Genomic DNA, 144,179 nt, shown 5'->3' with positions numbered 1-144,179 from the left:
ATAAGCAGCTCATGCAGCTCAATAACAAAAAAACAAATAACCCAATCCAAAAATGGGCAGAAGACCTAAATAGACATTTCTCCAAAGAAGATATACAGACTGCCAACAAACACATGAAAGAATGCTCAACATCATTAATCATTAGAGAAATGCAAATCAAAACTACAATGAGATACCATCTCACACCAGTCAGAATGGCCATCATCAAAAAATCTAGAAACAATAAATGCTGGAGAGGGTGTGGAGAAAAGTGAACCCTCTTGCACTGTTGGTGGGAATGTAAATTGATACAGCCACTGTGGAGAACAGTATGGAGGTTCCTTAAAAAAACTACAAATAGAACTACCATATGACCCAGCAATCCCACTACTGGGCATATACCCTGAGAAAACCATAATTCAAAAAGAGTCATGTACCAAAATGTTCATTGCAGCTCTATTTACAATAACCCGGAGATGGAAACAACCTAAGTGTCCATCATTAGATGAATGGATAACGAAGATGTGGCACATATATACAATGGAATATTACTCAGCCATAAAAAGAAACGAAATTGAATTATCTGTAGTGAGGTGGATAGACCTAGAGTCTGTCATACAGAGTGAAGTAAGTCAGAAAGAGAAAGACAAATACCGTATGGTAACACATATATATGGAATTTAAGGGAAAAAAATGTCATGAAGAACCTAGGGGTAAGACAGGAATAAAGACACAGACCTTCTAGAGAATGGACTTGAGGATATGGGGAGGGGGAAGGGTAAGCTGTGACAAAGCACGAGAGAGGCATGGACATATATACACTGCCAAACGTAAGGTAGATAGCTAGTGGGAAGCAGCCGCATAGCACAAGGAAATCAGCTCGGTGCTTTGTGACCGCCTGGAGGGGTGGGATAGGGAGGGTGGGAGGGAGGGAGACACAAGAGGGAAGAGATATGGGAACATATGTATATGTATAACTGATTCACTTTGTTATAAAGCAGAAACTAACACAGCATTGTAAAGCAATTATACTCCAATAAAGATTAAAAAAAATTAGAAAAAATAAAGTACTGCAAATAGGAATAAAAGGGTTAAAAACTAATACATTTAAAGTAGAATATAATAAACGGATAGTTCTTAAAAATAATACAATATTTTTCAAATAGTGAAACCAAATTTATAGTGCTTAAAGACATGGAAAACAAGCTTATGGTTACTAAAGGAGAAAGTTGGAGGGGGCTTGGGGCTAGTGATAAATTAGGATTTTGGGACTGGCCGATGCAAGCTAATGAGTATAAAATAGATAAACAGGGCTTCCCTGGTGACGCAGTGGTTGAGAGTCCGCCTGCCGATGCAGGGGACACGGGTTCGTGTCCCGGTCCGGGAAGATCCCACTTGCCGTGGAGCGGCTGGGCCCGTGAGCCATGGCCGCTGAGCCTGCGCATCCGGAGCCTGTGCTCCGCAACGGGAGAGGCCACAGCAGTGAGAGGCCCGCGTACCGAAAAAAAAAAAAAAAAAAGATAAACAACAAGGTCCTACTGCATAGCACAGGGTCCTATAGTCAATATCTTGTAATAAACTATAATGGAAAAGAATATGAAAAAGAATATATACATGTACAACTGAATCAGTTTGCTGCACACCTGAAATTAACACAACATTGTAAATCAACTATACTTCAATTAAAAATTTTTCATTAAAAATTTAAAGTACTTATACATGTAAAAGAAAGGTTAATAGATTTAAAAATAAGTAGTGTCAAATAAGAAAATAAATGGCAGACACGTTTAGCTGCCAGGACCAGCATCCCTTCTCCTTTTACCACTTAGACACAGAGCCCTAATTTTCACTGGGCACATTGTCCATCCAGAAGGTAAGACTATACTCACCAGCCCACCTGGCAGCCAGGTGCTACCAAGCAGTCATGTTCTGATCAAGATGTGTAAGCACCAGAGCTGGATAGGACTTCTGGAGGGCTGCTTAAAATAGTTAAGCTGCTGGGAGAGCCCCTTTTCAATCTTCTCATCTTATTCCTTTTCCAGGCTGGAGCTGCAGCTGCCATCCTGGACCATGAGTTGACCAGGAACGTGGAAAACACACATTAAGACCTGCATCGGAAAGTCTGGACCCTGGTCATTGATAGCAATGGTTACCCTGCCAGCCTTCAAGTGCTGTCTGTGGAATCTTTTATGCAGAGGGAGAAGTTAGGTCAGCTTCTATCTTCTTTCAGCCACAGTTATGTGAGATTTCCTGTTTTCTGTCCTTGAACATAAAATCCTAACTAAAACAGATAGAAAGCTCAGAGAAACTGTATGTAATCAGTAAAAATTAAAACTGAAAATGAGCAAAAGTCTAAAACTATTAAAACAATAGTATGTGCTAACATGATAAAGGTTAAAAGCCAGTAAGATGCAGAAAATAATACAGAGCAAACTATAATGTACGAAAATGGTTGAATGTGAAGTAAAATGCTAAACAAACATGACAAAATTTAACAAAAGACAATAGTTTAAGACAAATGTGTTGAGTAAACAGGATTGAAGCCAACCTAGATATCCAACAAGTATCACATTTCTCCTGCCAAGATTCCTTTAAAAGGGTCTCTGTTAATTGAAGTTCCCATAATCTCAAAGCAAGGCTTATTACTTGTAACTGGTGACTAGGCATAGTTTTATTTTCCCTTCAGAGCGAAGTCACCCCACCATCTAAGAGGGTGTGATCATAAGTACAATTGCTCCAACCAAGAATATATGAGTATAAAAATCTCACATCTCTCTAACTACCACCCACAGTGCAAGGATTAGGGAAGACATCCAGGCACATACTGGAAATCAATTTCACATTTTCTTTCATGGATGATGACGTTAGTAGCTGTAATGTTTTAACATAATAAATAATACCTGTTAAGAAACTCAAAATCCAATTTATCCTTTATTTGGAAGCAAAATAATACATTTCGTAAAGAATAGCATAGTCTTTTTCTAGACTTAGTTTGTTGTGCAACTTGGGGTTTAAGAAAATTCAGCCTTTGGTGTGACTTTTCTTTCAACTTTGAAGTCTACAGACTCCAAGGTTTAGACAAAATTGCCTTTTCATGGGGATAAGAAATTGATGGATTCTAAACCGACCCTGAGCTGGCAGTGCTCAGAAAGGCCTGGTGAATACATCTGAGGGTAGAGGGCTCACAGCCCAGACTGTCCAGCTCCCTTCCCCCAGCCCCATGGGATGTGATGGGCAACATTTTCCAAAAATTCAGGCTCTATTAAAATATGTAATTTTTCTTCTCTAAGTGCCTCAGAGATGGAATACAAAGAACAGATATATCACTAAATTCAGCTGATTAGCCTATTTCAAATCAAGATGACTATTTGTAGAAAAATACACAATAATTTCTGTATAATGACTCTCTTATTTAAGATTATCATAACGATTTTCCTAACAGTTCATTATTAAATGCACACACCCATACCAACAGTTGAAAAATGTAACAGTGTGTGAACATAAGATTTCTTAACCACCTTCTAACCTCTTAATTCAACCTTTAACTTACACAATGTTAATGATGCTGAAGGCTAATGATTTCTGAAGAGGGAAAATAAAGCCATAAAATAAATATACCAATGTTGGTTTAAGCTGCTTAAAGCCTTAACCTAGTGTCTTTAGCTGGCTTTCTCCTCTGCATCTCTCTGCTGCCACCTCCTCCCACCCTGCCTTATCCAGGCCCCCTGGCTGGTGACGCCCCCGGGCTAGGGCCCATCTTTTCCCGTAGACTCAAACCATAGTGGCATGAGCTAATGGTGCTTTTCATGTTGCAGAGGACGCAGCCAGGTGGCCTTCAGGTAGGACTGGAATAGGAAAGACAGGGTAAAGGGAATCCCACAGCACAAACAGGGGGCAGCAAGAAGTGACAGAGAATGACTAGCAACTATGTGAATCGGAAGTCAAAGTAGTATCGTCCCCAAGATCAATGGGAAGATAAATGGAGCTGATCCAAATGAAATGCTCAATATCTGGCAACTGCATTTCCGCGTTTGAATCTAGATCGATGTGTGCATGTCGGGTGGTGCAGGTGCCCGCGCGCGCCTAGCATGTTTAGGGAGTGATCTGTTCTAAATAACTAACTTTCCCAAATAACTCAACTTTTACCTCTTGTAGCAGCAAAATTTTTGTGTGTGAACCACATACAATTAGGCCTTTTTAAAAATGCATTACACTTTGTTGCCTTTTTGAACAAAGCGCCTTGAATACAACCTCATCTTTTCTGAGGATGTGGGGTAATCGCTATTAATATGCCTGAGCCTGACCCTACCGTATGAATATCACTGTGCAGCCGTCGAGCCTGCAAACGTACCAGATGCCCGGCTGCCCTGCCTCTTCTGTCTGCCTGGTCTCCCATCTCCTCGGCTCTGCTCTTACTTTGGCCTGACAGCTGCTCCCCTACTCCATAATTACGTACCTGAACCTACATCCCTGGTTCTGAAGGTGATTCTTTGTCTGATACAAAAAAACGAACAAGGTGATTTTGACAGATTTTCTCACTGTTGCTCAGCTTTTTGTCTTACCTCTGGGATCACTGCTGTGTTCAAGAGACTCAGAGCTGATGAAACTCCCACTGGCCCGGGTCAGTCTGTCCATAAACTGTGCTAGCTCTACTGTATGAGCCACCAAGCGTTTGGTGTTCATTTAGGAGAATAAAAGTAGCCTTTTGTCTCAAAATATTTTTTCCTGTGGCCTAAAAATTCCATCCTTATGGACCCTCATTTGGGTTAACACGTGATCTTGTATCAGGTTCTTAGTTCCAAGGACTGCCCACCATCTGAACATGACGTTCTATAAAGGAAAGAAGACAGGACGGTTGAATTCCGGTGGAAGGGCGAACTGGAAGAAAGGACAGACTAAGAGGGAGGATCTGATTGCAAGCCTTTAGGATCAAGGGTGAGGCTGGCAAGCACTGAGCCTCTGGGAGGAAGGTCAACAAGAGGGTAACAGGCAAGGAAGAATCCGTGAGGTTACCTCTCCCAGTCTCCACCCACAGGATGGGGTTAGTCCTGGTTGGGCGGGGCACACACAGGGAGGGGCTGTCAGAGGAAGCCAACCACACCTCACACAGAGGCTCTGAAATATACACAGAGAGACTCTGTTGTGAAAAACAGGTAAATGTGTCCAAAATGGGTTAAAAAAAAATGATGGGGCTGCTTAAGCCTATGCCTGTGTTACCCCAGATGCACCAGCGACGGGCACAATAAGAACTTAATCGCTGAAAACATCACTAGTAGTTCTCTTTAGAACAAATGATTGCTTCATTTCAACCACGGTTTCTTATTTTAAAAATCCAATTCACTCACGATATATAAACGCATATTTTTGGCCTTGTAAACAGTTCTCCTGGTACGTGTTGGGGGAGTTATCAGCAGCAAGAACCTACCTTCAATATTTTGATTAGTTCCGCTTGGCTTGTGCAAAATTGCAGACATTAAATAGAGCAACGCCTTGACAGTGACTTAGCAATTATTCTGCCATCATGTTGGCCCCCCAGACCTACAGATTTTACCAAATAACTGTTTTAAAGAGATCATCATTGGATCTTACCAATTTTATTCCCAATAAATATTGTGAAGGCACTGCTATGAATATACCTCTTAAAACATTGCATGACTAGAATTCACAAGCAATGTAATTGTTCTTAGGCTTTCTGAGTAGAAATTTTCCCCCAAAGATCACACTAACTCAGGCAGACATGAAACAAAATCACTCTAGACTGAAAATTGGGGATTTATCAAAAATAAGCACAGATATGGGAATAAGCCTGTTAGAAGCAGAATAAAATCTGACATGCAAGTGGAATGAAGATAACATTAGAGATAGGAGAGAAAGCCTGTCCTCATAAAATTCTACATTGTTTCTTACCATTTCATAGTCTCTTAATGAGGAACATGCAGACTAATTGAGTGTTTCAGTTATCAATTGCTGAGTAACAAACCTCCCCAAAACTCAGCATCTTAAAACGATTAATGGTGACTGATCTAGATTCTGCAGGTGGCCTGTGTTTCTTCTGTTCCGTGTGATGCAGCCTGGCATTGGTCATGGACCGGAAGGTCCAAGAAGTCTGGGGCCTCCTCCACACGGTGTCTGTCCCTCCACGGCCTCTTCAAGTGGCCTCTCTCTCCAGCAGGATAGCCTGAGCTTCCTTACAGCATTCCTGAAGCACAGAAGCAGGAGTTTCTATACCTTCAAAGGGCTGCGTCCAGAACGGCACAGCACCACTTCTGCCGCAATATAGAACATCCACGTTAGAATGCAGACTAATTAACAAATCCCCCCAACATGCCTTACACAACTTCCTTGTAGCATCCTAGAAAGCAGACACTTAGGAAGGAAGGATGTACAATAACGCCCAAAGGCAAAGGCAAGCGATGAGCCTACCTCAGAGTGAGGAGAGGACTGCAGACGGTCAGTGGGGGAGATGAAACATGCCATCGATGGCTGATGCACATTCTACCTCCTGAGTCAAAATAATGAGACAGGGAAATGAGATAACAATTCCCATCTCTGGTACAGGGGCATGAAAGCTGCGTTAACCTAGAAACAGTAAGTACAGAAACAAAAGAGAGAAATCTATTGAAGTGGCATATTAAAATAATAAGAATTAAAGACTTCTCCTTTGTTTTCGACTTTCTCTGCGCCAAAGTTTTATGACGCCCCAAGCACATGATATGTGGAAACAGATTATGGACAGTGGGATGAATACATGTTACTCTGGATGGCACTCAAGGTCAGCAGGCTGGGTGAGGGGAGGCTGCTCGGGCCCATGGAAGACACTCCCCCTGAATGTGCAGGCGCCGCAAAGCATCCCGGGAAGGCCTTCCAACCTGACGTGAGAGGAGCGGGGCTTGAGGCCGATCGTCTCGTTTTGAAGGACACATGAATTGAGGCTGAGGACTTGAGCTGCAGTAGAAGGGAGTAACATTAGAGACCCTAGTAAGGCAGAATCCACAGGACTCAGGGTGCCTGGAGGAGCAGGTGGGTTGCTGTAAGAGTTAATGATTATCACCCTCATCGTAACAACAATGGCAGCTAACACTAAGTATTGTCTCTGTAGCCCCATTTCACAGATGAGGAAATAGAGGCACAGAGAGATTAAATAACAAAATGATGGTTAAAGGAGACTTCCCTGGCCGTCCAGTGGTTAAGACTCTGCCCTTCCAATGCAGGGAGTGCGGGTTGGATCCCTGGTTGGGGAACTAAAATCCCACATGCTGCAGGGCGCAGCCAAAAAAATTAAACAAAAAATTTTAAAACAAATAAAAATTGTTTAATAAAAAAAATGATGGTTACATAGTGTAAAAGGCAGAGCCGGATTTTGAACCCAGGTAGTCCAGAATCCGCTTTCTTAAGTACCTCATGACCTTGTATGTATGGTTTTGACCTGTGGCGTATGCTCCAGCCCCAGGAATTATGACGCCGGCTTCCATTCACATCAGGTGTTGTCATGCCCCTGGTACTTTGGATGTGCTTTTCTTCTTCTAGAATGATCTCACCGCCAGGCCAGCCTCACCCATCCTTCAGGGCAGCTGCATGTTTTCCCCTCTCTTCTGCAACCTTCTGAGCTTTAAACAAAGGCTTCCTCCTCCCTCTACACACCTCTGTGTGGCAGTTACCAAACTGTTTTGCAACTATGTAGGAGAATGGGGTTTTTGTTGTTTAGTGATGAAATATCTTAGCTTTTTGAAAAGTAAACAAGGGCTTCCCTGGTGGCGCAATGGTTAAGAATCTGCCTGCCAATGCAGGGGACACGGGTTCGAGCCCTGGTCCGGGAAGATCCCACATGCCGCGGAGCAACTAAGCCCGTGCACCACGACTACTGAGCCTGCGCTCTAGAGCCCGCAAGCCACAACTACTGAGCCCAAGAGCCACAACTACTGAAGCCCTTGCGCCTAGAGCCCATGCTCGGCAACAAGAGAAGCCCCCTCAATGAGAGTAGCACCGCAACGAAGAGTAGCCCCCGCTCGCCGCAGCTAGAGAAAGCCTGCACATAGCAATGAAGACCCAGCACAGCCAAACAAAAAATAAATTTAAAAATAATAATAAATAAATTTTTTTTAAAGTAAACTAAGTAATAACCCCCCATGAATCTACCACTTACAAATACAATTGCAGCATCCTGAGTACATCTCACGGGTCCCATTTCCTACCTTCCCCCACCAGCCCTTTGAACCAATCACTACCCTGAATTTAACGTCTACCTTTATCACCAGCATCCTTATATTTTAGCTGCAAATGCATGTATAAAATAATCGGGCAATTTTACATGTTAGTAACGTCACATAACTGGTGCACTATAACTACACTTCTGCATCTTGCTCTTTTTTTACTCAACATTCCGTTTCCACGTCAATCCGTCATGATCCATGGAGTTCCGCTTCATTCATTTTGTTTCATAGTCTCCCATTGCGTCATTGTGCACAATAAAATGCCTACCCTGCAATCTGCGTATTTGTCTGAGACATCACACAGATCTTTTTTAAGGTACACAATTCTAAATAAACACGTTAGTCAAAAATATTTGATCAGATTCCCTTTTTAAAATTTTACTATTTTTTGGCATGATCACTGGATTGAAGAGGATTCCACAAAGGATCAAGAGGCCCAGGAAAACTGGCATCTGAAAGCCGGTCGGAGTAAAAGCCCCTGTTTCTCTAACAGAGCCACACTGCGCAAGGGTAAAGGCTACTTAGTGTCCCAGAGAACCTAATTCTCCCAACATGGTCCATCCATCAGCCTAATTCATATTCAGGATGCTGAAAAATGGCAGTGTTCAGTTTCTCAGGAATCTAAGCATCTGCAGAGTGCTTTGTGCAATGAAATAAAACATATTTTTAATATTTGGCCGAGACTTAAATCGTCAAGAGCCAAGATTCAGAGCAAATATTTCCACATTAATTGAAAATTTTATTGTCAAATAATATTTCATGGTTTATTCATGCACAGAAGTGCTACTTATCTTCTACCATTCACTCCAGTGATTTCACAGAGAAGCCAGAGGCTATTCTCAAAATTGGGGTGACATTTAAAATCAGGGTGACATTGTTTTTCTCACATGCAAAAATAATGATTTTTTCCCTTATGCTGAGTATCTTCTCCACTGGGTGATTTTGCTGATAATAATATCTTTCCTGCCTAGCTCAGAGGATAGTTATAAGGATCCAAAAAGAGATAACACATGAGAATCTGCTACATAAACTGTAGAGGGCTTTATAAACATTGTAGATTATTATCATTATCATTATTATTCATTCAAAGTAAGACTCAAGCACCAAGGACTCAAGGGGATGTGGAACCCAATTGAGGAAATTAATTCTGAAATGTACACAGAGAGGAGAAAGAGAGAGACAGCCCTCTGATGAAGGCGTTGTCCTGGGATAAGATTGCCCGCGCTCCATTCTGTCTCCACCCATTAATCTCGTGCAAGTTACTCAACTGATCTAAGAACCAGTATTTTTAATTTGTAGAATAGGGATAATAAGAGTATTTTATCAGATTTCTACATTAGTAAATTAGATAATTTATGTAAAGTGTCTACTCTATAGTAAATTCTCACTTGTTAGCTATTACTATTTCACTAGAACATAAGCAACACAGATGCAGGGCTTTATCCCTTTCGTGCATTCATTCATTCATTGTTTAAACAGATGTTTATTACCAGACTCTGTTCTAGGCACTGTATACCGCAGTGAAGGAGACAAGGTCCTTGCTCACAAACAATAAACAAGTAATTGAGGTCATTTCAGGGAGTGGCAAGTACCACAAAGGAGCTGATACAGACGAATTATAAATACATAGAGCTACAGGAGTGCAAGGCTGGAAGCAGGGGCCATAGACAGGTGCCCAGAAGGTCGTCCAGGAGGATCATGTTTGACTTAACCCCTTGTCAGCATTCAGGTGTTAGGTCACATGTGCCAGCCGTGCAAAGATCTGAGGGAAGAGAACCTCACACTGAGGAAATAACATTTGCAACATGTCTGGAACAAAAACTGGCTTGGCGTGTTCAGAAGACAGACGGTGCCCCAGTCTGTCTTGAGCCTGATGGATGAGAGGAGGAGTTGATGAGGAAAGGTGGAGAAAGAGAGCAAGCCCATCACGTGGAGCTCGAAGGGCCAAGTGAGAAAACTGAATTGTGTCCCAGTTGCATTAGCCTTGATACCCCATAGCCCCTTGCCCCCATTTTTTGAATACTGTAAATAATATATTCACAAAGTATTTTTTAATAATTATACTAAAAGGCATTCTGGATACTTTAGAGACTTAAAGACTGTCAAGAGATGCCTTCTCTCAGGAAAAATCAGAAATTAGTTAGGCGTTCCATTTTTAAAGTGGGATCTATCTAATTTAGCAGTGACTTTTTTAATATATTTATTGGAGTATAACTGCTTTACAATGGTGTGTTAGTTTCTGCTTTACAACAAAGTGAATCAGCTATACATACACATATATCTCCATATCTCCTCCCTCTTGTGTCTCCCTCCCTCCCACCCTCCCTATCCCATCCCTCTAGGTGGTCACAAAGCACCGAGCTGATCTCCCTGTGCTATGCGGCTGCTTCCCACTAGCCAGCTATTTTACATTTGGTAGTTTATATATGTCAAGGCCACTCTCTCACTTCATCCCAGCTTACCCTTCCCCCTCCCCGTGTCCTCAAGTCCATTCTCTACGTCTGCGTCTTTATTCCGGTCTGCCCCTAGGTTCTTTAGAACGATATTTTTTTTTAGATTCCATATATATGTGTTAGCATACGGTATTTGTTTCTCTTTCTGACTTACTTCACTCTGTATGACAGTCTCTAGGTCCATCCACCTCACTACAAATAACTCAATTTCGTTTCTTTTTATGGATGAGTAATATTCCATTGTATATATGTGCCACATCTTCTTTATCTATTCATCTGTCGATGGACACTTAGGTTGCTTCCATGTCCTGGCTATTGTAAATAGACCTGCAGTGAACACTGTGGTACATGACTCTTTTTGAATTAGCAGTGACTCAATGCAATGTCTCTCCTTTGTTTTCTCATTCAATAAAGATGGCTGTTCTGACCATATAATTGGGCAAAGGTGAGACTTTGCTTTTTTTTTTAATAACCATTTCTTAATTGAAGTATAGTTAATTTACAATGTCGTGTTAGCTTCAGGTGTACAGCAAAGTGATTCAGTTATAAATATATATTGTTTTTCAGATTCCTTTCCATTATAGATTATTACAAGGCACTGAATATGGTTCCCTGTGCTATACAGTAGGTCCTTGTTGTTTATCTGTTTTATACGCAGTAGTGTGTATATGTTAATCCCAAACTCCTAATTTATCTCCCCCCACCCCCTCTATCCCCTCTGGTAACCATAAGTTTGTTTTCCGTGAGACTTTGCTTTTAACCTGGAGCGAAGATGGTCATATTTGGGATTATGACACAGACGGTTTACGTCTGCGATGTTGTAAACGTTTCGTGTTTTGCGCTCACCAAAATGCGGTTGTTGAACCCTTAATATGTGGCTTGTGTGACTGAGGAAATAAATCTTTGCCTTTGCTTCATGTTGATGAATTCTAACTTAAAGAGCCCTTGGCGGCAGTAGCCCTTAGGTGGCTACGATATTGAGTAGGGCAGGTTGTACTTTTCTCTGCCTTGGCCATTTGCCTTCTTGAAGTGGCTCATCAGCCCCCCACACCTCGTGCCCACTGGTATGTCCTCCTTTCTCCCTCCTGCACGTGCTGTGGCCCATTGGCTGAGGTGCTCCCAAACCTAGTCGCATAGAGGGTTCCTGTGGGACCGCTGTCCCTCATCACGCTCCCTGGTCCTGACTCTGCCCCAGCCCACAGCCCTCGCTCTGTCGTGGGGACATGACGAGAAAGACCTCGTGTGACCACATGGACGCAGAAAGCATGCCCGTCTCTACTGTTCAACAGGTAACGCGAAATTGACGCTTCAAACAACGTAGTGAATCACCCATGCAGTACTTTTGTCAGGGGTAGAAGGCACATCTGTTTCAGATCAAAACAAGATGAGAGATGTTCCAGAATTAGCCTAAACTTAGTTACTCCAAAAGTCAAGGAATTCTTACATTCTTTTCTATTAGTTAAATCTTCCAAATCTGTTATCTTCTCAATATTGATGATAGTGAAACTACTGGATAATCATTTTTTCAAGAAAGGAAACAGCTGTTTGAACTTAATTGCAAATAAAACATTTCACTTTTGAATACAGCACTCCATTGTATCTTCGGGGAGAGGCAGGAAGAGAACGCAGATTTTTTTTTTTTTTTTTCAGTACGCGGGTCTCTCACTGTTGTGGCCTCTCCCGTTGCGGAGCACAGGCTCCGGACGCGCAGGCTCAGCGGCCACGGCTCACGGGCCCAGCCGCTCCGCGGCATGTGGGATCTTCCCGGACCGGGGCACGAACCCGTGTCCCCTGCATCGGCAGGCGGACCCTCAACCACTGCGCCACCAGGGAAGCCCAAGAATGCAGATTTTTTGATTTTCTACTCAAATTTGCCTCTATCCAGGGAGTGAGTCAGTCACAAAGATGATTACAAGGAACCTCATAGCAGATTATCAGAGCAGTACTTATGGCAATTCAAACTGGCTCGTTCATGTTTTATTTTGTGTTGCCAACATGATTTCCAGACTTAAACATCTTTTACAAATCTTATTTAGGTTCCTTAGACTTCAAAGAACACTTTAAAAAAACACAGATTTTGATGAGTCAGGCGTAAATAAATCAGAAGCATGGAGATTAAATGTCTATGAGGAAAAAAACATCTAGAAGAAATGTGCTTGAGGAAAAATTCATTTGCGATCATCTTGAAACAAAACTATTTTTTTAAATGTCTGCTTTTCCAGAAATATAGATGAATGGAACAGGACAGAAAGCCCAGAGATAAACCCACACACCTATGGACAACTAATCTATGATAAAAGAGGCAAGGATATACAATGGAGAAAAGACAGTCTCTTCAATAAGTGGTGCTGGGAAAACTGGACAGCTACATGTAAAAGAATGAAATGAGAACACTCCCTAACACCATACACAAAAATAAACTCAAAATGGATTAAAGACCTAAATGTAAGACTGGACACTATAAAACTCTTAGAGGAAGACATAGGAAGAACACTCTTTGACATAAATCACAGCAAGATCTTTTTTGACCCACCTCCTAGAGTAATGGAAATAAAAACAAAAATAAACAAATGGGACATAATGAAACTTAAAAGCTTTTGCACAGCAAAGAAAACTATAAACAAGATGAAAAGACAGCCCACAGAATGGGAGAAAATATTTGTAAACGAATCAAAGGACAAAGGATTAATCTGCAAAATATATAAACAGCTCATGCAGCTCTGTATTAAAAAAACAAACAACCCAATCAAAAAATGGGCAGAAGACCTAAACAGACATTTCTCCAAAGAAGACATACAGATGGGCAAGAGGCACATGAAAAAATTCTCAACATCACTAATTATTAGAGAAATGCAAATCAAAACTACAATCACCTCACACCAGTTAGAATGGGCATCATCAGAAAATCTACAAACAACAAATGCTGAAGACGGTGTGGAGAGGGAGCCCTCTTGCACTGTTTGTAGGAATGTAAACTGATACAGCCACTGTGGAGAACAGTATGGAGGTGCCTTAAAAAACTAAAAATAGAATTACCATATGACCCAGCAATCCCACTACTAGGCATACACCTAGAGAAAACCATAATTCAAAAAGACACATGCACCCCAATGTTCACTGCAGCTCTATTTACAATAGCCAGGTCATGGAAGCAACCTAGATGCCCATTGACAGATGAATGGATAAAGAAGATGTGGCACATATATACAATGGAATATTACTCAGCCATAGAAAGAAACGAAATTGAGTTATTTGTAGTGAGGTGGATGGACCTAAAGTCTGTCATACCTAGTGAAGTAAGTCAGAAAGGGAAAAACAAATACCATATGCTAACACATATATATGGAATCTAAAAAAAAAAAATGGTTCTGAAGAACCTAGGGACAGGACAGGAATAAAGACAGACATAGAGAATGGACTTGAGGACACGGGGAGGGGGAAGGGTAAGCTGGGATGAAGTGAGAGAGTGGCATGGACATATATACACTACCAAATGTAAAATAGATAGCTAGTGAGAAGCAGCTGCATAGCACAGGGAGATCAGCTCCCTGCTTTGTGTCCACCTAGAGGGGTGGGATAGGGAGGGTAGGAGGGAGACACAAGAGGGAGGAGATATGGGGATGTATGTATGTGCATAATTGATTCACTTTGTTGTAAAGCAGAAACTAACACACCATTGTGAAGCAATTATACTCCAATAAAGATGTTTAAAAAAAAAAGTTAAAAAAAAAAAAATGCTTCTTTTGGGGAATTCCCTGGTGGTACAGTGGTTAGGACTCCACTTTCACTGCTGGGGCCTGGGTTCAATCCTTGGTTGGGAAACTAAGATCCCACAGGCTGCATGGTGTGGCCAAACGATAAAATAATATAGAATAAAAGCTTCTTTTGGTACTCAAATAACAGATTCCATTGTTCCCCTATATCATACATAGTAACTTCAAGTCACCCTGTCATGGCAAAGTTCTTTTTGACATGTATAGAATCCCTAGTGACTGAGCCAATAACACAGGCTCCCAGGATTTCTGTGGCAGGTGGGATTACTTCATTCAACAACACTTAACAGCCATTCTCATCCAGCTAATCCCAATACTGTAGCAGCATCTCGCAACATCTATGGTATTAACAGTTGAAGCTTCTTTTAATTAATCCTTTCCCTACCAGAGTAAGAGTGGATAGGGTTTCTCTGATGTAAGAGGATTGTGGAATCCTCTTCTCTATTCTAGAGTAAGATTTTTTTCAAATTCAGATATCTGGGGCCTAGGAGTATATGGCTTTGGATCCCCAGAGGGGCAAGGCTATCAGTGTGAAAATATTGATGTTGTCTCAAAAGCAAAGGTGATCACAGACACTGAAAGTACATGGCCATGCTCGATCGTGAAGTGGTCACCTACAAGACCCAGCGCATCCACACATTACTTTTGTGGTTGTATTTTAAGTATCTTCATATTATAAGCACAAAATAAGAAATGTTCTTAGAGGTGCATTGGACCTGAAAAAAAAAAAAAAAAAACAACCCAGCAACTCTAGTTCACGAAATACCACCCTAGAAACTACACCTTCAGTCAGTTACAATTTAGAGAAACTCTGCCTTACTTTAGGTGTATTTCTAGAATGCAGACTCATCACTGCTGTATCCTACTTAGTTATCATGGAGAATGTTAAATAAATAGCATCAAATATGCCCATGCACACGAATACGTTAAGGAGGGAGTTAATTTCTAACTAGAGTCAGGAATTAAACCCATTGTAGGTCTGTCCATTATTTACCAGCTTGCAACGCTACAGTAGTCTACACATCACTTTCTTTTTAGCACTGAAGATGGATGTGCTCACTATGATTTCTAACTTATGGATATGTCCATGATGTCCCTCTGTTAACCAGAGAACAGAAGACAATGTTAGTCTACTAGAAAATGTTTTGACCAAGAGCAGAGTTTGTTGGAAGTTCCAGGTCTGTGTGGTCCAATCTGATTCTCCACAATTTTCATCACTGAGATGAATGGATTGATGCTGAGGTCAACTAGAGAGCTGTTGAGGGAATAAATAGGCTCAGATATTTGTGGAATCTTGCTTTTTAAGCCAGTTCTTCAAGGGAGGTCAATGAATCCATTCAATAAATATTTGCTGAGTATTTATATATTTGTTGAGTATTTATTACATTTATATCCATAAAAGCTTACTAAATAGTCATGAATGGATAGAATTTTTGGCTAATAGATGGATAAAATACCTTCAAAACACATTCTGCATGCATTCTCTTGGTAAATGTGTGATCTTTGGAACAGATAATTATGTAATTATAAAATTAATGGTTTAGATTTTTCCAGAGAAAAAAAATTAATTGTATCAAACACAATCTCCAGAAAGTTGTTCTTCAACAGGCATCATTTTCTTTTTGCTCAGTCCTGTGGTATAAACCTCATATTAAAATAGTTTAAAAGCAGGTAGCACTGCACTTTCTTTGGGGTAATTAATTCAGTAGCTTTATGCTATTGAATAATGTTGTTCCACAGTGACACAGATACTGTAAAACTATTAATATCCTACACTGTAGTGCCGTAGAAGCTACTTTATCTGGAAATATCTATTAACCAAGACTTGTGTACATGTACAGTACAATGGAAATTGATGTTTATAGTCATATCCTGAAGGCACCTGGAGATCTCAAAATGCCTTCTAAAAAATGTCACCTAAAGCATAAAGCAATTAAGGGTTGATCAATCAGCAAACATGTCTCTATTACTTTAGGCAGAGACAATAAAAAATGTGTTACGGTATGGTTTCTGCTCACAAGGACCTTACAGCTGTAGAGAGAGGTAGAACCCACCCAACAAATCTTTAATAAAGACAGTGTAGAATGTTAAAAAGGGGACTTTTGTCCTCATCCCAATGTCCTTATCTAGGCTTCTTGCCCTCAGATGAAGAGAAGTTGTTACTGGCCAAAATATGAGACCTTTCTTGGGCTTTGCTTCCCGGGGGGAGAAGCCAGCACCCAAGATCTGACGCCACCTTTCATTCCTGCTTCCCAGCAGTCAGCAGATTTCCCAGATCCAATTATCCTAGATTCAGAAGAGAAGTTTCAAGCCTGAACCACGTTGTCCTGCACAGATACTACACAAGAGGACAATGTTGGAACAGATGGGGTGATTACCAGCTATTAACACATTAGTATTTTATTAAAAATTGCTATATAGGGACTTCCCTGGTAGAGCAGTGGTTAAGAATCCTCCTGCCAATGCAGGGGACACAGGTTTGACCCCTGGTCGAGAAGATCCCAACATGCCGAGGAGCAACTAAGCCTGGGCACCACAACTACTGAGCCCGCGTGCCTAGAGCCTGTGCTCCGCAACAAGAGAAGCCACTGCAATGAGAAGCCCACGCACCGCACACCTCAGTGAAGAGTAGCCCCGCTCGCCTCAACTAGAGAAAGCCCATGCGTAGCAATGAAGACCCAACGCAGCCAAAAAAATAAATTAAAAAAAAAATTTGCTATATATTAATCTCTTTGCATGAAGCCACGAGGAAAGAGGGATGAGTAATTAGTTTTCCAAAATCCCACTTTGAACTGTCAACATGATATTTGACCAGAAAGTAAAACTAGGTTTATATTTATTTGAGTTGTCATAAAGTTACTGCATGCATTTAACTTTTTCCCCAGCTTTCTTGAGATATAATTGACATGTAAACTTGTGTGTTATATGTCAACACAACGTACAATGTGTTGATTTCATAGACTTACCTACTGCAGTACAATGACCACTGTAGCCTTAGCCAACATCTCCATCACATGACAAAATTACCATTTCTTTTTATGGTTGGAACATTTAAGATCTATTCTCTTAGCAACAGTCAAGTACATAATACAGTATTGTTAACTATGTTCACAACGCTGTCCATTAGATACCCAGAATTTATTCATCTTCTAACAGGAAATTTGTACCCTTCAACCAACATCTCCCCCATGTGCATTGAAAGTTAACTTTAACTATATTTGGAAATATGATTTCCATACACTACTTTTGTAAAAAAAAAATATTTATATTATGCGTATAAGAGGAACTTATGCACCTTAAGAGGAAACGCTAGAAAATGAAAAGAAGATGGCAAGACACAACAAGAATGAATTCATATAGGACTAAGGTTCTCAACTAATACTACCTCCCTCATTCTCTCTTGACTATAAGCACTAGAAGGGCAAACTGTGTCATTTCAGTGCTTAACTCAGTGGCTGACAGTTGGCAGTGCTTAAAAATGTTTGTTGAGGGCTCCCCTGGTGGCGCAGTGGTTGAGAGTCCGCCTGCCGATGCAGGCGACACGGGTTCGTGCCCCGGTCCGGGAAGATCCCACATGCCGCGGAGCAGCTGGGCCCGTGAGCCATGGCCGCTGAGCCTGCGCGTCCGGAGCCTGTGCTGCGCAACGGGAGAGGCCACAACAGTGAGAGCCCCGTGTACCGCAAAAAAAAAAAAAAAAAAAAAATGCTTGTTGAATGAATGAATGAATTTCTAACCAGGGTCTGGAGAAAATTAGGCAAGCTGCGACCCAAAATCCACTGTCTAAGTAATCTAAGAATCTTTCAGGACCTATTGATGACCTAAGAAGTAATCGCTGAGGTGTTTGGTCTGTGAATGCATCTGTGTTGTCTCTTTTCATCAATAATTGGAAGATAACATTGATGGATTCCAGGATGTTTCTGACTTAGAGTAGCTTTACTGGTATAAAGATGACCTTAATGCACATCCCTGACACCACCTCACTTTCCATATTTTTGAAGTGGAAGTGTACAGGCATCTATTTGGAGCATGTCCCTAAATTGGGGAAATAGACACATCACCAAAACACACGAATTGAATTTTAGTCCATGCTTAGTATCGGCCTCTAAGTCCACCTGCTATGCAAACCCAAAGTCCACATCTGCTCTTCTATAAAAGATGGAGAGTGGGTCTGTTTTGACAACTTCTAAATTGGGAGTTTATTCCACAATTATTTTGACAAATTTGCTTCAAGGAAAATTTGGAGCATTGGAAATGGGCCCAAAATGTAGGGTCACATGCTTGAGCACCCGGCCAAGTTTTGCCAACAGCAAAAATTTAATTGGCAGGCAATATTCATATACAAGTATGTGACTATTGATGTTATTGTTGATGACTGAGGAGGAGAAAATTATACTCATCTCTTTTTCATTATACTTTTTCATTTTGACCTAAATTTAAACTTATAGAGGGACTTCCCTGGTGGTCCAGTGGGTCCACTCTGTGCTCCCAATGCAGGGGGCCTGGGTTCGATCCCTGGTCAGGGAACTAGATCCCACAGGCCGCAACTAAGACCCGGTGCAGCCAAATAAATTAAGTAATTAATTAAAATATTTTTTTAAAGATACATATATATTAAAAAAGAATAATAAATAAACTTACAGAAAAGTTGCTGGTGTTTATTCTACACTTTACCACCTTAACTCTCCAATTGTTTACATTTGTTTTATCCATTTGCTTTATCATTCCCTCTCTCTCTCTCTCTCCCTCTCTCCCAGTAGTATTCATGGGTGTTGTATACATATATACGTGTGCATATTTTTTCTGAACCATTTGAATATGTTGTACACATCATGATGCTTTAAACTTAAATCTTCATTGTTTTTTCTAAGAACAAAGATATTTTCTTATATAACCACAACACAGTTATCAAGATCAAGATTATTAGAATTGATGTACCTAAAGGACAGTCCATGCTCAAACTTTAGCAACAGTTCCAATAATGGCCCCTACAGCTCTTTTTCCCTTGTCCATGACCATACATTGCATTTAATTGTCTCATTTCCTTTAATCTGAAATAGTTCCTGAGCCTTGCTCTTTATTGCCCTTGATATATTTGAAGTGTACACGCAGTTGTTCTGTAAGATGTCTCTCAGATTGGGTTTGCTATTTTTGAGATAGTGTTACAGGACCCCAGTTGCCTGCATAGACCTGTCCTGTCAAATACCCGTGTATCTGGGATACCCAACATTGGGACAATTGCTTTAAATTGAGACACTCTTTCCTGAACATTCCTAAGTCATTTATATTATCATAAGTCAATGCTTTAAAACCCGTTAGAACACCTCATGATTATATCAGTTACAAAACAGGCTACCTAGCTATAGCAGAGAGCCAAACATAGCTTAAACGGAACTTCATTTCCCTCTCATGTAATAGGCCAGGGAAGAGTGGTCCAGGACGGGTTGGGTGCCCCTGCCATGGTCAGCACACAGCTTCCATTTCTGGTGCAGAATAGCTGCCTCCAACCAGTGGGAAAGGCCAGAGATGTGTGCACACACCCCTTTTTAGAGAGATGAACTGCATATACGGCAGCATCACTTCTGCTTATACCCCACTGTGCAGAAAGAACCTAGTCCCAAAGAACACACCAACCTGCAGGAGAGGCTGGGATATGGGTCTCTTTATGCCCTTTATGCAGTGAGAGGCCTGCGTACTGCAAAAAAAAAAAAAAAAAAAAAAAAAAGAATCCACCTGCCAATGCAGAGGACATGGATTCAATCCCTGGTCCAGGAAGATCCCACATGCCGAGGAGCAACTAAGCCTGTGCACCACAACTACTGAGCCTGCACTCTGCAGCCCACGAGCCACAACTACTGAGCCCATGAAACCACAAGTACTGAAGCCTGCTCGCCTAGGGACGGTGCTCCGCAACAAGAGAAGCCACTGCAATGAGAAGCCCGTGCACCACAATGAAGGGTAGCCCCACTAGCCACAACTAGAGAAAGCCTGCGCACAGCAATGAAGACCCAACGCAGCCAAAAACTAATTATTAATTAATTTTTAAAAAATTGTGACTTCCTACCAAAATACACTTACAGTAATGTCTGTCCTTAATTCGAGACCCAAATCCTTTTTACCATAGCATTTTTACTGGAAACTTGACCTTCACGTAGAGTTCTAGTAAAATCCAGCAACTCATGTTTACAGTGAATTTTATGTAACCAGCATAATTTTAGGAAATAAATTGAAGAGGCATGTGAAGTGAAAGTCTTGATAAACACATTTGTTTCTGATAAGTAGTGACAAAGTACAGATACTTTCCCTTGATGGCTTTTAAAATATGTTTTTAGAGAACTGAGTTGTATAATAATAGTAAATATCAACATCATAGTCTAGATCATTACCAGACTCACACTGGGCAGAGGGGAAGGTTTTTTTGTTTTTGGTTTTTTTTTAAATCTCTCTCTTCCATTTGACCCCTCCCTGCACTCCCGTCAAGCACTCTGTTGTTTGGCACTTGTTTTTCTGAAACCAGCACCTCCTAGGTGATCCCAGGCAAGCCTGTTCTATTGCCTTGGGTGCTCTCACTAGCCCCAATAAACCAAGGTTTACTGCTGTTAATATCACCTTTGACGAAGGGGTGTTAATACTCCTTTGATAAAATTCAGCCAATCCAGGATCATCATGGTGGTAACAATTAAATGATACAATCAGTGATTCTGGTGAGATGTGCTCTAGGAAGGAAACCAGAAGGGCCTCTCATGGGACTTCCTTTCCAATTAACTCAGGTAATTCTTCAAAGTTTCTGAAGATGAGAGTTTCTGCTTTCCTTCCAAACTCAATGGAGTTGGGCTCTGAATGTGGTCTTTTTCAGGTACAGCTATGGCTAACAAGAGACAGAAATAATGAAATAATAATAATTGGTATTTATTCAATGCCTAGTATGGGCCAGGCATTGGCTACTCACATTACATTTGTTAGTTTCTTTCATTTTCACAGTAATCCTGTGAGCTACTAGAGTCCCCCGTTGTCTGGACGACCCACGTTCACGTAATAAACAGATGGGTAGGAGGTAACTAGTGTGGCAGCGGAACCCCAGACACTAGATTGTTACACTGACCCCCAGCGTTTCCAGGAGGAAGGCATTTGTGATTCCCTTGAAGTCCCAGGGGACTGCAGCCATGACCTCAACTTGTACACAAAGTCACCTGCCTGCTAGATTCCATGCCTAGGGTCCAGGTGCCAATTGTTTTTTCTATAAGAACTGTAGCTTTCACTAAGATTTATATCAATTATTTCATTATTTTACTATGAGAATCTTTTAAAAAATAAATCAAACCTTATCATAATGAATATATTGCAGCTCTGTTCACTACAGCCAAGATGTGGAAAGAACCTAAAGGTTCATCGACGGATGAACAGATAAAGAAAACGTGGTCTCTAAGTACAACGGAATACTCTTCAGCCTTAAAAAAGAAGGAAATCCTGCCATATGTGACAACATGGATGAACACTGAGGACATTACGCTAAGAGAAATAAGCACAGAAGGACAAACGCTGCATGATTACAGGTATGTATGGTATCCAAAGTGGTTAAAGTCATAGAAGCAGAGAGTAGAATGGTGGGGGCCAGTGTCGGGGGGATGGGATGTGGGGAGTTGCTAATGAACGGGCATAAACTTTCAGTTTTTCAAGATGAATAAGTTCTAAACATCTGTTGTGCGATACTGTGCCTACAGGTAACACGGTATTGTGCGCTTAAGAATCTGTTAAGAGGGTAGACATCATGTTAAGTGTTCTTACATAAATAAATAAATGAATAAATGAAAAAACACCTTTTCTATTAAAAGCAGTGAATGGCCTTTAAAATATGTATTATATTAAAACCCATGCCCTGGGCTCCCCTGGTGGCCCAGTGGTTGAGAATCTGCCTGCCATTGCAGGGGACATGGGTTCATGTCCTGGTCCGGGAAGATCCCACATGCTGTGGAGCAACTACGCCCGTGTGCCACAACTACTGAGCCTGTGCTCTAGAGCCCACGAGCCACAACTACTGAGCCCGCGTGCTGCAACTACTGAAGCCCGCGTGCCTAGAGCCCGTGCTCCACAACAAGAGAAGCCACCACAATGAGAAGCCCGCGCACTGCATCAAAGACTAGCCCCTGTTCGCCGCAACTAGAGAAAGCCCGTGCGCAGCAACGAAGACCCAACACAGCCAAAAATTAATTAATTTTTTTAAAAAACCCATGCCCTTAAATTTGAAAAACATTTGTTGTGATTTTCAGTGTAAGTGTGTACACATACACACACACACACATACGCAAATGCACACAATGATTTACCTCTAATAACATATTACACTTACTCATTTTAATATATATCACATATTCTCAAGTGTTCTTGCAGCGTGCAAAAAGGATATAATTTACATAATGAGGTAAACTGATGGAAAACAGGTTGCTTTTCAGCTTAACTGTGTCTCCTTCTGAGCTGACATGAGATTCAACCTCCAAGTCATTTTTGACATTTGACGTTCGATAGCAGACTTTGCTATGAGACACCAGTTTTTAAAGCTCTTATCCACAACAGGTGCTCTTGCTACTCTTTTTAGCATTTTGTAGCTTATTTTGGGGGTGACTGTAAAGGCGCATTTCCCTGTCCTTCCCCTTACTTACCTAAAGAACACTACACTAACATTCCCCTAAAAATATCTCCTTTATTCTCTTCCCTGTGTCTCTTCCTACCCTAATCTCACCACAAGAATTTTTTTACAAAAATCTAATAACCAAAATGGCTGCTTGCCCAAAACTCAAAAAAGAATTGTAATGTAGGTAGCCTGGCTCTTTTCTCTATTAACCGTATGCAGCCAAGGACTAAATCTGACAGGTTTCTCAGGAGCTTCTTTGCTTGTCAGTATCATGGTAATGATTCAAGAACAGTTGGGCTAAACGCCTCAGACTTTTCTAAACACAAAGCTGATACCATGTTCTTTTCCATTTATGAGCTGCTGTTGACACTGAGATTTTGCACATCCTCAGAGCCGTTATCTTTTCTCTGCTGGAAGGATGGGCTGTTTGAGTCAAGTTGCTCTGACAAAAAGTGTGCCTAGAACATCCTCTGGTGGTGATAGCAGGAATCGTCAGTTTCAACACAACTAAAGATTCACTGTCCAGCCCCATTCCACACGATCTACTCACCCCTGGACACGTACTTAATGATAGAGAAATCTGCTGCTTTCAGGATATTTCAACTACCCGGCTACTTATTTTAGTCTCTCTGCTGTCAAAGCTCTTAACACATGGTGGCCTCATCTCATCACTGGACTTGTTTTCCGCTTTTTTCTATCACAGGTATAAATCTGAAAGTGAAAAGCAAAGAGACTTTACAAGCCTGTTTTTAGAAAGGCAAAGTCTCATGTGCAAAGTTCCACAAAGATAAACAAAATATTACTCCACAAAGATGAATATTAAATATTATTCCACACTAAGAAAAAGTCAAACTCACAGAAACAGAGAGTAAAAGGGGGGTTGCCAGGGCCTGAGTGGGGGAAATGGGGAGATGTTAGTCAAAGGGTACAAACTTTCAGTTATAAGATAAGTTCTGGGACGCTAACGTACAGCAGGGTGACTATAGTTAATAATACTGTATTGTCTACTTGAAATTTGCTAAAAGAGTAGATCTTAAGGGTTCTCACCACACAGACACACACACAAATGGTAACTATGATTAACTTCATGGTGGTAATCATTTCACAGTGTATACATATATCAAATCATTGGGTACACTTTAAATACAAACCATTTTGTTTGTCAGTTATACCTCTATGAAGCTGGGAAAAATAAATTAGTATAAATAAAAATGAAAAATTATTCCAGGACTTCCCTGGTGGTGCAATGGTTAAGAATCCGCCTGCCAATGCAGGGGACACGGGTTCAGTCGCTGGCGGGGAAGAAGGCAATTCTTCACTGTTAGCGGCTAAAAAGTATGAAATTTACAAAGTAACAATTCCCTGTGTGATGACATCTCCAACGGCAGGTGACCTATAAAAGGCTGCTACCATCTTGCCATTCACTAGAGAGCTGTACGGCTTGGATTGATGAAAGCAGAAAAAACACAACTCCAGTATCTTTTCAGTCTTCTCCCCCCACCAGCCCCCATCCCCAAACCCAAGGAACAGGAAAAACATTTAGAGTTCATTGAGGGGATATAGGGTAGGAGATCTCATGATTTTCTAGCACATAAGAGATGAGAAATAGAAATCAACACCTACTCACCTGTTAGTACAAGGTTAGAATGAATTAAGCATCTTTAATATGTTTTCTGATCCTTTATCATTATTATTACCTAAATAATCATAAATACATATATAAGAGTCAGTATATATTTAATCCAACTTCCCTTATGCCCAAAGAACATTACCATGCGTGCCTGGAAATGTCCCTTAAGTCTGGAGGGAAACTGTTATATAAATGCAAAGCAAAGTGATGGAAAAGGTTTGCCTTGGAATTAAGCTAGGAGGAAAATGTTAGGAAATAATCAAGAGAACTGATTGTGTTACTTTCTGGTGGGCAGAAACTATGCCTGTTGTTTTCAGTGTCATTTATCATAATTTATCACTGGACCTAATAATAATACAAATGTTCAGCAACTGTAATACTTTACCTCATCTGATTAGCTAATTGTTTTCCCAATTCAGATCATCAAATATTCTTGGGCCCTCAATCAAATAGGTGCTATAAGGATGTAGAGATGACGTCACGAGTCCTGCCCTCAAGGAGGTTACACCCTAGTACTGCAGAGACACTGGGCAACTGCAAGGTGGTGTGTGATACAGTCTATCACCACAAAGGGTTAAAGGAGACAAGCTACCTGGAATACGATATCCTCACAAATGCAAAACATCTTGTCACAGATATTTTATTTGGTAGGAAGATCTTTCTACTTGAGAACTTCATGTATTCATCTTTATTCTCCCACACATGTTATAAATAAAACAGTACCCTTCATGGCAGTGGACCTTGAACTTCAGTTTGCATAAGGATACCTAAAGAGATGGGAAACTTGCAGATGCCTCCCCAGTTCCTAAGCATCTGATTCAGCAGGTTTGCATTTTAATGTGTACTCAAGGTGATCTTGATATGCGTCCTTGGCCCCTACTTTGAGAAATATCATTTAGACGTTGATACTTTGCTCAGTGTCCTTCAGAGATTTTACTCTTTTAACGTTGCTGAAGTGAAATGACAAGGGTTCGGTCAAGTTTTGTAAGACACTTTATAAAGACCCTGCCCTTCCCTCCAGGTGACACCCATGAACACTTTGGCACAACCGCGCTAACTTTGCCTGCTCTGTACTTGAGGTTAACATGTGGCTGCATTTTATCAGGGCTAACGAAGAATTCTCAGATGGGTTAAACGATAGGGGAGCAAAATTCATACACCGTAAGGTCTAGATATCTTTTGCCCACAAACCATTATTTGGAAAAAAGTCGACATCTTTGACATAATAAGATTTAGAAGAGACAGACATAGACATTTTCACTCCTTTGCAGAGCAAATTGTGTGTGCTACCTTATCATTATATCCCAAAAATGTTATCAGGTTTATATGACATTGATTTGTTCTTAAAAAACCCATGCTGCCTGTGTCTCAATTCATTTGATTGTCGAATTCTGAGTAGACTATGAAAACAAATTTCTAGAGTTAATGACCTAAAAAATGGCCATTAATTGAAGTACAAGCACTTATTTCAATTAAAGAACGTCACAATGTTTACTTTACATCTCATAGCTACCACCGTAAATCTAATCAATGGCATAATTTATACTGAAGAGCAATTTGAATAATTTAATACACTGTATTTAATGCTGGTCATTAGATGTAATTGTAAATTTATACTATTATAAATGCAATATGTGCTGTACTAGTCTTTATTCTGTTTATTTCCTGTCATATTGTTTACTATTAAAGAACAAGACAGAGGAAAACATCCCTTTTTTTTAACATCTTTATTGCAGTATAATTGGTTTACAATGGTGTGTTAGTTTCTGCTTTATAACAAAGTGAATCAGTTATACATATATATATATATATCCCCATATCTCCTCCCTCTTGTGTCTCCCTCCCACCCTCCCTATCCCACCCCTCTAGGTGGACACAAAGCACCGAGCTGATCTCCCTGTGCTATGCGGCTGCTTCCCACTAGCTAGCTATTTTACGTTTGGTAGTGTATATATGTCCATGCCACTCTCTCACTTCGTCCCAGCTTACCCTTCCCCCTCCCCATGTCGTCAAGTCCTTTCTCTAGGTCTGCATCTTTATTCCTGTCCTGCCCCAAGGTTCTTCAGAAACTTTTTTTTTTTTTTTAGATTCCATATATATGTGTTAGCATATGGTATTTGTTTTTCTCTTTCTGACTTACTTCACTCTGTATGACAGACTTTAGGTCCATCCACCTCACTACAAATAACTCAATTTCATTTCTTTTTATGAAACCATCCCTTTTAACCAAATAGCCTTAGAGAAAGTTTAACCAGTGCACTTTCACGGGCAAAATCCATCTGTCATAAATAAACTCATAAAAACAACAGACTTTATAAATATTTAACATGCAGTTACTCGGAATTATTCAATAAACTCAATTACCTATATTCTGGTTTCTCTTTTTGTGCCAATTAGTTCTTATTAAGGCAATATTCAATTTCTATAGAAAAAACAGTAAAAAGCAGAGGTCTGAATGCAATTCTATGATTTACCTAGTACTTCCTACTGCAAACATTCCCTTCTCCAGGAAATGAAGGTTGACATCAACAGGGATAAATCAGAAGAGCATGGACACTTGCATGACGTGGTGAGATGACACTTACCCTCTGTGATCTTCTTCCCCCAACCACAATCCCCGTCAAGCCAGGAAAACACATCAGACTGGGCTTCCCTGGTGGCGCAGTGGTTGGGAATCTGCCTGCTAATGCAGGGGACACGGGCTCAAGCCCTGGTCTGGGATGATCCCACATGCCGCGGAGCAACTGGGCCAGTGAGCCACAACTACTGAGTCTGCACGTCTGGAGCCTGTGCTCCGCAACAAGAGAGGCCGCAATGGTGAGAGGCCCGCGCACCGCGATGAAGAGTGGTCCCCGTTTGCCACAACTGGAGAAAGCCCTCGCATAGAAACGAAGACGCAACACAGCAAAAATAAATAAATTAATTTTTTAAAAAAAGTAACCACTTTTCTAACTTCTGACATCATAAATTAATTTTAAAAAACACACACACACATCAGACAAACAAAATTCTGTTTTGTAAAACTGAGGGACATTCTACAAAATACATGGCCAGTACGTCACAAAACTGTCAAGGTCATTAAAAAAAGGAAGTCTGAAAACATGTCACAATCCAGAGGAGGCTAAGGAGACTTGGCAACTAATGTAGCGTGGTATCCTGAATGGAATCGTGGAGCAGAAAAAGGGCCTTGGGGAAAATTAATAAAAAATTAAGTATGGACTTTAGTTAATAATAATGCATCAGTATTGGTTCATCAGTTGTGACAAATGTACTACAGTAACTTGAAGTGTTAACAATAGGGGAAACTGGGTGAGGGGTATACAGGAACACTTTGTACAGTCTTTGTAACTTTTCTGTCAGTAGCACACTAATTGAAAATAAAAAGATTAGTTAAAGTTGAAAAAACAATACCGTTAAAGGACAATGGGAGAAAATACTCCTACCATAGTAATAGACAAACGATTAGTACCCAGAATGTGGTCTGCAAATTGATTAGAAAAAGGACCAAAACATAGAAAAGTAAGGAAAGCACCAGAAGGTATTTCCCTAAAAACAAATAGCAAATACCCAATAAACATGAAATTATGCTAAGTGTAAGTAGTGATCAAGGAAACACAAATTAAAATGATCACTTTTTATCCATTATGTTGGGAAATGTACATTGACTAAATCTAGGTTAAAATCAGAGAAACTTCATGGCTATGTACTGCTGGCAGAGCTGTGAATTATTACAGCCCCTTTGGAAAAAAATTTGACAGTTTATGTTAAAATTATAAATGCTTAGACCCTTAAACCCAGAAATTCCAAGTCATTATTTATCCTAGACACACAGTGACCAGAAAATGAGTACAAGGACATTTGCTGCTGCGATGTTTGTAGTGGTAGAACATTCTAAACTATGCTCATATTCGTAAATAGAGCAGTTGTTAAATAAGTTACATAATATGATAGTATACTACATATATGATACATGATAGAGGCTAAAAAAATGAGGGAGATCAAGATTTTCTTGAGAGGGAAAAAAGCAAGCTACAGCAAAGTAAACTGATCACGACACTTGTAAAAATAAATAGGAAAAATGCTAACAAAACTATATGTTTTATGCGTGAACCCCAAAGTATATAATTACATAGAAAGTAATGTGGACGGTGCATACTAAACTGATGGTAGTGGGTACATCTTGGGAGTAGGGAGATGCAACCTGTGTTGAGGATGCCTGTCCAAGAGAACTCTAGCCAGTGCTGTGCTGCTACAGATCGAGCAGTCACCTCTCCCACTGCAGTGTCTGCTGGTTTCTGAGGAGTAAATACATCCACCATGGATAATTTCATGGCTTAAAAAACTAATATTTTAACAACCATATCTTCCAAGCCTGTACAAGGCAGTTCCAACAAATGACTGACTCTAGCCCTACTCCTTTTTTTGACTTCCATAGTTAGAGATTATTTTTAAATAACAAATTAAAAATACTCTATCTGTATTGTTCGGGGACAATCCAGAATCAGAAAGGTCCTGAATTGCATTAGAAAAAACCACCTTGAAACACCACCACATGCGTTTGACGTCATTTAAAATTTCTATGTCAGCAATAGCAGCTCTACAGTTTGGGGATGGTGTAGATACTCTCTCTGACGATAGTGAAAGTGAACTTGAGATAATTTTAAACAAATGGTTTATCTGCTTTGTCATCAATAGGGTCCATGATCCAGCTGAATGAATGGTGAGATAGTTAAAGACATCGAATTAGTTTTCTATTCCTGCTATGACAAATTAGCACAAATTTAGTGGCTTAATACAAGACAAACGTGTTATCTTACAGGTCTGTAATTCAAAAGTCTGAAATGGGTCTCACTGGGAAAAAATCAGGGTATCAGCAGGGCTGCACTCCTTTCTGGAGGCTCTAGGGGAGAATCCACTATCTTGCCCTTTCTTGCTTCTAGAAGCCACCCACCTTCCTTAGCTTGTAGCCCCCTTCATTCTCTTCAAAGCCAGCAAGAGGTTTTGAGTCCTTCACATATTGCATTCCGCTGATGTCCTCTCCTACCTCTTCTTCCCGCACTGAAAGATCGTGGGATTACATTGGGTCCACCTGGATAATTCAGGATGATCTCCCCATCTCAAGCACAGATGATTAGCAACCGTAATTCCATCTGCCACCTTAATTCCCCTTTGCCATGTAACCTAACATATTCACTCATTCTGGGGTTTAGGACGTGGGCATGTTTGCAGGGGGGCATTACTCTGCCTACCACAGACTTAGGAAAAGAACTATCAGAAGAGAATGCCTCCAATGACCAGCAGGACCTGCTGCCTCCCGTTCCAGCCATCCTGTTAGTCCACAGACTTGCTGCTCCCTGCCAATTTGGGATGAAGGGTTACAGAGAAGATTGTGGGCAGATTGCTGACCATTTGTAATGAGTGTGTTAGATTTTCTGGGAACAATGAAGCTGGTCCGAACTGCATGACACAAGGTTTCGACCAGATGAGTAAGAGTGATATCACCAGCTGCCCAGATTTTTCTTTCTGATGAATGCAATTATAGCAATAGAACAATACTCTCAGACTTCTCTCTGGAGCCATTTGGTGCTGACGCTTTTTGGCTACTTCTCTTGATAATGCAGAAAAGTCAATGGAAGCAATGACGTTGCTCTGGCTCCCACGAATGTTGGATTGAGCTAGCGGGCACTTCTGTTCTCACCTATAGCACACAATTCAGCAGTGTTCCCTCGTTAGCTCCAAGATCAAGCTGGCAAAGAGAAAAGGGTGGTAAACATGCTAGGGAAGTAAATGGATCATGGATGAATTTCTGCACCTATGCTATGGTGACTTAGACCAGGTTGGTCAGTGGAGTTCCTAAGCCAGTGAAGAGTTGAAGCCTGTATATCCCCTGCCTGCTAATCATTAACACAAGAGAGAGAAGGGATATTTTGTCCAGATGTAAGTACCAAAGGCATTATAATGATAGTAACAATGGACTCTACAAAGGCAAAAGTTAAACAACAAAAGTTTTAACAGCACTAAATGTGAAATCAATGTTGTATTTATGAAAGAACTCAGGGGAACAGGATGGAGTTGAAAGTTTCAAGATGCATTCAGTACCAGTATGATGAATACACACTGGCTTGTATAGACGATAGATAGGATGCAGGGAGGTTGATCACGTAAGAAGAGAAAAGACTAATGTTATTCCTTCCAAGGAGAGAAGTAATTCGCTTCTTTAAAAATACTATTTTGTATTTTCAGCTAATTGATACAGACACCATAATATAATCCAGGCCTTTCGATGAGTATTTTTTAATGTCGAATTTAGTACCATAATTGTTTGGTTAAAGCACTCAAAGTGTTTAAGGTTGTTATTTGTTAAATCTGTCATGAGGCTCAGATCACAGAACCCAGGAGTTGGGTCTCATGTGGTGCTGAGGCTTAGATGTCCAACCTGGCATCTTGTCTCCTGACCCAGGGCTGCAGGTCCAGCTCCACCTCAAACATTCAGTGAACCTTAGTTCATTTAGTTAAAGAAGTCTAATGAAATATAATCTTAGTCTTAGGTGGTTTAGATCGCTACCTTGTTCATTTCTTCTCCCCTCCTTTTTGTACCGCTCAGAACTTTGGTCGAGAGATCCTTTTGTTTTGAAATAACAAAAGTATTAAAATGATCTTAAGAGCAAACTTCACAGATGATGAAAAGGTATTTGAATTTTTGAGAAAGATAATGAAAAATGATATAGTTATCCTGCTTCCCCACCCCCATCACAAAAGGCTAAAAAAACACTGAAGTGAGAAATTACCATTCTATTCAACAAATAAGAAACTACAAATCAAAGAAAAGCTAAATTACTTTCTTCCCAGCGTAGACCAAAATGCAGAGGTTTCTTATATGTGAATGAAGGAAAAATCCATTTCTGCATCTTGTCTCACTTTTGTTTCATTTTGTTTTGTTTCAATATGGAGTCTCCACGAGGAGTGGGTAGTACGATGAAGAAAAGAGGTATGGGCAGAAAGGAAGGTAATAGATTCAAATAATGTTAGTTCCCTCACGTATACATAGTCTGCTCTTATATCTAAAGTCTGGGTATGATTTTGTCCCCTGTGGAAAAAGGAAAATATATCTGGTGGTCCAATTATAAATAGACCAATATTTTATTCTTGTGTTACAAAAGAAATAAATTTTAAGTAAACCAATATGTGTACTACCTATTTGAGTAATGTTGTATTTCTAATCCTAGAAGCATTTGGAAAAATAGTGTAATGCAAAGCCTCATTTTCCCCAAAGGAAAAATGTTATAATCAGAGGGATAGCTGTAAGATACTTATGGTTAGAAGTAATAAAGCTGAAGAAAGAGTTAAAATAAAATAAGATAATAGTATGACAAGAAATGAGGGTGAGAAGGGAAAAGGAATTTTTATGACTCGCTGCAATTTGGTTTTATCTTTTTGTTGGAATGAATACTGATTTCAAGGAGACACAATTACTGGCAGCTCCTAGAAAAGAATGAATTCCATGCTTAATAATTAATAAACTTAAATTATATCAAGGTAACTTTTAAAACTAATTTCTTTTATCTATCGCATTCTGTAATATCAGGCAGGTAGCTATTGGATATAGTCTCCAGGGGACCATATCACTGTGATCAAAATCTCATAGATTCTGTAAGAAGCCATCAATATAATCAGGACAAATTACAGTGTAATATTGGCACGGCTGTTCTTGTGCAAAAGTAATGTGACCATTATTTGTATCTCATATTTTAAGGTAGTAGGAACAAAAAGATATCATGTATAGAAATTTATTTTTTTTAAAAACATGATTTTTTTTTGCGGGGGGGGTACACGGGCCTCTCACTGTTGTGGCCTCTCCCGTTGTGGAGCACAGGCTCTGGGCGCACAGGCTCAGCGGCCATGGCTCACGGGCCCAGCCACTCCACGGCATGTGGGATCTTCCCGGACTGGGGCACGAACCTGTGTACCCTGCATCAGCAGGTGGACTCTCAACCACTGCGCTACCAGGGAAGCCCAAAAACATGATTTTTAAATTTAGGCAATATAAATACATTTATTAATCAATTAAAAGTCTAAAAGTCATGTGACTCAGAACGTTATATCTGGAATAATTTTTTTAATGTTCACAGTATACAACAAAAAGTTTAAAAGGGAAACAAGGACATCAATCAAATCAGTTCTAATGAAATAAGCAAAAATCAGGAATACAAATGCCTGGTCCAGAGTTAGCTATTAGATCAAGTTAGATTCCTCAAATTAAAGCATTTAATGACACGAATAGATAGATTAAGGTAGAGATACACATACATTCTTAACAACACAATGGAATCTCATTCATTTGAAGCTCACAAATTTTGTAGATAGATACCACAAAATTTTACAATTTCTAGATACCCTGAAGATATTCAAAAGAAGTTTATATCATCTGGGACCTCAGATTATTCTTAAAATTTCAGGTGTCCAAAAAGGTCAGAGATGACTAAACATCTAGAAAAAATAAGACCCTAGGAATAAGAATCAGCAGAAATAACAGAAAACTGAAATAGACCCGCAGGAACTCTAGAGAGTGGAATTACCAGACAACAGACTACAAAACAACTATATTGTTATAAGCCAAGTTTAAAATTATCAGCAGTAAAATGGAAACTATTACACAGTGACATAGACAATTTGGAGAAAAACCAAGTACAAAGTTCAAAACTAAAAAATACAGTAACTGAATGGAAGAGTTTATCAGATTACCCAGCTGAAGAGTTAATGAAACAGAAGACAGGTTAGAAGAAATTAGCTGAATGAAACCTGAAGTAACAAAAAGATTTAAAACATTTTTTTAAGTGTAGGAGATATAGCAGATATAGTAAGAAGGTCTACCACATTCCTAACTGGAGACCCAGACAGAAGAAACAAAAAGAATGAAGTAGAAGCAATATTTGAAGAGTGACTAAATACTCTCCAGAAATGATGAAGAAATGATAAATTTCCAGAAATGAAACAATCCACATATTTGTGAAACCTGATGAATACCAAAGAGGAAAATGAAAAAGAAAAACACACAGGTACTTGTCATAGTGAAAATGAAAAAAATCCAAAACAAATATACAATTTTAAAAGAAACCAGTGAATAAAGGGTGGGTGTCTTTAAATGACACATACAAAGAAACGAAGAATTACTCTCAGCTTTTGTTGATCTGAAAACGTCTTTATTTTGCCTCCATTTTTGAAAAATATTTTGCTGGGTATAGAATTCTGGCAACGATTCTCAAGGGGAAGATGATCCCATCAGGGACACAACAGTGGTGTCACTAAAACGTCTACCTGCCATTTGGGGCTCCTTACACCATTGAACCCATAGCTTAGAAAGGTCTTAGTCTCCTGACTGGAGTAACTGTTCCCAATCACCAAAGGGAAATTGGATTGCTACTGTACAGAAGAGACAAGGAGGACTGCATACAGAGCCCAGGGCATCCCCAGGGATGCTTCTTGCCACTTCCATGCCCAATAGTAGAAGTAATTTAAAAACTACAACAATAAGTGGAAGGATTGAGGACTCAGATCATTCAGGAAAGAATGTTTGGGTTGTTCCACCCAAAGAACCTAGAGCAGCTGAGATTGTGCCTAGCTCTGGTTTGGCAGGATCCTGCAGCACGTGTGGCCAGGAGCACGTCATGGCTAGCAACTCCCCTTAGGACCCCCTCAGGTGGTTTCGTAGCACTATCTTCAGTGAAACACCTCCCCCAAAACAGCTTTCCCCAGCACGCTAGAGTGTGGAATTTTAGCAAGTACCAGAGGGTATATTTACAGCAAGGTCCAGGCATGACACCATGGTGACTTCTCTGCCATCAGTGTGCCCTCGTCAATGGGCTCTGGATCTCAGCCCTGGAGGGTGTCATCCTTGAGGGCTCTTCCTCAGCCCTAGGGGTACTGACTGTGCATTATAGCTGCCATTACCGTGTTCTTCACAGTTCTCTTTACTACTTACTAGCCAGCCTCTTATTATTCCAACCCCCTGCTACAGTTAATAAACCTTCATATTAAACTTCCCCTGTCCAAATGACTGTGTCGTTTTTCTCTTCTAATTGGAACTTGACACACTGTGGTTTTGTTTTGGTTTTTTTGTTTGTTTGTTTTTGTTTTCAGGGGTTGTGGATTTTCTTAGATCCTAAAATATTCTTTCTGTACCACCCATTCTTTCTCCTCTTATCTGGGACTCTAATTAAATACATTAGACTGCTTGATATTGTAGCATAGGTCACAGAGATTGTGTTCATTTTTTTCAGTCTTTTTCTCTCTCTCACTTTGTTTTAGATCGTTTCTGTTGCTTTGTCAAGTTCACTGATCTTCTGCCGTGTCTAATCCGATGTTAATCTCATTCAGTCTATTTCTGTGTGTATATATATTGTATTTTTCACCCCTCAAATTTTCCTTTGGTTCTTTATCATGTCTATCATTTCTTTCCTGATCTTTTTCATGTTTTCTTTACATCCTTGAGCATACTTAAGATTTATAAATGTTGTCTTAAGATTCTCGTCTCCTAATTTCTTTACCTCTATCATTTTTGGTTTTCATACTGTTGACTTTCCCTTGGGTATTGGTCGTCATTACCTGCTTATTTGCAAGCAGAGTGATTTCTTTATCATTTACTGATGACTGTGAGTTTTATGTCATTGAGTGTTGGATTTTGTTGCTTTCTTTTCATGAGTATTTGGCTTCTCTGGCACTTTTACTTGCATATCATTTTGACCCCTTCAAGGCTTGGTGCTAAGCTTTATCAGGGTAATCCCAGAGCAGACGACTCCAGGGCTAATTTAGCCCCAAGACGATGGTGTGACTCCTTGGAGAATTTTGCCGATACGCCACGTCATACCAGATTTCTTCATGCAGACTGGGGAGAATGTAACCTCTCCTTAGTCCTGTGTGAGCTCTGGAAATCCTTTGGTGTACATACTGCTTTCTGGTGGCTCTTTTCTTGGCTTTGAAGATTCACGCACTGTACGTGCAGATCAGCATTTAGCCAAAGGCTCAGAAGGAAACCTCTGCAGGTCTCCAGAGCTCTCTCTCTCTCCCTGGTGCTCTGCCCATGAAATACAACCGCTTCAGCCTCCCCAGACTAGAATTTCTGTCTCCTCGAGTCAGCAAGCTGCCTGCTCCGTGTGTGTCTTCTGTCCTATGCCACAGTCTGGAAACTGCCTCTAAGCAGTAAACTGGCCAACGGTAGGGCTCAGTCCATTGTTTTCCTTGTCTTGGGATCACAATCCAGGTTTCTAGGTTTTATGGGAGAAGAGCAGGTTCCAAAGTATTTAATTCTTCCCGGGCAGAAGTGGAAGTCCTGCAGTAGCTAATATTTTATACTTTCTTAGTAATGAATAGTGCTAATGCAGCCTACATCTAAACCTAGTTAAACAGTATACACCAACAGGTATTTATTTCCAGGATTATCATAATAATCACAAATTAATTTTCCATCTAGCAAAGCATCTCTAAAAGAGATATTAGAAGTACCCTGTTATTTGTATGAATGTATACTTTGTAATGATGACATCTGAATTTCTTTTGAACTATCCTATAAGGCTTTTCATTCATTCACCCAACCATTGTTTTTCTAAGTAGCACTAATTTTTATGTCTGAAACTTCCGTGAGCACATTTGCTACTTGTTGGAGGTCCAAAGGGAAAAAAGCCAGAAGAAAGGAAACATATTTGACAATGGTGAGATCTGAGGATTTCATATGTGTATAATATACTAGCTCCCTCTACTGACACGGTTAGAGGGACACTTCCCACAGTCACAAAGCTAATGAGAGGCCACTGTGATTCTGACTGCAAGTTCAAACTCCTTCCAAACCATTACACTGTCTACACTGAGTGCCCCTGTTCACTGCAACGTTTGCAATGACACTGAGTGCTTACCCAGAAGTGAAGCATTAATTTTCTGAGACCACTGTTTCATTGTCTGAGCTATGATACCCATAATCATACAACGGGGAAGCACTGAACTCAGCTGCCGTGCATTCAAATACCACCTCGCCACTGGTAAGATCTATGTGGACTTCACCCAAGCCTGTTTCCTCTTCACAAAGCACGTATAAACAGAGTAGTGAAATTTAAATATTCTTCATATGTAAAAACTACAATATCTTGTCTATTTGCATCTGAGAGTTTTTTGTTTTTTTTTTTTTTTTTGCGGTACGCGGGCCTCTCACTGTCATGGCATCTCCCATTGCGGAGCACAGGCTCCGGACGCGCAGGCTCAGCAGCCATGGCTCACGGGCCCAGCCGCTCCACGGCATGTGGGATCCTCCTGGACCGGGGCACGAACCTCCTGGACACGAACCCGTGTCCCCTGCATCAGCAGGCGGACTCCATCTGAGAGTTTTTAATCCGATCAAATTCTAGGACAAAACCTGTTGGCACCTAAGGATTTCTTCCTCCTCCTTACTCTGTCACTTGACACTATTATCCCCTTTTGCTCCTTCAAATATTTGCTTAAAGACCTGGCTCCCATTATAAAATATTCTGTAATGAGAGCTGGCATATAAAGGAATGGATATGCATTGTATTGGGTAGGCTGCTGTTGCCCTCACATAGGGAGTACCAAGAAAATCTTATCTGCGATGATCTGGCTGGTCAAGGGTTCAAGATTAGCAATTTCTGTTTCAAATATGACAACACATTACTCGTCACTTCCTGAATCTGAGTCATTCATATCAGCCTGATAGCTGGCATTATAAAGAATAGGTCTTTCTCTGTGATTTTCTTCCAACAGATTTATTTGTGCTATTTCTGAAGCGAGTGTCACAGGAAAGCAATATGTATGTACATCCTCTGAGCAACTACACTGGGTAAAACATTAATAGGGTGGGAGGCTGGCTTATGAGTACATCTACGAGGAGAGGCAGGGCACATGTGGAAGGGTGGGGGTAATCAAGGGGAAAGATGGAGAAAGGAATTTTGAACACTTGGCAAAACAAAACACTACTACGGATGCTGAAAACTTGAAGAGAATTTTAGCATCACGACTCTACCACCAGAAGAATTCTAAGGTCTTAACACAGTATCATAGTCTTTCCTACAGTACCAAATGTTTAAATGTTATATGTTAGGACAGTTCCCCCACTGATACAAAGATGGGCATTGATGACATCTTTGGATGGTAGCAATGACCACCGAATCGGGAACAAATAAACAAAATAAAGCCATAAAGTAGGATACTCTACATTGAGAGACAGTAAAAACAAAATGTTGGGTGAGAAAAAGCAAGATAAAAAAGATATTTATATAATAATAAATGAATGAATAAAAACATGCAAAAGCAATACTATGTAGTCAATATATATGCATTTAGATGAACTGGGAAGCTACTCACTAATTAATTATACTGATTGCCTCTGACAAATGGGTAGCGGGGTAGGACAAGTGATGGTGCTTAAAGGGGGTTTCTGCTTCGTGTTATGTTTTGCATTTTTGACAAACAGGCTGAGCTAATATGACAAAGTTTCTTTATAGTTAATTCTTGGTGGTGAGAAAATACACTCTTAATTTTATTACCATTATTTTAACTTTCTCTAAATTTTAAACTTACAAATTTATTGTTAAAAATTGAAGAAAAGTAAAAAGATACTCAAAGTCTGAGAATTTAGCAATGATTTCGGTAGGTTGGCTTGGTGACGGAGAGAAGATACTGCGATCATGAGTGGATGAGAGCTGAGGAAGTGTGACTTTATGTGATCTCTTTCTCAAGCTGTGGCCAGAGGGACTTCAGTGTGTTGTGTGCCCTGGAATCTATGGAGGTGAAGCTGGTGTACACCTAGATGTACACACAACAAGACTGGTATACTGAGACATGCACTGTGAACCCCTAAGGAGAACCTTGGTTGACAGGATAAAAAGCCATTAAAAAATGTATTTTGGTAGCATGGGATGAAAAACGCTTGTACAATTTGTATACTTCGGCAAGGCTCTTTGAAAGCAACTCCGAGAGAAAAAGCAACAGGCAACTGTGGGGAGAGGGGGCTAGTTTTAAAGTGTTAACCCACGGTGGGTTTGGACACAGAGATTAGAGAACCTTAGCTGGAGAGAAAAAAGGGCGGGGAAGAAGGGGGATGAAGGATGGAACTGGAAGGAGGTCAAAATACAACAAAACAAACAGGGACAAATATTTTTTAAATATTGATAACTTTTGAGAGATCTCCTTTTGAAGTTAAAAATAATCCAATATGTCATATCTGATATTATTTATGCATTTATAATCCACTGATTGAAAAAACAAATAATTGCAAAAAGTCATTTTGAATTAGGTAACATTTCTAAATAAGGTTTATTTAGTTACTAATTCAAGATTATCTTTACATACTTGGAAAATAGGTAAGTGCAAATGCTAAGTGGCAGAGCCAGGGCTCACATTAATCCATTTGATTCCAAAGCTTGCACTCCTTTCACTGGACACCCCACATTGCTTTTTGCACACTGCAATTTGTTCACAAGGCTAGAATGACTAAAACACAGTGAAAGCCTAGCTCAACACAAGCCCCAATGTGAAAATTTAAACTATAAATGCATTTAAAACAGTTGATGCCTTATACGGGTCAAGCGTTATTTTTCATTATTCTAAGCAAGATCCCTCCTCATTGTATGGAAGCTGAGCAAATACTCCTAGTACTTGTGATAAGGCAGTGGGCTGAGCACCGCCAAATGAGCAAACTTCAGAGCTGTCTTACTGCCTCTGCATCACTGGTGCCTCATTCATGGACCCTGAGACCATCTGCAAATCTGTCTTCCCATTTTGCCAATTTTCATGAAAAGAAAATCAGGGCAGATCTGGATCAGAAGTACATGTAAGTAACTGAAGAAAGGAAAGGAATCAAATAACCTGGGGCTTAACCTCCTCAGGCCCCAATGAGAGCTGAGTGATAGAACGGGAATTCTTAGCCATATTTCCAGCACACAAGTGCTGACCCGAATCCCATTTGGAGTACATTTCTGTGCACAGTCCTGCATCTATATTGAAATGAAGCACCACAGGAGCAGAAGCTGATTCACCTCATCCCTACCGCTTTAGCTCCAGCACCCAGAACAGTGCCTGACACACAGAGGCACTCACAGATATTTGCTGAACGAATGGATACTAGCGGTTGTGGAGGTTTTATTCCTTTCCCGTTAGTCAAAACATAATTTGCTTGGAATAATGATACCTTAGGGCAGAAGACAAAGAATCACTGATTTGTGGAATCTAAAAAAATGATATGAATGAACTTATTTGCAAAATAGAATAGACTCACAGATATAGAAAACAAACTTACGGTTACCAAAGGGGATAGCCGGGGCACGGGGGAGGGATAAACTAGGAGATTGGGATTAATATATACACACTACTATATATAAAATAGATAATCAACAAGCTGTACAGCACAGAGAGCTCTGCTCAATATTCTATAATAATCTATATGGGAAAAGAATCTGAAAAAGAATGGATATATGTATATGTATAGCTGAATCACTTTGCTGGACACCTGAAACTAACACAACATTGTAAATCAACTATATTTCCACCAAAAAATATTTTTTAAAAAAAAGGTTACTGGGTCCTAACCTTCCAAGTCCTTCCCCGTGGTGAGTGCACCCTGCAGGTAATCTGTGTGTTTCCCTTTCACTCACATTATCTCATTCAGACATCACAACAAACCTTTTAGGAAAAAGATTATTCCAGCTTTACCAATGAAGAACTAAAATCAGGACGTGTCAGGACTCGAACTGGTCTAAACAAAATGCAACAAAAAAAGGTAAAAGGAAAAAAATATATTGAAAAATTTTCCTCTACCCTTCCAGGTTCTTTTGGCTGATCTAATAATTATATTGAAATGAAACAGATTAACAGGAGAAAACTAAATGTAATTTCCTATGTATGGGAGGCTCACACAGACACGAAAGGGTCAAAGGCAGTCAGGCTACTGAGGCTTATCTGCCTTCCTGAGCTAAGGAGGAGGGGATGGGGGTCTGGAACTTCAAATGGGAGGGAGACAATTCACAGGACAGTGGAAAGAGCACATGTTTGGTAAACAAATGTCTACCGAGCCAGGCAGAGACAATGGGACGCAGAGGCACACCATGGGACACACATGCCATATACACACCATGGGATGCACATGCCATATACACACCATGGGACGCACATGCCATATACACACCATGGGACGCACATGCCATATACACACCATGGGACACACATGCCATATACACACCATGGGACACACATGCCATATACACACCATGGGACGCAGGCCTGCTGGCCCCTCCCAGCTCACCACACCTCGCCCACACTCTTTGTAGTTATCTCTGGTGATAATTCTCTTAGACCAGTCCCTCTGTCTAAATTCTTTTAGGCAGTTAAGGGGGAGGTAAAAGCCCTTTCTGAGTCTTTTGGGCCTTGATTGTCTTCAGCTCAGAATAATCCACGTGTCAGAGTGGCACACTGTGGGGAGGCTCATTTGGAACCCCTTTAATTCCATGCAACTGAAATGTCCAGAACTGCATCCAGGTGAGTTTAGACGCAGTGGCTCAAAACACATTATCAGAGCTCTCCTGTGCGGACTCTTTACAGCTCCGTAGGCCTCCTCCTCTGTGGGTTAAAATCCATTCACAGATAAGCACTTATCTGGAAACAAAGTTAACACCATCCTTATAACTTGTGATCCTGGAGAGCAGCTCACTCACTCCTCTGTCCAGGAAGCTCCAGGAAAATTCTCAGATTGGCTCAGTTCGGGCCATGGGTCCACCCCAAGTTAATCACGGTGGCCATGAGGGTTGAGTGTTTCAGACTGTCCCATCTGAGTCACTTTACAGAGGAGGTAAGATCTTGGCAACCTTGTCAGGTAGAAAAGTGGTAGTTCCTGAAAGAAAACTGCTGAGCAGACAAGATGCGATAGATTTCTACAAGCTCAGAAAAACTAAGTCCCGTCCACAGAATTCCATAGCCCTACCAGGACAAGCAATGGAGTGCACAGCACGTAAGTATTTACTAAGAAAATGTGAGTCTGTGTTCTGAGCACCAAACCCATGCCCTTTCCACTAAATGGGCAGCCTCTTATTTTTTGAGCAAAATACTGAACTACTCCTAAATTCTCAAAGTGGATAGGATTCGCCATGTGGATTGACCCAGAAAACTGAAACATAAAATGGTAATTCCTAGAACAGTGCTACAAGATGCTGCTCTACTGCTGAATGCTTTTTACTCCTCTTGGTTGTGAGGATTTGCTAATTGATCTTGCTAATACTTTGAAAATGAGGCATGTTCAGTGCCCTCAGCCCTCCAATACCAGAGGTAGTTTAGCTTAAGAAGAATGATAGTATAGGCTCCCTTAAGAGCTGAAAAACAGGACCATTATGCTGCCACTATTTTTATCGGTGTCTTTCATCTATTGTGTTTTATCTCCTCTCTTTTTCTCAGATTCCATCAATAAGAAGGCTTGATTTGAATTAATGGGGAAATGAGTAGCTGGTGTCTGTTAAATGTTTTTAAAAATCTGTTTGATCTTTTAAAAACCAAAATGATTTTTCCTTTCCCTTCAAAGTGAAAAAGAGAGTGAGAAACCTGAGAAGTATCAAACACGGAGGGAGACATTTGCATTTATGCTCCAACACTGAGGTATTTTTCTAGTGTCAACAAACGGAGAGCTTGATTTTAAATGTTGCCAGCTTCTGCCTAAGCTCTATTATTCCATTCTACTCCACGACAAAAAAAAAAAAAAAAAAAAAGCAGTTACAGATACTCTTCCTTTATAATCTAGGATTCCTGAGGAAAGACTGAGGCATCCTTTCTGTCTTTGAGAGAAAATGTGTGACTTTCATTAATATTAACGAGAGGGCTTTGCACTGGAAGAACAGACTCCGTGTTTTAAATGCTTGAGCGATGATTCACACAAAGCTGGAAAAAGCCTTTTTGTCTTAGGCAGCTATGCCTACTGTTGCGGTACCAGGATTACGAATCACAGTAGGCTGTCCTTTTAAGACAGGTTATCTATCCATCCACAGTGATTTCAGAACGCTTGTGCAGAAAAAGATGTCATTGCAAGCAATGCCATGTGCCAGCCATGCTTCATCACTCCAGCACTATGGGAGAAGGCTTCCGGGCAACACACTTGTTACCAGTGGAGAAAGAAAGACTAAATTAATTGAAAAACTACTTAGAGCTGACAGCTCTCCTTTTCTCTGGTAGGTATCAAGTAAAGTAACTGTATTGCTTTTGTAGTTGCAAAGGCTGAAGAAAACCCACTGAAATATGTGGACACAACAAACAAATCCTGGTATATTTTATCCTGTACTTGCTACGTAAACAGAAGGACGCTTTTTTTGTTACGTTCATGTCAGAATAAAGCAACTATATTCCAATAAAAAATAAATATGTAGAGAGAGGAAATAATAAGAAAATAGTATAACTTTATAAACCTTTAAGTAAAATAATTATGGAATAGAAGAGACAGTAATGGTTTTCTAAAGATCCAATAAATCATATAAACTGGTCTTTCCAAGAAATGTTTGTGAGTTGATAGAGATACGCAGAGAAGAAGAAATGACTGAAATTAATTTTGAAGACAAATCCCCATCGAAAGGAGGACGAGTACCAGCTTACACCACATGAAAAAGCACTCGTGTGGCATAAAGCAGACAGAATAAATCAGCTTCTAAAGGGATACCGATATTCAAAAGGAGGGCTGTTTGAAGACAAACAAAAAAGAGGTTAGAAGATGGTGACATTGACAAGGTGAAGAATGGGCCGGGCCAGAGCCCTGGGTGGGTTTACCAGTTCTCCCAGAGCTGCTCTGAGTCTACTGAGCTGGAATCCTGCTCAGCCTGGGGACCTGCCCAATCAACCAGCTGGTACCCCCAACTCTCTATGCACTGGCAGAGGACCATCCGGCTCCTCAACTTTGCCTTGTAGATGCCCAGCTCCAAAGTCCTTGTAGATCTGTCTTATGCCTCATGGACCTGGAGAAAATGGAGACTGGCAGGGGTCCAGGATGCTGAGAAAGAGCTGAAAGCCCTGGGTGTGTCAGAGCTGACCCAGGCATGCTCTTAGAGAACACGTAGAAAACAGAAACAAGGTCAGAAGCTGCTAGGACAACTACGTGTCCATTATTTTTTATCAAGAAGCACCCATCCTGAGTGTCTGACCCCCAACAACTGTGTTGTCAGCAAGTTGGAAAGAAAAACATGCTCTGCCTTTACGAGAATATTAAAAACCAAGAAGTTTCTAGTTGTTTTCCACGTTACAGCTATTTTTACCATGAAATCATGGATTTAGCAATGACAGCTGAGAAAAGATGGTGGAAAATACACACACACACACACACACACACACACACACAGAGGTATATTTTACATCTCCGAAAAGATAAGAAAATTTGTATGTAGTTGTTACTGATGTTTGTTTGTGTCTGGTAATAAGTTCAGAATCTTTTGTCTCACTGGGAAATCTGTCAGGCGACAAGGGTGTAGGGGAGAAAGATAAGCTGTGGGAACCTGTCAAAGTCCTTACCTTCAAGGTGCTTCAATGCTACCTGCAAGGATCAGACATGAGCACAGTAGTTTTTTTAGGGACAATTTACAAGCAAGACATTTAAAGAGAGAGAGAGAGCTAGTTTATACTTCTTGGAGCTGGGCAGTCATGTAAAACACTTGCAAATGACTCTCCCCAAATAGTAAACTGAGGGGCAGCAGCTCACTCACATCTGGACTCGTCTATTCGTTGGATGAAGAGGAGAAGAGCTTGTGATGTGGGAAAGGATGCAGCCTCAGACAGCAGCTCTCACGCCAGCAGGTAGAGCAGGTACCTGTCCTGCCTCATCTGCTTCTCCGTGTTGCTTCTTGGCCCCGATCTCCCCCACACCTGCCTACACCTCTGGGTGACAGGCTTGCCAACCCCCCGTTTTACCTCACGTGGAGCTAATCTCCAGAAGACATCAAGCTCGTGTTCAAAACTCTTCTGGGCCTCGTTGCTGCCTCTAGTTGAGGGATGTGGTTGTGCATCACTGATCCTCCAACCTTCCCGGGATCTAGTCCAGTGCCTGCTACTCAAGTGCTCCATAATTAACTTGCACGATGGACCCGTTATCTCCTATAAATAAAGGTTTGATTTAATCATCTAGCTCTCAAAGTCCTCAGTCTGGTTCCTTCATCCTGCCTTTTATCATAACATCTCTCCACTCTCTTGTATACATTTTAATTCAGCTAAAATGCTTCATGCACCAACTCTGTCTAAGGCCTCCTGCTTCACTCTCCTCACACCTTTTCTCCTGCTAGTCTGCATACGTGGACCCCTTCTTCTCACCTGCTTCTCCAACTTTTAAGTCCTATGACACCTTCTCCATGAATACGCCCTGTTCGCCTCAGCATACTCTTTTTTTCTTTTTTGAACATATAATTTAGGCCCCTCATATGGGCTTTTAGAAGATGCTCTGAATTATAATTAGGTGTGTTCTGGGCAAGGATTGAGTCTTCTTTGCACCAGCACAGTAACTGACACACAGGAAGAAATCAATAAGCACCTGCTGAATAAACACATGACAGACTTGTATCGTGTCCCCCTCGCTGTCGAGGGAGAAATGTCAGACGTTAGCAACCACGTTTAATTTACAGCAATAGAAGAGGAAGAAAAGAAGCAAGTCAGAGGGAGGAGCTTAATTACTGCCCTTGACTTTGCCCAGTTTCCCGCACCATCCACAGCCATCCTCCATGTACCCTTCCTACTGTCCAGCAGCCCCTGCATTTGTGGATGTGGATACCCACTCCCTAAAACAAAAAATCTGCATCAGGACAGGCACTGTATTACAGACAACTACAAACTAGATGACAAGCGTTAAGCAAAATCATCGTAATGGGCTTTTCTGACGCCAACAGCACATAAACCTCATTTTATTCTATTTTCTGCTTCAAAGTGAGCCAGGCCATCATCCCAGGAGGCATCTCAGTGAGTAACAACACTCGCCCCCCAACACGTAGAGACCCGTCAGTGGGCTGCTTTCTAGAAATCTGTACATCTCCAAAAACAGACAATGCGTCAATTAGATGCATCTCTGAAAGCACTTTGCTTCAGGAATAGTATTATAGTAATGGGTGTGGACATTTGTTAAATATTTCTGACGGACAGAAGTTGGAAGGCAATTAATAATATGTTGCTACATAAATTTCACTGGTCCTAAGTGGGCGTGAAAATAAATGGACTGTGTACATTGAAAAAACTTATCAATGGTAATACCATAAATCGAGGTTTTGTGATATAAATTTATAAAGGAACAAAATAAAGCAGTGATCCAATAGCGTGGGATTAATGAGGAATGTGGGGAATAGAATTAAAGGGCCTACTATTAACTCACACTTATACACGGATCACCTCCCGCAAACCGACATCCTGTCTAAGAAGGGACTTGTCCAATGTGTAAGGAATGAGAGTTTTAGTCCCAGGGGTCCTCAAGCCTCCTGGTCACTTAATTTCCGTAGTCAGTGTGCTGCTGAGAAAAGCCCTGCCCATTGCCTACCTTTGCGATTCAATAATTCAGTAATTGCTGACTTTTTTAGAGTCTCGACTAAAAGCCAGTGAAGACAAAACTATTACGATTTTAATGTACTAGAACTAGATCAAATTCCGCAGCTTATGATTCGTGTGAATCAAATGACCATCTATTTCATCTGCTTCAGATTCTCTTGCTAGAGTGTTTTCAGGCAGAAACTTTGGAAAGTTCTGCTAGTGTCATCCATTGGGTTGGTGGTTAGGGGCAACTGAAAATCCACCTCTGTGCGGGTTTAAGAGGTCCTTGCACACAACCAGGATGAAGCGAAGTGTCCACGCACTGCAGTCGTTTGCTTTGGATGCTCTGTCATTATGACAAAGTCGGATTTATCAGTGGAGATGGGAAATTGAGGAGCTTACTTTCACTCACCCATCTGGCCCTCAGAGACGCCTCTTTAATGGGCGCAATAAACAGACCACAGGCAAGGTCCAAATGCCGGCTCTCCACAGGAGGCAGAAGCAATGAGTGTCGATAGTTAGTGAACACAGGAAGTCCTCCAGGCTCCAGCAATTCCACTTACCTTCACGGTGTTTTCAACTTTTTCTTATCTAAGTGGCTCTTGGAAACTAAATATTCGCTTTCTACTCAAGATAAGAAAAACTGGGAATTCTTAACCTAATCATAATCTAGCCCACACAAAACTGGGAGTTAACTGGTTAAAAAATAACGCCCCAGGAAACTCAGATTTCACATTAGTGCATAAGAAGTCTGGTGTGTTATGAGGGAATGTGGAAGATTATACCACTCAGATTCCAAGCAGAAAGTGACTTTTTCCAACCAGACTGGGGATAAGTGTGTTAGCAAACTGAGCTTGGGTCTGCTCACCCACCGCACAGCAACGCCAATCCACTGACACAAGGTCGCAGTGTAGGAAACGACAGCATTTATTGCAGGGCCCCAAGCAAGGAGAACAGGCAGCTCAGAACTCCCTGATGTCTTTCAGGGAAAGGTTTTTAAACACAACATTTGGGATGAGGGTTGCAGCTCAAGGACTTTCTTCTGATTGGTTGGTGGTGAGGTAACAGGGTGATGTTTCAGGAAACTTAATCCTTTACCTTCTGGTTCCAACTAGTCTGGGGTCTAAGTGCTGTGGCCAGCATGTACTCACGGCCCTCCAAGGGGGTGGGGTGGGGGGGAGAATCTTGGTTTCTGCAGGACAGCTCAAAGATATGCATCAGATTATCACGTATGCCCCTTGAGGAGGAACTAGGTCTCTGTTTTATCACTGAACTGTAATCTAAGCTATTACTACTTTTCTTGCTTAACTGCTTTTCCTTTGTTTCTGCATCCCCTCACTTCCCTAATTAGTAACCGCTTGAGTCTGCTCTTTGGAACTCGGAAGGCCTAGGAGACTAAAGCTTTTTTTCCTACAAACAAGAAACAGGGGTCACAGAGGAGCTTCTGTACCTAGGAAGGCCCCCCAGGGTCCTGCTCAGTTTCAAGCGTGACATCTACCATTACACAGTGGAGGACGCTGTTATCACCAGAGAGAAGGAAGCTGCTCTAGAGGACACGGACTCACCTGATGGGACAAAGGCCGAGTTGTGGCCTCAGGGGAGCCATCACCTCACAGAACATCACAGAGGAAAGGAAAGCTTCTGAAGGAATCTACTGAAGAAAACTCAGGACTTCAAGAGTGCACTTGGAGCAAGTACATAAGCAAAAAACTAAGAATTATCAGTGCTGAGGAAAAATAATAATAATGAGGAAGAAGGTATTTGGCTTGGAAGAGAATAATCTGCAACACGAGGAAAAGATCCAGAGAGAACCACACTCGTTCCCCTTTGCTTAAGGGCTAATAACGCTTCTTAGTTAGGAGGAGCCATAGATTTGTATCAATTCCACCAGATGTTCTTTATAGTGTGCTGTGCGTAAATAATGGACATGACTTCCCTTACCAGCCTGGGTGTCAGAAATGGCCATTCAGCTCTTATTTTTTTCAGTGGGGCTTGTTTCTCCACACGTCCTTATCAGTAGGAAGTCTAAGCCCTGTCCTGGGGGGTTCTCTCTCTCCGGAGCTGTCCAAGCAACCAGTGTTGTCTTTCAAAGGAAGCCAGTCCAGTGGTTCGGGCGTTATTGCTCCCATGGCCCTGAGGGGCACTCACGTTCAGCAGTGTTATCCAAAGCTGTGAGGCTGACAAGATCCCACAATGCTGGAACCAGTACGAACCCACAACCCTTAGGCTCAGCACTGGTCAGACAGCACCAGGTCGGCCTGCCCGTCCCCCTGTGGTGCAGCACTTTGCTCCCCTTCCCAAGCAGTGAACTCCCATGGGTCTCCCTAATTTTAAAACTCACTTAAGACCCTCAGCTCCCTCACTCCCAGAAGGACTCTAACTCCTTATGGAAATAGCTTCCCCTCCACCCCAGAGCTCTCCTTTTCCAGAGGACCTTTGTCGAGGTCAAAATGTCCCTCTGTGCCCTTCCCCCAAGCAATGGGTGTCTAGTGGCCTACCTTCGCATCTCTCAGAGGGGGTCCCTCAGCCACTCTGAAGCCCTAGGAAGTTGCACCCTTGGGAGACTGTCTCTACCTACCTATTGAAGAGGCAGGCAGAGTTAACTTCTTCAATTATTCGTCTGCGTCAACAGACAGAGCCTGCAAAGTTACACATGGCAATCGCATATTTGCCGCTCGTTTCAGCGTATGGCTTCACTCACCCTTCACAAATTATTTCATCATTTCCTTCAAGTATTTTGACATTCGGGCGCCTATTTGAGGTTGGTCCTTCCTAAGGCATACAGCTACTCTGGGGGCCTAGCATGGGGGAAGAAAAAATGGCTGTGAAGCATCTCGGCAGATTCTGCCTCAGAAAGTGATGTTCCTCTCTTGGTACCCGAGCACATACTAATACAGGCATACGCTGCAGAGGGAAGCCCATGGCTGTACAGAGGGCCCTTGGTGGAGCCAATGGGCACAGGAATGACTGTCCTTGAAAAAGGAGGAAAGTGAGTGAGAAAAAAGAGAAGCAAGATGACCGTATTGGGTAGCCCTGCTCCAACAGCCCGGGCCTCTTGGCCACTGTGGTGCAAAGAGCCTATAAGTGATAGAGGAATAATAGCAACCCCTTATCCAGATAATCCAATGAGTGCTAAAATAATATAAACAGACATCTCAAGATTTAAGTAGTAAATCTTAAATAAAGACAAAGAAACTGAGGCCAGTGAGGTTAAGTACATGGACCAAGGTCACACATCTCCAGCAGGACTCAGATCCAACATTTAAGTCAAGGAGTTTGGTTTCTGTCTGTGTCTTGAACCGCTATTACCCCCGCCCATCTGATCGCATGACAGGATGTGACCACACAACCTGCAGTCCGTCACAGAACTTTGCCCAGAGAACAGCGTTACGAACACCACTTTGAATCATCCAAGGTATTGACCTGTATCAGCTGCAGCTATTGCTCTACAGCGGGTCTGGCTTCACTGAAATTCTCTGCTCCTTTTGGGAAGTCTTCACAGCTTCTTTCACGTCTCCACCCACCCCAGGTACATTCTCTCCTCACATACCGCACTCTGCTGGGAAGCACCGTTTGTCTCCACTGGCTGAGTTGTTCTCTGGCCACAGTTCACCTGGAGGAGCTACTGCTGCTCATTTTCCTGCTTCCCAGGGTGGTGGTGGAAATGAATACTGTTGGGGAAAGTTGGAAATATTCTAAAACAGTTCAAAATAAAAATAATTCTTCAGAAGATGCATAGGTTTGACCACACGTATACTTGACACATTTTTCTTTCCGGTCAAAAAAAGGAAGTTTACCCTCAGCTAAATCAGAGGACAGAATTAAGAAACCCCAGAAATCAATTACATCATCCTATTGATCAGTTTTTAAAAGGTGATTGAGAAAGAAAGAAAAAAAAAAGCTTCTTCTGGCTTAAATGTTGTCTGCCTCCTTTGAGCCAATTCCCACAATAGAGTGATTATGATGATTCAAACATATTTAATACAAATGCATGAGATGATAAAAAACAATACAGACCAATTGTCAGAAATCAGAAAAGGCCTCCAAGGACAGTAGTGAAAATATGTGTTCTCTTGCCAAAGATGTAGCAGTTAGCAACAATGGACCCTCTAGTCTTCGCGGGGGGGAGGGAGTGGGGTGTTGAGAACAGAGAGACGCAAGGCTGGAGCCCAAGGGTCGGAACTTCATTGAGAAATAATAGGTGCAATCAATGTCCATAAAATGTTTTCAAATACATAGTTTCGTGCAAGGACTAGCAGTAATAATGGCCCTGGCCTCTGTGAGACGCATAGTTCCTTGGAGTTAACTGCTCACCTGTACTTGTCTCGCATAAGAGTGTACCACTTAGGACATTTCTCACACTTACATAAATGAGAAAATCACCTCCTTGGTGCTCTAGAAGCATCAATTCCTCTTCCTGGGAAAACCAATTTCCTCACCAGAAGAACTGTATTCACATTTCTTTTCTGTGGACTTAGAAAATAAAGATCTGTGGAATTGTAGGTTTTTCTTAGCTGGTCCCAGTTCTTCCTGAACTGCTTCAAGTTTCTGGTTAGGTATGAAGGCTGAGCTCGACCACTGTAACTACCGAGCCTAAGAGCAAAGGCAAAATCCTCATAAACGACTCCATCAGATGTGCATCTGATTTTTTTAATAGGGCCCCAAATATATTTCTTGAATATTTGGAACTATGTCATTTGAAGATAATTTCTGAGCAGAAAAAAAAAGGGGAAAAGAAGTCATGTTAATTATAAAGATTTTTTTTGTTTTAAGGTTAATTTATTCAAATGAGATTTGCTGAAAGCAGCATTTGTTAGGAAATTTATTTAATATGACTGAAATTTCAAACAGTTAATTTTCATCCCAGTCTTGTGCTTTAAGAACACTGTAGCTTTCTTTCATGCCATAAAGAAGCATCTTTATGTTATAAAAGATAAAATGTTTTTCATGCAATGTATAGACTTTATTATGCTTCTTCTTTTTTTTTTTTTAATCCCTTTGGGCCAGATTCTAATATAATTTCATAGGAAAATTCCTATTGAGGTTGACTAAATTCCAATGTAATTTGAAAGCAATTAAAGTTTATCAAAGGAAGTGTGCAGTAGAGTTATTCTGGAAATGAATCAGGCCCAAAAGGGAGTAATACAAGCATATCTAGGTCTCTGGAGCAGCTCTAAGAAATTTCTTAAATTTTATTGACTCACTAAACTACAGTGTCCCACTGGGTGGTGGAGGTGTAGAAGTGTTACAAGTCAGTCGTTTATGCAGATTCACTGAAGTTTCAGAAATTGAAAAGTTTCTCAAAACTCAATAGTGTCATTTCCAAGTGGGGATTCCTGTACAACCTGAAGTGTAAAACTTCTAGTATACTTTATTAAAATGTAATCTAAGTCTGACACAACACAAAGTTTCCAATAAAAGCCTTTCTTCTATGTTGTTTTTATCTTTCTTAAAAAAACAACAACACTCGTCTGAAGGGTCACGTGTCACCACCTCACTACCTGACTGAGTGTCAGTTAAGAGCTTCACACAGAAGCAGCACAGGAAATACCTCTAAACAAAGGAAGGGAACACAGAAAAAAAGGAACAAAGGTTTCTGTGAGCTTATCTTTAGGAACTGCATTACATCATCGGTGTACAAAGCCTCATCTTTTACATAATACTCTATACTATGACCCAAATAATATTCTGTATTAAATAAAATATAGGTTGCTTTTCATCATATCAATATTTGCTCTGTTAATATATTCTAATAGAAGTGAACAGATTCTAAGGAAAATGAGGTTTATTGGGTGTCTATTCACACACATGCCATCTTGAGTCTCAGTTTGTAGAGGTCAGATTTGAAAATCATTAATCAGCATATACTAATTGTTTTTAATTAATTAAATAGAAAAATAAAATGGAGAAGTTTCAGAGTAATTAACTCAATAACTACTATCATTGTTATGTCAACTTCATTTTCATTTTAAGAAACTTTAAGTTATCCAAAAGCATGAGTCTACCCTTAATCACAATGATGATATCTGACACACAATTTTGAAAAATACGCTTACTCCAGTGAAAATTCCAGAAGGAATCTGATAGCCTGACATTTTGAGTAATGTGCCATCTTAGATGACAGAGCATTACACCCAGAATGGACATGAGAGAAGCTCCACAGACCTGCTTCCCAGTGCAACTACCATACCTGACAGAATAAAAAGAAGAAGAAGAAATTTAAAGTGTCTGGAAATTTTCCCAAGGACATACAGCAAATGGAGAAAACACGTACTCAAGAAAAATCTCCTAAATCTCAATAAGATTATTTAGAATTTGAGCCATAAACACACTCACTCCAGTTTGGCATGATTAACAATCCATTCTAAGTGGGTAAGGCCAGGAAGATGGGGCTCCCTCTTCCCTCAAATCCCAACCAAGGGATACATAAAAGGTTCACAGAGGCTAAATTCCAAGAGCTCAGAAGCCCCCTTCTTCCACCCAGCCCCCACTCACAGAGCAGAGGTTCTACACCAGGTGCAGCAGGCTGAGAATATTGGGACCTTGATCACCTTCACCCTGGCTTATTCATAGGGTGGAAGTTTCAGTCTGGGAGAGGCAAGCCACAAAAACCAGAGGCTTCTGCCCCTACCCAGAACCCTGTCTGCAAAGCAGGAGTGTCACTCCACAAAGAGCAAACCACTGTCCCTACCCATAGCTCCTGAGCTGTGACTCAAAGATTTTGCCTAGGGCAAGAGGCAGTTGACAAGAACAAAGAACACCAACTGTAATCACGTTAACATAAATCTGAAGTAGATTCTAATAAATTAACATGTATCAATATATGGTAAGCCCTAGAGCAACCACTAAGAAAATAAACTCCAAAGAAAGTATTTAAAAAAATCATTAAAGCAATTGAAATAGTACACTGGAGAATAATAAAAGAAAAAAAAAAGAAACAGTACACTGGGAAATAGTCACTTAATGCAAAAGAGAGCAATGAAGGAGGGACAGAGAAACAAACAAAAAAAGACACGAGACAGGTAGAAAACAAAAAGTAGAATGGCAGACATAAACCTAAATATATCGACAACATTAAATATAAATGGGTTAAACAGTCCAACCAAAAGGCAGAGATTGGCTAGATGGAAAAACAAGATCCAACTTTAAGCTGTCTACAGGAGACACACTTTAGATTTAAAGATCAAATAGGTTGAAAGTAAAATGATGGAAAAACACATATCACGCAAACAGCAGCCATAAGAAAGCTGGAGTGCTATACTAATGTCTTAGAAAGTCTATTATAAAACAAAAATGTTGCTGCAGATAAAGAGAGACATTTTATAATGATAAAAGGATAACTCCATCAGAAAGATATAAAAATGATAAATGTATATATACCTAACAACAGAGTCCCAAGGTACATGAAAAAAAAAAACTGACAGAACTGAAGCAAGAAATAGGTAATTCAACAATAATCGCTGGAGAATTCAATATCCTGTTTTCAGTGATAGATAGAAATATGCAGAAGATCAACTAGACCTCATAGACATAGAACATAACACCAACGACAGCAGAATACACATTCTTCTTAAATACACGTGGAACATTCTCCAGAATAAACCATATCTAGGCCATAAAACATGCCTCAATAAGTTTAAAGGAATTCAAATCACACAAAGTGTGTTACAATGAAAATTATAACTCAATAACAGAAATTTGGGGATTCATAAATATGTAGAAATTAAGCAACACACTCCTAAAAAGCCATTGGGTCAAAGAAGAAATCACAAGGCAAATTAGAAAATACTTTGAGATGAAAGAAAACAAAAATATAACAAACACAACTTATAGGATGCAGCTAAAGCAATGCTTAGAGGAAATTTTATAACTACAAATGCCTTTATTAAAAAGATCTCAAACCAATACCCTAAACTTCCACCTTAAGATAATGGAAAAAGCACAAAATAAACCCAAAGCAAGTAGAAGGAAGGAAGTAATAAAGATTAGATAAAAACACAGTAGAGAAAACCAAAAGAATCAAATGTTGGTTCTTTGAAAGGATCAAGAACCAACAAAATCAGCAAGTCTTTCAGCTAGACTGACCAACAAAATGACTCAAATTACCTTAACTGACCAAACTTTCTGAGATCAATATTACATTACATACCATCAGCTACATTAATTACCTTGAATAAGAGGTGCTTATATATGTGTAAACCATATGAGAAGAAAACCCTCAGTTTGCCATTTTTTCAGGTAAACAAAATCCACCCTAAATTAAATTTCAAGATCTGTGAAATTTGTCCCTTATCCCTAGTTAACTACCCCATACACACACTTCTGCTTTGGGAGGCTTCTTCCCCAATTTCCAGGTCCATCCCATGCTTTTCTTTCCCATGCCACCATCAAAACTAGTCAGATTTCTGACCAGTCATTTACACTTTTGTTATTGCCAAATTACTCTTTCAACTTCATTCCCACAAAAGCATCACTACAAGCAGCATTCCTAATCTGAGTCTGAGGTACCTAATGGTGGAATGAAGGGGTTTCCCACATTAAAGAATATAAGCTTCCACACAATCTCACCAATGAACACCACAAGCTGAACCAAGTAGTTCATTTCAGTCTTTTGAATCAGAAAATATCCAGTAAATAAATTTGATTCCTTCAATTAAAAAAGATATTTTGGAGGGGAAATATGGGCAACAAGATATTACCCTGAGAGTCATTTGAATTAGTTTTTGTTGTTATGCTTATTTTGTATTTTTCAGGGACAAGTGATTGGAGACTGCAGGAAGCATCAGAAGTTAAGTCCAAGAACGGTCCCCAGCTGCTCAGTGCCAACCACATCAGGATCAGTGACACTGGGTGCCCATGTACTGTTTAGCCCCAGGGCCTGAACGCAGGGTCTAGCAGAGGAGTGCCAGCAGCCCTGTTGACCTCTCACTCATGAGAGGGTTTTGATTTTGCCTTTTGATGTTAACTGCAAATGAGGCCACACCTGCAGCCAATGTCTGGCAAGTACGTGGTATCAGTTTTAGTCTATAAGATACGTATTTAAATGTGCCAAGTTTTTGTAGCCACGCTTTGCCATTCCTTCATTGTTGTATACAAGAAACTAAAGAAGGGAAAATCCCGGGACTGCCTTTACCTCTCAGAGGCTCTGCCTGATGCCGCCCTCCTGTGGTCCAGGGCTTTGTTAGATGCTGACCCTTCATCCGCCTCCGCTTCCTCTCTCTGGGGCAGCTCTGGTTCTTTCTCTCCCTGTCCAAGGCTCCACCGTGAACCTCCTTAGCTTCTGTTTTCAGGGATATTTAGTATGATTTTTTTTATTTGCATTTAATGCTTTTCATTATTACAACCTTTACCCAACACATTTAAAATCTCTCAACACATAATTATTCCATCTGTATTATTTTCTATTTCTAACTTAGATATTCTGCATCACAAAATCCCTCAAAATTGAGTGTAACATGTTATTGAAGTCATTAGTTTTACAACAATAATTATAACAACAACTAATAACATTTATTAAGCACTTGCTTTGTGCCAGGCACTCTACTGCTTTACATAAATTATCTCATTCTATCACATCTAACTGCATCTAAGCATATGCTTAAATTTGCCAGTAGCACTTAAAATTAATTAAAATAAGGATATGATTCATCTTCAAAACAAAGATCTCAATATGCCAAAGTGAAACCTATAAAATAAAATATTTTAAAGTCTTACAAAATGTACAACACTAAATTATTATAGGATACTATTAAATTTATGTTTCTATCATGGAAAATAAAGCTATAAAATAAAGTATCCACTTTCTCTTTAGCCTATTTATTTCTTATACCTTTCTCAAATTCCTAGAAACCTCAGCTTCTAATATGTCAAATAAGTATGATTAGATTCGTATAATCAATTAAATCCTTTAACTAAGAAAGTAATATATAAAGTGAGTATTATGTTCTTACATTAACTCCCAAATCGTGTTTTATAACAAATCACCCTGACATTAACCATGGTATGAGGGTTGCAAAGTAACATGAGATGTGTTTTTTACTAATCCTTCACATTCCATTTTGGAGCTGTATATGCTGTTCTTGATCAAAACTCTCATTTTATTATCAAGAATTACATTATTTTCTGAATGAGTGAATTTTCTGTTGGAGACAGGAAATGAAGGACTGCAAACACTGGAAATGTATTTTTCCTGTCTCAGTATTAATACATGATATATATTCATATTAATAATAACTCTGAAAACTAGTTTCATTTCTTCTACACATAAGCAATAAACAGTATGTGCAAAAATATGAATACTGGCAGCAGTGATGCAGATACATAATATGGGGTTTCTTTTGAATTTACAGCCATTTCTAATATTTCATTAGAGCATGTGTACAGGCAACTGTTACAGATGTCCGTTAAAGCTCGATTAGATGAAGACAAACAATGCAGGCTTTGAGGATAAACCGAAGCTGCAGCTCAAAGTTTCCGTTTCTCACCCATGGGCACTATAGGACCACTGTCTTCCTCCTTTAAGGCAAAGAGAAGGAATCGATTATGTTACTGACATTCCTCCAAGGCAGACTGGAAAGTCTTTCTACAGTCCAATGAGACAGCAAAAACGAGAAGTTTCATAAGAAAATGTGGAAATTTCAAAAATATCTTCATGCTCAAGTTTGTCATCTCTGCAATTTTTCCACAAAGTCTACCATAATTTTATTTCTCTGGCAGAATCTATTAATGCAAAATTTCATAGAGACATGTATTTTCAACCAAAATAAATAAACGAACGCTTGAACTGTTTTTTAAACAAAAAATTTACACGTCATGCATAATAATAAATAAAATTAAAGCTTTTAGTTATTGTCATTAATTTCCTGTGTAATAACTGCAGATGGTAACTGTTTGAGCACAAAGACCACTGCTTCCTAGTCCCCAAATAATGTGACATTTCTATTAAATAAATCAGGAAATAATAAATATAGAATAACACATGAAACGTACATTTTGAGAGAACTAATAGTCTTCCCATTTAGAAAACAACATCAGCTAAGATTTCAGTTCAATACATCTACTCGTGTTGCCAGAGATGGGACTGGGGGAACACACTTTAATACAGTTGCTAAAAATAAACAAGCCCAATCTTTTGGACAACAAGTATCTATTAAAATTTAGAGCGCATATACTTTTCACCCAGAATTCTACTTCTTGGAACTTATCATAGAGATATAACCACCTAATCATACAAAGATTTTATGTATAAGGATATTCACTGAAGCAAAAAAAAACTAGAAAAAGCTAAATAATTTCCTTCCTTAACAAATTATGATACCTAGCACAGGGAGATCAGCTCAGTGCTTTGTGACGACCTAGAGAGATGGGATAGGGAGGGTGGGAGGGAGACGCAAGAGGGAGGGGATGCAGGGATATATGTGTACATATAGCTGATTCTGTTGTACAGTAGAAATGAACACAACACTGTAAAGCATTTATACTCCAATAAAGATGTGAAAAAAAATAAAAAATAAATTATGATACAATGGAACACTTTAAAATTGTTCATACATTATACCCCAATAAAGATGTTAAAAAAAAAAAAAAAGTCACACACACAAAAAAAATTGTTCATACATGGTATGTGGGTGGATAGGCTTGTACATATGTACATATACATGTCCACACATGTATGCATATGTTCACATAGATACATATAATTTCTGGAACAATTTATTAGAAAACATTAATAATGCTGGGGTATATACTTCCAAACTAAAATTTCAAATAAGACAGTGAGTCATGACCAACTCTTTAAGATTATGCCTCAGAGAAGTGATTTCGAAGGTAAAGGAGGACACTGTCTGTGTATGCATTTGACAACTATAACCCAGCATATTTACAAGTCAAAGTGACTGACATAAAGCAGACTGATGATCCACATTGTAAAGCCTCAGCATTTCAGAGCTTTTAAAAGGAGCCTAAAGGTCAGCACGGATGAATTTTTTGCAAAAGGAAAATAACTGGAGTCCCCCATCTCCTAAGATGTGTTCCACATAACTCTAGAAGTTGGGTGGAAAAAATGAATCTGTATTCAAAAAATACTGTGGAAACTCTGATTACATAGAGTAAAATATGATTCTTTCAAACAAAACCATGTCAGTCTCTAATATGCTAATGTGCACTGTCAATCTGCGAAAGAAAAATATATTCAGGATTCTCCAAATGTATGGGACAGTCATTTCTTGATTTAACGAACATCTTGACGGACCAATGCTCTGCAGAACACATTTGGGAAAGGTTGGTCTAGAGGCAGAGATTCCAAGTTTATGAAAGTAATTCTATTACGCTTTACCCAACTACTCTAAAAATGAAGCTACCATGGTCTAAAACACCAATTAGACAAAAGATAGGTAAGTAAATATGCAGTCACTCTAATGACATGAGGTCAGGTCTTACCCAAAGCATTTTAACATTGAACATACAACCAGAGTGCAATAGGTGCACAAGCTCTCAGGTGTCTTGTTCATTTCAAAGCTCTAATGGCTTGATTTACAGGATTCTCAATAAATGTAGAATGAATTCTAATTCAACTGAGTGTGAACTCTGCTGGTGAATTTAGGTTGCTCACTGTTAAAATCTCCCTCACAGGAAAACTAAAGTTAATGCCCTATGCTTCTTGAATTTTTCTCCTTTACATTGTTCAAACAAAGAAAATGTCACCTCCCAAAGCCAAGGCACTCTGAGGATGATCTATTAGCTCCCCCACCAAGAGATGGATGTTTGATCTCATTCACTGCAAGATACCAGATTAGCTGGAAAAATTACAAAAAAAATTTATATCCCTGAGTTCAATTGATCACACTCTGGGGTGTGGATGTGGAATCGGAAAGACTCAAGTTCAAATCCCAGCTCTGCCACCAACTGGCTGGAAGATTTTAGGCAATCTATTTGCCCCTTCTGAGCCCCAGATAGCAATACCTACTTTGTAGGGTTTGTGTGAGAATGGAATACGACAACAGATATAATGTGACAACAGTGCCTCCTGGGCACATAACTGAGTGACTGGTGACTATTTCGTTGATTTTACAGACATCTCACTAAATGAAAACTGAACTACGGTATGGCCTATTATTTTCTATAGCATGTGTTTGACATTTACTTTTCAGCACTTCAGAGAAATTTTTCATGGGGTGGAATCATACTTGATCTCATCTGCACTGTGTTCCCAAGGCCCAACACAACATTTGGCTCAAAGCAAACACTCCAAGAAAATGCACATATGTATGTCTGTGTATGTGCGTATGTGCCCACGCATGTGTGCGTACATACATTAAAAAGTATAACAAAATGACAGTAGCAACTGCTCCTGTCATTTATTTAACGTTTTTATTTAACGTTTTTACTTGTATAAAAAGTTAAATTTTGGGGCTTCCCTGGTGGCGCAGTGGTTGAGAGTCTGCCTGCTAATGCAGGGGACATGGGTTCGAGCCCTAGTCTGGGAGGATTCCACATGTCGCGGAGCGGCTAGGCCCGTGAGCCACAACTACTGAGGCTGCGCGTCTGGAGCCTGTGCTCCGCAACAAGAGAGGCTGCGATAGTGAGAGGTCCGCGCACCACAATGAAGAGTGGCCCCCGCTCGCCATAACTAGAGAAAGCCCTCGCACAGAAACAAAGACCCAACATAGCAAAAATAAATTAGTTAATAAACTCCTACCCGCAACATATAAAAAAAAAAAAAACGCTCTGAATACTGAAAGAGCTTTAAAAAAAAAGTTAAATTTTTAACACTTTTATTAACGTTTTTATTTGTATCAATATTATACATGCACATAGTTGAAAAAGTTAAGTAGTTCTAAAGGGTGTATTATGAAAACTATCAGTTTCCCGTCCTATATGCCTCCACTTTGGTCCTTCTCAACTCTTTGAGCTGATTATTTTATTAATACTGTAGAGCTAATCAGTATGATTGCATCACTCCTTTTCAGTTTTAGCATTGTCTGTCAACTTTCCCTATGGAGAATGTCATTTGACCTTCTTTCCTCCTATCAGCCCCTACCTCTCTACACACACACACACACACACACCACTCACACACTGTAAACCCTTCCCTTCACTCCACCCTCCCAATACAGTTATATAATAATTTGGGTTGGACCAATATTTGATTTCTATCATTGTGATGATGTAAATATTATTCAGAACTGAACTACATGTGTTAATATATCATTAATTTTCCTTTCTTGCACAACTTGTTTACTCTGGAGTGAATCATTATCTTGAGTTTCTTCCACCTACATCCTCAATCCAAAACTACCTACAGTTGTCTGACTCTCCTCTCAAGAAGTTAAGACACATCATGCAGTCTATCAACTTCGTCTTCCTGGAGGAAGCTCTTCTAGAACCTTCTCAACTGCTCACATCTGGACTCACATCCTCTATGCTGGCTACCTCACCTCACCATCATTCTGGGAATATCCTGTGCCTTTCTCCTTTGTCGGCTCTCCTGTTTCCTGGATCCCACATCTGTTTTCTTGGTTTACGCCATTTTGGTGAAGCACATCTTCCAGTAGCTTCCTGGGAAATAAATTTTTAATGACCTTGATATCTGAACATGACTATTGAAAGTTTGGGTGAGGAATTGTAGGTGGGCTGCAACTTTCTCTCAGAATTCTGAAGGTCATTCTTCCCTGGCTTTTAGCTTCCAGTATTGCTGTTGAGAAGACTGATATTTAAACTCCAGGTTCTCTGAGTCTGACTTGTTTTTTCCTCCCTGTAACTTCTCCCTCCACGTTCAGAAACTTCACGATGATAGTGCCTTGGTGTGGGTGCATTTTGATCTACTGCCCTGGAAATTCAGTGCGCCTTTCTAATTTGTAAATTTATGTCCCTGAGTTCTGAAAAAGTGTTTTGAATGATTTTGTTGCTGGTCCTCTCCTAAAATTTCTCTGCTCTCTCTCCAGATTTCCTATTATTTGGATAAAGAAATGACACTCGGAATACACAAAGGTAATCAGGCTGACTTTCTCCCCTTTGGGACCTCCTCCCAAATACCCATTTATCTATCTATAAATAATAAGAAAGCTTAACTATAAAAGGAAATGTTCTATTATCCAGTGATCATTGTTCATAATGAGACCTTGAAGTAAGGCCATAATCCTAAGAAGTCTTCTAAATCAAAAGCTATTTCAATATAATTATAACAGATGCCATCTTTCATGTGACTATTTCTGAACCTTAAATGATCTTCTGGGAAGAGACCCCTGGGGATGAGCGCAAATCAAATCACCATTGGAGAATTTCCTACAAAGCTATCAAAAATAAAAAAAGCACATGTGCCCACGTGTCCTTCACAAAGGCTGCTGCAGGTCACAGGGCTGACCTCAGTTCCAGTGACTTTGGCTCAGCTAATTGATAACCCACTGCCACCTCCCTCTTTAAGTAAGATAACTCAGTGTAAAATCTCCAAAAGAAGAGTCTTTTAAGAAATAGCGAGATGCTAGACGTGAGAACTCTTTCCGAATGCTCTCGGGGCAGTTTCTTCTCATGTTGCTTGGATGTGGAGTTAGCTGGGTTACCTGATTCGCTCCCAACACCAGGCTATCAGCTCCTCAGGGGAGTCTATGCTGATAATGTGTATATCTGCACACAGTCCCTAGGATACTGCCATACACTGAACAGAAGGTTAAAAATAAATGTCCTTCCTTTACAAGCAAGGGCAAGATAGGAACCTTCTTTTTCAACACACCCACTAATACCAGTATCAGCTCAGGAGGAAGGAAAATAAACAGAAAAAGGAGAAAGAGAAAGGAGAAGGTCAAGAGTGTCAACTGCTTTTGAAGATTTAAAGGCACAGGGTGGGCAAGATAACACAGGATTTGGAAATAGAAATCCAGGCATATCCGAAATAAGAAAGGGAAACCAGATATCACTGCTAATTATTTAACATTATTCTGGGAGTTCTAGAGGGTGCAATAAAATAAGAACTAGTAAAATTAGAAAGGAGAAGATGAAATTGTCATTATTTACAGATGTGACCAGGGTCTATGTAGAAAATACAAACAATCAACTAAAATGTCACTGGAAACTATATGAAAGGTCAAATAAGAAAGCCAAGGACAAAGCCAAGCAATTATTTTTTCATTGCATAAATATTAACCCATATAAAAATGTAGTGAAAAATGACACTCATCAAAATTGATGAGTACAAAAACAACAATAATAATAGTAATAGCTCACATTTATTGAATGCCAGCCCCCTGCCAAGCACCAGGCTATGCATTTTACCATATTTTGTTTAATCCTCACAACACCTCTAGGAGGTATGACTCTCAGTATCCCTATTTCACAGACGAGGAAACTGAGGCTGAAAGAATATCTATAATCTGCCCAAACCATGGAGCAGGAGGTGAAAGTGCTATATTCCCAATCAAGCCACACCCCAGGCTGACTCCAGACTCCAAATGCACATCCTGTAGCAAATTCAGTCAGAGGAGAGAACTATACAACATCTAAAGAGCATTACAAAACACTTTAATAAGCACAGACCTATGCATTGCTCCTTGACAGAAAGATTCAACATTGTGAAGATATCAATTCTCCTTAAATTACTCTAAGTACTCAATGCAATCCAAATCAAAAATTCTAGCAAGATGCTTTCTCTTCCTTTGTCTCTTTCTTTCATTCTCTTTTTCTCACCCTCTCTTTTATTCTTTACTTCAATCCTTCTGGTAAAATGATCCTATCGCTTATCTGGAAGAATTAAACACAAGGAAATAAGAAGATTCTGCAGAAGAGATTAATAAGGGATTTTGTCCTACCAAACACTGAAATATACACCAATGTCACAAACACAATGGGTGGTGCTCATGAACAGACAGATTAATGGAACAGAACAGGAAAGTCAAGGATAAAACCAAGTATTCAAAGAAAGACTTAATATAAAATGTAACAGAATCATTTCTAATCAGATTGGCAACGATAAGAAATTTGAAAATACTCGATGTCAGTGAAGGTGAAGAAAAATGTGTATTTGGACACATGGTCAGTGGAAACATAAAGGGCTACAACTCTTAGAGCAATTTGCACATATATAGTATTACAATTAAAACTCTCTGACCCAGTAATCTCACTACTAAGAAGTTTTTAAGGAAATAAATGCATATGTTAACCACAGTACTGTTGATTATAGCAAAGTCTGAAAATGACCTAAAATGTACAATAACAGAGGAACACTCGATAAACTTTGGTACATAATTAAAGTCAACTTATGTACAATCATTAAAATGTACACATGTATCTACTGAATGACGTGAAAAGATACATCAAACAGACAGAAAAATATCCTGCATAATATAATCCCATGAGGAACATTATATGTGTGTCTAGTTGTGCTTATGAGAGATATGCAAAAAGAGAGATCAAAAGAACAAAAATAATGATAAAGGTAACATTTATTAAATACTTAGCACTGTGGACCAAAAACATGGTAAGCACTTTAATTGCATTACTTCACTGTATCTTCACAACCACCCTGTGAGGTAGGTACTACTACGGCCTTCTTTAAAGTGATGAAAAAAGAGACTTAGAGATATTAGGAACTTTGTCAAGGTCACACAGCTACCTACCAGTGGAGTCAGAATGGAACCTAAGCCATCCCCCACTGAGCTATGGGGGGACCTCCACGCTCACCCCAGTGTTCATGGTGACTGTCACCGAGAGGCGTGTCTGGGAGATCCTTGTTGCTTCATTTTGTTCTGTACTGTTTGAATTTTCCACCATGAACATGTACCATATTCAGAGAAATCAAAGGGGTTACTCTTGCCGCAGAAATTTCAATAGGTAAACGGAGATGAACACATTTCGAGAAAGTGAGGAGTAAAAAGGAGATGACAAAGAGGTGGAAAGTATACAGAGTGATTGATTTTAAAAAGGGCAAAAATATCTTCAATCCATGGTGCAAGCATAGATTAGCACTAACCCTTAGGGAGACTATTAGCAACGTGATACCAAAAGTGAAAACACGGGTGTCCTTCTTCCCTAGAAATCTCATTCCCCGGAACTTATCTAAAGAGATAAGGAGGCAAAGATATACAAGGACTTCATAATTATCTGCCCTTTGTTATTTGAAAGGCGTGGTGAAAAGAGCTCAGGGTTTGCAGTGAAACCTACCTGGGTGTGAACTCTGGCTTTGCCCTGTACTGGCTGTGACCCTGAACAAGTTACTCAACCCCTCTCAGCCTCAGGGTCTCCATCTCTAAAATGGAAATAAAAGCACATGCCTCACAAGATCGTTGTGAGGATTAAATGAGATAAAATATAGCAGAGGGTCGGAAACATAAAAAAGCAGCTGTTCTTTCCCCTTCATCACTCACTAGTATGTGTCACTTAGAATGGATGTGTAAACTTTAACTGAAACTCAAGGACACATCAGATTGTTTGGTATATTCTATACAACTCTGCATCAAAGTATCATAAAACACTAAACTTAGCTTTTAAAGTTCTTCACAAGCAAACCTATGTTATACTATTCTGACACTTTCTCAATCTCAATTAGCACTACACTAATTAACAAAACTGTGTTACACACTACAGCGCGTCACATTTTTCTTCCTCCTTCCCTAATCCCTAGTGTGCTGTAAGGGTGATTGAATATCTAATTACTTCTTAATTGAATGCACATATTATACATTTTTCACTAGGTTCAAGCTTAATGCTTTCAGTCCAGAAATCAAAGTCAATGAAATTAAGTTGAAGTGGGATTTGGGCAACTATTATAATGAGAGAAGGTTTGCATTATGTCTAATTATAAGTAAATGTGGATTTTAGCATCATATTCTATGGAAATATTTCAGGTCCAGGAATGTGCCATAAGTGACTAATTTAGATGATTAATAACATTGTTATTCTTATTTACAATCTTTTATTTCTCATTATAGTGATTTAATTGCTGGGACCCATTAAATATAATCATTCTTGAAAGAAATGGTACCATTAGAGAACCACCGGCTGTACCCATACTAAAATCAGAATGAACACTCATATTTGTGAATAATTACGTGAGTTTCTCTGCACTGTAAAGGTTACAGGAACTCTCACATGCTGCAAACACAAGAAAAACATAAATCTTGGAGTACTTGGAATATAACTGGTTACGTTCATCAAAAATATTCATTTATGGCAAACCACAAAAAATATTACTATCAAAATGGTGTTCCAATTCAGTTCTTACTTTACTGGGAGAGTATTTCATGAGGTTCTTTTTTTTTTTTTTCTTCCCTTTTGCATTATGCAGGAGTAGGAGAACCTCTGAAGTAGGTATCTCATACAAGGAAGGTTTGTTTGCTTGTTTGTTTCTAGATGTGGGGACCAATCAACTATAATAATTTAGCTGAAGACCTTTTCGGGCAGAAGACTAGATTAAATAACTTTTTGAGATCCAGTTCGACTCCATGCTTCTAAGATGTGTCTGAAAATATTTTCTGCAGACAAGCCTTAAAGACCTTTACGTATAAAGTATAAGAATTCAGAAATTTTGCAGGCATTTAAAGAAGTACTGTGATAGAAAACAGACCCATCCAAAACCAATGTGGTTTTATTGTTTTAACAATTAATTTACTTTGAGAATGGTGTTACATAGTGGCAAATTTCTTGATTGGAGAAACCTCCATATTATTCAACAAATATTTCAGACTCTGTCCAAGCTATTGGGCGTTGTCTAGGCTATTTCAGCTTTGTATGCTACCAAAACAAGTTTTCACTGGCATGTTTGTTTAATTAAAACTGAAGTATCATACCAGTCAGAATGGTCATCATCAAAAAGTCTACAAATAACAAATGCTGGAGAGGGTGTGGAGAAAAAGGAACCCTCCTACGCTGTTGGTGGGAATGTAAATTGGTACAGCCACTACGGACAACACTATGGAGGTTCCTTAAAAGAATAAAAATAGAGTTACCACATGATTCAGGGATCCCACTCCTGGGCATATATCCAGAGAAAACTATGATTCGAAAAGATACACGCACCCCAATGTTCACTGCAGCACTCTTTACAATAGCCAAGACATAGAAGCAACCTAAATGTCCATCAACAGAGGAATGCATAAAGAAGATGTGGTCTGTGTATACAATGGAATATTACTCAGCCATAAAAAGGAAGGAAATAATGCCATTTGCACCAATATGGATGGACCTAGAGATTATCATACTAAGTAAAGTAAGTCAGAAAGAGAAAGACAAATATCATATGATATCACTTATATGTAGAATCTAAAAAAATGATACAAATGAATTTATTTACAAAACAGAAGTAGACCCACAGACATAGAAAACAAATTTATGGTTACCAAAGGGGAAGGCGGGGGGAATAAATTAGAAGTTTGGGATTAAGATATACACACTATTATATATAAAATACATAACCAACAGGACCTACTGTATAGCACAGGGAACTATACTCAAAGTTTTGTAATAACCTATAAGTGAAAAGAATCTGAAAAAGAACAGATATACATATAACTGAATCACTTTGCTGTACACCTGAAACTAACACAACATTGTAAATCAACTATACTTCAATTTTTAAAAAATGAAGTAGTTGAAAGAATAAGGCAAATCTATTTGTACTAACATATAAATATCTCAATTTATCTATATAGTTAAATTGACAATTTTTTGGTATGGCTTTTTTTTTAATACTTTAAAATACATTGTTTCTCACCCTTGTGGGTGGCATGTCAGTATCTACTTTTCCCTTACCTGGTTTCTTCTTTAACAAACCCTTTTCCCTTCTTCAGGAGATGGCTTCCATCCCTAACAAAGGGCCTGGAGCAGGTAAGTTCCTCCACTCTCAGGCCATGATCCTTCCATCACCCTCATGCCATTTCATTTCTATGCTGAGATTTCAGATCTCCTAGGTTTTGCTATATGTAAGCTATTTGCTATGTTTAGTTATGTTTAGTAACTAATACAAAAGAAAATGAAAATATTAAAAAGAAGGTTGATCAGGGGACTTCAGTCTTTTCATCATGTTTCTGTATTTCCTCGATAACTGCTAACATCCAGCTACGTATCAGTAGATGTAACGCAGGTCAATTTTCCAAAACCCATTCAAGACTCTGCAACTTCACAACTGAGACGTTTAAGTCAGATGCCAATCACCCAACCTTCCACTGCAGATGGGAATAACAAACTACAATACCGCCACCAGCCCCCAGCGACAGATGTCGCCAGTTAGTCCTGTCACCCTTTCGCACTGCGCTCAGCCGTGGATGCAGAATCCTTCTCAACACTCTAGACAGCTCGTATCAGTCAATCAGAGTTGACGTGCAAGTTTGAGGGCTCTCTGTCACCCATGTCTTTTATTTTTACAAATCTTTCTTCAACAATCCTATGTAAAAGAGAGGGGGGTGTTCCTGCAATAGCCCAGGTGAGAGCTGATGCTAACTTTATGGGTTGTGATGATCACAGAGATTGATTTGGGAGCTATCCAAAGGCGAATCTGTGAACTGGACGATAAATTGGAAATGTGAGGTGAGGTGACGTGAGAAGTGTCCAGTATGACTCGAATTCCTAAGAAAACTGGAAGAAAGCCAAGTCTGCGAAGGACGATCATATATTCAATCTTTTATATATTGGGTGTGAGACGCCTCTGATGCATCCAAAAGCAAAGTGAGGCAAACAGTTGGGCATCCGATTCTAGAACTTAACAGAGAGACCTGGTGTCGGCAGGTAAATGAGAGGGTCATCTGCCTTTGGTGGTACCAGAGGCTGTGGGTGCAGATGATCCACCTACAGAGAGAGGGGGTGCCACAGGCTGAGCCATGCGGACTCCAACAGCAAGTGACCTCCAGGAAGGTCCCTTTGCGTGCTGGGCTTTCACAGTTCCCTGGGTCTATGATGAATCCGCTTTCCTAAGTCTCTATGAACTTCATCATGGAAAAGAGGAACTGGAAAGGACAGACAGTAAATGAGGAAGAAACCGAAATGAACGCTTCTTTGTGAACGATGTTTTCTTAATAAGTCTCAAACTGGAAAAATAAAATTTAAAAACTGGCTTGAGAAAATTACCAAAAATGAGCATCCATGAGGAAAAAGACGTAATACTACGTGTTTAGAGGAGATAACCTGGTCTCGGTGATTTTCTTATGGAAAATATATGAAGTTTAAAATCATGAAATCTACTATATTGAGGGTATCATAATATATTAATGTTCAACATAAAAGCTGACCCATGACTGCAAGATGTTCTCTTCCTTCCTCCCAAACACAATTTTGTTTAAATTCATGGGTGGGGAGGGGAATAAATCATTCAGGAATTTTTACCCATAATAAATTAACCTTTCTTAATAGTGAAAAAAGAAACAAAGGACAGATATGGAAGCAGGGATTATTTTCCTTCTTTACCAATCTTGAAGAAATGTCTATACAGCTTTGATACTTTTCATTCTTGGGTTAAGAACAATTTTTGTATCACAGAATCAAAACATAATAGATGGGTTGACCACCCTTGGTATTTTGGCCTTTTCCTGAAATCATACTGAGAACCTTTAGGAAATCCATTCATTTTCGGGCAATTCTATAGGATACAGTAAATAGAAAATAGCTCTACCATCAAGCTTTCATTTCTCACCCTAATGCTGTGCATCATATTAAATTATTGGAGTGAAGTCAGTCCAAGTTCTATTGACTGAAAATAAGGCTCTGAGCTTTCCATTTATCCTGAAAGGATAATAGCTTTCACCTACTTGGTCATTCAGAGTTGACATTATCCCTTTCCCACAAATCCCCTCCTTTTCCATAATGGCTTAGTCTTTTTTAACCTCCAACTCTGTTAGGTTATAAAAGAAAGCTGCTATGAAATTGATGTTAGCTATAGCATTTATTAAAGCTAAGAAGAGAACATTATTAATTGCAAAAGTATACATGGGGAAGAGTTCAGTACAGTCTGAATGTGACTCAAAGACCCAAAACGGGTCTTTGCCCAAATACGAGGGTAAGTTTGACACAGGGATCAGATACTTGTTTAATAACCCTCTTCTTTCTTCTTCCTTTTTTTTTTTTTTTTTCTCCTCATCTATTTGGAACACACATATTTTCCCCTTTTAAGGAGGGTAAGGGAGGTTACTTTTTTTTCTGGAGAAAACATTTTTTACTCATAATTATATTAATTTTATGGCTAAAATATATGTTGTTTAATCATATTGTTTTGTTCTAAAGCTAAATCAACTCAAGAAACACGGTTTTATGTAAATAACAGATCTCACAAAGAGATCAATTGTTAATGTAATTGGAAATAATGTTGCCAAGAAATGTAGGTTATTTATTTACCTGTTTACAGGGAGGTATTTAAAGAGCTCTGTGGCATTGGTTTTTACAGAAAATAATTATAATTAACTATAGTTACTGTAACCATGTGTGCAGTTTAACAATATTTGAGTCACAGGGGAAGCAGGCAAATCTTTGAACAGTCAGCATAGCTTTCTAAAAATTGGTTAATAGTTAATGAAACAAACAGGTAAATAATCATTTCACTGGAAGGGTAGTACCAATATTATCACGCCAAGGGCAGCAAGGAAACTGGACATAAAGCTTGGTTTTATTTTGGTTTGTTAGTAAGATTTGGTTCTCCTGCATCGTAAAGAAAGTTCACTGGGTAAACTGGCTCCTAGAAATCTGAACTAGCCCTGCACGTGGGTGACTTATGTGCTAACTCTTTAAACAAGTACAAAACCATAGTTCATACTTCCTAAATGGTAATACAAAAAGTCACAGATAATTCATGGGAGTAATAAGTCTTGGTTATCAAAACCCTCCAGATGTCTAGACATGTCATGCAAAAATAAATGTCATTTTAAGTCCAAAAACTAAAGTTATTTTAGTAAAGCGTAGCTAAAATAAATCTGAATTATTTTGAACATTTTTTAGAGAACTATCAGAAAAAAAGGTTTTTTTTCCTTTTCAGTTCCAAGAGCTTAAATGAAACATTCATGCATTAAATTCAAAGTCTGACTGTCAAGTCATTTCACTTTAATAAAAATTTGAATTACCTGCCTTAGGGCATTATTAAATATCAAATAAAAAGCACACATCCATAAGTCTGATTTCCTGATATAATTTTTATGTAGCAGTACGACTAGATTTGTATTACACATTTCAAGATAAAAGGATCAAAAATGTATTCATAAAAGGATATGGTCAGAAGTGAAGTCGCCTTTGAAAGAATTTCTGCACCACTCTTAGGAATTTGGGGGAAAATGACCTCCTTTTAGCAATCTCAGTCACCAAGACAAGGACATAAATCCATCCTCTCTTAAAATATCTAAACTGCAATTAATCGAAGACTGAAAATTACACACTGTCCTCCTATCATACCATGAATATGAAGTATCTGAAATATATGTAATCTTCTCATAAACATTTAAGAGTGTGTGTGTGTGTGCGCGTGCAAGAGACAGATAAAGTAGTGATGGTTACTTAGATATTTAGAGACAGGCAATTCTGGTGTAGGACCAGATATGGATCAAAAATTAAAGCCAATAATCTTATTTCATAAAAAGCGTCATTTATAGTTACCGACATTCAAAGAGAGTATACCAAACCTACACTGGGGAAATTCATAAATTCACGTTCACTAACCTCACCTCCCCTCTCTGCCTGGCCCTCCAACCGGGCCGTGCCCGTAAGCCCTCCGGACCCTCACTCTGCACCCATCTCCCAGCTGTCTGGCAGCGCTCACCTCTTCTAGCTTCTACCCAACCCTCCTTAAACAGTAAAGCAAGTCGTGAAACACTGTCTATAAACCGCCACCTCCTTCCCTCCTGTGATAGCGCACAAAGTGTCCGTTCCCATAACAACAGTCAGTCTCCACGTGTGCCGAGGGCCCCATCCCCTGGCAACTTTTCAGGGACTTCACTGCTAGGACTAGCCCCTCGAGAAACAGCACCTTCAGCCCTGCCCATCCACTGGCTCATTCCCCCTCCCCCCCACATACAGAAAAGTTTTACTACTTCTTTTGTTTAAAAAAAAAAAGTCTCATTCCCACCTCAAAAAAGGAAATGATATATATGGGACATGACAGAGGTGTTAGCCAACGCTAAGGTGGGAATCATATTGTAATATAAAAATGGATCAAATCAAAATACACATCGTACACCTTAAACTTACACACGCTTGTCTGAAGCTGCCACCACAAGGTATCTCCAGCCCTCCCTTCACGCCCAACTTCTGCCCACCGCAACCGCCTCCCTCGTCCTCCTGCCACCCTGAGAGCCAGCGTGGTGACGCTCCCTGACCTCTGTCCTGCAGTGCTTACAACAAGGGGCTCTGCCAGGCAGGCTGCTTGGGTCCAACTTCCAGTCCCGCTGCCCAATGGCTTTGAGCAGATGACCTAACTTCTCTGTGCTTTGGTTAACTGGTCATAAAGCATCCCGTAAGATTTTATGAACATCCGAGGTCATCCCCGTGTAGCATGAGAACATTATACGTACACACTTGTATGTATAAAATCTCTATGCCCACGACTCCCGCATTCTGTTCAAACTTCTTTTCTGACCTCCGCTCTCGACATTCCAGCTTCCTTCACACCAGGCCCACTGCTGTGACTGACAAGCCTCTCTCAGTCCCCCCGTCCCCGCCCCCCCCCCCCCCCTCTCCATCTCAGACAGAGCCTCTTCCGGCTTCCCTCTTGTCACTCCATGGCACTCTAGCCACACAGTTTCTAAAACCCCAAACCCCGGGTGTTATCTTTGATATGTCCATCTCCCCCCACCCTCGTCCAATTTATCCCTAGATATCACTTTCCAAGACCCTTTCACGTATGTCAGCTTCTCTCCATCTGCACTGCTCCTAGGTTGGTACCCATGCCGGCATGCCTTTCACCTTGGCTACCCAGTGGACCTCTAAAATATCCTTCCACCGCCACAGCCTGGCCCACAATCATCTGGTCCATTTGTTCTCCAGCCACTGTGATCTCCTGAGAAGGCCACTCCCCTGAGAACGCTTAGATCTCAGCACACTGACGATGAAGTAAAGATGTCTTAGCACGGCTGCCGAGGCCCTTTAAGTCATGGGGCCCTGCCTGATCTTCCCTTTGCATTTCCACACCCCCGACTCACAAGGCTTTTTTCAGGTTCATCAATGCATCAAATTCTCACCACCTCCACAGAGACTGGGCCCTCGGGGTCTCTGCAAAAGATATTCCCTCTATCTGAAATCTCCTTCACTCCATTTCTTGGTTCTTTTCATTCATGGAATTTATTAACTGTGTATTCTTTTAACATCTTTATTGGTGCATAATTGCTTTACAGTGTTGTGTTAGTTTCTGCTGTATAACAAAGTGAATCAGCTATATGCATACATATATCCCCATATCCCCTCCCTCTTGCGTTTCCCTCCCACCCTCCTTATCCCACCCCTCTAGGTGGTCACAAAGCACCGAGCTGATCTCCCTGTGCCAGAAGTGTTTGTTTCTCGATTGTCAGGTTCCCCATCTCAGACTCTAGCTTTTATGAGGGCAGAGACCACATCTGTTCTTCTCATCTCTGTATACACAGAACCAATCACGTAGTAGGTGCTCAATAATGATTTCTGACTGAATATTATTTTAATTCTTTAGCTCATCCATTATAAGGCTCAGCTTAAAGCCCCCGGGGATGTTCTCCATTGTTATCATATATGAATTACTGAAAGTTCCTTCTCATTTCTACCACAGGTGACTTTGCCTGGCCTCCTCCTCATCATCCCCATCATCTCATCATCTACCAGCTGACACAGAAACTGAGAAGGAACGAAGGACTGGAACACAGTTGGCTGATACAGGACACACATAAGTTCTAAGGAATTTCTAATTTCCCTAACGACATCCACGACTCCAGGTGTTACATGCCATGATGGATTCAAAGTAAACTCAACACGTTTCAACCCTTAAGAAGCTTGAAATCTGACACAGGAAATAAATATACGAATAGCTAAATGGAAGAAAAAATGTGAAACAAGAGGTACGATGTAAGGGACAAGGAGAGAATTCCTGCTGAGGACCGTATGCAAGTGGGGCCTCTAGTCGGCTAGGGTTTCAACGAGCAAAAGGGAAGGGGGGAAGGACTGGGTGAGCAAAGCACATTCACAGAAGAGAAAAGACAGATTGGCTGGAGTACTGGGTGCCTCAGTAGAGTAATAATAGAGGGGCAAGAAAACTGGAGAGGGAAACACATGGACAACGTGATCACCCTTTAAAATTCCTATATCAGCTGTCTGGCTCGTGAGACTGTGAGCTCCCTGAGGCCAGAGATTTCTGTTCCTCTGTGACTCCCCGGTCCACTGTACCCTTCACACGGGATGAGAGTACATACCCTTAGCGGTCCATTAAACAGTCAGAGCTCTGACCTGACTCCTAGGAAACGGTTCCAACAGACGCTTCCCTCTTACGAGAAGCAGTGGCTTCCCAGCAATGCACACTGACCTAGGTACACGCCCTTGGGCAACCTACAAGGCGAGGAAGTAACCCAGTACAGAGGCATTTATGTATATTTTAGCTTTTCCATGTTTGTGATGTTTTACTTTGTTAGTCCTTAAGGGTAAGGAATACAAACACTGAATTCGATATATTAAAATGTACAGATTAGGTTTTAATCAGTACAGAAACATCCTACACTCAGATCATTAGCAAGGGCTTCTTGATCTATCGAATAAAAGCACTTCCATAGGACAAGTATTTTCATTCATGCCAGATCTGCCCTCACCTACCTACCCCGATAAACAAGACGACCAAATCTGCACCGAACAACAAGGGCCACTTTGAGGCTCAACAGGTCCCCCAGTCCCTTCCCTTACGCTCCCCCATCAATGGGAGGTGACAGCTGCGGTTTCAAGGGTGCGACAACATAGTAAAGTACCGAGAGGTACTTGCATGTCACCGTTCCCCTGCCTCAGGCACCTTCCCTCATGAAAGCCGATATTAGAGCAAAACTTAGAATGAAAGGCTGCTCTGCTCGAAAACATAAGGACTGTAGATTTCTGTCCAACACGGCATGAAATTTTTACGAACCACCTGACTTGTGATTAATGGGGCTTGAGAATGTGTCCTAGATTTAAATAAAGTGCGTTGACAATGAGAGTCGCTTTGGTGTGACAGGCTCAGCTGTGTGTGCCTCATTTTCCTTGCTTAATCCGAACATACCCAGATGAAGACGCACCGGCTTCTGCTCTCTTCAGCTACTGAAACGCGGCTCTAATGACTCTGTCGCTGAGTGGCTGAGTGGGTCTAAAATTGTCTCCCAAAATCCCATCACAGCCTTCCACAAGCTCTGCCCCTTTTGCATGTGTCCTCAGCCTTCGAAATTCTTCAATCTGAAAATAAAAGCAGAACAAAACAGATTAACCACTTACCGGCCATGAACAAGAACTGCAGTTTCATCAATGGCTTAAAATATGCATACATTATAAGAATTTAGAAAGAGAATTAAAATTAAACTTCAAAGAGAGAAAAAGAAGTTCATCCTTCCAGACCTAAGACATTAGACGCAACCCCTGCAAGAAGAATGAAGACTGCAGAAGCAGGGATGAAGGTCTGCAGACAACCCAAACTGCCACGGAAACCTGCTGCATCTGTTTGTACAAAAATGATACACACTTCTCTCTAGAAGCTCTTATGGCCACCTGTGACATAATGAGAAAAAGTGAACAAATGAAGCAGTGATCTGAAATGCTTCCCAAGTATCTCTTTAAGTAATGAATTCTGGTGTTACTGTACGCTAACACTGACCAGATGTTAAATGTATCAGATGGAGGTTTTTTCATCAAAAGACTCCCTTTGATGTTTGTCTAGCCCTCTGGAGAGCACAGGTCCAAAGAGTACCTCTGATTTTCCAAAAGTTTAAGCCCATCTTCCTCCCTTGGCAAGAGCGATTTTCAAGTTCATCTCCCTTTTCAGGTTTCCTGTTACACACGAAGAGGTTCCCACAGTCCCACGGGACCGTTCCCGTCAAGTGCACTGCAGTTTCCCTGACTTGCCGGGTCTGCACCTCCTAAGAACCCACAGTCTGCCGGACACAACCCCCTGGGAAGTGTCTGAACAACAAGTAAACACGTGATAAGCATTCGTGAGGCTCACTGCCAACTAGCAGTTGACTTACCTCTGTTAAGCCATGGTCTGTTATTTCATTTAAATGCCCCATAAAATCACATGCCACAGATATTCTTCCTTCCTTACACAAAAGGAGAAACTGAGGCCACATGGGTTAAGGAAGTTTCCAGATTAGCCGGGTCTGACAATGCCAAGTCCAGCTGCTCCTTTCCCAGCTTCACAGCCACCTCTTCAGAAATTCTAGTCATCAGTAGACCCTACATCTGGCACTTATCCCCGGATGTTGAGCAAGTGTGATCTGAACAGCATGAATCCACCAAAAGTTCACCATCTGCGAATCAGAGGCTTCTGCCTACAAAGGTTCATACAGCACACCCATAGACCTCTCCCAATCATAACGTGAAAAAAATGCGAGAGATGAACTAATTCAGGGTTCGAATAAAAGTCTAGAGACCCCTAGACTTTAGGGGACCCATGAAACTCCTGAATGACTTGTAAAAATTTCCCTGTGGAGTAGTTTCTTAAGAAGAGGTTCCTGACTCCAAAAGAGTTGAACCCCACAAGATTCAAACCATTCATATATGCGTCGGAAAACAAGAGTTGGGGAAAATTAAGTGGCTTGTTAGATCAGAACCCAGGTTAGAAATCTGACTTCTGATGGTTCTAGTTTTCCATGTCTTCAAATACTGTTTGATTGCACTCAATGGGATAAGCCTGATCCAACTAGAACTGTCCTGTTTTTTGAAACAACGGCCACGTGCTGTATTTATATAGAAGCCATCAGCTGTTTGATCTACATAACCGTCTTCCGCTAGGCCGCCACAGGGTCTTAGAGGGGGGAATATGGCAGCACCCATATTGCTTGCTGCATCTGAAAAATGTCTAGAGCCACGGCAGCAGGAGAATCCCCCGTAAAACGCATCTCTCTGCAATGCCAATTTTTCTGAAGTAACCACCGCTCAGAACCCTTTAGTCACTTCAAATGGTTTCAAGTACACACTGCGTTATCTCACGTTGAAATGAGACAGAGTGAGAAAGGAACAGAATAATAGTCCAGGATAAAAGTCTTCAGCAAAACTCAAATGTCATGGCTGTACAGAGACTCTCATTATCACGTATATCAGGATGTACGATTTCATCGATTTTTAATGCTACTCTACTTAAACATGGTATTTGTTTTTAGCCAATTTGAAAGAGACGGATGGAGAGGACAGAGATAAGTCCTCACCTTCTGAAGGTAGCAGAGCTGAGCAGTCACTCTCCTCTGAACCCGGGTGGCACGCCTGTGGGTCTCAGACATTTACTGCGACCTCCTTATTGCAGGACCCCGATGATTCACTCAAAGTTCTGCTTTCTTTTCATGTGTGCATTTAAAGGGCTAATTTCTAGGGTCTGAGGTTTGGCACTCATTAATTTTAGTAGTTTCCGAGGTCCTGTGCACATCCTATAATAGACTTATTTTGACTTACAGTTCATATGTCATCATGTTAGAAGAGAAAAATAACACATAAGTCGGTGTTCTCATCTTATTCTCTTTCATCACCAGGCGATGATCCATGAATTAGAGGAAATGAATTCCTTGTGGTAGTAGTTAAATAGAGGGAACAAAGCAAATTGTACTTAAATAGTCCATATGTGTGTATATATAACGAGATTTCATTCATATATATATATATATATATACACACACACACACACATATATCTCTCCACCTTTCATGTACTGAACCTTGTTGTTCTGGTTTCATTTTCTTCTACCCCATTATCTAACTTTCTTTCTAACATCACTGCTCTCTCTTCCTGACCTTTCATCCCTAAAACCACCCTCATTCTGTCACTGATCAGTCCTTAATCTGATCTTTTTTTTTTTTTTTTTGAGGAAGAGCTTAGAGAAAAGAACTTTCTTTCCCCAGGAACACTGATGTAAACTTGCCTATCAGCCCAATCCCCAGCTCTGGGCTCGGCCACTGTCGTCCCATCATTAGGATAGTTACCAACGAGCCACACAGATCGAAACTTACTCGAGACGTAGAGATTACAGAGCTCGTGGCTCCACGGGAAGCGCTCTGTAACATGGAAGATGCTGAAGAAATACAAACTTTCTCACAAGTCCCTAAAAATAACGCATTTTAAGAAAGGAAAGAGGGAGTCTCCCAGGAGCAAGAGAAAGTCCTAGAGTTACACTGCTTAAGGACAGCAGCCGCCAGCCAGCCCCATGTGGCCACCAAGCATTCGAAATGTTGTTAGTCTGAACTGAGATGTACTGGAAACGTAGGATTCATACACACAAAGTCAGACTTTGTATGAAAATAAGGATGTGAAAAATCTCATCAATGGTCTGTTACACTGATTACACGTTAAAATGATATTTTTGATTCACTGGGTTGAAACAGACTACCTGAATTAACTTCACCTGTTTATTTTGACTTTTTTTTACTGTGGCTACTAGACAATTTTCTCTCACACATGCGGCTCACGTGGTGTTTCCATTGGACAGGACTGGTCTGGTGCCGCCCAGCACACCGGCCTTCAGGCACTCAGCATTCTGGGGTTAAGACGGCTGACCTCAATTAGCTGGGGACATAAATGCGGGTAGATGAGAAACAGTGGTTCTCAAAGTGTGCTTCCTGGAATAAGTGCCCCAGACCCACCAAATCAGCAACTCTGGGGTGCGGCCCAGCAGTCTGTGTTTTTTTGTTTGTTTTTGTTTTGTTTTGTTTTGTTTTGCGGTACGCGGGCCTCTCACTGTTGTGGCCTCTCCCGCTGCGGAGCACAGGCTCCGGACGCGCAGGCCCAGCGGCCATGGCTCAAGGGCCCAGCCGCTCCGCGGCACGCGGGACCCCCCCAGACTGGGGCACGAACCCAGGCCCCCCGCATCGGCAGGCGGACCGCCAACCACTGCGCCACCAAGGAAGCCCCAGCAGTCTGTGTTTTAACATGCCCTCCCGGGGGGGATTCTGTTGCACACTCAAATTAGAGAAACACGGACACAGAAGAAAATGCACAACAAATGTTCCAAACCACTTGGAATCATTTTCAAACGTAACCGTGCTGGGGTCCCGCAGCATCCTGGTCTGCAGGGTTAATGGCCACTCAAATCCCACGTGGAGCATAAAAAACGCCTGCTCCTCAGAGGTCCAAGGCCAGACGGGCTCCCAGACCCCACAGGCCACAAGCATCTGTGCCAGAAATCGGGCTAGGAAGAGTCCCACTTTTCAATCCACAGGAAGTCAGAAATGGGGAAGGATGAAGAAGAGGCAGGATTGGGAGGAAACAAAATTTAAGACGGTTTTCCGAGTTCTAACGGGCGTATATGCACACAGTGAAAACCCATAACAACATCTATATTCCTCTGTTTCACTGGCGTTACTGGAAGTTGAAAGAGAAAGGACTAAACAAAGACAGACACATCTAATTTGGGAAAAGTAGGTAAGTTAAGAAATAGAAACAGATGAGTAAGAGGAACGTGCAGAAAAAAGTGGGGAGAAAAAAGACAGGAAAATGAGAGTAAAACTGAAGAATCATTTGTGTGTGTGTGTGTGCGCATGCTCACATATTTGTACATGTGCCATTATATCAGAATACCACGTGTGATCAATTCTGAATATTGTTCACATTTTAAGGTCACTGTGAAATCAGAATGTGTCTTACAATTTCCGTTGTCAGATTTGATTAAATATGGTATTTTTATTCTGCTTTTAGAATCCCATTTCCAAACATAACAATCCAGCTGAGGGAATTCCCTGGTGGTCCAGTGGTTAGGACTCTGTGCTTTCACTGCCATGGCCTGGGTTCAATCCCTGGTCAGGGAACTAAGCCTCACAGTGCAGCTATAAAAAACCAAAAACAAACAAAAATAAAAAACAATCCAGCTGAAAAAAAAAAATTTTTTTTTCACTTTGGCTTCCTAAACGCTTTAGACCACTGTTTATCTTACAGTAATTTAATGGTTACAGATCACTTTTTTAAATGTTTTAAATTACACTCATCCAAATCCATCCAATTGTGTGGGTTTTTTCCCCTAGCATAGTGTGTGCTAACCAGGAATAACATGAAAAAGTCAACCAATCAGGACCTTCCAGTCCCAGATGCTAGAGTTCTTAGTGCCCAAGAAGATGCAAATGGTCCACGACAGGCTTAGCTGTCAACACCACACTTCAGCCGCTGACTCCTTCTCCCCCCACCCACCTCCAGCAGCTGTGCATTTCCTAGGAAAGCATTATGATCTAGAGCTTTTTCCTTAATTACGTTGCAAGTGCAGACACTATTATCCTGTGACAGATGACGCATTTCAAGATACAACTGTTTCTACAATAATATCCAGCTGCTTTATTACATGTTACGCCTATAAGAGGACACATGATTTTTTCAATACAAAGTTTTCTATTTCTCAGTATAATCCACTTAGTAGCCACTCCACCTGCCATTGGCTATTCCTTTTGTTATTTTCTGTATCAATCCTCTGTCCCTCGCTTTCTGCCTCCTTCTCTGTATCTCTCTGCTCCTCTTTAAGTACAACAGGATGAGGCTTCTCAGTTTTTCTTGGTTTTGATTCTAGAATCACATCCTCTCTCTTGGGTTCCTCTTGTTTGTACTGCCCTCTCTGGACCTTCTCTATTTTGGGCTCTGCCTTCTATGAAATTATATGAGCAGCAACAGTGAAACATTCAAGTCAAGGACAGACTGATTTACATTCTCCGAAAATTATAATTTTTTCCTACATCACTCTAAATTGCATTTTAATTTACCTGCGTGTGTGTGTGTGTGTGTGTGTGTGTGTGTGTGTGTGTCCATTTCAACATTCCTGCCCTCTGAACAGATGCTATAATGGAGCTCTGTGCTAACAGAACCTACATCTTTTTTCTTGTAAAGCCACAGCTAACTGGAAAGTCGTCTATTTCCAAGAGCAGTTGGGATTATTCCTTCCAATGGACATTCCTTTGCCTCTGGCTCCCTTTGAGGAAGATACAGCTTATTTCCCAATAATTGAGGAGCATCACTTAGTGGGTTAGGGCTAGACTTTGTCACTGGCCTTACTCAAAGGGACAATACAAAGCAAGGCTCCCTTTGAAGACAGCGAGACTGAAAGGCATGACGATTTGTCTCTGGTTTTCGCATAGCATACTGGTCGACGTGGAAGTAAAACATCCTCGTTCACATTTACAGACTGTCAGTTAACGTTCCCCATACCGTGCTAGCAAGGGAATCCTTAATGGAATTCTAAGTGGAACTGAGAATTTTCTTTTCTGTGGCTCAGCAAGGTTAATTCGAACTGACTTGCAATAGACAGACATTTATTGTGGTTATAGAGAAAAATTTTATTTTTCACTAAAAGATTTGACCTATTTTTAGAAAATTACCTTTAAACTGCTGAACAAATGTGACTGTAGACCCCGAGCTCCTTCTACTACTTCTGCCAGTCTCCTCTCCTTGTGACTAATGTCAGTTAAAACTTTTACCCTTGGTCCCCTTCTCCTTTCAGCTCAACACTCCATGGAAACATCTCACTTCAGTTAACAATTCAGTTAACTGGCAATGATGGTCCTTGTTCATGAATCTTGTTTGCATGATGGCAACTCTGAAAAGAAATGAAGGCTTTCTCCATGGTAGAGCCTCAAGGCAAACTGCTTGGATGGGCTGGGGTGCTGACCTGGAACACCGAGTGCAGCATAACGGAAGGGATGGTGGAGGAATAATACTGGAGAAGAGAAGCCAAACCTCAGCAACAGAGAAGTGTCAATACCAGGATCCACCAGTGAACACACAAGACCAAGAAACAGGAGTCAAGGGTGAGAACCCAGCAGCGGCATCTGGGCACGTGTTTATACAGCGTAGTTATTTTCTACCTGGGTGGGCAGCATGCATCCTATTTAAATTCTCTGTAGCATTTGTCACTATTAACCTTTCTTCTCCGCATCTTGGAGATACTCTCTCCTGTCCTGGACTCACTCCCTCCTGGCTGTTCCCAAGGCCCTTGGGCAAGTCCCTAGTTCCCTATGTGCTGCCATCTCCTCTACCTACACTGGGGTTTTGCCCTCAGCTGGGTTATCTTGCCTCTTCCTCAGCTTGAGCTAATCTGATCATCAAATCCATTTCTTCTTCTTGGACGTGAAGCTAGAATTCACTTCTCAGCCTCCCCTGCAATCAGGTATGGCCATGTGATTGAGTTCCAGCCAACAGAATGTAAGCATAAATGGTGTTCGCCATTTCTAGGTCTGGCCCTTTAAAAGCAATCCCCCTTTGAGAGCCTCCACGCTCTTTCCCTTCATGCTGGCTACATGACCACACCTAAGGACCCAGAAGTGAGGTATTAAAGATGGCAGAGTGTCTTTCAACCCGGTTCCCTGAATGCACAAAGAAAAGCCTTGGGTTTCCCTGGTGGCGTAGTGGTTGGGAGTCCACCTGCCGATGCAGGCGACGCGGGTTCGTGCCCTGGTCCGGGAAGATCCCACATGCCGCGGAGCAGCTGGGTCCGTGAGCCGTGGCCGCTGAGCCTGTGCGTCCGGAGCCTGTGCTCCGTAACGGGAGAGGCCACAACAGTGAGAGGCCCGCGTACCAAAAAAAAAAAAAAAAAAAAAAGAAAAGCCTTCACTGTGAATCAAAAACACATTTGCTGGATTTGTAAAATGTAAAAACACATTTTACGTGTGTAAAAAATAAATTCTTACTGTGATGTCACTGAAGTTTTGAGGTATATCTGTTACAGCAGTTACAACCTTTGCTATTAAATTCCAAATCTATATGTCATTAGTCCAAACCTCTACTCTTAACATTACACTCAGACTTCTAATTTCTTTCCTCTCCTTTACTAGACTAACTCCTAATATTTTTCAGGAGTTATTCCCTGGACCTCCCAGTCTGGATTGGGTTTCTGTCCTTTGTGTTTCCAGAACACCTTACTTATGACACAACATAGCTGTCTAATAGTCATCTGCCTCCACAACTCTATGGTGAACTTTTTAAGAGTAAACACTGTGTCTGAATCTCTGCATCCTCTGTGTCTGGTTGGCAGTCAGGAACAGTTTCTTGTAAGAAAAAAACAGATGAATGAATAAATAAAGGAATTGGGGTTTGTCATATTAAAAATACGAAGGCCCAAAGGTGGTGTGATCAAAGTTTCTAAAATAATGAAACAATGAAGATGCTGAATGGGGCACTTTTAAAATTAATCCTTAGAAAAAAGAGAAATAAGAAATTGTTAAAGGTTGAAAGAAGGATTTTAAAGATTTAAGGACAAACAAAAGAAGGCTTTCCTGAGTAGTGAGTAAACTTGAACTTCTTATAAAATGATAGGGGATATAATAAAAGTTTGTAAAAAGTTTCTAAAGGAATCTTGGTTTATTGAGAGGACTGCCCAAGTCTTCTGAGACTGATCATGAAGAACAAGTATAGCCTTCCAGAACACATCCTTAGACAGACCTCTGGGGGACAGGAGACATTTAAAGCTTTTTTTGTAATAATATCAAAACCATTGTTTAAACACCTTGTAGTGATGTTGCCTCCTGCTCTGCCACCTAACACCCTAGTGACAGCTCACCTTGGAGACACACACACTGTGCATTAGCATTTAGAGCACCTATGCTATACCCAAGGTGGGTGGTAGGTGAACAAAAATGGGGCTAGAGAACAATCCGGAACTTTCCGGGGCGTTCTTTTTAGCACCCTCACCCTCTGCATACAGGATTTTCCTGTGCAGGCCAAGAAAGAGCTATTACAAAGCCTGCATGTGACTTACAGAAATAACCGGCATTCTCACTTTACTTCCAAGACCTTTTTTCTCTCCAATGCCTGGGAAAACCCACATGAAGGAATAACTATAATAATCAAACGTTTGGCTATTTCACTGACTTCTATTTACTCTATAAAAACTGACTTTTAAAATACAGATCATAAATGAGAGCTGGGTTTTCTTCATCTTTGACCTTTCCATTGCTTTCACTGGTTCAAGACATTTAACTTTTATCTGAAAAGAGGTGACTGATCTAACTGATCCAAAGGGAGCCAAAACGTAAAACAGACGTGTTTCCCTTTTATGGAGACAACATTTAACCTTTAACGCAGAACTTCATTCTGGAAGATTTAAAAGCACCGCACTCACCTGTAGCTGGGATATTGTTAGAGGGTATCGGAATAATATCCAGGTAACACCTTCACTGCAGGGCGGAATAGTGAGAGAGCCTTCGTAGACCCAGTAATCGCGCAGCAGAGGGTCTGTGCCATCACGTGGGCGTGTCACGGAAAGGCAAGTTAATGAAAAATAATTTGGAAGATTCCAACAATAACTTTCAAATTTACAAACTGTCCAAATAACACTTCTCAGACGGATGTCATTTTTAAACTAGAGCCTCACGTTTGTGTTTTAATCTAATCATCATGGAGAAAACAATCAATAAAAAACATGATGAATCCTCTTTCTATTATTTATAGCAGTTTCTCTCAATGGGTTACTATACATATTTAAATATGGCTGTATAAACTGGATGTATATAAACTTGATATACTATATTATATATACACATACTTGATATATATACTATATACTATATATCAAGTTTACTCACTTGAGGAGAAGTGTATCCATTTTTTTTTTTTACGTTATTGGATGATTTACCTGACTGATTATACCCAATATCTATTGAATGTTTACGACACGTGAAGTACTCTTCTAAGCATTTTACATTAACTTATTTAACTCTTACAACAAACCAGTGACATAGGTCCCATTATTACCCGCACGTTTCAGATGGGAAAAATGAATCACAGAGGGTATGTAATATGCCCACGGTCACTGGGCTAACATCCTGGCCAGAGCCAGGATGAGAACGAAAGCGGTCTGGCTTCAAAGTCTGTGTGTTTAAATTATCTTTTTAAAAATTCAGTTAAAATAAATTTGTGTAAAATACAAAAAAAAAAAGGTCAATAATTTGTAACTATTGGGATTTAAAGGGAGAGACGGCTTCAGTTGTTCCCAGGTGTGATTATTTAGAGCTTTTGATTCTTGTAAGCCTGTTAAATCATGTATCTGATTTTTTTTAATAAAAATGAGAGACAAGAAAACAGTCTGTGCATTTAACCATGCTGTTCTAGCTACCTCTATATCGCTTCTTCAATAGCAAAATATTGAAATTGTATTATGATAGAATAAAAAAAATCATTCTTATAAAATCTTGTAGCCCTGCATTAGAAGAATCTGTGATTAAATATGATGGGTGAGTGTTCAACGTATGGAAAAACTGGTTTGTAGCAGTGCAATTAAATGTAGAAAGTAGAAGATACGATGCATTTGGTTTTGTTTGGAACACCAAAAAATTTCACATAGTTTAGGCAGAGATAATGTGAAGACCAAAATTTTGTACAAAACAACCTTTATCTACAAATTATATTTTGAGTATTTTATATACAATTCTTACCTGTTCAGGCATACCTAAGTATTTAGAAATAATAGCTAAATAATAATATCATTGCAAAGAGGTTATCTTTTAAAATTAGATATAAAGTTTATGTCACATCAGAGATTAATAAGAACTGCACTGACCAATCTTACACGTATATCAAGGTTATGTTATTACAGTCGTGCTTTACACAGAGGAGGCAATTTGTAGGAATGAAAATCCAAAAGAAACCTCTTCGTGGATTAATGGAACTAGCGGTAAAGTGTTTATTCTTTCAAAAGGTTTACTCCCAGGTTTAGAGCAATCTGAAACTGGTACCAACTACAGAGAATAAAAATTGTAAAGAAACTTCATTAACTAATAGGATATAGTTGTGTATGTTCTGAGGAAAACAGTGCAGTCATATAACCACAGTTAAAATTCATCTTACGCAGATGAATGCTTACCTGGTAATAAAGTGTTAGGATTAAAGCAGGGTATTGTTTTGGACTTCCCCTGAAACAGAAAACAATGTGCCCCATGTTAACATAAAATTTCTAAATTTTAGAGTAAGAACATTTATGAGCACTAAAAATCCAGGTTGAAGTCTTTTCTAAACAGCATTATCAGACCCCACAGATTTGTGTCAATCTGTCTTCTCACTGGAGCCACAGGGGTTGATTCCAACAAGACACTCCTGCTCTGAGTCTGTAGCTCTTTTCTCTGCTGCTGCAGCTCAATTTTCCCTATAATTCCAGGTGTGAAACTTAAAATCGTCCAGTGTCCATATGCCCCATGTCAGCTACCTTTCTGGCTCCTGGCGCGTCCAGACCAGAGACTTAGGCACTGGCTCAGGGAATTCTTTAGTAACGACTTTCTTCCTGGTACTACGATCTCAATTCCTAACCTTCTTGGCAGGACGGGCTGCCTCCCAAATTCTCGGTTTGCCCCCTTTGGATTTGGTAGCTCAGCTCTAGGACCTATCCTGGATGCTCTCCTCCTCCAGAGGGGAAGAACTGACACTCAGATGAAAATATTAAATTTCAATACACGTTTATCAAAACTAGATTTAAATTTCAATAAACTATGTGTACCATCACCAATTCACATTTCTGATCACTATTTTAAATAGTCCCATTTAAAATGTCGGTCCTTAGACAGACAGACCTGTCACGCCAGTTGGATGTCTCTTATAAGATTACTCCACTAATGCAGACATAACAGGGAAGGTAAGTGCATGACCTCTTGCTCTCTTCCTTACTTCTGGGGACTGCTGGACACATTGAAGAATCCAGCTTACTTACCTCCCACCATCCTCCTGTATTCCGTAATGACTGATGTCACATTAGCTGAAGCAATAAAGGAAAATTTCTCAACCCATTTCTATTCAACAAATGCCAGTGAAAATGTGTCCTTGTCCCCTTTTCACCAGCTTCTGTGACCAGTCTGTGCCTTCCCTTGGCAGCTGGATTCGCTCTGAGCCTGCGCTCAGGAGACCTTCTGTAGAGGTTCTTGCCTGGTTCCAGATGCTCTGGGCTTGAGCTAGTGAGTCTAGAGCTAGCGAGACTGTTTCCAGACAGATTTTAGGGTTGGCCTTGGGTCTCTGGACCCCTGTGCGGTATCTCCAGCACCCACATGGGATTGAACTTCTCCCCCACAAGGCCACTCAGATTCTACTGACTCAACGTGAGCATAAAAGGTACTGTTTATAAGAGAACTGGGCTTCCCGGCAATGCTAGGCCGAATCACTACAGGCTCAAATCAACCTGAATCACCTTCTGTGGGCTATATCATCTTATGGCTTATAGGTACTTGTCTCTTTTTTTCTTTTTACTTAAATACTTTGAAGTGTGGTTGCCACAATTTTTATTTGTTTCATTTACACTACCTTCCTATAACCAGCGGGCAGAAAGGGGTAACTCAGCTGGCCTGGGTTGCTCGAATCCACAATCCAAAAAAAATTTAAAAGGCCTGTCTTCAAGACTGGCCCCTGGCTGGCTCCTGGGAGACAGTCTCTGAGCCCTTGGAATATGCTGCCTGAGAAGAGTGGCTCTGTGTGCCTGAGGCCTTGGGTCAGGCTGCACCAGTTGGACCAGATAAGTATATCCCAACACTGTGATTTATGGTGAAAGCCTGGTTTTGCTCAGGGTGGGGGAGGGCTAGAGTCAGAGTAGCTGAGGTCAGTCCCTCAGGCACTGCCGGCTGGCATGACTGACCCCCAATAAAATCCCTGGACACCAAGGCCCAGGAAAGCTTCCCTGGTTGGCAATGCTTCACACGTGTTGTGACATCACTGCCAGGAGAATCAGGTGTGTCCCTGTGCGACTCCACGGGGCGGGGCTGTCTGGAAGCTTGTGGCTCGCTTCTCTGGGACTGTAGCCTTCCGCTGGAAGAAACCACAACCAGGAGGCTAAGCACTTGGCTGTGAGTCCTTTTAGGGAATCCCCCAGCCTGAAGGTGGGCTTGGAAGCCTCTGACACAGCCAGTAGTTTTATTTTCTTTTAAAGAATGACTTACCTTATATTGAATATCCTGGAGGATTTCAGTGACAGCCTTCAGGCCTACGTGTTCTTTTCCGATCTGCAAAGTGTAAAGCATAAACCAGAACCATAAAGCTTTTAAATATGTAGCTTCTACTTAAAATAACCAACAGAAGTGAAGTTCAAGTTCACCTGAATGTCCTTCCTGGGGAACAAATGCCCTTTTTAATAAGAGCCAGGTCAACATCTACTGAAGGCAATTAAAGGTGTAACAGTAACAGAAGCCAGTACAAGAAAGTATCAGATAGACATTTCCAAGAATCCATTCCAAATTCACCTTGCTAAGTACAGGTTTACCCGCTGTGCTATATATATATAAAGTAATAAGACTGCGATATAGAAATTTCAAGGATATTTCTGAATTAAAATTATTCAACACATTCCCAAAGCCTTCCATTTCCACCCTGGGCATTTCTAGGCCATTACTATAAAGATTTTATCCGTGTTGAAAAACTTTTATTAACTCAGAAAAATGAGTACATGGTTTCACATGAACTCATTATCCTGTCACCAAAATCAGGACATTTCTTGATTACCACAGGACATAGTTCTATAATCCCCTTTTTATTCTTAATTAAATAAGAATATGCTGTTCGTAGCTTTCTATGTTTTTTTTCCGGGCCCCGTTGAGTGGCTTGCGCAGTCTTAGTTCCCTGACCAGGGACTGAACTCAGGCCATGTCAGTGAAAGCTCTGAGTCCTAACCATTGGACCACCATGGAATTCCCAGTAGCTTTCTCTTTTAAAGCATTATGTATCGTTACATTTTTTCAGTGTATAAAATGTTCCAAAGAATTCGAGACTTTAAAAAGAATATGATGTTAAATATTCTTGACTCTAACTTGAAAAATTGTAAGTGCAATCTGATTTCCATTTTTCAGCCAAGTTTCAACAGTCCATGATAATGGAGGGCAGTCACAGCAGAGACAATTTATAACCTCAGACAAACAATCCTTGTTACAGTTGGCTTTTTCTCTTCCCCATACATTTTGGACATATATACACTACCAAATGTAAAATAGATAGCTAGTGGGAAGCAGCTGCATGGCACAGGGAGATCAGCTCGGTGCTTTGTGACCACCTAGAGGGGTGGGATAGGGAGGGTGGGAGGGAGACGCAAGAGGGAAGAGATATGGGAACATAATGTATATGGTTAACTGATTCACTTTGTTATAAAGCAGAAACTCACACACCATTGTAAAGCAATTATACTCCAATAAAGATGTTAAAAAAAAAAAATTTTGGAGAATGACCTACAAGGAGCCAGAAGAGCTGTCACCATGTTTATATTCCCTGTTTCTCTCCACATGATCCAACTGGGAAACAGGCTAGGTGAAAGGGCATCAGAGGAAAGAGGTAAGACAAAAAACTTACATAACCTAAGATAGGCCAATCAGTTCAAAATAATTGAGACATCATTTTCCAAGTGTTTGCAATTCCTGAGATAGGCACTAAAAACAGAAAATGAATTCTCTTAAGTTAAAAAATGTATATACATATTATATGTGCATATGTGTATATATATATACACATATACACACACATATATGTGTATACACACACATATACACACACACACACATATACACACACATAAATACATACACACACACACACACACACACACACACACACATATGTATATCTTAGGGAAATTTACTCCTGGGTGCAAAAGCCTGGACCTGTAGGCAGACACCTTCACCCCATCTTCAGGGGAAACAGACCCCTCTGTTGTACTGGTTTAACCACAATGTAGCACTTGGGTGATTACACCCACAGGTCAGCTCTGTCTTTACTTCATGCATCTCTTGTCAGAGCTTAACTCCTTGAAGAGTCCACATCTGAACGCTGTAAGGCCACACAGTGTAGTGGTCCAGGAGCAAAGGTCACTTGCGTTGGACGCTGGGTTCTGACCCTGACTCTCTTTTTAGGCTTGAGCATGTCTACCTAACCTCTGTGTCCTACAGCTTCCTCCTCTATACAGTGGGGCAGACAAAAGTGACGGGGTTGAAGACAAGACTCAATCAAACAAAAACCTTAGAACAGGGACTTCCCTGGTGGTCCAGTGGCTAAGACTCTGCACTCCCAATGCAGGGGGCCGGGCCTGGGTTCAATCCCTGGTCAGGGAATTAGATCCCACGTGCCGCAACAAAAATTCCCGCATGCCACAATTAAGACCCAACATAGTCAAATCAATCAATCAATCAATCAATATTTTTAAAAAACAAACCTCAGAACAGGGCACGGTGCACTGTAATTCAGTGACTATCACCCGGACCACCCATCAGAATGCTACATGGCATCGAACACAGTTCTTACATAAAGCAGCACTTAGTAACTCTTACTGGCTCCTTCTGTCTATAAAAGTTCTTTACCCTTATGGGCAAAACTTTGTATTTTGTAACCAACTTCAGTTATTGCTCGATCTCTTTCCTTCTTTGTCAAAGTTTTGTCTGAAGGGGTTACAGCCACCAAAAAGAAAATATAGATGGATCCTCTGCACACCTCAGCCCCTAAAATCCTACAGCAGTCCAGGTGGCAACGCAACATGGGACCAAGAGTCTGCCAGGAACCCAGTAACTCCTGACCCTCCCCTCGGCCATCTTTCACCGCCGCCCCAAATGCCAGCCCTCTGGTGAGTTTCCTCTCGGACGACCTCAGCCCTGCACTGCCCTGCGCTTTTCCGCTTCTAACGCTAATCCCCCCTCATTTTCCACCGCAGCCTCTGAAACTGGATGACTCCACAGTTTTGACAAGCTCTCCCGCCACCTCCCCCAGGGGGTCTCTGTGAACCCCTGGGGTCTGCTCAAGGCCACCACCCTCCCAAGCCTTTGGAGTAGACACTGTGCAGTCTCCCTCAAGACAGGAGTGAGACCTGTAGCCAGCTCCCAGCTGTCACTTTCAGATGGGTCTTCTACCCCACAAGCCCAAAGCCACCCTCCTCCTCCGAGCGGACTGCCCTCCCCCGTTGCGATCCTGCTCTACTGGTCACTTACTGACCCACCGGTCGTTCTCAGTGCTCATCCCCTCCTGCCGTCACTCCGGAGGACTTCAGCGTCCCTGTGCGCGACCTGTGCCCTCCCTGGCCTGTCTCTTTACCCCTCAGTTCATGCCCATCAGCTCCCTCCCACCTCAGCAAACCAATCCTGAGAACACACACTGCATTTGTCTTCACTCTGAAAACTGCAACTCCAAACAAAGACCATTGCCTCTGACCACAAGTGCCCATCCGGCCAGCTCTCTCTTCTTTTCTCTCTCTTCCTGTTCACCGATCACAAGGCGTCACGCCCCTCAGGTCCCTCCTGGCTTCATCCCTTTCCCTTCCTGCCTATGCTGAATGACACCTCTTCAACCATTCTCCATTCTCTAATCCCTTTGTCCTCCTAAACCTTATGCTCTGTAACGGATCAATACAACAATTAATTTGTTAGAGGGACTTTCCTGGCAGTCCAGTGGTTAAGACTCCGTGCTTCCATTGCAGGGGGCATGGGTTCAATCCCTGCTCGGGGAACTAAGATCCCACGTGCCGTGGGGCACGGCCAGAAAAAAAGAAAATTGCTAGAATTCTCTGCTCCTCTCCCTGGATGATCCGCTGTCCTGTACCATCTGTGATGTCCAATCTCAAGTGGGTCTCCCACAAGGACCGTCAAGTCTATTGTCATTCCCCTCCTGCGCTATCTCAAAACCCAATCCCACACCCATATTTCCTTTGCTCTATAAATAATTTTGCTTTGCATGTCTCAGATAGTACAGGTCATCAGGCATAAACTCCCCTAAATTCCTGGCTTTCTTCACCTAAAACTGTGTGCCGTTTGTGCCCACCCTTTCCTCCTGGCCCTCTATTTCGGAGAAAGGATGGGGCCCGTCCTGTCCAGGGTCAGTCCATCCACCTAAGCTCTCATCCCACGCCTTTCCACCTCCTCTGAGGCTTTTCTACATCAATTATCCCCTTTCTTGCTGGTATGTTTAAACAACATCTGCACTAGCCCTTTTTGCTCAGAATAAAAACACAGGCCCATCTCGGATCTCAATATGAAACAATCTGAACCTTGCTGTGCACATCACCACGAGTTATCACCCCATCTGTCTTTGAGTCAAGCTTCCTGAAAGGGAAGTCCATCCTCACTGCCTGGACTTCCTCCCCTCCGCTTCTCCCAGCCTCTGACCTAAGTGCAAGACCCCCGCATGCCGTCCTTTCCTCTCTGCCTCAGCTGACACTCCCGATCAGCCCTTCCTTCCTCCGTGAATGTTTGCTCTACAGTTTCTGCGACTCTGTTCTCTCCCGAGAAAGGCATTTTCACGTAGATAACCTGGATTTTCCCTCGTATGGAAAGTCAGAGCCAGAGTACAAGCTCCCAAGCTTTGCCTGCCTCCAGTAATGAGCTGGTCCCAGGGAACGGCGATGTTTGGTCCCAAGAGACTCGGCTTCCAATCTAGTGCACTATTACTGCATGCCAGCTGTTCTACACTGAGAAGCAGTAAGTGAAAACATCGTTATCATACTGAATTCCATTCGCAAGTATGTACTGAGTACCGCCTCCAAAGATGAAACTAACATGTTCCCTCCCCTCCTACAGATGACCATTTGGTTATTTGTGTTCTTATTTTTATTTTATTCTTATTTTTTCTAATAATGAGACATTGCCATCTACTGCCTCATGCTGTCAAATCTGGATGCTCTGTTCACTTTCTCAGGTTACAAAAGATGGACTTTAACAGTTATTTTCAATATACTAAAGATTATCAAAATGTATTTGTAGTATAATTTGAAACATTTTTCATCAACATTTTGTGATTCCATTCTCCTTATACAATGCAGATATAAAATAGAAGGAATATAGGGCCCTGCCTGTGAAAAACGCATGAAATGAATTGAGAAGATTTTTCTTAAAATCTAAGGATTTGTTTTAAATTCCATGACATGTGTTATACTTTAAAAACATGGATTTCAAAATACTAAAAGGCTAAATAAAACTGGAAGGCTACTTTCAAACATCAATAAAGAAATATCTTAAAGGTATTTATAACAGGAAATTGTTGGAATTAATACTATTGAAACATATGCCACCCCGAAAAAAAGAGGTTTCAAAAGGCCCCTTCCTCAGCACTCTTTGGAAAATTAAGTTATTAAGGACCACTAGGTTATCCAAAGGCAGCCTGGAACCACACAGAGTGGACAATGGTTTCTGGTCCTGACTGGTGACATCAAATCCCTGTGCGACTATAAACAATGACGTGGCCTCTTTGGCCCTTGGTTTCTCTTCTATAAGAGGTGGAAGGGGGAAGCCTACAATTTCCAGGGTCTCCTTCACCTCTCAATCTTTTATTACATCAAGACAAAGTTTAAAAGATTCACCTTAGGAACTGAATTAAAATTTTACCTTTGAAAGCATATGGTCCGCTTCTGTACGTGTCACTAAATTTATATAATATTCTTTTCGCCCACCAAAGAGCTCAAATCTAAACTTTACATTGACTATATCCACCAAGGTCTTTGCCGCTCTCATTTTATCAGTGTTTTCTACAAGGCACTTCAAATCATCTTAGAGTGAAAATTATTAATAATGAATAGCTAAAGGAATCTACTACATGATTATAGTATTAATTTCTCTTAGATTTTGCAGGAAGGCGAGGTCCAAAAATATTTTCTGAAATTCTTTTTCAATAATAAAATGAACTCTGCCTTCAGGAGACGTTTTCTAACCCCTTTCTCCAAAGACCCTGAATGCCACTCCGAAGAAAAGTTCTAATAAGCCAATGAATCATTTTCTACCAGTGAATATGGCTGCTCATCCTTGACCCAGAGAGATCAAGTTTTCCATTTTTAAAGTATCAGTGCTCTCTGTATAGGTGTTTAATGTCACCTCTAAGTAGTAAAAATGAGAGAGAACAAAAAACCTTTTGCAAAATGAATTAGAAATAAGCATCTCTGCACAATACAGCAATCATAGCAGAAGACCATTTACCTGAACAAACAAGGCAATGATGGCGATTCCACGGGGCTTCCCCACAGCCTCATCGATACTGCCAAACAAGGTGGAGTTCCAGTGTATCAGGTGGAGCTGGGTGAGCAAGAACAGACAGGTAACCTCGTTACTAAACGTACTTCCGCTCAGGAAAACAAAGATTATCAACTGCTCCTTGACCATATCTATATGGTGTCATATGCAACGAGAGTATCACAGACACAGAGATGACTGGTTTAATACTGGTTCTCTGTCTGAATCCCTCCCTTCTCATTTCTGAACAGAAGCAGTGCTGAATGCCACTCAAGTTCTGCTTTTGTCCTAATCAGGAGCACATCTAAGAAGACTAGCAGATTTCACACTGATTTAGCTGCCTTTCCTTAGACGCCATCCCCTCTGGCTCTCAATAAAACAGAACTCTGGTCTGGGCACAAACACCAGAACTCATTCGAAGGATTACCATCTACATACTCAAGTACTGTGTCACCCAGTATTTCCATCAAGGATAATAACAAAACCGGTCTCCAATTCTGTAAGTTCTTTCCACTCTCTAAGAATATGTAGACAGATAGCATCCTATAAAAGGCGCTGCATCTTTTTAAAGCATGGTAACATAATGAATGCTGATGGAGAACTCTAAACGAAAGCCATTTCCTGTCCTGGAGATAAAATTTTACCTGTGAAGGAATGACAAACAATACTCCAGAGGATTCTCCCACTACTAGCCCCGTAAAGCTCTGTAGTCTTCAGGTTTATGTAGAATGTGCACTTGCTCCTACAGTGCTGATAAAACGCTTGCAAGAAGCCAGATTCAATCCCCTGGTTAAAATCAAATGGCCGCTGAGGTTCTCAGTGGAACAGTAGCAAGGTAAACCTTCCGCCTAGAATACTAATCTTCATCACTTTAGCTTTTCATCAAGTTACCATTACTTGCTGCCTGAAAACAGTGACCCATTTAAAAATTAATTTTAATCCAAAAAGACATACTAAAATTCAATCACCATGTCATTTTAGCATCCATATTAAAATATTAAGGAAAATTATCATGAGGATTGCCATGAACTTTGAAGTTTCTCCTGCTGAATTTGTCCAACTAGAATTCAAGATTATAAAGCTGACCACTAGGGGGAAGTAATGAGGTCCTCTGCCTATAATAGAAACGGTCACCCAGGACAGGTCAGGCTATGAAAAGCCCACATGAACTTGGATTGTCCAGTAAATGTAACTGGCAAGGCACTGCCTTTAAGAAAGCGATGTTCTATAACCTTTCAGTTAGTAATGAAAGACAGACCAATTTAATCTTTCCTTTTCCGGCTGCAACAATAGCTTTGGAGCCCCAGTGGTACAGATAAGTGTACAGTGGTACAGATAAGAACTGATTGCCTTAATTAAATCAACAAAAAAAGCCCAAGGCTGAAATCTATTTTAATTCCACAAATTGCAAAGTTCAAATCAACATTTTTCTTACTTCTCATAGCGACAGTATGGAGCTTTTTTTTTTTTTCCTGAAACAAAACAAACCCAAAAAAGTATGTTTGGGGTTTTTTTGTCGTTTTTTTTTTTGCCACTCCTCCATAATTCAGCAACATCATCACTCACACCTGTTCCTCAAAACCTACTTCACATGTTTTTGTGTTTAAAAAATTAAGGGTCTCCACTCCTTAAGTGTGTGCTGTACATGGCAACTTCGTTTTAAAGAGTACAGTATGGGGGAATTCCCTGGCAGTCCAGTGGTTAGGACTCGGTGCTTTCACTGCTGGGGCCCAGGTTCAATCCCTGGTCGGGGAACTAAGATCCACAAGCCTCGCAGCACACCACCGTACCCCCCCCCCAAAAAAAGAGTACGGTATGGAATACCTGATGGTGGAGAAATATGGCCAACACCACCTGGGCCAGGTGACCAAGGCCAACATCGGCAGTCATCAGACATGTTGATACAGGCACCCTGGACATGATGTGATGAAAAGGACATTTTTCCTGTGTGCTCTTTCTCCCAATAACGCATAACCCCAGTCTAACCCAGAGGGAAACGTCAGACAAATCTCAAGAGAAGGACATTCTACAAAATACCTGACCAGTATTTTGCAAAACTGTCAAGGTCATCAAAGAACAAAGAAAGCCTGAGACAATGTCACAGCCAAGAAGAGTCTAGGGAAACATGAGAACTAAATGTAAAGTGGTGTCATAGGTGAGATCTTGGAACAGAAAAAGGACATTAGATGAAAATGAAGGAAACTGAATAAAATACTTAGTGTATTGAGATTGGTCCACTAATTATAACCAATGTACCATACTAATGTAAGATGTTAATAACAGGAAACTGGGTGTAGGTCAGGTGGGAATTTTCTGTACTATTTTCATAATTTTCCTGTAAATCTAAAACTGTTCTTAAAATATACAGTCTATTTTTTAAAAAAAAAAGAAAGAAAAGAAAAATTAAGGGACATCCTGGCACTTCCACTAACTCAAGCTAGAAAGGATAACAGAAGATCGCTATGGCCCTTGTGTGACCAGTACAATAACACAGAACGAAAATAGCAAGAGAATCTCTTGTCTGCTCTACCACCTGGGTCTTACCATCAGCTGATACTCCAGTAAGGAGCAAAAGAGATTCTTCCCTCACACTCCACAAGGAACCCACACTTCAGAGACAAAGCTCCAGCCTGGTATTTACTGAGAGACGCCCCTCTCTTGGAGGTGCTTTCTCTCATTAAGACCGAACAGAACATCATCAGAAATCCCCTTGCCAAGCCACTAGAGGATGGTTAATTCAAGGACCAGGCAAATTTCCAACACATTCTGGAAACCAGCTGTAACCGGTAGTGGTCACATAGATGAGCAGTCCACGCCCATCGCACACTCCACATGTTTGCTGCCTCTCGGCCTGTGTTCCCTGAGCCCTGCCTCACTCCACCCATGTTAGTTTGCTGCCATGACAAAGTGCCACAGACTAGGTGGCTTAAACCACATAAGTTTATTTTCTGAAAGTTCTGGAGGCGTGAAGTCCGAGATCAAGGTGTGGGCAGGGTTGGTTTCTCCCGAAGCCTCTCTCCTTGGCTTGCGGACGCCCACCATCTCCCTTGACCTCACATGGTCTTTCCTCTGTGCATGTCTGTGTCCAAATTTCCTTTTCGTATAAGGACACCAGTCATACTGGACAAGGGCCCCCACTAGTGACCTCATTTTCACCTAACAGCCTCTGTAAAGATCCTGACCCCAAACACAGTCAAATTCTGCTGTATTAGGAGCTAAGGCTTCAACATATGAATTGGTTGGTGAGGCGGGAGGGGCGGGGGGGGGGGAATTCAGCGCCTAACACCGTCTATCTCCCCCTTTCCTTTCTCCCCAGCTTAATGAAGTTTTTTCAGGTCTGAGAAGCCTGAATTATTCACATCACCTTCCCGTCTCTCTCAGCCCCTTCTTTATTCCTATTATCTTATATTTTGCCTTATATTAGTGTTGGTTCTGTTTCATAGAGCAAAGCCATAGAGACAGGAAAATCATCAGTGCCTGTGAAGAACTGAGTACTTTGGGGGTAACTAGAGGGCACATAAGACCAGCAGTGACAGGAGAGGTGGGGCTGGAAAGTTAGAGGGGTTTGGATGGCACAGAGGTTTAAATTTTATTGTAACTGTGCTTTGGGAAACACAAAAGCAATATATTATTGCAGTGAATATTATCATTACTTATGCTGCTTAGAATCAGTCAAAATCCCCCTTCAAAGGTTCTTCCAACAGAACGGGGATGGATGGAAGTATCTGGCATGGGAGGTGGGAAGGTAAGCTAGGTGGCTACCACGAAAGTTCCAACAGAAGATTACGATACAGGTGTGCGATGATTAACTTTGTGTGTCAACATGGCTAGGCTATGGTGCCCAGTTGTTTGGTCAAACTTCAGACTAGATGTTGCTTTGAAGGTATTTTTTAGCTGTGGTAACATTTAAATCAGTCGACTGAGCAAAGCAGATTACCCTCCATTATGTGGGTGGGCCTCATCCAATCAGTTGAAGGAGAAGGAATTCTACCTCCGGAGTGAAAAAATCCTACCTGCATTTCCAGCCTCTGGCCTGCCCTGCATACTTCAGATTTGCCAGTTCCTTAAAATAAATCTTAACTCTCCTCTCTCTGTCTCAGAATATACATATACTGTTTCTCCTGAGAACTCTAATACAGGTTGTACAAACAAACAAAAAGTGTGTGACGAGAAAAAAAGTGTGGAGATGAACGGAGGCTTAAATCTGAACAAGATTAGAAGCAACAGGAATAAAGACAAAGGGCTCTAACAATTACTGTGACAGTGTTTGCAATTTGTTCTTCTAAGACTAAACATGGCTCCTCTGGCAAAGGGTCGGGGACAAAATGATCTACTGATGCTCAAAAAGAACATATTAGAACGTCTGCGTACATTTATTTTTATCCAATGTCTTTTCATTTCAATTTTCCTATGCTACACAAAATAGATTATATATTATATATATAATACACATAGCACATCTATAATACGTATGAGTGCATGAATTCATTTAGTAATAAATATGAACATATTGAGGACATGTGCTCTGAAATTTGTCTGGGCACAAATGGATTTGAACGGAAAGGCATTTGATACTAAGGATATGGTTTAGATAATGATGACGCAGCCCATGGAGTCCCAGGGAGGCTTAGCAGAGGTCCAAGCAGACAGTTATCTGCTGAGGGCACATGGGAGACTCATTTCCAAGTCTAACAGTGCAGACAAGCTCTGGGGCGGGGCAGGTCTACGGCAGAGGGCAGAACGGCAAGGGGCAACACTGCACTTGTGCGACTCTAGTGCTAACTTCTTAGAGGCAACAGCTCTCATAAAAGACTTCTGAGCTAGGAGCCACCAGCCTTGGACGCTTGTCTCAGCTCCTAGCTCTGCGAACCTCACAAGCCACCATCTCTTGGAGCATGTCTCCCTTTACCGTAAGGAGCGCTACGCCTTAAAGCTCGGCTTCTTCACACCTTCTCTGTCCTCCCGTTGGGCTCTCTTTACCCCCATATTCCTATCACATTTCGCCCTCCTTAGCTTTAGTTACACGTGACCCACAAAGGCAGAGAAGCGGGGTGATGCCTTGGAGGGCGGCAAGCAGCTTTCCAGTTTGCAGTGCAGCCCAAGGTCATCAACACTGCTCGTTTCTAAGGAGGACAAGGGTTGGAGGGTGTGCTGACTCCGTCCGCTGCCTCGACTCAGAGGGGCCCCTCTGCTCAGCCAGCTCACTCCTCCGATGACACAGGCAGGACTTGGCCTCACGAAGGTCTCTGGAGCCTAGACCTTCTTTGCCTGCAAACACACGGGACAGCAGGTGGCAGAGGGCTTGCCTCTTGCAGTCTGAACCCAAACTCCTACCAAGCTTGCCAACAAGAACAGCTGAACAACAGATGATTCTTCCTCAGCGGAAGCGAGGGGCAGCTCCCCACCCGCTCAGTGACTCTTCCTCGAGAAGCAAAATGTTCTGTCTTTCTCCCAAACTGGGGTATCAGAGCAGGAAGCCCACAGTTAAAGCTGAGTCTTTCCTCACCTCTTACCATTCTTCCTCCACCCCACCCACCAAGGCCTTCGTGCACGTGGCCTCGTGTGTTAACAGTGTACGTTATTACAGAGACATAAAAGAGCAAAGACCCATTATTACTCTGTCAGCATCACGACCCTCATTCCTTCCTATTAAAAAAAATCTGACCCTAGGATAACAACGGTAAAGCAACCTTTTACAGTTTTAGAGAAAATCTTTGCTCTTTTGCTGAAGGGCTCCCAAATTCCAATTTCCTGCCATTGATTATGCCGCTACACCATGAGTACCTGCGAAACGTTCATCTTAATGTACTTAACTCACAGCAATAGATAAATGTGTCCAAAGTTATGAAACTGTGACAAGCCGTAGCCTTATAATCATTTATTTGTCACCGAGAAAAAATAAGTTTGAACAGTTCGTGGCAGCCTAACAGAAAGCTATCGTCAAGATAAATGAGGTTTATTATTAACACAAATAACACAACCGCATTAGAGTACAAAAGAATGAATCATGAGGAATGGAAAAAGCAGTAAAAACTGGAAAGGCGATTATGACTCACACGTTTCTCTCCCCAGCCCTGTACTCACACAGGTTCTGTGTTTTCTATCTTCAAATGCTTAATAGACATTTCCTTTCAAGTGGCTTCGAGCCACTTCAAGCTGAGTATTTCCAGAACTGACATCCATTCCCTTCAAAGGCACCGTCTCACTGTTTTCTTCATGGAGCCCCCAACCCCCCGGGGACCCCCACCCCTTTATCTCCAACTCACCAAGGCTTTGCTGACCCCTAATCATTTGCATTTCAAAGCTCAACCAATCTCTCTCTAACACTGCTCTCACCATATTTCTCTGTTCAAAATCTCTAACTTCCTTCATTGCCTGCCCATACAGGGCTTAAATTTCTCCAACCCCATCCTTCCCCAACTATCCCCAAATACTCAAATCAAGTGGGACTCCTGACTCCTCACAACACCCTCCCCGTCCCGTTTCTGTTCCACTCACTTGGAATGCTGTTCCCCCTGTCTTGCCGCTTACCCAAATTCTACCCACCCTCCGAGGCCTCGACAGGCATCTGATAGACAGATAGATTGGAGCTGGAGATAGAGATAACATGAACCAACAGATACAAAGGGAAAGGGATAACGGGTCTCCGTCCTAAACCACTAACCAAAAGTAGGATGAGTCCAGTTTTAGGTGTTGAAAGTTACATCATTACAATCAAACTGGGTCCCATCAGTAAGAGATGCAGACCCAGAATTGCCTGGAGAAGCAGGGGCTCAAGGTGCAGACTGCAGACATCCCTACATACCCAGAGAGACAGCCTTATAAGGTCAGCTCACCCAGGGGTCAAGTCCCAGAAGAGACCAACGGAAGGGTAAGGACTGAGCTTTGGGTAAGGGTGAGATGAGGGAAAGGGGACTATCAAATACGCAGGAGGAAACCCAGAAAATTCCAAAGTCCTGTTAGGACCAATGAGAAAAGACTTTCTGGAAGAAAGCGTGGTTAGCAGAGTCAAGGCTCTACCACAACAAAGCGACAACAGCTACAAAAAAAAAAAAGAAAAGAAAGAAAAGAAGGACAGAAAGAGACTTTGGACTGATGTCTTTAAGATAATTGAGAAGGCGGCTGCAATACAATGAAAAGAGCAGAGGCAGAGTGTAAAGACATCAGGATGAACAAGTGGGGCAGGGCCAGCTCAGCCTAGAACGTGGGCAGTGAGCATCAGAAAACAAATCGAAAGGTAGCTGTAGGGAGGGCTGAGGGATTTTTTTTTTTAAATAAGAAGAATCAGTTTGCCTGAGTTTAAGAAAAATTCATCTTTCACTTGTAGTATTCCTTTTTTTAAAATTGAAGTATAGTTGATTTACAATGTTAATTTCTACTGTACAGCAAAAATGATTCAGTTATACACATATATATACATTCTTTTTCATATTCTTTTCCATTATGGTTTATCACAGGATATTGAATACAGTTCCCTGTGCTCTACAGCAGGACCGTGTTGTTTATCCATCCTATATACAATAGTTTGCATCCGCTAATCCCAAACTCCCACTGCATCCTTCTCCACCTCCCCCATGGCAACCACAAGTCTGCTCTCTCTGTGAGTCTGTTTCTGTTTCGTAAATAAGTTCATTTGTGTCGTCTTTTAGATTCCACATGTGTCACCTTTAACTTGTAATATTCTTTTAATCTACTCTTTTAATGGGCAAAAGTAAAACCTGAAAGAATCACAGGCTGCTATAAGTGTTGAAAAATCAGAAGTATTCGATGCACCTATGACAACAGGTGTAACTGAACCTGAAAACCATTTTTCTGAAAACTACAGTCATCAAGACCCTTCCTCTGAGCTAGACCACAATTCAACACAGTCACAGAAGAAAAGGGGTCACCAAGAGCACGTCCTGGTTTTTGTGCCCTGACTTAACTGCTTTCCTCGGTCCCAGAGAGTCAACCGTGAGAGTTGTAGCAAATCTCCCACTAGATTTTGAGTTTCCAGAGCCAAGTTTCTCACCCGGCTATTTCTCACCCTATCACATCCAAAATATCCATTCTCAGCGCACTGGGAAAGAGCTACAAAATTAGAAAAGGAAAAAGAAAGTTTCACGTCTCGACTACACTTAGGATACTGAGGGTTGAAAGAAGGAAGACGTTAAGTATTGGAATTTTTAAGACAAGAAGACTGAAAGTGAAACGTCTGAGTAACAAAATGGGAGCTTTGAAAACCAGCAGAGAAAGCACCCCTCTCTCCATATCCACTCCTGACTGTGCGGAGCAGCCATCCATCTGCAGATAAATTGAGATTTAGTGTATATTATTTTCAGGTGCTGTGGCACTTAAGCTGTCATCGTCAATATATCATGCCGCTATGATTCAGAAAAGGACATTCAAGGTGTAGACATAGAACAGTGACAAAGCGCTGTAAAGCAAGGAATGGAAAATAAATTATTTGAAACTCTACCTCTAACTGTCGCCTACTTGTCACATTTGCCTAAACTTAATGATGTACTTTCTGATATCGGAAAAAGAGAAATAGGAGGCTGTGCTGGAGCATTTCAGGGCAACTTCATCTATTAATATATTAATATCAAAAGCTACTTATATGTTCTTAGGGTTCAGAATCCTCAATTTGAAAAGGCACTAGTAAATCAACTACGCTTCAATTTTTTTTTAATTTTAAAAAAAGAAAAGGCACTAGTTTCATGTAATTTATGAAAACACTTTTTCCAGAGCAGAATGATTTCCTCTTTGCTAATTTCCTTTTGTTTACCTCGATTTTGCTGCCTTCTTAGGAGCAGGGCATGGCAGTGTGGTTAGGGTTCTTTTCCCAAAAAACAAAGCTGCCTTTAGGAAATTCACTATGGAAGGTTGGAAAAGGCTCACTGGAGCGAATCGAAGAAAAAATACATCATTTTGAAATATTTTATATTTAATGTAAGATCAGAAGCAGTTAAAACTGATTCACTGACATTGGTTTCTTGGTTTGCCAGGAAATATCCTCTGTCTTATTTGTGGGTTATGGCTGCAATTAAGTCACTATAACTTAAATCCTCTATATTTCATGTGTCATTCTATAAAATAAAGAAGGTAAGGAGACTGTCAAAGGGTCTTGGTGTTATAGAATGTAAGTCATCTAGAGACTGCATCTGTTATTTGATCCCCCTCTGCCCCCAAATGAGAACCACATTTCACAACAGAGCTCTAAAATAATCAAGGCATTCATCAAAACATTTACTGAGCACGGATAACATCTAGGGTTTTAGTGTGCACTGCTTTCAACACTGGAAATACAAAGACCTCCAATAGTTTTATAAAAGAATCCAGGGCGTGAATAAATAAAAACATGAAATTGATAGTTCAACAGAAGAAAAAATGAGCATAAAGGGTCTGCGTGTCCTGTAAATGACAGAGGATGTTCTGAGTATGTGTATTTATTTAACGAGCACTGGTACTACCTGCTCTGCCAGGCGCTGTTCCTAAAAAACATCACCTCGCTCAGCCCTCACTATCATCTTTACAATGGTAGATGTCATGACTGCCGCCAACCCTGCATCTTTTTTTTTAATATATAAATTTATTTTATTTTTATTTATTTTTGGCTGCATTGGGTCTTTGTTGCTGCGTGCCGGCTTTCTCTAGTTGTGGCGAGCAGGGGCTACTCTTCGTTGTGGTGCAGGGCTTCTCATCGCGGTGGCTTCTCTTGTTGCGGAGCACGGGCTCTAGGCACACGGGCTTCAGTAGTTGTGGCACAAGGGCTCAGTAGTTGTGGCTCGCGGGCTTAGTTGCTCCGCCGCATGTGGGTCTTCCCAGACCAGGGCTCAAACCTCTGTCCCCTGCATTGGCAGGTGGATGCTTAACCACTGCACCACCAGGGAAACCCCAGTCCCGCATCTTAATGAGAAGGGAACGGAGGCACAGAGGGGGAAGCAGCCTGTCCAGGGTTGCACAGCTGACAAGTGACAGAGCCAGACCTGGTCCCGGGCGGCTTGGCTCTGTCGCCTCTAGGCCGCCTCTCTCCTCCAAAGAGGGAGGGTAGAAGACTGAGTAGGTTAGAACTCTCAGCGTGATTGTTCACAGGACACGCGGAGGAACGACAAACAACGTCCTCTGGAGAGACAAGGAAAACCAGGGAAGAGGAATGGAGAATGTACGACCCAAGAAATGGCTAGAATCCAGCCAGGCTGTGCCCAAGGCCAAGAGCACACCCAGTGTGAATGAATGCTCTTTTCTCACTACAAGCTCCTAGGAAAATTATCTGAGCCCCCGGGGGGTCTCAGCTGTAAAAGAGAGATCAGACCACCTAACGTGTAAAGCTGTTACCAGGACAAGGGATCTTATTTGGAAAGTTCCTGGTAAATTGCAAGTGGGTGCTGGCTAGAGCCAATTATGGTCAAGAGAAGCGGGAGGTGCCAGGGAGAGTGGGCAGGGCTGTATTTAAACAGCTCGATCTTTGAAAACGGAGGTGCGCTCATCTACCTGCTGTCTGGTTATTTTCTCATTATGCTGCCTGAGCTCACTGTTTATTTTCTTTCTTTTTTTTTTTTTTAACAACTTTATTGGAGTATAATTGCTTTACAGTGGTGTGTTCATTGCTGCTGTATAACGAAGTGAATCAGCTATACATATACATATATCCCCACATCCCCTCCCCCTTGCGTCTCCCTCCCACCCTGCCTATCCCACCCCTCTAGGTTTATTTTCTTAAGGTTTAACGATAACTAATAATGTTTCTTTCCATTATAGAAAGCCAGATCACCAAAGTCAGTCAGCCGTTCAAAGGCCTCCAGGAAGTAGGCTGATAGATGAGGGAAAGATGGGATGGGGCAGGAGGGAGGGGCTGTGAAACAGGGGAATCGGTGCCCTGCCCGCGGTGCCTAAACTCCCAAATTTAAAAAGCACAGTGCCGGGCTTCCCTGGTGGCTCAGTGGTTGAGAGTCCGCCTGCCCATGCAGGGGACAGGGGTTCGTGCCCCGGTCCGGGAGGATCCCACATGCCGCGGAGCGGCTGGGCCTGTGAGCCATGGCCGCTGAGCCTGCGCGTCCGGAGCCTGTGCTCCGCAACGGGAGAGGCCACAGCAGTGAGAGGCCCGCGTACCGCAAAAAAACAAAACAAAACAAAAAAAACAGTGCCAACGGAATCCAGCCGTAATCCAGCCCCAAAGGCGACCGGTTTGCAGCCCCTCGGGAACATCGTTAATATTCCAACAGCAAGGTCTCCTGCCTGGAAGTGAAAATAAAACCATCGGAAAGGGAACTGTCTCTGCTTCCCGCCAGGACATCCTGCCAATCTCCCCTCCTTCCTCCCAAGGCAACGCTTGAGTCAACACCTGCCTCTGCTCTGTTCTTCCCTGGCCCCTCCCCATCAGTTCTGCGGCCAGACGCCTCCCTCTCTAATTAGCTCCTTGTCATCACCATTTAAATATGTGCATCATTTAAATACGTTCAGATTTTTCTCATCCTTAAAAAACAAACACTTCCCTGACCTCAAATCCTTCCTACTACTTTCTCTTCACAGCAGACTTTTCAAACACTTGGCTATGCTCCCCATTGACACTTCCTCCCTGCCCATTTCCTCCACGATCCACTGAAATCCATCTCTCATCCTATCACTGTAGTGAAACTGCTCTCGCCAAGTTCACCAGAACCTTCTTCTAACTCACATCTCTGGCTTGGGCTGACTTGACGGCTCTACAGCATCTGAGACCCGCCTGTTCTCGAACTGCCCCTCCCGGTGCGTGCCTTGCACCATGCTCTGTGGGTTTCCACCTCCTCAATACCAGTTTCATCTCAGGCCTCTCTACTGGTTTGCTTCCCCTGACACCCCCCGAGGGGTGGTACCATCGGGGCTTCATCCTCTCACCTCTTCTCTTCTCATTAAGCATACTCTTGCTGGGTGACCCCATGTCTTCAATTGTCACCTAGATGTCCATGATTCCAAAGTCAACATCTTTAACCAAATCTCTGTCCTGAGTCTAGATCTCTCTACTAAACTGCCTACTGAAATATTTTATAGTTAGCATTTCAAAACTGAAGTCCCTCCACCATCCCTCAGACCTCTGTCCCCCTCTTTGTTCCTAGCTCTGTTAATGGACCCAAGCCCAAAACCTCTTCTGTCCTCTTCTTCCCTTACAAACAGACAAGAACTATGTCCTGCAACTTCTACAACTAAGAAATATAGCCACGTGAATGTGATGAAAAAATTTTTAAGTATTTCTTTATTAGAGAACTTGGAGGGCTTGTTCTAATATCACTGCTCAAAGTGCTTGACCCTCGCTAGAGCATTAATTTAGAGGTGTGTTCAGAACAGAACCAGACCAAGGAGTTGAAAAGGCCTTAGTGAAAGCTAGTGTTCACACTAAAAAATAAGAGCGACAACCAGGCAAAGAACATTCTATTAACTCTCAGAAATCTACAAAATTGAAGAAATGATAGGCAACTTTAACAGAAAAGAAATTCTGTAAGTATTTATAGAAATTCGTAGGTAAAGTTGATTCACACAAAGAGTTTTACAAAATCAAAAAAAAAAAAAAGAAAGGAAAAAGAACTATGTGCTGACATTTTCTACCTCCTTACCATCTCCCAAACGCATCCACTCGGCTTCCACCCACGAGCAATTCCTTACTTTAGATATCCACGATCTACTGCTAGAATTACGGCCCAGGTCTCTTAACTAGCCTCCATGCCTCCAAGACTGGCTTTTCAAATTCATTGCAGAGTCCACCTTGCAGTTATGTCATACTGTCCGCCTGGGAAAGTTCATCAGAGGCTTCTCCCTGTCCATAGGGCACAGTCCTCGCAATGCACTAAAAGAATATATCTTTCTATAACCTTTGAAAGTGTGGCAAATTTGACTTATTATGTATTAACTGTTTCAGGTGAGTTGGTGATAAAAATTACAGTAATAAGCTCTTTTTAGTAGTAAGAACACATAGAAAGCAATCTTAATTGTATTTAAAATTCAGAACTATTTCATTTCTCTGCGAAATACCACTGTCAATTTTCACCCTCCAACTTTATTATATACCTAGTACACTGCCTCACAACCTAATTTTCAGAAACAATATTTTTTTAATCCAATTACAATATTTAAAAGATTACGATTTATAATAAAATGCATTTATCTGAAAATGTTGAAGAAAATCCATTTTAACCCTCACTGTGCCTGGAAAGGTACCTGTCTGTGGACACAGCATACGCAGAGGCTTTCACTTCTCGAATGGCAGTTATCTAGAGCAAAAATGAGGACCATTTTATTAGAAATATGAGAAGGCACATATTGTAGAGGGAAAACAATGGTAGTTGGTCTGGGTCTCAGCCATTACCAACGTAACCTTGGGCAACTTATTTAATGCCTCTTGACCTGAATTATTCACCTGAAAAACAGACATAACACCTACCCTTAAGGGATGTTTTAATGATTAAATAAGATATGGCACGTACCTGGCACACGGATGGCCTTCAAAAGTGTTAACACTGCCCCCACAATTCCCTGAGTACTGCAGTAAAATGAATCTTGCATTAATCCCATGGCTATGAGAAAATGCAAGGGACAGAAAACTTTCCAACAATATAAACGTCTTGCATCTTCGAATTATTGTGAGAAGAGTGAACTTTGACAGGCTACACAACTAGATGAGAACACAGGAAGGCGGCCCTAATCTTATGGACAAAAAGTTCTGTAAAGATTGACACCTATGCTTTTTCCCACAAAGTGCTTCCTTATTTATATAAGTTTTGTTATTAACTTTAAAATCATAACGAATTAATCCAACTCACTTGTTGCTCAAGACAGTTGCATAAAGAACCATTCTTTAGCAAACTCACCATAAACCACGTCACTTCTCAGTGCTAATTAAAGAGGACCGTGCTTCCCAGGGCTTTGTGTAAAACTTTCCTGCCAACACAGGAGCAAGGGCTCTAGGGAACCAAGTATGAATCAAATTATTTTAAAGGACATTCTAGAAAATTGGATTGTGACTTATTACTGACCTAAAACACAGAGTCCAAGTTTCTTTTCAATGCTGTGATAAGGTAAAGTATCAATTTCCTTGATTGATGTGGAACTTGTACCAAAACAGCTCAGGGCAAAAAAGGTCAGCTAGGAACAGGAAAAACATCAGTGGGTGTGCACCAGAAAAGCACAATTCAGATAGGAAACTTCACCTACATTTACATGGCAATACGCTGTAATTCTGTACAGCTCATTCTGACATAGGGGGACAAGCATTTCTAAAACAAGATGGTTACGTATTGCACATAATCCAAAATGTATTATCAGCAATGCTGAAGTGCTTTAGATGCTCAGAGGGCAGATATGGGAACACCAATTAGGAAATGAGGACTTCGCTTACGCCCGATCTTGCCTACCCCTGGGCCTGCCTCTCCAGGACTTGGGGGAGTCTCTGTTTTACAACACTCCTGATTCCCCTGGTCCATGTAGTCACTGTTGTCTAACCAGTACATACGCTCCGCTACTCAAAGCCTTTATCATCTTGGCCATCCAAAACTGTCCTCCAAAACCCTATGCAAATGCAAATAATAGAAACAAAATCATTGTTTTCTGTAAGTTTTAATTACTGATAGCATATGTGTTTTAGAGAAATGAAATATATTAAAGAACAAAACTCTGTTTTCATGTGTATATATATTCTTTGAGATGGGTCCCTTAGAAAAGCAAGAGCCTTTCTTGCTCTAAAGCAACATAGCTGGACTTCCCTGGTGGTGCAGTGGTTAAGAATCCGCCTGCCAATGCAGGGGACAGGGGTTTGAGCCCTGGTCCAGGAAGACCCCACAGGCCGCGGAGCAGCTAAGCCCGTGCACCACAACTACTGAGCCTGCGCTCTAGAGCCCGCGAGCCACAACTACTGAAGCCTGTGCGCCTAGAACCAAGAGAAGTCACCGCAGTGAGAAGCCCGCGCACCGCAATGAAGAGTAGCCCCCGCTCACCGCAACTACAGAAAGCCCGCGTACAGCAACGAAGACCCAACACAGCCAAAAATAAATACAATTAAATCTTAAAATAAATAAATAAATAAAGCAACATAACTCGGAAGATAATTTTGCATCTAAAATTGTTATAGAGGTATACAGTTGTTTTATTATCTTTGCTTTTATATAACACAGTACTAGATATTTTTAATGAATTTGCTATTAAGCCTTTAACAGGAATAAAAGTTCAATAAAAACGTGTTCTCTGGGAAAATGGGAAAGCTTTATACTTGAGCACTTCATAGCCCATTTCCAATAAGGCATAGTGATGGAGACACACGTAAGGACTAGCAACTCTGTACCAAGGCAGACATTCAGCTCATAATGGCAGCCCTACTGAAAACATACGGGTATAAAAAGGTAAATTAAAGCGAGAAAAATAGAATCACTATAGAAAACAGTTATTGAGCACTTACTAATTTAGCTACCCTGAAACTAAAAAGCCTGGTACATTTTCAAAATAATTCCAGAAGAGTTATCTTGTACAGCAAAAAGCCACTTTTTCAGATAGGCATCTAACTGGTTTAACTGGATGATCCTTCTCTCAGGAGACACAGCTGACTTGCCCTCGGCATCCTTTCTTCCAGGCAAACAGAAACCCAACTGCATTTACACAGCAGCAGGTCAAGGGCTAGTGGGAAGGTTGGACCCCTCCTCAGCCCCATGGGGTGAATCTTGACCAAGCCAAGACTATTCCAGCCTCGTCTTTTCCCTTGAAATGACTGTTTCAGGAACCTGTGTGCACAGAAGTTCTGGCCAAAAATACGTGAGGGAATTCCACTCGAGGGTGGAGGTGAGGAAGACTTCTGGGAAAACGTTTGCTAGTTCCTGAAAAGAGATTCAAAAACTGATAAGAGCGTGGATTACTACAGCTACTTTGGTGAACTACTTGACAGAGTCCGCTAGAACTGAACTCTGACCGTCCTGTAACCCCAGATATACTCCTAAGTATAGGTTCACCAAAAGGCTAGAATATTCAGAGAAACTCCAACCTAACAGATCAGATATGAATGCAATCCAAACATCTATCAACATTTGAAAAAATATACTATAGAAAATTCACATAATGAAATACCATACATGAGGACAAGTAAACAAAAAGCACACACTGCAATGCACATGAATCTCTAAACATAATGGTGAATAAAAGAGAGCTGGACACAAAATAACCCATACCGTATGACTCAATTTATGTAAAATCCCAAAACAGGTAAAACTTATCTATGGTGTCAGAAGTCAAGACCATGGGTAACCCTGGAGGGGCCATGAAGGGAGAGTGGTTACTTTGTTTATTAATCTGAATGCTGGTTTCATAGGTTTGTTCACTTTGTGAAAATGCAACAAATCGTACACTTGTGATTTGGTTACTTTTCTGTCTATATGTTATTTAGTTATAAAATTTTTACTTTAATTAATAGAGATGGTATGAAAAACACAACTGATAAGAGAAGAAAATTGATAAATTAGCCTTCATCCAAATCAAAAACTTTGGGACATCAAACAACACCATTAAGAAAGTGAAAAGGCAACCCACAGAATGAGAAAAAATATTTGCAAACCATATGTCTGATAAAGTACTTGTATCAAGGATAAGGAGCTCATACAATTCAATAATAAGACAACCCAATTTTTCAAATGAGCAAAGCATTTGAATAGAAAGATATATGAATCATCAGTAAGCACATAAAAAGATGTGCAATATGATTAACATTAGGGAAATGCACATCAAAACCACAATGAGCTACCACTTCAAACTCGCTAGAATCGCTACAGTCAAACAGGCAAACAATAACAAGTGTTGGCCCAGATGTGGAAAACTGGAACCCTTACACACTGCTGCTGGTAAGACTGTAAAATGGTACAGCCACATTGGAAAACAAATTAGCAATTCCCAAAATGTTAAACAAAGGGTTAGCATATGACCCAGCAATTCCTCACCTAGGTATACATATCCAAGAGAAATGAAAACGTATCTCCACACAAAAACTTGTACACAAATGTTCATAGCCACAATATTCATAATAGCCAAAAAGTAGAAACAAACCAAATACCCGTAACAGATAAACGAAATGTGGTGTATCCAAACAATGGAATACTCTCCAGCAATAAAAAGTAATGATACAGGTTACAACATGGATGAATGAACATTAAAAACTATGCCCAGGGAAAGACGGCAGTCAGAACAGACCCCATATTACAGGATTCCATCTATATGAAATGTCCAAAGTAGGAAAATCCATAGAAATAGAAAGCAGATTAGTCGCTTGCCTAGGGGAGAGAGGATGGAGGATGAGTATTTCTTTGGGGGGATCAAAGTGTCCTAAAATTAGAATATGGTGATGGTTGCAAAACGCTGTAAATATACTAAAGCCATTGCCTTTTATAATGTGTAAAATTCACCCACTTTAAATGAGTGAATTTTATAAATTATAACTCATTACATGCCAGAGAATAAAATTTCTCCTCTTACGACCTTTAACCATTAATCTGTGAGGACTGGATGTCTACAGATGATACAGCCATTTTGCAACTGTGAGTGAAAAAAACCAAAGGGAAAAAGCCAAAATGCTAAAATGGCTTAGCAGAAAAACAGAGAGAACCTGGCCTTTGGAAACACGGCTGAGCAGCTGGAAAAGTCCTGGAACCCTGGACCTGCGCTTTGGGACTCCTTGTAATGTGGCAGGAAAACTTTCTCTTGTTATTTCTTAGCTGTGTCTTCCATTACTCGTCTGAAACTAAGGCACTCCTATGAAAGAGATGTAGGTTGCTGAGCACTCCATTTGTTACCTACATCAAGTATTTTACACGCATGCGTAGCGTGAACAATTTCATAAGTAAAAGAAAATTTTCATTACAGTCCAAATGTGGGCTTCTGACAAAATCTAATCGTTTCTGAAAATAAAGTTATACCTAAGAGTGGACAAAAGCAGATTGAGCTTTCTGCTCTGATACACAGCTTTTCACCGAAATATTTTAAGGGGCATTTTCTCTATATCATCACTTTATAATACCCTGAAAAACAAACACATGAAGAATGTAAACCAATTACCAATGAGCATAAAATATATCATCAGCTAAGGTGATTTCAGAAGTATAAATCTAATCCTAAACCTCTTATACTCACATTAATATTTCTTAATAATAGGCAGGAGATTTTATTAGTTTATTATTAAGGTGATTAGTATAGTAAGTTTCAAGAATGGATTAATTGAGGATGTAGATAAGGACAATATATACTATTATTATAGCTACAATCGGAATATGTCAACTAAGGGCGTAAAATAGCCCCTCCCTAGGATCAGGAATGTAGTTTCCCCTTGGTGAAGTCTTGCCTGATTAGGCTTACTTGGGAACATAACATATTCCTGTGATATTGACCAATAAGTGATGGTGAGAAGACACCAAATTAAAATTGCCACTGGTATCCCATGACACTGGATGAAGAAAAGATACCATGTGGTCTTATATTAACTCATTTACCTAGAGCCAGATTTCAATGGATACGTAAGTAAATACCATCCGCTGCTGTAATAAATCCTGGTCTGTGACCTCCCTTCTGAGTTACAGAGCTGCATTTCCAGATTCTTCCTAGGCATTTCCACTTGAATGAATGGCAACTGTCAAATCCAAAACATAGCAAAGTATACACCACAATTTGCTACCAATACAGTCCCTTTCTGGAGTTCCTAAAAGCTCCACCATTCTTCCAGTTACTGAGGCTCACAACTCAGCCCCTGATTCTCCAAACAAAGCTCTGAATGTTCTCTCCCCACATCCTTTCTAACACACGCCCTTCTTTTTCTTGTCAGGGCCGTCATCCCGGTTGACAACGTCTGAACGTCATGCCTGGATTTTAAAACGAGGGCATCACCTCTTCTGGTCAAGGCAATTGATTACATTTCCCCGGAAGGAAAGTATTAGAAGGGAAGTGATTTTTTGCGTATTTTGTCGTGGGTGTACCTAAACCTGCCTGGAACATACACAGTAGGTGCTCAATAAATAGTTGGCGAATGAATGAAGAATTCACAGCTGTGAAGTGTAGAACAGCGCTCCCCACTGCTTTTAGTAATAGACCACATATACGTGATACATCCAACAAAGAGAACTTCTCCATGGAAACCTGTCATTCAGGAGCCTCTGCTCTTCGTCCTCAGCCTGCCATTCTAAAGCTACCTCCAGCCAATTAATTTCCAGATCCCCTAAATTCCAGCTAGAATAGATTATATTTATATGTTTACACATACATGGCGTATGCGTATACATAACCACATATATGTATTAAATTACTGTGAAACGTTATGGGGAAAAACAAATTAGAGGTGGACGTGGACTGCATGTAGGCTAAGGTTAGCTTCACCGATTATGTGACATTTGAATAGAGACCCAAAGGTGCTGAAGAAGCAGCCATGTGGCTATCGGGGGGGGAGAACATTCTAGACACAGAGATGGCAAGGCCAAAGTCCCTCAGCGAGGACTTTCTGTCTTACATCCCCAGCACCTGGTAGTATGCCTCGAACTTTCGGATCTCTGCTTTCACCCACTTGTTTATATTTAAGGCCCCCTACATGCCAGGAACTGAAATTCTATTAGAAGTCAAACCACACTTCCAAACATGAAAATTCCTACAATTTATCTTTCAGCTGCCTTATATACAAATCTCAAGCAATCTCCAATTCAGCATGACTAAGCTGACCTTGACATCTTCCCCCCAATTCCCTCTCCCTCTTGGCATCCCCAAGTCCTTTAACAACAGCCAATGCTCCCAAGCCTCCCAGTCAAAATCTCCATTCATTTCTGACACACATAATACAATGTACCAGCTCACTGAATATTATTCCCCCCAAAAATTATAGTAGCTGGTCAGCCCACTTTTGCACCTACTATCTTTCCCAAGCCACCAAAAAAGAAGGTCAGAGAGAGAAAGGCAGAATCACCTCCATTCTCCCCAATCTTTGTCCCCACCGGACTCACTATTTATTCAATAAGAGATGCCACCTACGTGGTTCTGACATTAGACTCAAACAACTAAGGATAATTCTTCCTACAAAGAGGGCTCAAATTTAACTAGAATCAAGAAGCAAAAAGTCTAGTTCTCCAGAAGCTTTTCACTCACCCGGATCAGTAATGCCAATAAGACAAATTCTAGTCATCTAAAGTAAAATTCCACGAACTTCAAAATAAAGTCTCCATTAAAATTGAGATGGATGTAAATGTAAATATCCAGGTAATCCAAAGCATCTTCACTTGCTGCTTTCACTGTCAATACCTTTTTTTATTTCTGCCACTTTCTTTAATTTTTAAAATACAGAAACTTATGAGAGCCATCAGGTGCACTGACAGGTCATGGACATCTATGTTGGAAAAAAACACCGTGTGAAGGGTGTGACAGAGGAAGAGACAGACTCTGGAACAAGCAACGGACCACAGCAACGTGTAGCAATTCCAAGGAGCACAGACATCAAGAAAAAGCCCCTCGAAAAACACCAAAATGGAGAGGTTCTGCTGGGTGTTGCCCAGGAAACCCAGGCAGAAATACGTATTACCCTGCAAAGATCAATAAATTCAGACCATTAGACTAAAGACAGGGAATGGAAATTACAAAGCTGAAAATGTTTTCCCTTGAGAACACAAATCAACTCCAATTAACAAGTAAAAACTAAAATCTAGTCATCTTTACTTTAACTCACTCTTCCGCTGTGTGGAGAAATATTAGCTCTAATTAAGACTCAAATTATATAAGGCTTAGTATAGCTTCAAACATTTTCCTCTTCACCTACAATGAAGGGCATCTTTTCAATTTTTCAAAGAACTGTGACCCCAACTACTATTATTCTTTACCTAATTTGAAAGTGTGCTGGGATGAAAGGCACTGTAGGTAGTAATAGGATAAAATGGCACCTGTTAAAATAGTATCATTTATTAATCCAAATTAATTAGCTTCTCCCCAGCACCGTCCCTCACTGTCTGACTCCCTCTTTTTCCTATTAATTGTGCCATCACTATTTCAATTACTCGCATTCCACTTCTCAGCATCACATTGGTCTTTTCTTATCACTCATCAAGCCCTATCCCCATGTCCTCTCCTACGTCTTTACACCCACCTCTTCTCTTTCCATCCATGTCATTCTTATCCAGCAAACTCCTACCCAGCCATCAAAGCCCAGCTCCAATATCCATCCCTTCCCACAGTTTTTCTCTGAGCCCAGGAGAAATCCATTATTCCATGATGTATGTCCTCCTTTATATTTCATCCCTTAAACCTATTTTCATATATAACAGTCATTTTTAATAGGGAATGGGAACTTCTTCTAGACCTAGATTATTTCTTATTTACTGCCCTATAACAGCACCAACCACAGCAGCAAACACATAGGAGTTGCTTCCTACGGATGTTGTGAATTGTTTTCCATTGTCACGTCACCTATCGATTGTTATCATTTCATACGTTTCTATCTCAATTCTGCCTCTTCCACCCAGACAACAGAATCATTAAAAACAAATGCTGTCTAGGAAAACATAGGCAGAACACTCTGACATAAGTCGCAGCAATGTCTTTTTTGATCCACCTCCTAGAATAATGAAAATAAAAACAAAAATAGGGCTTCCCTGGTGGCGCAGCAGTTAAGAATCCGCCTGCCAATGCAGGGGACACAGGTTCGAGCCCTGGTCCAGGAAGATCCCACATGCTGTGGAGCAACTAAAGCCGTGCGCCGCAACTACTGAGCCTGCGCTCTAGAGCCCGTGGGTCATAACTACTAAAGCCCGTGCACCTAGAGCCCATGCTCCGCAACAAGAGAAGCCACCGCAATGAGAAGCCCCACGCACTGCAACGAAGAGTAGTCCCCGCTCGCCGCAACTAGAGAAAGCTCACGCACAGCAACGAAGACCCAACGCAGCCAAAAATAAAAAAGTGTATTTAAAAAAATAAAATAAAATAGACAAGTGGGACCTAATTAAACTTGAAAGCTTCTGCACAGCAAAGGAAACCATAAACAAAACAAAAAGACAACTCACAGAATGGGAGAAAATATTTGCAAACAAAGCAACCAACAAGGGATTAATCTCCAAAACATACAAACAGCTCATGCAGCTCTGTGTCAAAAAAACAAACAACCCAGTCAAAAAATGGGCAGAAGACTAAATAGACATCTCTCCAAAGAAGACATACAAATGGCCAAAAAGCATATGAAAAAATGCTCAACATCACTAATTAACAGAGAAATGCAAGTCAAAACTGCAATGAGGTTATCACCTCACCCCAGTCAGAATGGCCAGCATCAAAAAAGGAATGAAAGTGGGTCATGTGTAGAGATATGGATGGACCTCGAGTCTGTCATACAGAGTAAAGTAAGTCAGAAAGAGAAAAACAAATATCGCATATTAACGCATGTATGTGGAATCTAGAAAAATGGTACGGATGAACCTATCTGCAGGGCAGGAATAGAGACAAAGGGAACAGATGTGTGGACACGGGGGGGTGGAGTGGGATGAATTGGGAGGTTAGGATTGACGTATGTGCACTGCCTCGTGTAAAACAGACAGCTAGTGGGAACCTGCTGTAGAGCACAGGGAGCTCAGCTCAGTGCTCTGTGATGACCGAGACGGATGGGATGGGGGGGGGGCCCAAGAGGGAGGGGATATATGTATACATAAAGCTGATTCGCTTTGTTGCACAGCAGAAACTAACACACTGTAAAGCAACTACACCCCAATTTTTTTTAAAAAGTCTATGAACAGTAAATGCTGGAGAGAGTGTGGAGAAAAGGGAACCCTCTTACACTGGTGGGAATGTAAATTGGTACAACCACTATGGAGAACAGTACGGAGGTTCCTTAAAAAACTAAAACTACAACCTAGGGGTAAGACAGGAATAAAAACACAGACCTACTAGAGAATGGACTTCAGGATATGGGGAGGGGGAAGGGTAAGCTGTGACAAAGCGAGAGAGAGGCATGGACATACATACACTACCAAAAGTAAGGTAGATAGCTAGTGGGAAGCAGCCGCATAGCACAGGGAGATCAGCTCGGTGCTTTGTAACCGCCTGGAGGGGTGGGATAGGGAGGGTGGGAGGGAGGGAGACGCAAGAGGGAAGAGATATGGGAACATATGTATATATATAACTGATTCATTTTGTTGTAAAGCAGAAACTAACACACCATTGTAAAGCAATTATACTCCAATAAAGATGTTAAAAAAAAAAAAAAAAACTAAAACTACAGTCACCACGTGATCCAGCAATCTCACACCTGGACATATATCTGGAGAAAACCATAATCCAAAAGGATACCTGCACCCCAGTGTTCACTGCAGCTCTATTTACAACAGCCAAGACATGGGAGCAACCTAAGTGTCCATCGATGGAGGAGTGGATAAGGATGACGTGGTACATATATGTACAATGGAATACTACTACGCCATAAGAAAGAATGAAATAATGCCATTTGCAGCAACATGGATGGACCTAGAGATGATCACACTAAGTGAGGTCAGACAAAGACAAATACCATATGATATCACTCATATGTGGAATCTAATTTTAAAAAAGATACAAATGAACTTATTTACAAAGCAGAAACAGACTCACATATGTTGAAAACAAACTTATGGTTATCAAACGGGAAGCCTGGGCAGGAGGGAGAAATCTGGAGCCTGGGATCAACACACATACAGTGCTATATATAAGGTAGGTAATCAACCTGGACCTACCGTATAGCACAGGGAACTCTACTCAGTATTCTGTGATAACCTATATGAGAAAAGAATCTAAAAAACAATGACTACATGTACTGATATATGTATAACTGAATCACTTTGGTGTATACCTGAAACTAACACAACATTGTCAATCAACTATACTCCGGTAAAATTAAAATATAAAACAGCAACAACAACAAAAACAAATGCTGTCTTCTTACCTTTTATTTTTCTCACAGAGTTTGGCCATAAACACAGACACTTAACCAATGTTTGCTAACTGAATGGTATATATCACTCCACCATCTTGCCTTCCTAACAGACTCAAAACTTGTTAATGTCTTTCTACAAAGTAGCCCACTGAGCTCAGCTGAGGAAAAGGCAGCAGGCATCACCACAGCCTTTATCCCACTAGGACCTAAGCCACTGACCACACAGTCGAGCTCTAGATCAGTTAGATCTCGATCTTGCTGTTCCCAACAGCAAGATTGGGAACACAGTTAAAGAATGTCGGGGCTGATAAGCTAATGAGGAACAATGCCCACTGATAAAAATCTGGAATATTTGTTCTCCATCACAAGGTGAATAAGTGATATTTGTGTTTAAAAATTATCGTAAAATATTTTCAGAGCCGTACAACCCAAATTCGGAACAGGATTAATGATTTCAGCCCTGGACCTGGGTCATAAGTTTTGAAAAGAGAAACATCCATAAACTTCCCTCAGTTAAACCTTGGGTTTAAACAACAGCTGAGATGGTGAACCGGGCAAAAACCCACCCAAGTGAATCAGAAAGAAAAAATAAATAAATCCTACACATGCTTCAAAATCCTGGCTCACTCCAAGCCCCAGCTCCTTCTAGAAAGTGGAAAACTGTGCGACTATGTTAGGTACAATGGAGCTGCAGGCAAAAAGGGATGTGGTCCCAGGTGGTTTAAAAGGGACAAACCTGCAGCAAAAGGAAACAGGACTTCCTTCACTGATGCCCAGATACGGTTGGTCTCGTGCTAGTGTCCAGTGCCATAGAACTTTAAAGGGCGCTTGGGAGAATTCTGAATAGTCTTATTAACAGGAAATACCTCTTCTCTGTTCCTTGTTCCCATAAAGAGGGATTTTCCCGAAAGAAAGCTAGCCTTCCTCTCCACTCCTTCAACCAACTCCACCCTCCCCTTTATTCCTCTTTTGAAATTTGAGCTAGGCTTAGAGAGCACGCTAATAAACCCAACCTGTAACTTCTCACTGCCCCCCATCTCCTCACCTCCCTTCCTTCCCTCCTATCTCGCCTCCCTCCACCCACTGCCTGTAACTGAGCAGGCTGACTCCCTCATACTAAGCCATGTGTCCCGTGTCCTTCATCCATAATAAAGGTGATGCTTTGTTCTCCGTTATCTGATGACTCTAAGGATGTCTACTTCCTATCTGCTCAGGGCTCAGGCTGGGGAGAAGCAATCTCTTTATGGGATCTCCCCAGAGAGCTCACCAATTTATAGACCCACCAAGGAATATTCATGGGAACTACATGAACTCTGAAGCCAGATAAATTGGTTTCTACTGAATAAACTCTCTCATACAGAGAGCTAAGTGATTCACTGAGCCAGGTTTAGAGAATTCACTTGCCCTACGGTGCCCAAGTGAAAACATCAATTCAGGGGTCCCCAACCCCCAGGCCACAGACTGCTACCGGCGAAGCTTCATCTGTATTTACAGCCGCTCCCCATCGCTCGTGTTACCGCCTGAGCTCTGCCTCCTGTCAGCATTATGGTGAGCTGTATAATTATTTCATTAAATAGTACAATGTAATAATCATAGAAATAAAGTGCACAATAAATGTAATGCCCTTGAATCATTCTGAAACCATCCCCCCGCCCCGCCACCACTATCCGTGGAAAAACTGTCTTCCACGAAACCTGTCCCTGGTGCCAAAAAGGTTGGGGACCGCTGCATGAATTGATAAAAAAAAAAAAGTCCATCTTTCATTTATCAGGTCTTATCATTACAAATGTCCTTCTTTTATACTTAGTGTTTGTAATGTTTATAGTCAACAGTTTAAAATCTGGATTTCTTTGTTTCTACTCATTTCCAGGCTTCTTTAAAAAAACAAAACAACTGTACTGGCCCATGTTACAACATTTGCATCCAACACTAATTATGCCCTTAAAATGCTTTTAGGAAACACTTTAATACCAGATTTTGTAATTAGTAACACTATTTTCCACCACTATATTCAGTGAACCATGCTTCCAACAGTATACCATTAATTTTTACAGCCTCTCCCTAAGTTTCACAAGGGTGGGAACAATTGTATTATCCTTATGCACCAGTGAAGGAATTGAGGTTAAACAACCACACAGAAGTCCAACAGCAAACACCCTGGTGAACTGGAGTCAGAGTGTAGCCCTCCCTGACTGATAATCTATGCCACCAGAGCAGGCTGCCTCCTAGGGGACCACGGCACCAAAAAGTCCAGTTCCCCATAGGCTTCATGCTACTTTGCTCTAGGATTCCATAGTGAGTTTTTGTTGTGTGTAGCCTTAAGAAGCTGAAAGGAAAAATGTATTCAAGCACAGGAAAGCAGTGGCCAGGACAAAATTATCTTACTAATAACTTCACTGTGCCATTTTAACTTATCATTCTTAAATACAAAAAGAAAAAAGAAAAACAACCAGAAAGACGTATGCAGTTTTTATACTGGTTAAGATTTTATGAAGTTAAAAACATCTTAACATCCTTCTATTCAATTAGAAGTTTAATCACACTGTTTACACAGGAAATATTTACTTGATTTTCACTACAAAATAAGCTGATAATATAAATGCTACTGCATGTGCACGCACAGCAATCATAAAGAGATGTGTCAGGAAAAATGACCAGGAAATGACATACTGACTAGACTTGTAGAAGATAATGTATTCAGGGGAGTAGGGGTTTAAAAAAAAAAAAAATTTCTTCTCCATTCATAGTCTCTGCATTTCTTACCTGTATGAACAAAAAATGCTTTTGGTTTCCCCCTCACGGTATTTTCACCAGATTTTTATCATCACAACCACAATGACATCCCCCATCTCTTCCTAGTAACAGGAAGTACATACTGAAGGGTTTACTCTTTGCCAGCCTCTGAGCTAGTTTCAAGCCCCTTTTACAGACAGAAACATCGAGGCTGGAAGAGGTTTACTAGCTTGCCCAAGGTTGCAGAGCTTGGATTTCAATCCTGGTTTTCTGACTTCCAAGCCCAAACTCTTTCCAGCTACACCATCCTGACTCCCTCCCACAAGGTTCCACTGTTAATCAAGGCAGCAGTACTGGTGCCATGTTCTCCGGCTGCTTCCCAGAACCTAGACCTTTCCCGACTCTTCCCCACCATCAACACTCTCCCATCCTGTCTCTCACCAATCCTAATGTTGTTAGGTTATCCTAGTTACTCTAGCTTACAACTACCTATAACAGGGTTGTACCTAGCACAGTGCCTTTTGCAAACTAGTTGATAAATATTTCACTTGGCTGACAATAATTTATATCTCAAATAACATATTGGCTTTCTAATAAATGTCTTCAGAAGTCTTCCTCTAGATATATCCAGAGAAAACCATAATTCAAAAGGATACATGCACCCCAGTGTTCACTGCAGCACGATTTACAATAGCCAGGACATGGAAGCAACCCAAATGTCCGTCGATAGATGAATGGATAAAGAAGACGTGGTGCATATATACAATGGAATATTACTTAGCCATAAAAAAGAAGGAAAGAATGCCATTTGCAGCAACATGGATGGACCTAGAGACTGGCATACTGAGTGAAGTAAGTCAGACAAAGACAAATATCATATGATATCGCTTATATGTGGAATCTCAAAAAAATGGTACAAATGAAACTATTTACAAAACAGAGTCACAGATGTAGAAAACAAACTTAGGGTTACCAAGCGGGAAGAGGAGGGGAGGGGGATAAATTGAGAGATTGGGATTGACACAGACACACTACTATACATAAAATAGATAACTAATAAGAACCTACCGTATAGCACAGGGAACTTTATTCAACACTCTGTAATGACCTATATGGGAACAGAATCTAAAAAAGAGTGGATATATGTATATGTATAGCTGATTCATTTTGCTGTACAGCAGAAAACTAACATAACATTGTAAATCAACTATACTCCAATAAACACTAATTTTAAAAAAAATCTTCCTCTAATTAGCTTTAAATAGCTGGAATCTGTATACTATATAGACAGGAGAGAGGGAATGAGGCCCTTTACATGGCACAGAAACCCTCAATTAAGTCTTCTAAACACTCATTGATTTAGAGAAAAGCGGGGAGGAGACAAATTATGAACACTGCATTTGGACTCCCCCCATGTAACAAAAATGCCATGAGTTGTCTATTGCCCTCAACTCTATATGCCTATCACTCAGCCCACGGCCTGAACAGCTGGTTCCCAAGAAATACCTGTTGATTGACTGAATGAATGCATGGATAAACGGAAGAATGGATGGAGATGAGTTAAAGATGACCACTTGGTTATGAACTACATATTTAAACCAGAGTCCATTTTTATTGGAAGGCCTATTAAGAGAAGATGTATTTTACTGGAGGATTTCGATCTGTAAGAACCCAATTTAAAATATTTTCTACATGCAGCAAGTCTATAACCGCCTATAAATTCATTATATGTCATATTCATTTATAGGAACTAATTTTTCATTTTGCACAAATTTACCTTACATAGCAAAGTCAGCTACCATACTAATGTTTCTTTCAGTTAGTTTGCCAAAAAATCTCTCATACATCCTCAAACAATGACAATGAATAATCTACTACAAGAAATCCTTACAAAGATAAAATTGAAGGTAGCTTCAAAGTGACTACCTGAAGGTCAAGTTGGTCTTATACAATTCTATTTCTAAGAGAAAATGGCAGACTGCCAGATAACGTGGTACCACTAAAAGAACATTTCTGTGCGTTCAACACCATAACTTATTTTCTACTCGGTAAACTGTGAGGGTTCTGCTCCAAATACATTTTAATAAATGAAAAATAAATAAATATGCTGAATCAAAGCAGGAGCCATGATTTTTATGGAATAAAAAGGCAAGTGTTCATTAGAATTCAGGAAACATAAAATTTGTTTTTATTTTTCTTTACCCAGATGGGAGAGGGAGTTCCCACAATTACGACGACTGAAGGGGCCACAGCACAGGGATCTAATTCCTTCATCTGCTTACCCGTGAGGCTCAGCCTGCTAGTGCTGTGGACAATCCCAGGACCCCCAAATGATAATAACCATTATGGTCAGAGCCTGCTTCTGGTCAAAATGATAACACTTCCCAGAGAAGCTGAACATTCAAATGTGAAATTGTTTCCTTTAGTGTCAGTCTTAACTCCTTTTAATGGCAAGATTCCCTTTTTTTTCCCATTAAAGCAATCTCAATCCAAAATTGTAACTACCGTGGCAAATAAAATCTCAAAGTAGAGCTACTTTTCCTAGTAAGAAGTGGCTTTGGAAGGTGGAAAAAGCATCCCTCAGAGCAGAAGTCAGTTCACAGGTCTCACGTGTCCTCTGTCATTTCCTGAACCAGTCACTTCCCCCCCCAGACCTTGCGGAGCATCTCGGCAGAGTGGGTTTGGGGGGCGGGAGGCAGAGGGAGGGCAGAACTAGATGGCCCGTTAAATCCACCCCAATTCTCAGGGGGCAGCAAGGTTCTACCTTCGAGACCACATACCCCTGTACCTTCACAAAGCCCATCTGAGCTTTGTCTTCATAGCCTGTAAGATCCAGGCACAAGGCCACAGCTTCACTAGAACCCTTCCGAGCAAGGTTAAAACACGCTCACCTCTAAATGGGGCTGCATGCAGACATAAAAGCCCTCCCAGGGGCGGCGGAGAGGGAGACAAAGACTGTGGTGCTGTCTCCTTCCATCTACACCACCAGAGACAAGACCAGTAGTAAAGGATAATTCTTAAATGGAATACTTATTTAAACAAAAGGCACTCTTCTTCATCCAGGCCATACATCATGGTTTCCTATAAGATGCTCTGTGACTCTTAACTTTTTGGAGCCCCAGATTTCTCCGAGGTTAAAACAGGAGTTTGGAAAGTTAGTTTGATACACCCTTTCGAGGTGATCTCTAGAGTTCTTTTTACAGACAAATTATCTACATGCCTTATATGTCTAATCCTCATAATGTTTTGGTTTTCGGGGGTTTTTTGGGCCATGCTGCGCGGCCTGCAGGATCCTAGTTCTCTGACCAGGGAGCAAACCCGTGCCCCCTGCAGCGGAATCATGGAGTCCTAACCACTGGACCGCCAGGGAAGCCCCCTCATGAGAGTTTAACTCACTGAAGTCACCCTATGACATTTCCTTGGAAAGGCAATGAAGTCTCCGTTTTGGAAGAGGTTCACAAACTCGAAGCTCAACTTGGGAGGCCCGTGGAAACCAAATGACTTGAAAAGATCATCAATTCACTGTTAACCGGGCAAACTCTTCCTGGTATCTCCTCGGAGTAGTAAAACAAATAAATAAAAATAAATACATTTCTGTCAAATGAATATGCAAATCACTTGGAGAGGCAGCAGCCCAAAAGCCAGGTCTTTTTCACTGAAAGAACACTTAAATAGCAGACACTACTATCTCCCTGACAAGAAAAGAAGAAACGCAGGGTTATCTGGAAACCCAGGATATTGGGGGGTAAGGTATAATATTCAAGATTGGCACTTTATTATGAGATACATTCTTCATAATGTTTTGTCGGCCTATTTTGCAATCAAGATCTGGACTCTTCACAATTACAGACTCCTGCTCTGCACAGTGGAACTCTATCAAATGCACTCAGCTTTCCATAAACAGCTGGTATGTGGCTCAATTATCACCGAGCCCTTCAGAGTACACAGAGCAAGACCTGCTCTTTAAATACAATGTAGATAAAGATAAGAGTCTGCCCTAAAATATGCTGTGCTCTATCTGGATAATTCACTCTCAAATTGTAAACTTTTAGGCCAAAAGGGCAAGAAAGTCAAACCTGCCGTACACGATCTCCAGCTGGTCTGTGGGCAGGATCAGTGCCCATCCTAAGAAAACTATCCTTCATCTGGAGTGAAATGAGACAAACAGAAATAATGTAGGGAGTTTGTTAAAAGCTCAGTCTATTCAATGCATAGGCCTAGGGACTTCCTTGGTGGCACAGTGGTTAAGAATCCGCCTGCCAGTGCAGGGGACACGGGTTCGAGCCCTGGATGGGGAAGATCCCACATGCCGCGGAGCAACTAAGCCTGTGTGCCACAACTACTGAGCCCGCGAGCCACAACTACTGAAGCCCATGAGCCTCGAACCCGTGCTCTGCAACAAGAGAAGCCACCACAGTGAGAAGCCCGCGCACCGCAATGAAGAGTAGCCCCCGCTCACCACAACTAGAGAAAAGCCCACACGCAGCAACGAAGACCCAACGCAGCCAAAAATAAATAAATTAATGAAAAATAAATTTTTAAAAAATGTATAGGCCTGTGTTTATTCTGAGACCATATCCTTCCTACATTTAGCTATTAAATTAGAAATTTTCTCTTTACAAACTGATGGGGACAGCAGAGAGTTATAATGTTACTTGAAAAAAAATAAAACTTGGCCACTCTGTTGGTCTCCCCAACCCCCAATTTTTTTTTTTAATTTTGCTGCTCCAGCATAAAATCTAAATGCCTGGGATGTACTTTCCCATAGCAGTATGAAAGTAGCGATTCATGTGCAAAGATTAATTTACCAGGAGTTATATACACAGTTAGGCTACCTTGAAGTAGCAAAGAACATGACGGTCTCCACATACAAAATGACGAAAACACAATACATAGCCTGAAAGTTGAATTTGAACCTAAATACCTGGAAGTTCCTCCATTAATTAGATTTGTAACAAAATTAACATGAACAGAATAAATAATTCTAGTGATACGGTGGATGCAGAAAGGATACTGCTATTAGCAAAATCACAAAATTCATACAGCATTAAAGTTGTACTTCAAGAGCTAAGACATCTAATGCCGTCCAAAGAAAACATGCAGCTACCACCACCGCCAGGACAAACATACAGGAATTAATTTGACTGGATCCCATCCTTGTTTTAAATCAACAACATTCTACTCACGTTTGCTGTCTTGATTAAATATCTCGATGCAAAATACCCACACATTAAGAATTCCAGCTGGTAGACCTCACCCAGACATTTGTAAGAATATAGTTAACACGTGCAAACCCATTATGTTTTCGGGTAATGGGTAATGGTAAGAAAAATGCAGCACAATTCTCCTTTCTCTTGTTAAGGCGCTGTCATTTAAGCAGAAACCTGGAGTATTCGTAATAGAATTCGGTTACAAGATGAAAGCATGGCAAAAAATGTCAGGTAGCTGTGGAAGCATGTGTGTTTCTGAAAACTACCAACCCCAAGAAGGAAAAGCAGAAAGGACAAAGCTTTATCTACTTTGCTGAGTACAAGAGCTGCAGTTTAAATTGTTAGGGACTTCCCTGGTGGTCCAGTGGTAAAGAATCCACCTTACAATGCAGGGGACGCAGGTTTGCTCCCTGGTCAGGGAACTAAGATCCCACATGCCGCGGGGCAACTGAGCCCACACACCACAACTCCTGAGCTCACGTGCCTCAACTAGAGCCTGTGCGCCCCAAACTACAGAGCCCACATGCTCTGGACTCCACGTGCCACAACTAGAGAGAGAAAAGCCACACACCACAACAAAAGATTCCATGTGCCTCAGTGAAGATCCCATGTGCCACAACTAAGACCGACGCAGCCAGAAAAATAAATTAAATAAATAAATCTTTTTAAAAATAAATAAATTGTTTAATGTCACAAACTGTGTTAATATTTGAAGTGATGTGGGTGCTGACGACTCGTAGCATCAAGAATATATTCAGGATTGCGTTTAAACCTGTATTTATAATTTTAAAAAGTCAAGAGGGGAGCTTGATGAGCTTCTGTTAAAAGCCATTCCCACGTTATATGTAACAGACAAGGTAATTATTTGTTTACAGATGGTTGCTGAATAAACCATCCATTTAAGTTTAAGTGAGATCAGCAAAAAGGAAATACGTATTGATGTGTCTTTTGGAGATTAAAGTTAGTCTTAAAATGTAAATAAGATATGGAAACTGTCCTAAAAAGTTATTTTTTTAAATCACATACCGGGTGAACAGCGCCCTCACTCCCCACTGTCCTGTCGGCTATGTCCTTGGGTTCCAAGCGGCCCTGACGGCAGTACAGAACAGGGGGATGCTGGGAAGTTACCTACTTATCTCCACATTAGGCAACTCATTCCCTCCCAGACTATTCTACGTGGAGTCCCTCTCTCCTCTCCTTCACCAGCTCAGCCCTCTCCACCTGAAAACCCAGCTCACTCTTCACAGCCTCCATTAAAACAAAACAGAAAGCACCTGACTCACAGCTATGCCCCTCAAACTCTGTGCACCCAAAAGACGGATGCACTCCACAGGATCCAGCAGTAAACGAACGTCAGATGACCGACAGAAGTATTTTCTCTAGGACTGGATCAGAGATAATCTGGGACAACAAAGAATTCAAGTATTATTCATCACCTATTTTGGAAAAATTAGTCAGAAATTCCATCATCATAAGTATAAATACTTCTGCAGAAACAAAGCCTCACCCCCAGAATTTAATCTCCACTCAACACAAACCATTACCTGCGCTTAATGGACCAGGGCAGTTAAAACTTCACCAAGTAGCAGGACCAGTCTGCACGCTGGGTCCAAAATTCTACTCGACTGTGGGGCGAAGAGCACACATCACCAACTAGCCTAATCTCATGGAGCTTCCCGAGGCTATAAATTCTGTGTGTCACAGGCAAAGTCACTGAATCCCCTCCGGAAGCTGGCGCCGACCCACCTCTCCCAAAATTTTTGATTATGAGACTGTATCTCTGAAGGCTGACTGAGATGAAAAAGCTTTTCAAACCCAAAGAAGAGGGCAGGGCCGAGGCCCTGACAGCCCAGTGTTTTCCTGCCCCTCCTCAGCCCTCCGCTACCCTGCAGGTTTAACTATTTGGGATTGTCTTGTGTCCTCCCTCCTCTTTGATATGTTCTGGTGTGAACTCTTCCCTTTCACTTTGGGTGAGGACAGGGCAACAGCCAGAGGTGACACACAGACAGGGCTGAATTGTTTCAAGGCACTAGAAGTGATAGGATGTCTGTGGGAACTGAGAAAAAAGCCCCTGGAAAGGTTAACATTTGAAGACCCAACATCGCCCATCAAGGTCTTAAAGAAGCTGTCTCCTCTTACTGTCCTCGGCATCACATACCACATATATTATTCAACACACTGCAACCGTTTTTCCCTCCATCCTCGAAACAGTTAACATTTCACTTTTTTTTTTTTTTTTTTTTGGCTGCTTTGGGTCCTTGTTGCTATGCGTGGGCTTTCTCTAGCTGTGTCGAGCAGGGGCTACTCTTCGTTGGGTGCGTGGGCTTTTCATTGCAGTGGCTTCTCTTTGTTGCAGAGCATGGGCTCTAGGTGCATGGGCTTCAGCAGTTGTGGCACACAGGCTCAGCAGTTGTGGCCCACAGGCTCTAGAGCACATGCTCAGTAGCTGTAGCACAGGGGCTTAGTTGCTCCGCGGCATGTGGGATCTTCCCGGACCAGGGCTTGAACCTGTGTCCCCTGCATTGACAGGTGGATTCTTAACCACTGTGTCACCAGGGAAGTCCTAATATTTCACTTTTAAGACCTGAGTTTTTTTAATGAAAGGGATATTTGGGGCTTTCAAAAGAAATTTTTTAATGATTATTAAAGTAACATTGAGAAATACTTTCTCTAACTTCATTCTTTAAGGCACATATATCATTTATATAAGTTAACCAGTAGTGACTTCCAGGCAATGAGGCAGGCATGGACGTGGTATCTGGTCAGGAGCAATTCCATACTTAAGTATGTGCAGTTGGGAAAGACAGACAAGGAAAACTGGTGTTTCGGCAGCCCCTGAAATGTACTATTACTTGACACTGATGGGCTATTTCCCAGGAGAGAACTGCGGTCCTTATAGAAACAAATATGAACAACAGAGACATCCTGTCAATTTCACCAATGTGGGTTGTCTCTGATGTACCTGGCACTGCACTAAATGTTGGGAGTAACACGGAGAGTGAAAGGGAGACTTTTTCTTCAGGAGCTGTATTAGCTTGGGCTGCAATAACAAATTATCATAGACTGGAGGCTTAAAACAACAGAATTTATTTCTCCCACTTCTGGAGGCTTGCAAGTCCAAGATCAAGGTGCCGACAGAACTGGTGTCTGGTGAGGGCACACTTCCGGGCTTGGAGATGGCAGTCTTCCTGTGTCCTCACCCGGCAAAAAGCAGGGAGAAGCAAACTCTCTCTGGACTCTTATCAGGGCACTAATTCCACTCACGAGGGCCCCACCTTCATGACTTCTTCTAATCCTAATCACCTCCCAAAGGCTCCACCTCCTAATACCATCACATCAGGGGGTAGAGTTTCAACATATGAATTTGATTGGGGGGGTGGGGATCACAAACACTTCAGTCCATAATAGGAGCCCACACTCAGTGAGAAGGACTCTTTAAACACTAAAGGTTACAATGCATGAGATCAATGTCACAGCAGCAATCCATCAAGGACACTGGGAGCACAGAAGAAGAAGGAATTAGTTCTGCTTAGGGAAGGAACTCAGAAGAAGTCCCACGGAAGAAGGGATACTCTAACTAGATACTGAAGAAAGAGCTGGAGTTGGCTAAGAAGATAAGTAGGGGAGAAAACTCTTCAGACAAAAGAAAGACTCTAAAACTCTTTCTCTCTCTCTCTCTCTCTCTCTCTCTCTCTCTCTCTCTCTCTCTCTCTCTCTCTCGCTCTCTCGCTCTCTAACTGCTTGAGGCGAATAAAACCAACTTACTAATTTTAACCAGAGTTAAACCAGACTTTTAATTACTGTTGAGGTTTCTCCAGAAGTTATTTGTTTTCAGCTTATCATCTATTCATAGCATCCACAAAAGTGACCTCCTGAATTTGCAGAGGCAGCAGAATTTTTACAACAGTAATAATACTAAGATGAAACTTAATAGCATAGATTGCCGTTATAACCAACAGCCCATGCGCATTCTCCAAGCCCACTAAGGCTGATGGGAAGCCTCATTTGCTGTCCCAAGCTTATATTTCATGGAGCACTTTTTTATTTTAATATACATTGATTACATTCAAGAGTTACACATCTACTTTTAAACTAAACCATTTTCAGTAAATCGCTGAATACTTTACATGAACAACAAAAGTTTTACAAGCTGATTTGTTCTTCTTACCTCCATGGGAAAAGCTTTGAAATTAACTGTGTGCTCAGAACCACGCTGGTTTTCTCTTCCCCAATGAAATCTGACTTCATACAGCTCAAATTCATGCCCTTGAGGCAATGGACCTCCAGATAGAACTGAAAAAAGAAAATAACATATTTAATTACATCTCAAACACATTCATCAGCACATCACTATAAACACTAGGGACACTTTTTTGCCAAAAAGGTCTCATGAGCTCTACAGAATAAATTCACATAACCAAAATGAAGAGTGAATCACAACTGTGAGATGAATTTATACTGTCAATACAGTAAAAGTTCAAAAATAACTTTTACTTTCAGTAAAAGTTCTGAAATACTTGGGAATGATATGTATATGTTAACTTCTTGTGTATTTTAGGCATAGGAGTTGACAGAAAATAAACACAGTAGCTATTTATACTCCCCGACACTTAAACTTATCATTGATCAGGGGACAAGAATATGGTCTGAGTCTCAGGCTGACCAATAATTCGCTATAGACCTATCAATAAATTGAACCTTGTTTACAGATAATCCATTTACACAAGCAGGCTTTCAACTGAGACAACAGATGTCAGCCAACAAAATTATCCATGCAGTGAATTATTATTAAGCCAATCTGATTTTTCAACAATGAAATCACATTTTTAAAAAAGCAATCTATCATCCAGTGTCACATAAATGTAAACAAAATTGTAATAAAATATTAACAATACTTAAAATATTAAATTTAGTTCTATGGGGCCCTGTCTCTATGTCTCATTTCCGGAGATAACCCAGAACTTTGTCCCAAATAAGAGCACTCTAAAGGATGATAAAAAAAATACATCTTGTCTTGAAGCAACAAAATACTTTGATTAGTTAACACTCCCTGATATCATATGGAAAAACCTGACATAAAGTTTATTACAAAGGGCCAATTTTGACACAAATAAAGGTTGTTTGCATTCTTCCTGTTAACAAAACTGTTCATTCTAAATGGTATCAGCTAAGAATTATTGGTTATTTTCAGCCAAGGAGCTGACAAAATTCACCCTCTCCCCCAGATGTGGTCTCTTTGAAAGAGGTTAGTGTTCACACGTGGACTGTCGTTGTGCAGGAAGCGACGGTGGCCCCACTGCACATCAGCTTTGTTCTCCATCCTTCCTCTAAACTCAAAGGAGAAGAAGGGGAGTTGGTGCAGCCATATTTGTTTGGTTGGTTCTTCATCTAGTAACTTTTCCCCCAAAGAATTTAAAGCTGCTTCCATCAAAGTTCCTATCCTGCAGCCAGATGGCATAAATCAGAAGGAAGAGCAAAGGGCAAACAAAGACAGAGGCAGAGAAGAGACGGAGCAATGAGGCCATGGCACAGATGAACATCTCGCAGACCTCGCTGAAAGCGCCCTACAGATTTGGTGCTAAGCCTCCCTCCGGCTCCAACAAAGAAGAAAACCAGCAGCAGCAAAAAGGGACTTTAATTTTTCAAGGGTTTAACCCTCACATCTGGAGGAAAGGGAAGTGCAATGATGGCCTTTAGGGTGACACCATGTCGCAAAATTGTAATGCGTTCCTCACGCTTGGTCTTTTTTTTTAAGTTTTGATGCAACTCTGAGGGGTCGGTGTTATCATCCCATCGATGTGGCTGAAACGGGTTGAGGGTGAACAGCCCTGGTCATCCAGCGAGCCAGCTCCAGGAACCTGGGACTCGAGCTTGTGACCCACAGCCCGCAGTGAGACGGGGAGACCGTGCTTTCGGTGCCCGTGAGCATGACCCAGAAAACAGTGGTCTTTAGCCATGTAAATACATGGCTAAAAAGGGATCACTGAATCTAGAACCACAATGCAGGCTCACTGCATCTTCTTCAATAACCATCATGCTGTGGACTAAAGAAGGTCTAAAGTGTTTTGATTTCAACCAGCGTGCCACAGCTTCTGAATACCCTCCAAACTCATTCCCTTACCACGGTTGTCCGAACTGGGTCTTAAGAAAAACTGGCAAAGAGGCCTGGAGTCCACCCGCTGTGTACCCCACCTCCCAACCAAAAAGAATAAATGGGAAAGGCTTCTTGGGAGTCCTGGGTAGCAGGTAGATGGGCCCGCGGACTGGACAGCTGGAGTTTGCCAAGTGGAATAAACTGGAGCTTTGTTTTCCCAGACACTCCAAGGACCAAGTTAATGGAGGGAGCTGAGCTCTGCTGGAGTAAAGAGATAAGATGACCCCTCCTGAGGTCAAGGAGAACTCCCCAACTGCAAATGCACAGAAAGGCTCCTCGGGAGTCAAAAAGGGAGGGGGCGTTACCCCATTCCACGCTGGAATCGATCTTGGCAAAAAGATGCACACACGTACCAGGGAAGGACCCTAGGACAGGTCAGGTGTGGGAAAAGAAAAAAGATAATCGGCTCAAGGTAGACAAAGAGCCGGAAGAACTGCCCTGTCTAAATGATTCAACCACCTCTTTACTGTGCTTCTCCTCATTAGGGAGGACACCCACACCCTTTCTCTCCGGGTGTGTATTTCTGCCTTGCTCCTGTCTTAAATAAATAGTTTCTCTGTGTGCTCTCCCACATGTTGCGCTGTGTCTCTGATAATAAACTCTGTATCTGCTTTTGCAGTTTTTGCCTTCTTGAGAAATTCATTTTTCAAACAGGGCAAGAGCCAGGGCAACTTTGCCTCTAGCCTCTAGCCCCTGGTAGACTAGCAGCTAGGATTCCTGGTTTTCACTCAGGCTACCTAGGTTCCGTTCCTGGGCAGGGAACTAAGATCTCGCTTCAAGCCACTGCTCACCACTATCTCCCCGAGATCAGTCTCACGCTTGCTGCACCCCAACCTGCACCACTTGAAATGGAAACACCCTTCACCTTGTGGGTCTACGACCCGACTTGAGGCTTTTGTCTTGGACCAGTTTAGCTCCACACGGCCAAGGGAAAAGAAACGGGAGTACTGTGGAATGAAGCATACGTGAGATCGGAAATATATTTTCCCAAAACATTTTCATCAGGTACACACACACACATACACACAGAGTTTCTGAAACTGTTACAGAGCAGTCCACCAGTAATTTCTTATAGCAATGGATGAAGCTGATTCTGTCCGTGATTTCAGGGGCCAAAAAGAGATCTGTGCTTCACACGTATACCCCTCACCTGACCAATGGCCAATATTTCTTTAGATTAAACCTTGGGAATAGAACTGATATTTTAAATGCCCTGGAAATTCAAACTGCACAGATGTATGTCTTACTGGGGAGAAGTTCCAGGCCCACAGGGGTTCCACTGAAAAATATTTCAACAAATATTTTTTGATCATCTACACTGTAACAGGCACCATATTCAGTGTTTAACATACATTGATGTTGAGCTTCCCTGGTGGCGCAGTGGTTAAGAATCTGCCTGCCAATGCAGGGGTCACGGGTTTGAGCCCTGGTCCGGGAAGATCCCACATGCCGCGGAGCAACCAAGCCCGTGCGCCACAACTACTGAGCCTGTGCTCTAGGAGCCACAACTACTGAGCCCGCGTGCTACAACTACTGAAGCCCACGTGCCTAGAGCTCATGCTCCGCAACAAGAGAAGCCACTGCAATGAGAAGCCCACATGCTGCCACGAAGAGTAGTCCCCGCTCGCCACAACTAGAGAAAGCCCAGACACAGCAACGAAGACCCAACACAGCCAAAAATAAATAAATAAAATTTTTTAAAAAGATACACTGATGTTGACAAAACAGACAAAATTTACCGGCTTCATGGATCTTACATCCTATTGGGATGACATGCAAATTTATATATTTATGAAGATCAGACTTTTACTGTGATGTTTGGTCATTACATGGTCATTATTTCAAAAAAATTATAATGAAACCAGATCCTCAGGGTCTTACATTCTATTGGGTTGAAAATGAGCACAAAGAAGGGAAGCGTTTTTCCCAAGCCTGGTCCCCAGGGAGAGGTGACAAAGGGGCAGCTTTCAGCCAGGAATTGGCTCTGGTACCTTTCACTTTTGCTGCAGAAGAATAATCCAAAGTTAAACCACACTAAAATCACAAGGTGCTGCAAAGCCATAAAAAACGACAAAATCATGAATTCAGAATTTTATGAGGTGCCAGGTAAAAGCATTACCTGTTCATCCCCCAAGAATGATTGTGTTTACAGACCACAAATAAATAGCAGGTCTCTTTTATCCATTTGGAAACATCCTCTCAAGGCATTATTCTTCCTTTTGACCATTTCCTTGTTTTATGAGAAAACTAGTCATACCACAAGAAGAGCACTTTTCCTACATTTATGAAGATCACATTTTGCTTGGTGATATTCTGTCACTATGTGGCAGGTTTATTAGTTGTGGTGCCATTATGTCAAATAAAATTACAAGGAAACATGAAACTCACACAGACAACACGCTACATTTCCTGAGCATAACAAACTTGTGAAAAGAATACAGCATACACCGATGCCACTGCTACCACCTCCGTTGTCTTTAACGCTTTTTATTTGATAGGCACAGCCATTACGCTTATAGACATAAAAGAGTTCCTTTCAGAAGCTTCTGCAAAATATGGGAATCCCATAGAGACATGACATATATACATTTACCTAAATCCATTTAAGCTTCTATAATCCTTTGCTGAAAACAGACTTGCCAGATAGTTCAAAAGCTGTTTGCCCCTCATTTCATTTGAGTTCAACACACACGTTTTGAGATGGTCCCCATGCCCACCCCCGTGCTGACCACTCAGTGTATAAAAGGAAGGATATAGTCTCAGCACTGACAAGGCATTCTCTGTGCTTAAGGCACTAAAGGTGATTGCATCGGGGCAGTAGGGGAAAATGCACAAGGCACTCAGAGGGCGCCCAGCAGGGTCCAAGCCAAAACCAAGGCCGGTGGGGGGTGGTCAGAAAGTCAGGGAAGACTTTCTGGAAGAGATGACAGCTAAGCAGAGTCTTAAAGGGTAAGCTAACAGCAGAAGTGAGAAAGTACATTCGGAGCAGAGAGAAGAGGGTCAGAGAGGCTCAGAGATGGGAAACGGCCTGAGGGTACTCCAAGACAATAAAGTCAGAGGTACCCAGTGGCCAAAGGCAGGCCTCAAGGTGTGAACATCAGGACGGGATGGCAGCTCACGTGGAGGGGCTGGAGTTTATCGTGGAGGGAATCATCGTTAGCTTTTAAGCAGGAGGCTAATATTTTTGCATTTTAAAATATTACTCCCAGGTCCCAGGTCTGGGACTTCCATGGCGGTCCAGTGGTTAAGACTCCACACTTCCACTGCAAGGGGCATGGGTTCGATCCCTGGATGGGGAACTAAGATCCTGCATGCTGTGCGGCGTGGCCAAAAAAAAGGATTAAAATATTACTCCCAAGGGGACTGCTCTGGTGGCGCTATCAGATTGCTATCATCTGTACCAATTTGAGGAACCTGGGATTAGAAGAATTCTAGAGGTTTCCTTCCAATCACGTCCCTCTCTCAATCCAGGAATGCTGTGTTTCGCCACTATTTATTTTCAGAATGTGAAGCTTTTACTCTTGAGTGAGTTTCTCCCACACAGTTGTAAGGCTAAGCCTGTAGATGCTATTACCTAAGATTCTGTAACTTGTTGAAACCAGTATCATCTGTAGAGCCTCCAAGTTTCCAGAATTTGGAGTTCTCTGGCCTTCAGAGCTACTTGTTCATATGTGTGTAGCTATGTATAAAAGCTTCATTTTAAAGAAGAAGAAAAAAAAGAATCCGCATGCCCATGCAGGGGACACGGGTTCGAGCCCTGGTCCGGGAAGATCCCACATGCCGCGTAGCAACTAAGCCCGTGAGCCACAACTACTGAGCCCGCGTGCCACAACCACTGACCCTGCACTCTAGAGCCCGTGCTCCGCAACAAGAGAAGCCACCGCAGTGAGAAGCCCGCACACCGCAACGAAGACCCATCGCAGCCATAAATAAATAAATAAATTTATTTAAAAAATATATATATATATATATATTACTCCCAGGTCTGCATGGACAGTGTACCAGCCAAGAGCAAGCGCAGCTGTTGAAAAGGCTGCTGTCACAGCCGGCCAAAGACGGTGAGGCCAGGAGACAGAGGCTGCTGAAGCCACAACTCCAACGTGCAGGGACACCAACGCCAGTGGTCCCTGATGTGTCTCCCGAAGGATCAGAGGCCCCCAAAGTTCATTCTCAATAGGTTTAAAGATTTTATAGCCTCAGTTTAACTTTTAAGGAATCCCAAATGTATTCAGAAAGCATTCCAAAACTAGTATTAATTAGTTTTTTTTTAACATTTGAAGTCTTAAAACAATCAATATTTTTTAAACAGTCCTTAGCTTTTAACCTACAGCTTTATTTCATATTAAAGAATAAATATCATCAGCTCATAAGTGTAGCACTAACATAACAGTAGGGAGAGGAGACCAGTTAAGCTGGGTCTGTATAAGCAAAGTGAAGGGGGTGAAGGCAACTGTCCAGGTAATTCAAGTCCCCCAAAGTCAGCTAATAACACATATAATCATAAGTGAATTCAAGTTTTGCTCTCCTGGTTGCCCTCATTTATAGGAACTTCTCTGAGAAGAGACAAGTGAATCTCTAATTCTGGTAGTAAGCGATCAATAAGTATATGTATTAATGAATGGAGGGCTATCATATGAGGACCAGTGGAAGGAACTAATTATGTCCGGAAGGAAAAATGGCAACTCCACGGTATGATGATGACAGTCAATCTTTTACAGAATGTCGTGTGGAAGTACAATTTTATGTGTTCCATGTCAGTCCAGCATCCCAAAATAGAAACAAGGAGGGCAATCCCAGAAACTTTTCGATCTGGGGAATTACTCAAAAGCAAAATGGATCTCCTCAGTGAGGAATGATGAAGCCACCCAGCCACTTGCCAGAAGGTCTGAGATATGGGGGCTGGATTGGGGGCCTCCAGGGGCCCATCCCACTCATTGAATATGATTCAGCCCCTTTCCTAAACTGATGGGCTGCCTTAGTGGAAATCAGAACACTGAAGAAAGTAGCATACAGTCTGTGTGAGTGAGCTGCTGAAAGGTGACTGTATCACAAGAGAAAAGGGTGGAGAAAGAAACTCTGAGAAATCCTATCATTTAAGGTTAATGGGGCATGAAGAACTGGCAAAGGAAAGGCAGTCAAAATTAAGAAGAAACATCTATGACGTCATAGAGACCAACAGGAGAAAGAGTTTCCAAAAATTCCATTGCAAATGCAGCAGAATTAAAGTATTTTGAGAATTTTAAAGTGGCCACTCGAGGGCTTTCCTGGTGGCGCAGTGGTTGACAGTCCGCCTGCCGATGCAGGGGACACAGGTTCATGCCCCTGTCTGGGAAGATCCGATATGCCGCGGAGCGGCTGGGCCCGTGAGCCATGGCCGCTGAGCCTGCGCGTCCGGAGCCTGTGCTCTGCAACGGGAGAGGCCCCAACAGTGAGAGGCCTGCGTACCGCAAAAAAGTAAAAATAATAAAAATAAATAAAGTGGCCATTCGATCGTAGAATGAGATTATCAGTGACGTTCGTTTGGGAACTTTCAGCAGGGGATTGGGGCTGAAAGGCTCCTGTTCGTGACATGCCTCAAATTTAAAACCCCAGGTAGGGTTACTATATATGGGAACTATACCATTAGGATTATTTTAAAAGCTTTAATTTAGTAAATGGAAGCATTTAAATTATGCTACAATTGTTGTAATTCTTTTTGGTAATTCTTTATCCTTTTTTAATATAAACAAAGCAGAACAATTTTTTTAATTGTGCTTATTCTACAGATATTTTTATTTAAAAAAAAGCAGCATCCAAGGAAACTTCAATGCATTATTACCAAGTGAAAGAAGCCAAGCGGAAGGCTATAAAACGTATGATTCCAACTATATGACACTGTGAAAAATGCAAAGCTATGGAGACAGTATAAAGATTAGTGATCGCCAAGGGCTGGGGAGAGGAAAGGAAGAACAGAAGCGCAGAGGATTTTTAGGGCACTGAAACCATTCTATACGATGCTACAACGGTGGATACGTGTCATGAAACATTTGTTCAAGCTCATGGAATGTAAAACACCAAGAGCGAACCCTAGTGTAAACTATGGACTTGGGCGCTGAGGGTTCAGCTGTCAATGCAGGTTCACTAACTGTAACAGATGTACCCTCTGGTTACACTGTTTTGCCTGCGGTCAACAACCAGATGCTGCCAGTCAGGTGTGAGCCATCACACCCCTCCCCTCAGAGAAATCCATAAACCTACAAAGGCTGCTCCAACAACACAGCCTGGTCCTATGTAATCGTGTTACTGTGGCATCCACCAGACCTCAATCCCTGCCCCTGTGCAGAGCCTCTGATTCAGTTTTTAGACCCATTCCTAAATATGAACAGAGAGCCAAAGATCGCTGGACATCTGAGGAGAATCTCCAACATAGAACAGAGACACCAAAACAAACAGAAGAAGGATCCCAGAATAAAACAGAGACATACGGGAAACAGAAAAGAAAGGAATACAGAAGAGAATGAAGAAAGATCCTATAATCATGAAATAAATACTGGTAGTCATATTTTCTTTAATTCATAGAACACAATTTTTTAGAAATTAAAAATATAAGAGCAGAGATTAGAAGTTTAATAGAAAGATAGAAGTTGAGGAAATCTACCAGAAAGTAGAAGAAAAAGACTTAAAAAAAAACAAACTTATCAATGAAATAATATAGGAAAATTTCTAAGAAATAAAAGACAATTATCCTGACTGAAAGGGCCCACCAAGGGCCCAGCAGAGAGACACACAGGTATGCAAACAATTACTCTCACAAGCCCTTCTTCTCAGCAAGTTATTGGGAGATGAACTGTAGGAGGGAGTAAACCAACAAATCCCTGAAATGAGGGAACAACCTCAAAAAGAGGATGTCTTATCATCCAGGAAACATGGAATTGGACACAGAGACAAGCCAAGGGACTTACTAGGCCTGAGGTCCAGGGAGCTGTGGGCGATGGCAGTCCAGATGGGCTGAAGAGGGGAAGGATGGATGAGAGGACTGGAAGGACTTTTTGAATGTCCTGGGAGAAGATGTGCCTGCTAGACATCAGAGAGTTTGGAAATGAAATCATGACGGATAAACAAAAAACCAAAGAAACAAAAATATACCAACTCTGGGCAGGGGCAGGGGGGAACCCCACATTATTCAATAAAGGAAACAGAATATAGTCTCAGCTGGAAATGACAGTTACACAGTCATAATAATAAAAACACTGAGCTAATTTAAATAACAACTGTAATTTAAGTACACAGGGACGATGGGGGGGGCAAACCCATGATGGGGGAGGGTAATAAGAGAGCTAGACTCGTCGCCCATCATAGGGAGTTCACAGATATCTTAAATATCAACGCACAACAGTATAAATATGCTATTAAGAAATGTGGAAGTGGGGCTTCCCTGGTGGCCCAGTGGTTGAGAGTCCGCCTGCCGATGCAGGGGACACGGGTTCGTGCCCCGGTCCAGGAGGATCCCACATGCCGCGGAGCAGCTGGGCCCGTGAGCCGTGGCCTCTGAGCCTGCGCGTCCGGAGCCTGTGCTCCGCAACGGGAGAGGCCACAACAGTGAGAGGCCCGCGTACCGCAAAAAAAAAAAAAAGAAAAGAAAAGAAATGTGGAAGTGACAGCAGGAAAAACAGCTAAGAGATGAAAGTGGTCGTAATCAAGGCAAACAATTTTAAGTGGGGAGGGGTGGGTTATAACCAGAAGCAGAGACAAGTATAGTACTAACCAACTATTTAAATTATGTTTACATTCTATCTTGATAAAGATAAAGCTTGAACTAAATAAATGAAATACAGGGTGTTCAGGGCTTGCAGACCATTCCTTTGAAAAACTTATATATGCTAGGAAGCAAATAAATAAGCTGGTCCAGACATGGGATTTTTTTGGTTACTTTTTTTTAAAGCTTGGAGAAACACTGAAAGGGAAGAAACAATGAAGAAGTGATTATACTGGCAGAAAGGAGACAGGCATTTGAAGGAGCAAGATCTCCAAGGAGCCAGAAGTAAGGGGTCTGGAGTGTGCACGTCAAATCAGACCCAGACAAAAATACAGACAGCTCTTCCTCGGCGGTCAGGGTGGACCCAGTGGGCCGAGAGTCAAAACGCTGCTTGATCGGCTCTGTTCTGGGAGGCGATAGGGGGCCAAGGAAAAGGTTGAGAAGGCTTGAGAAGTCACCAGAAGAAAATGGTCAACTCAGTGTGATGGAGTAAATTTGATCTTCGAGCAGGAATGGACACAGTCTTAACTGCCAGCGTTTGGACTCAGTCGTTCCTCTGCGCTCCCATGATACTTTATGACACCATGTCGTATTTACAGAGGCTCTAAACGACTGTGTTTTCATCAACATGAATCCTCAAGAACCTTCGTATCCATTTGTATACAAACCAACATTCAATCACCATGATGCTTGATGTGAAATGCAAGTTAGTTGTATAGATATATAAACGTTTCTTTCCAGAAGTGAAAAAGCATGTCAACATACCAATAAACCTTAAAACGTAATACCAACATTACCTTAAAATGTTTTTCATGTCAGGACAGTCCGCGTACAATAATTTTACTATATATTTTATAAATAATACATAGCGTCCCATCATAGATAACCCCCCCAAAAAAATCTGATTTAAGTTCAAATTTACATCTGAAGCTGTCTTCTTTGACTACATCCACACAACGCCTAGATTCTGTTTTGGGTGACGCCCATACCTTGACTAGACTCAGAGCAGCTGGGAAGACTCTAAGTTAAAGCTCAGGAACATTCACAATGAATAAAATATCCATAGTTGGTAATCAATACCTGCCCTGCCTCATAATAAACCCAAAGATTTTATGGCTTGAAATATCAAATTTATCGATTCAGAATTAATCTGAGTACAGTTGATCTCTGTTTATCAAATGCTTCCTAGTATTTCAACGTACTCCTTATTTTACGTTCTTTCCAAGAGGGAAACAGAGTTATTATTCACTATGAAAAGCAAGATATTAATGCTAATTTTAAAATATTCCACTCTCCTCTCTCCTACATTTGAGCCAAAAGCCAATTTCCTTGGTAATTACCCAACAGCTTTTCTAAAAAACATTTCAGATCCATCTCAAATAGGTTCAGAGGGGAAGAAGAGAGTTAAAAAATAAATGAGTAAAAGAGCTTTGTATGCCATTTAAATCTTTTGCTGAGTTTACAGGCTGTTTTTGATTGCTATTAATTAAAATTCTTCTTGTCATATTAATTTAGCAGAGAAAATTAATTTGAAAAGTCTATCTTGAATGTCAGATTATGTCAATAAATCCTAATCTTTAGTTTTACAAGTTAGTAAAACAGAGAATAATTATCTACATGATTTATTTTTTTGTTTGTTTAAAATGGAAAGTTTATTTGCTCAGTACACCAAATAGACTGCAAGCACTGTCATGACAAATATACAGAAATATGCAGATCAACATAAAATAGTAATTTAGTTTAAATGAAGGGAAATCTCTTTAAATGTTATGACAACGTACTCCCAAGAATCTTTTTTTCAGTTAATTATACATTTCAATAAAACAAACGGTAATGAATTAAGTGGAAGTTAGCTTGTGAATTTTTCTTAAAAATAAAAATCCAACCCTATTAATTCATATCCGTTAAACACTCTAACTAAAATCTCCAAGTAAGTGTCAAAGGAGATGAAGTTAGTTACCTTTTTTGCTTGAACAGCCCCAAGGAAAATGGTTACTACAAATACAGCAGGCAAACTGTTAAGACCGACCAGTCTAGAACATACTGTTAAGCTAATCAACACTTTAGGACAAAATACAGATTGGTACACTTGTGTACCACAGGGCTGGACTTTGACCAACTAAGGTTGTCATCACACAACATGGAACAACCAACTGACACCTTTCATCCTTCCAAAAATGTTTCAGAAAATTATTCCCCTAAAAAATGCATTTTATAGTCTATAAAGGTATCCTGACAACAGAGCTAGGTTAGTTCTACCTTTAAGGTTACACAAGCTCTATAAACTTCTAGTTTAAGAAGCACGCAGAAACATCTAAAATACCTGATTTTGACTTCAGGATAACCTGAATGGCGTGCCCATCGTTGGCGACCTCACAGTCCCGGCAGACCACGTAATTCGGGGAGAGGCGGACATCCAGCAGTGAGGGGTCATATCGAGCTTCTCTTGAGTTCAAGTTAATGGGAGACTGGTACTCCCCATTAGCATCCGGAAACACCAAGCCCCACTCAACACCTGAGGACAAAAGGAAGCAAACTTAGAACAGACTGAAAAAATAAGTTACAGCAAAATGTAACATGGGGAAAACTAGTTCAAACACTGCTTATGATCCTTGCCATTATTAAGAAGGTTATGACTACTGTCCCTTTACAGATAAAATATGGTAATAATAATGTGTGTGAATTCTTGCATTCATATTTTGAATGATCTAATGTTATCAAATAACACATTCAAAGTCCTAGACTAATAAGATATTCTATTTGCCTACACAGAGGTACTAATTTATGGCTCTAGAAAATTTAGATCATCTTTAAGTGCTTAGAAAAAAAATGATACCACAAAAATTTCCTCTGTTCATTAGTTTAATTATGTGCAGTACTTGGGAAATTCCTGTAACACTCAGCATTCTTGGCGAGAGCCAAAAACCATAAATCTGTTGCTAGTGAATAAACACTCCTTACCAGAAATGCGAACACAGTATTCTGAAGTGCGCATATGCGTATATACGCAGACCTGTATATACGTAATATATACATAATACTCTTTTCGTATTTTTATAATTCAAGTTGTAAACTCTCCGTTTGTTTCAATATATGTAGCCAACATCAGCACCAGTCGTCAGCTCTGTTAGGAGTCCTACATCTTCAGGGATACATTTAGGAAACTAAACGTTTTATTATAAGGGCAGCCCCCGTCTTGCCAGGTCCACTGATTCAGCTCAAAACTTAGGAAGACTTGAGCGGTGTCAGCATCCTCAGAGAAAAGATCAGTGGCTCAAATACTTTCTCCCCGCAGGCAAGCAAGAAACTAATAGTTTCACTAACGCTATATGAGAAAAGAATCTGAAAAAGAATGACTATATGTAGATGCATAACTGAATCACCTGGCTGTACATCTGAAACTAACACAACGCTCTAAATCAGCTATACGCCAATAAAACATTTTTTAAAAGAAACTAATAGTTTCACTAACGCTGTACTCTCAAGGTGTTGAGTGCAGCACGGCGCGGCTCTTCTCGCTACTCGCAAGACGGAAATGTCACCGCCGCAGCCTTCAGGCTCGCCCTCCGGACCGCGGCAGATGCCAACCGCTGCCCGGCAGCAAGGCCGGGCTCCCCGACGCGAACGCCGGCGGCTGGCACCCCCGCTCTCCCCGGAGCGCCTGGTGCCCCGAAACGGGCCGGGGGCGTGCGCAAGTGTCGGGGACGCACGTGGGAAAGAGCGGAGGCGGGGCGCGGCGAGCGCGCCAGAGCAGCGGGACACCAGCGGCGCCAGCCTCCCGACGCGCGGCCGGTTACCTTCCTCGTAGCCCCACTCCACACCCTCCTCCTCTTCCTCCTCATCCTCCTCCTTCTCCGGGAAGGCCACGGTATCTTCGATGAAGCTCAGGTCAGCCATGTGGAGGCCGTGGGTCCCCTCGGCGCTCTCGCCTGCGGTGCCTGCGCCTCAGCGAGGCTAGCGCTCCGAAGCGCGAGGCGGCGCACGGGGCGGTGGGAGCGCGCGTGCAAGTGGAAGCGCTCCCGCGAGTGGGAGCGCGCCTGTGTGCGTGAGGCAAGCGCGCGAGAATGAGTGTGAGCGCGTGCGGTGAAGGGCAACGTGGGTGTGAGCGCGCGAGCGAGCGCGAGCGGCGCGAGGCGGGAGTCGTGGGGCGGCCAGCCCTGGGGGCGTGCCCGAGTCCGGTCGGAGCGGGAGCGAAGCCGCGGCTCCGGGAGCGCGATCAGGCGAGTTATAAACCCGGCCGGGGCGTGGCTGGCACGGGAGGGACCGCCCCCTGCGCTCAGGGCGGGGGCCCGGGATGGACCGCACGAAGAGGCCCCGGGGCTACGGGCCGAACGCACGGAAGCAGGAGAACCCACCCCTAGACACACACGCACGCACGCACGCACGCTCGGCCTCCCGCGCCCAACCCCGGTGCGCAGGGGCTAGGCCAGGGTCTTCCTACCCTAATTTACTGTCATCTTATTCCAGGAAATACCACAAAGAAAGAAAGGGGTCGGGGAGAAGAGACACGAATTGCCCCGGATAAGAGTAAAGAGAGGGCTGGAAAACCCTGTACCAAAACAAAAAGAAGTTTCCCGCTCCGAATCTTAGTCGTTGAATATTTACTTTTTAATTCATCCTTAGAGACCAGCGGAAACGATTATGGAAAGTTTTCCAGGAAACGTATAGTTCCTAAAAACACTCAAGGAAAAAAAAATTATTTTAATCTAGAGAAGAAATTTTAGGGAAATTTTTCCATTAAAAAAAAAAAGGCAAGAGGAGTGAAAGACAGTACCGGAAGGCTGTTTAGTTTTAGTTTTAAGCCTGGCTTAAAACTTCGGGCGCAGCTGACTGTGTACACAGCTCCCAATCACCTGGTGAAATCGTGTAAATAATGAAATGCACACATAACATAACAAACAGGAACTTTGCTGATCCAAAGAGTCACCTCTTGAATATGCTTCTCAATCCAGGGTGAATGACTTCAACCCCCTGTTCCAAGAGCTTTTAACTCAGAGCAGGTTAACCCCGCATTTCTAGAAGGTCTGTGTGCATAGTAAGCTCAGATTTGGACCTTAGGTAAGATTTTTATTAATGTGCACCAAAATGTAAGCAGGTTGAATAGCGGGTTTCTAAATGATACCATCCTTATGAATGCTTAACTCGTGTAAGGATGGAGATGCTCACTTTGGAGATGTTTGGTTTCTGTGTTCCCAGCCCTCACTGCCTACTCAGCCCTCTACTTTTGTAAAAAGCGACTTTATAGGCTATTAGAAATTTCTCCGGAAAATGGATTGGAACTAAAGGGGGTGGGGGGGAGG

General features: G+C 41.3%; 1 protein-coding gene across 3 annotated transcripts; it reads right to left on the bottom strand.

Moving 5' to 3' along the window:
* Positions 1-55,363: 55,363 nt before the first annotated feature.
* CA8 (carbonic anhydrase 8) lies at positions 55,364-142,776 on the bottom strand (the record flags this gene model as incomplete). 3 transcript variants are annotated; one of them, XR_014297991.1, is made up of 10 exons in its annotated part: positions 55,364-55,467; positions 56,672-56,702; positions 74,341-74,510; positions 83,344-83,456; positions 85,084-85,132; positions 87,134-87,196; positions 93,122-93,217; positions 129,159-129,283; positions 141,203-141,394; positions 142,677-142,776. XR_014297991.1 is itself a non-coding variant. In XM_082674842.1 (9 exons), 8 exons carry the CDS (start codon positions 142,774-142,776, stop codon positions 74,376-74,378), a joined length of 873 nt encoding a protein of 290 aa, XP_082530968.1. In that variant the 3' UTR covers positions 55,590-56,702; positions 74,341-74,375. The 3 variants fall into 3 exon arrangements, 2 of the variants coding, with proteins under 2 accessions (XP_082530968.1, XP_082530969.1); XM_082674842.1 differs by lacking the exon at positions 55,364-55,467 and having other exon boundaries at positions 55,590-56,702; XM_082674843.1 differs by lacking the exon at positions 55,364-55,467 and having other exon boundaries at positions 55,590-56,702; positions 74,357-74,510.
* Positions 142,777-144,179: the final 1,403 nt, after the last annotated feature.

The sequence above is a fragment of the Grampus griseus genome, assembly GCF_964374135.1.
Source record: "Grampus griseus genome assembly, chromosome: 17".
NCBI lineage: Eukaryota > Metazoa > Chordata > Mammalia > Artiodactyla > Delphinidae > Grampus > Grampus griseus.
This window is presented reverse-complemented; position numbering and strand designations above follow the sequence as displayed.